We start from the raw sequence: 144,179 nt of genomic DNA, 5'->3' as shown, positions 1-144,179 counted from the left end.
ATACTTGTACAGCAGGCAGTGCTGCACTATTGATGTCCAAATGTTGAATAAATCTGGGACGAGCTTTTAGAAAGACCTGTGACACAAGAGAAGAGAAACAGCATATATGGAAATGAAAAGTAAAACAGCAATTATGTTTGGGCAGTGAAGAAAGGACGCAGCTTTGGAATCGTGCTTTAATCCTCCTCGCTGGTGTTTGCGGTGGTGCATCAGCACATTTCTCCTTCCACCTTTTGCCTCTAAACATAGACATGCTGTATGGTGTTTCGCAGATTTATCAATCTTTCTGGTCCTCAGGAGAGCACAGGCACAGGAAAAAGAAAAACTCCTGCACCTTATCATAAATCTGTGCAGGTATTTGTCTCAAATCAAGTCTTGCTCACACTTCAGCCCCCACTGCCCCCACATATCCCGCTATTCCCTTCCCAGGCTTTCATTCTAGTGGGCGTTAGATGGTGGTACAAGAGAGATGTGGGAAGCTGCTGCAAACCACAAGAGAGGAGCAAATTAAAAAAGGAAAAAGTGAGAACTGTTCTTCATCTCAACTACTTCATATTACACAAAACAAACCAGCCGTGAATCTTTAGACGCATCTGTAGGTGTCACATATAAAGAAACACTCACTCATTCTGCTTCAAACAAAAACATCTCACACTTTGTGCTCACACTCACACTGAGTTATCTGCACCAACTGAGCACGCGCCCCGTTGTTAGTTTTAATCAAACTAAGCCTTTCAAGTGTGAAAACTAAATGTCCTCTTCTTTATCACAGTTAGCCTCTTGATTCATGTCCAAGGAACCATGAGATTCCACACTGAGGAGCTCGCAGAGGCTGACACACTGAAGTAGAAAAAAAAAAGTTGTGAGCTCAGACAGGGCTGTAGCTGTCAGTGGGTGTATATTAGATCTGCCCACAGTAATCAGCATATCGATTTGTCTAAAATACAGAATTTATGAGAATTGCCAAACAATTAAGGGGGTTACAGTCTGTTTTGGAGATCAGATACGTGACTCCAATGTAGATCAGCACCTAAAGAAGCATCTAGGTTTTCAAAATTTTTGTGGGACAAGGGAAAGAAGTGCACTTAATTAGCTTTGGCCCGTTCCAAACTCTTAGCTGAACATTATCTAAGTCCTGTCCAGTTCTCCTGTTGAGTTTAGCTTTGGTTTACTTGCACTCTTTTATTGTTGGGATACCCGTTTTGTGTTTAGCTTTTAGTTCCTGTTTCATTCTGAAATTACTGTCCCCCTTATCTTGTTTTTTATTCCTCCCGTCCTGTTGCTAATTTGCACATGTAATTTTCAGTTAGTTATCTTGCCTTTGCTATGCTTTTGTTTATTATTAAAGAAGTTTATTATTGTTGTCTTTATTTTTTAGGTCTTTCCCCGCACGCTGACACATCTGTCAGTGACTTTCACCAGAAAATAAACCCTATGCTAATCATCATGGGAATACAACCAGCTTGATAGAGTGACGTGAATTGCAGTTCTTCCACTGACCACTAGGGGCTGACTCCAAAAGCAAGTCAATCTCTCTACCCGTGTTAAAATGTTCAACGTTACAACATAAATAAAAGTAATTATAACCTTGTTAAAAGCCAGTTTCTGTTTTCATAGCTAGATTTTCAGCCATGACTTGTTCTTATTTTTGCCATCTGAGAAAATAAAATATATTATATTTGGTGCCTCACTGTTTCCCAAGTATATTAGTGCGTGTGTGAATGAATAAATGAGACGTAAAAGGTAAATTTCTTACCTAATTTCTTACTCACATAAAAACAATCCTAACCCTAATAATTTATCAGACTCATGTGTGTGACAACAGAATTTGGGGTACAACTTTTTTATTTACATACAAATGTTTATCATTACGAACTGCTGCATGTAAACGTACTGACTGAGAGCTACGCGCCGACTAGTGGGGTGAAGGCTGTATTGCTACTGTAGCCTGGCGTGAGCCTGTGAGTCCGAGCTCAGGGCAAAGGAAAGGTTACGGATTGCATTTTCAAATTGAATATTGTCCCTAAAAGTGCGTTGTAATATGTAAATGTAAAATGGAATAGACTGGGGGGTGCTTTTTCTCCTATTGCATTTGAAAATAGTCCTTTGTTCAGCAGTTTCAGTCTTTGTAAATGAAATGTGAAATGCCGTTTTCATTTTAATTTGCAAGTTGTTAGAAAATTGCATTTTAATTTAAATTTTGTCCAGAAAAGAGCTTGGTGACATTTAAATGTAAATGCCTTAGCCTGGGGGCGCTGTTTCTCTTATTGCATTTGAATATTGTCCTCTGTAAATCAGGTTAAATCTTTCAAAATGAAATGTGAAACAGCTTTTCCATTTTCATTTTAATATTGTCATAGAATGCCCATACAAGTATGTGAAAATGAAAATTCAAATTGAATTATTGCATTTTAATTTCATTTTTGTCCCAAATAACTCATGCATATGTGGAAAATTATAATGCTATTGTGGAATTACATTTGCATTTGAATAAAGTCCCCTATGGGCTTCCATAGATTCAGGTGTCTAATATTGTGTTATAATTTTTGAAGCCAGATCAGAAAAAAGTCCAGGTTTCAGTTTGTCAAAGGAGATGTTATCACCAAACCGCAAAGACACTGGGAGAGTTTTCATCTCTCTACCCCAGCAGAGGCTTTAAACATTTCCAGACGTTGCCTCTGCTGCACCATGACCCAAAGCGTTACAGGACTATGCTGCTGTGATGATAGCTGCTGGTTTCCCCGAGCTTATTTTGAAGCCATAAGACTGTGTTTATGGGTACCCAGCAAGGCTTGAAATTAGTACCTGCCCACCCTGCATGGTTAAAAAATAATTACAGTGAGAAATGTCATCAAGTGGCCAGCCAACTTGGCACGTGAGGAATTACATATATTGAATGTATCTATAGTATCCTAGGTGTTACAGCCAGAGTAGCTTCTGCAATTATTTATTCACTGAAAAGAAAGAACAATGTTTTTCCAGATTGTGCCATTAGCTGCAGCGTAATGCTTCAGCACGCTATGACTTGACAGCGTGGTTATGTGATAGTAGCGCATGAAAATGAAACAGGGATAAGATCATTATGTCAAGCCAAGTTGTTATCTGAAATTAATCAACACTTCTTAAGTCATCCAGAATGGAGAATTCATTTCAGCCACGGTAGGAAAGTTTTATGAGATCTAAAATGGGTGTGACTGTGTAAAAAAAATACCAGTTAGTTTTTTTTTTTTGCTCTTCACAACGGATAAAAATTGCTTTTTTTTCTCCCGTTTTATTCATTTATTCACCGTAGTCTTTGATGTAAGATGTTGTTGCTTAATATTTCCCATTTCCTCCCGGTGCATCTGGAACATTCAGAAAATTCAGCTTTGATTGTTATTTTTCTTGTTTCAACCTGCAGCTAGGATCATACGATCAGCATATCTATTTGAGTTGCATTTCACGTTTGCACAGAAATATTTTTCTTCAGTCGACATTGATGGAGGTTTCACTGACATCTGCTGCTTGGCTGCTGCTCAGAAAGGCCCCCTCATTTCTATTACGGTTGCAGTTCTGGATGTTTGCTTTTTTTTTTTAGCTTAGATTAGAGCCTTGATGACATTTGTTGGAGTAAACACAGGCCAATGCTCCCCTCACTAATTATTCTCAGTAATTACAGTGAAGTAGTTTTGAAAGGCTCTAAATGTAATTTTCAACTATGTAGAAAGTCCAACAAAGTGGAGTGGTGAATGTAGCTTTCCTCCTCAAGCCAGAATGGCAGGTCTAATTTAAGCTCTTGCCAACAATTTGAATATTTGCTAGATACTGAGCTCTAGTTTCAATGCTGCCCTCTTCTTGTACGTGGACGTTATTATTGCTCTCATTACCTTTTATGATTTCCCTTTTTGCTCTCCCCGAGCAAGTATCAATGGCCTTGCGTCTTTGTGTTTCTCTCTCTGTCTCGTCTTCTTTTCCTCTGACCCGCTACCCTGTGCTTCCTCAGGATGGCAGATTGAATCAAATTAAAGATTTGATGCTATCTGCCGGTGTCCTTTGCTAAGCTATTATAAACTGCCATTCTATGATTGTAATTTTCATGAATAGGATTGAATTAGGTTAATGGATAATAGATCAAATTAGATAATATTTCATTGGGCTTGTTTATTTTCACGCCTAAGTGCCTTGAGGTGATTCGTCGTTTATGAAATGGAGCACTACATACACAGCTGAATGGGAGTGAATTAACATCATTCCTAATGGTTTTGACTCCAGGAAACAGTTGCAGCCGATTCACCCGAACTTTGATAGCTAAATGAAAAATAGTAGAATATACTGTATGTTTAATTTGTACCCCTTATTTCCCTGTGGCATTCTGTCAAATAAGCTTCAAGATATGCAGGAGACTCGTGCTAATCCAAGACCCGTAACCTGCTGCTGATAAGTCTGTGATCATTGTGCCGTTACAAACATTTGTCAAGATAGTCAATAAAATTGTTTATCTCCCGGGCAGTTTAACGTCTATAAACTACGCCGGGGGAAAAAAAGTGTTCCATTAACAAGTATCCCTTGTTTTACATGAAATCTGTGATCACTAAAATTACTGATACTATGGACAATACTGCACAAGCCGCTGCTGCAGCTTCAATGTTTTCCAGATATAGCAAAGAAGGTAAAAATATGACGTGGCGTACAGAAAATGATTTCATGGTGTTTGAAGGTTGGTGATTGAACCTGTCAGAGTTTTCCATATTTTTCCATTAATGTAACGTCAACACACAGCAGTTCATAAAATAATTCAATAACCTGCAATTATCGATGTTGATACTAGTGATTTCCTCACATGACCTGCTTGCCAGAGATATTTTAATAAAACAATAAAACAAAGACTTTGACCCTTTTTTTTTTTTTTTTTTTAGTTTACGTCGGACAAAGATGTTTTGGTTGTGATTGATCCATAGTAAAATAACAGTTTCAGTTTCATTTAAAGGAATGTTTCGATACTTTTGAGATCTAACTTTTGCGAACAACAACCGAAGTAACGTTGGACACTCATCCTGGTCATCTTTTGTAACAGGTGGGTATCACATTATGGCTGCATGTGACGCATGAATGATCATGAAACTGTCTCACAGAACTACAGTGGACTTCATGGCACATGTGAAAGACAAAATAAGAGTAAATCATCCATCCATCCATCCATCCATCCATCCATCCATCCATCCATCCATCCATCCATCCATCCATCCATCCATCCATCCATCCATCCATCCATCCATCCATCCATCCATCTGTAGCCAGGTAGTCAGGTAGGCAGGTGATTTGCTGAACAGCCACTATAAGAATAGTCTTATATTCTATATAAGACTATTATATTCTATTCTGGTATTAGCAGATATTTCTTCAGTTTGTTGGTTTTTGGCGCCGCCTAGTGGTGTAACTGAGTAAGACAAGTGAGTTTGGCTTTTGACGTTTTTTTCAGTTCAGAGGCAGACACGAGCTGAGTGAGTACTGCGCATAGCAGCGCCAGCAGAAAGTCGTAGGAGAAAGAAAAACAGAAGTTTTGAACTTTAAGTAAATAAAAAGTACGACCTACAACCCAAGAGGTTTTGGATCATTGGAAGAGCCGTTATATGACTGCCACGGTCACGGAGCTGCCGACCGTCTAAAACGGCACGTTTTGAATATCCCGGCTGGTTTTTTGCTGAACCGATCTACAGACTGGATTGAGCTGCTCTAGTTGCCTTCATCTTGTGTATATATCACGACAGCGGATCCCATTGACTTCGCATAGTACAATATCCGTGGTGCTCAAACGGAATTATACCATTTCCGCGTTGGTGCCACGGAAAACAGTGGTGAGAGGTCGTGGGCATTTCACGGATTTTTGAGAGATCAGGTTGGGTAGGAAACTTGAATGCACTCAAACAAACAGGGACAATTTGCAATTTGGGTGAGTAATCCCGGACTATTCCACACTTACCGTATTGTCTCTATACAATATGTATATTTTTGGTTTATGAGATCTCATATTTTATTTGGTTTGTGTTTTTGGTAAGGGTCCCAACAACTTTAAACTTTATAGTTAAGTTAATTGGGTTTGAACATAATTACTCCAGCTAAACTTTAGTGGAAATTTTGAATAATTGAGTTCATATTAAGTTTACTTTAAAGTGACAAAAAAGAGTCAGAAATAACTTTTCCAGTTGAAATAAAAATTGTCCAGTTGTGGATGTAATTCTGTTCATGCCCAATTAGTGTAGGAGGTTACCTGTTCTAGTAACAAAAAAACAGGAAAAATGTGAATTGTATAACTGTAACTGAAAGTTCTATGTTTCTAAGTTTATGGTTTAACAAAAAGTGAGGAAAAAACATAACAGTGAAACAAAAATATAATACTGTAATACTAGAGTTATCCGGTTGTTGGTGTGAGTTATTAAAGGGGACACATTATGGCATTTAATGTACCGTATTTTCTGGACTATAAGCCGCTACTTTTTTAATAGGTTTTGAACCATGCGGCTTATACAAAGGTGCGGCTATTCTGACGATTTTTCTTCCACCGCAGATAAATAGATCAATAAATACTGGTTATTTTCTCTTGGTTCTATTCCGTTTTAATCAGCTGTTAAATCAGTTGCTGCCGTGTTAAAAGACACCGTTAGGAAAGGATCTATTTAGGTACATACATGTACATAATTTACAGTTCAAAATCCTTCTGTACATGTAGTAAATATCTAATCTAACAACATAAATATCTGCGGCTTGCATATCTTTTTCTTTTAAATAGAGCAGATGCGGCTTATATACAGGTGCGGCTTATATCTTTTTTAAATTATTTTTTTAAGAATAGAGCGGATGCGGTTTATATACAGGTGCGGCTTATAGTCCAGAAAATATGGTATATTTTAAACAGGCCTTGAATGTCTTAAAAACAATCTAAAGCTTGTTTTTTCTACATAAATCAGAAATCCAGCCTGTGGACCCTGTGTCTAGTTTTACCGCTTCTAAAGCCTTTTTCTGTGCTTCATTTTCAGGGCGGGGGGGGCTATGATAATGAGGCTCTGCGCTGATTGGCTGCTTGAATGACGTGTAGCAGGGGAGGAGACAAAGCGTCGTCCGGGGAGAAGAGCAGCGGCTGCGTAGCAAAGCGTGTCCACGGTTCTGCGTTAAATCGACACGTACCCTACGCCGTAGGCTCTGCGTTGGTGTAACGCGGAACCATAAATCAGCCTTTAGTCACCTCGTCTTCAAACAGGAAGATTGAATTTAATTCTAAACAGGTACACCACGGTTATTTACTCCAATTCCTCATCATTTCACTTCATATGTTACAAGACAAATGAATCATGTTAACTGTAAAGAAATCACAACACTGAATTTTCACAAATGGCAACTTTATTGTTAAAATATATAAATAAAATGTATGCACTATTGCTGGCTCAAGGAAGGACCGCGCGTCCTCTGAATGTGTCGTTGAACAGCTCCAGGTGCATTGCTTGGAAGATCTGAAACCACAGAAGAAAAATGTATTACGGTACTAATAAAGCCGCCGGCTCCCCCGGAGCCCCCGGAGCCCCCGGGTTCTCGACGGTCCGGTCCGTGAGCAGCCAGCTCCGGCAGCTCCGTATGCCGGAGCTAAGCTAAATACTTAGCCCATGCAAAGATCATACAAATATAAATAACATAAAAAAAAGGAACTTACCGGTGACTCGTGTGCAGTTGCCGGGTCCGTGCTGTGGGAACTGATCCTTTTATGAGGGTAAATGTCGATGCAAAATCTCATTTCTACTCTCCCTCGCTGTTCAAACAGCCACCGCTTCTAAACAATGGGGAAGCTCGAGCCGGCGGAGAGAGCTGGTTGTGGGCGTGGTTTCAGCAGCGGAGGCCGAACCTCTGCGCCTCGGGTGACGTCACCCTAAGCGCAGATGCTAATCGGCTCAAAAAAAATCACGTGACACTGGGGGATTCTGTCGGCGGGGGTCACAGACCTTGCAGAAATTCATGGGATTCAGAGGGGAGACCACTTTATATATGTTAAAACAAGAAAAAATGTGTTTTTCATAATATGTCCCCTTTAAAGGAAGAATTATAGTGATTTAATTTACTTTACTGTTCCATTGTATGCCTATCTCCTCTTAAGGGGCTTTCACATAGAACGCGGTTTGCGCCGCACACACCGCCAGGGTGGGCGCAGACTCGGCGCAGACTCGGCGCAGAGCAGGGTGCAGAGCAGCGTGCGAATGCGCACATTGCTTACATATTTGTTGCAAGTTGCTTGGCGACCGAAATAAAGTTTTTCCGGTCTGGCGCCGTTTTCCCACTCGTTTGGACGTACAGTAGCGTACAGCTCGGTTTGCAAAATGCATCTGTCCCTGCTTCAAAGAAAAGCCCTGGCTTTAGTTCTTCTGAGGAGGAGGAGGAGACGAGCAGCAGCACCAAGGAGGGTATGGGTCCATGAAATCCTCATGAGAAGATTTGGGGGAATACAGGAATACAGTTCGGGAGCTACAGTTCCATGATGAGCTTCCAGGTCTACTTCAGGCTGAACAGGGAGCAGTTTGACAGCCTGTTGGGGAAAGTTGGTCCAAGCCTCAGCAGGATCAACCAACTTCAGGCTTCATCACTGCAACTGAACGCCTGGCCTCCCTTCCTCTCCTTTATATATCTGTCCCTCAAGTTTTTCCATTTTTTCTTCAAGTAATCCACTGTAAATAGTTAAAAACATATTTTATTAAAAAACCTTTCTGAACTATGTTGTTGTTTTTTAGCTCATGTCAGTCATCTAGATTTTTAGATATACTGAGTGGACATGTAGTAAAGTATGTGCTTCAGTTTACAAAAGTATTGACACATGGTCTTTTCATAACCATATATTGATAAATGATTCAATTGATCCTGATATGACGCATGGAAATGCTATATTTTATTTCAAACTAACATTTTATTGTTAAAAGAGCTAAAGAATATCACATTTCTACCACTTTTAAACACACATGGTATGTCCAAATTCTGGGAGATTTCTCTATACTTTTGTCCCTTTTTATTGAGGTCACGATAGGCTCTGCGTCGATTTAACGCGGAACCATAAATCAGGCTTAACACGGAGCTGTTTAGAGCCTCTTCTGTTCTCATCACCGGAGGACAACTGCTAAGAAGACCCGCGGCCACTGACTGGACTTAAGATAAGGGGACACTGCTGCTTGCATGCCTTTATTTTTATGATTGTTTGCGGTGGACTACTTCGCCGTGCTGATTTTCCGTGCATGCTTCGCCTGTCGCTCCCGGCTTAACTCTCCGACGCCGCTGTTAGAAGTCCGTGACCAGAGGACTCGACTTCCAGTCGAGTCCTCTGGTCATGGACTTCATCCCCGGGCTGTAGTCGCCCTGTCTGGGCTGTGTGTGTGGGTGTTTGTGGTTCTGTGTGCGCGCGTGTGTGTGGGGACGCCGGCAGAAGTGTGTAGCAGTTGGGTTGGAGGAGGTTGGGAGGAGGAGCGGGGCAATGATTGACAGGAAAGGGGGAAAAGGACGCGTTTTTCACGGCGCAAAAAGACACCGTCATTAAAAGCCAGGAATGGAGTACTGGAGTGAAGTTTTTCTTGTTACACCCTTTTAGACACATTTGAGGGATGTTGGCCAATACTTTTAATAGTGTTAAAAGCATGTTAAAAATGATGTCACAATACCTTTAATGATCCACTGTGGCGTTTCCACTGTGGCGGAAAACCGAGAGAAGTTGCTCTGCCTTGTTTTTACTGGACTCCTATCCACAATGTAGGTACCATAACTATAATTTGATAATAAAAGCTGTACTTCTTACAGAAATATGAAAGTTTGACAAACTTTCAAGCACCACTGCGGATGTTAATTTCAAAAGAGATACGATTGTTATTGCTGCAAATAATTGTTTTTTTTTTTCAGTGTATGATTTTTCTGTTCATTTTATCACCTTCTCTGTAATAATTTAATATATATATAATTATAAAAAGAAAATGACATATCTAGAAAGATTATCTGATAATGTGTTCCATTAGATCGGTTTAACCGACTGTAATAAACCCAAATGGAAATAAAATAATCAAAAGGCAACAAACTTGGCTTGGAACTATTATTTTTTTTCTAAATAAGATTATATACATATTTATTTATTAAAAGTGGACAGAAGCTTCTATTAAGTATTCATTTACTAACTTGATGCGTTTCATAGCAACATTAATGTGCCCATAAAAGTGAAGGAAAGAAGTGTATTGTTCAGGAGAAATATGACTGGACTGGGAAAAAAAAAATCAATGCTTTTAATGACGAGTAAAGATTTTTCATGGTGGGAATACCGCAAAAATCATTGAACAGCCAGAACAGATGAGTAAATACGTAATTGGAAAAATTCAGAGCATTCTGAATATCATCACAAGCTCCAAAAATATTTAGTAAAATCGATTTTCACTGGTTTTCGACAATGAAATGGTGAATAAAATATTCCATCTCATGTTTATACTTTCTGCAGACGTCCCCTGACTTGCAGGATGTGTTGCCAGCTGTTTCTGGACAGCAGGCAAATCAAGATTTATCTGTAATGTCGGACACTATAGGCTTTCTGCTCAGGTTCATATGTAATACTGACACCCTTTTAGTGAATATATCCCTCGGCAGATGGATACCTGACCCTCTGAGCTGCTCAGACCCGAACAAATCCACACAGAGGACACGGACGAGATGAACTTTCCAAAAGAAAAGCAACACTTTTACCAAAGTGGTGCTCTGTTAATTAGAGGTTGTTGTGACATTATCCTCTGATTACACAGCTCGGCTCAGTTGGAGAACAATCGGGTCGCGGGGGACAAGAAAGACCAGGTGGATCTAATTGTGTTAATCACATCCCGTATGATGCTGGAAGCGATGACAATGAACATTTTTAGTGTTCAGATTATTCTTGCTTTATGTGACACAACTGCATAAAGGAGTGACATTTGCCCATTTGTAAAATGCACATTTTCTCATAAATGTGGCTGAAAGCCATTATTACATTTTTAATGATGCCATTTAGGTGTCCCAGCATGCAAGTGAGCCAGCTCGCTCAATACCAGGAACTGTGAGCCGCAGTTGCTATGAAACTAAACCTTGATAAATTCATTATGTCTCAGAATGAAACACAGTTTGGGGATTCCTTGGTTTTAAAATGCTATGAAATATTAGTTTAAACTTTATAGCGTGGATCCTGTTCACTCCCCAATGATGAAGCTGCAATATTGTGGCTATAACAAAAACGTATTCCCTTTTTAGTACGATTGTCTGGTTCCAGTCGGGTCCCCGCACCTCACTACTCTCATTACTCAAGTTAATCAGGGAAGAGGCGCTAAAGAAAGCAAAGAGGACCAGATCATGGGAAACATGGAGAGGGAAACCTTGGACTGGCTTCAACTCGTTGACATCATCTACCAAAGAAGATTCTTTTTGCTGGACTAGAAAGTGATGTTTTACTATCAGCTGCTGGCTTGCTTTGTGTTGTCACCTTGGTTTCTTATTTGATCTCAGTCTGCTCTTTTTGCCGGTTTGTCAGCCATCTCACAAAACGTGCTACACCCTCTTTGGACTGATTTTCGATTATGATGTTTCCAGAAACTAGTTTCATTTGTCAGTTCATGTAAAGCCTCGTAGGTCTTTACAAGCCAAGCTAATTCCACATTCTGATAGGGGACTCTAGTTTTTTAAAGGAAATGTAGTTGACTAGCTGTTCTTTGTTAGCATTGCAGGTGCAGAAGTGTCTGTGTACCAGCACTAGTTATCATAATAATAATAATAATAATATTAATAATAATTTTTCCCTTATTAATCCCACAATGGAGAAATTATTTCTCTGCATTTAAACCATTTTCTAGTCAAACTAGGAGCAGTGGTCTGCCATTTGCACAGCGCCCAGGGAGCAGTAAGGGTTAAGGGCCTTGCTCAGGGGCCCAAAGTGGATGACCTCGGTTGCAATCCAGGAGCTTGAACCTGGGTCCTCCAGACTCGAGCCCTCCTCTGCAACCTAGGCTACCATTATGATGCATGTTTATTCATAGAGATATAACGTCCAGGCTACCAATAGCATGGTTAATACTGCATTGAACTGACAATGCACATCTGCCACAGTAGGGAGTTATATGTTGTAACTTCCACTGCAACCTGAGTTGCACCTTCCAAGAAACACACATCAGGTCTGACACAATGTGTATCTACTTGGAAGCATTGTAGTTCATTCTACTACCTCTTTGTTGTTATGTTGTTGTTTTTAAAGCTGGGCAGAATGATAGATTCATGCAGAACTGATAAACATTACTGTGGCTCAACTTTCATTTAAGATCTGCTCTTTCGTCCCATCATCATGTCTGAGCCACATGAAGGAAGTAAACAACAGGAAGATCAGGGCTTCAAGCTCGGGCACTGCCGAGAAAGAACCTACACTACCACCTAATGTTTGGTGGCGTAATGACAGAATAACACAAACAAAAACAAAGACGTAAAAACGCCAATCAATACATTGGCAATGCGTGAAGTTGTTAGTTAGAACAATAAATCACACTTTACAGATATTTGTGGCGCTGTATTGAAAGCTGGGTCTTTCAACACCCCTCTCTGTTGTTGACTTGCTTTTTTTTTTTTTTCTTCAGCAGTCTCAATTGGTTCTCTAAGGGTCTCTTTCTTTGCTGGTTCTGGGATTCGGCTGCAAAACAAATCCATATGTAGCCTACCTCTATTTGTGACTGTAGCTCAATTTATGAATTCATTATGAGTAAGTGCTGGAGCACAGCTCAACTGTAGCAGGCCCCATAATTATTTGGGGTCCTGCTTTAAACCACAGGCTAAAAACGGGAACAATGGTTAGGGCCCAGTAAAGTGGATCCCATAGCGCCCGTAGGTTACATACTAGGACTTTCTGGATTGGGAATGCTGCAATATTCCAGTAAAAGAGACAAATATAATATGGAAGTAATGAACGATTGATAACATACTGTTACATACATAAAATAACAGTGTCGGTTTCTAATTGACGCCCCCACGATCTAGACTGGACCTCAACATCGGGTCACCCCCCATACAGTGCAGTGGATGTCTAATGATGCTCAACACCTGCCTACACCCACATTTTCTCTATAATTTACTTTTCCAATTGCAAGGATGCAACATGCAAGGTAAAGCACAAACATCATCACTTTTTTTAATTTTTTTCATGAATCTCACAATAACATTATTGATTTGTGGCTTTTGGCTGCAATAGTCAGATTATGTTGTGACAGCTTTATTTGGACTGAACTTTTCATATTCCGGGTACCAGACGGAAGCCTGTGGCTTTCCTGTTTGTGTTTGTGGTTTCTGAGCCTCGTCACCATTGATATCTTGCCAGTTTTTGCAGTGCTATGAAGCATTGTTGCTTTGGTGGGGGAAGTTGCCTGCTTTGCAGCACTGTTAACCAAATCATCAAAAAAGACTTCTGCAACATCCACATCAAACAAAAAAACCTCTATTTTATTTGCCCATATAATGCAATTAATGAATAAATGAGCGATATATCAGAATGGTTTTCCTTTTTTTGATTTAAAAGCCAATAATATTAAATAACAATACAACTGATGAATTAATGAATATAATCTCTTCCCCTACCCCTCCTTGAACCGCCACCTTACTGTGGTGGAGGGGTTTGTGTGCCCGAGTGATCCTAGGAGCTATGTTGTCGGGGGCATTACGCCCCTGGTAGGGTCTTCCATGGCAAACAGGTCCTAGGTGACGGGCCAGACTAAGAGCGGTCCACAAGCCTATCATGAAGAGGAAGACAGCGAAGACCGTAACGTCGCCCGGATCGGCGTCACTGGAGCCAGGCCTGGGGTTGGGGCTCGAAGGCGAGCGCCTTCCCGTAGGCCCACCACCCGCAGGAAGGTCCATGATAGGCTGGTGCCATGTGGACTGGGTAGCAGTTGTGGCGGGGTGCCTCGACGACGGTCCCTGGACTAAAACCCTCACAGTGGGGACATGGAATGTCACCTCGCTGGGGGGGAAGGAGCCGGAGCTTGTGCGTGACGTTGAGAGATACCGACTAGAGATAGTCGGGCTCACCTCCACACATAGTTTGGGCTCTGGAACCCAGCTCCTTGAAAGGGGCTGGACCCTCCACTACTCTGGAGTTGCCCAGGGTGAGAGGCGGCGAGCTGGTGTGGGCTTGTTTATAGCCCCTCAGCTCAGTCGTCATGTGTTGGAGTTCACCCCGGTGAACGAGAGGGTCGATTCCCTGCGCCTTCGGGTCGGGAAAAGGTTTCTCACTGTTGTTTGTGCCTATGGGCCGAACAGCAGTGCGGAGTACCCGGCCTTCTTGAAGTCCCTGGGAGGAGTACTGGATAGTGCTCCAACTGGGGATTCCATTGTTCTACTGGGGGACTTCAACGCTCACGTGGGCAATGACAGTGATACCTGGAGAGGCGTGATTGGGAGGAACGGCCTCCCCGATCTGAACCCGAGCAGTGTTTTGTTGTTGGACTTCTGTGCTAGTCACGGTTTGTCCATAACGAACACCATTTTCAAGCATAAGGGTGTCCATCAGTGCACGTGGCACCAGGACACCCTAGGCTGGAGGTCAATGATTGACTTTGTTGTCGTTTCATCTGACCTTCCCGATTACAGTCTGAGCTAAACTACCGCGACTAACTAACCCCAAAAACTACAGAGCAAGCAAGTGTGCATGTATGTATATGTCCGTGTGGCGTATGTGTGTGTATGTGTGTATGTGTGTGTGTGTGTGCGTGTGTGTGTGTGTGTGTGTGTATGTGTGTGTGTGTGTGTGTGTGTGTGTGTGTGCATGTGCATTCGTGCGCGCGTATGTATATGTCTGTGTGTGTGTATATGTGTATGTGTGGCTATGTGTTTGTATGTTCCGTGTGTAAATGTATGTGTGTGTGTGTGTGTGTATATCTGTGTGGCTATGTGTATGTATATGTGTGGCTATGTGTGTGTATGTATGCATGTATGAACGTATGTATGTGTGTGTAGGTGGGTGTGTGTGTGTGTATATCTATGTGGCTATTGGTATGTGTGTGTGTGTGTGTGTGTGTGCGTGCGTGCGTGCATGTAATAATCCTATCAAAGCTCCACCTGAAGTGTATCTATAGTGGGGGAGGGGGGGAGGCAACCCCGCCACCCGCAAGACCAGAGGCCGACAAGGAAGAACCCGAAACCCAGGCCACCAGCAACCCCACAGAGGGCGAGAAGAGGGCTGGAGGAAATCCACTGCCAGCGAGGACAGTGGCAGCCGAGGAGACGCCAGGGGCCCCCCACGACTGCGGGAAGAGGCAGCCAAGGATTTCGTCTCTGCTTTTTGCGGATGACGTTGTCCTGTTGGCTTCATCGGACCGGGACCTTCAGCATGTGCTGGGGCGGTTTGAAGCCGAGTGCGACGCGGCAGGGAAGAGAATCAACACCTCCAAAACCGAGGCCATGGTTCTCCAGCGGAAAAGGGTGGCGTGCCTTCTCTGTCCTGCCTCAGGTGGAGAAGTTCAAGTATCTCGGGGTCTTGTTCACGAGTGAGGGAACGATGGAGCGGGAGATTGACAGATGGATCGTGCAGCGTCCGCAGTTACAATGTACCGGACCGTCGTGGTGAAGAAGGAGCTGAGTCGAAAGGCGAAGCTCTCGATTTACCGGTCAATCTACGCACCTATCCTCACCTATGGTCATGAACTTTGGGTATTGACCGAAAGGACGAGATTGCGGATACAAGCGGCCGAGATGAGTTTCCTCCGCAGGGTGGCTGGACGCTCCCTTAGAGATAGGGTGAGGAGCTCGGAGTCGAGCCGCTGCTCCTTCACATTGAAAGGAGTCAGCTGAGGTGGCTTGGGCATCTGTACCGGATGCCTCCTGGACGCCTCCCTAGGGAGGTGTTCCAGGCATGTCCCTCCAGAAAGGAGACCCCGGGGAAGACCCAGGACACGCTGGAGAGACTATGTCTCTCAGCTGGCCTGGGAACGCCTCGCACTCCCCTCGGAAGAGCTGGAGGAAGTGTCTGGGGTGAAGGAAGTCTGAGCATCTCTGTTGAGGCTGCTGCCCCCGCGACCCGGGAATGGATAAGCGGCGGACGATGGATGGATGGATGGATCTCTTCCCCTAACTCAACAGGACTTTCCTGAAATGTGCTGTAGGTGTAAAGTCACAATTAAAGTGATGGTTTCAGCAATGAAACTGTTTTTAAACACCTTAAAAATACTCCAGAGGCTTTAAGTGCTGCCATAAGAATGATCCTGTATTCATGGTTTACTTCCACAAGTGGGCCTTTTCTTGTCAGTTTGTAAACTGTGGGCTGCACCAGCTCTATAATCCGTACACAAATTCAGTGGCAGAAAACAAAGGCTAATCTTTAAAAAGCCAAATCTTTAAACTATGAATGCTCATTTTCATCCTCACAGACTGTTTTCGGTCTGAGAGTATAAATAATCAAGTCAAAAATAGGCCTTGTGAATGTCGGTATGTCATTTCTTTTGTGCATCTGAAGCTTTTACACAATTTCGATGCATTCCATCCTCTGTCCAGTTTCCACTCAGATCAGGGGATGTGTGTGTGTGTGTGTGTGGGGGGGGGGGGGGGGGGGGTAATCCTACAGCGGCATCCATTCAGTAAGAGGTGAGGTCTGCTGCTGCAGAGGTCACCAGACCATTACAGAATAATACATTCAGACAACCCAAGACCTTCACACTCACGTCTACGCCTACAGGCAATTTGAAGATTCTTTCCCTTGAGATAAATCTCTTTGGACTCTAAGATAGAACCGGAGCACGCACAGAACATGAAACGGCCCACCGTTAGATACATGAAACCATATTAATTGCTGTTGCTGTAACATATTGGATCTCACGCATTACATACCTAATTAAGATAAAAGTTCATTTAAACTGATCACATCTTCCTGCATCGATTTCATTAAGTTTGCATTCCTTGACTTTGTCCATTTTCCTGATAACTGAATTTATGCACAGCCACCGACACGAGCTTTAGCCGTGCAACTCATTTGTCTGTTTGTGGCAAGGGAAATAAAATGAAGAACAAAATGTAATTTCTGTCACAATGCATACTAATACACCCTCCCCTGGTCTGATGCATCTAATTTTCTGTTCATCATGACGGCTGTTGTTAAGGAGAACGAGAACGCAGAGCTGGCTCAGTCCAAATTATCACCGCTCTTTTTTACCCCACACTTTATTTTTAAAAACGACTTTGTATTGCTGTGACTAAGCATTAGTCTGGCCTAAAAAAAACAAAAAAGGAAAAGCATCAAGAACAATGTCTTAAATCTCAGATGATTATCTGAGTCAGTCTTTTTTAATGATGACAATGTTCCCTTATGATAGTCTTGGTGGTGTTTTTGGACATTTTGTCTTGTTTGTTTGCATGTTTAAAGTGCTCAGATGTATGAATGCAAGCAGAGGCACGGCCAGAGGGGTGGCCACAAGTGGCACGACTCCATCACGATGAATAGATTGAGATTCAAGATGACTACAGACCGGTACGAGATACACATCAGTCATGAGGAGAAATGATACAGAGACATGTGAGTTGAATAAATATGCAAAACTGGCCCAAAGGCTGCCATGAGGAGCCCTGCATTTTCCACTACAAACCTGAAAAATTTGTAGTCATTTTGTGTCTACCTCAGTTTGTATGCATGGCTTTTGCAAAGACAGCAGGCGCCATTTTACACGTCAGTATCCACGACCTTGTTATGTTAAAATCTGACCATGCCCGAAGGCTATTTGCACTTACAAACAACAGCAACTACACATTATTAAAATGCATTGGGCATTCATTTTTTATGCTGGAAAATACTGCAACTACCAACAAACATTTCATTCCTGCAGGGAAAACACTGTGACCCATCATCAAGGAACATCTATGAAAAACTGTACATTTTGACACTCCATTTAACTTCTGAATGGTGTGAAGATGTCATCTGGTTGTTGGCTCTCGCTACTGACAGAAGTCCTCTGTGATAGTCACTTTAGCTTAAAGCCTCTGTTGGGTGGCCTTCTCCCTGAACCCAGAGCCGGTTGAAGTGGTCTATTTATACCAGTAACAGAATAACAGGTCACATCATCTTTGAGATAAGTGTTTATGCTGACTTAAGCCTGACTTATGCTTCTGAGTAGCACCGACACATGAAGTGTACGCGCAGCCCCTTCACCGCCACTTGCGTTTGAACTTCTTCGTTAATGTTTGTGTCGCTCTGTATTCACACCACAGACCGCGAGGCGGGAGTGTATGCTTTTTTCCTGCAGCACTGTAGCTCGCAGTGCCGAGTTTCCTTTTGTTTATGCCCTGGATGTCGCTCAGGCATAGCAACGGAGCAAATGAGGTACATTTAACATGTCTTGGGACTGATGAATATTCACCATCAGTCATTTTCACAGACATTGCACCAAGCGTGGGAATAGTGGAATTTGGAAAAGCACATTTCTCGTGGTCTGCGTTAATGCAGTAGGAATATTTTGGAGGTGCCCTGCCAGGCGGATGGGGGGGAGGCTGTGTCGACGGAGAGGCTCTGAGTAGAAACACCATCGATTCAACAAAGCATAAATTAGGCTTTAGCTCTTAATCCTCAGTTCAAATGTCAAGTTCGCTCTAACAGGCAAGAAAATCTGGTGAATTTTCAAACAAGAACCCCACAGGAAGGCTCCGACTCTTTCACAGGTATTACATCAACCTGTGGAGGCTGGTTGTAACCTCTTCAGTGGTTTAGAAAAGGTTTTAACTGAGTATCACTATCAGGAGAGTTTGAAAAAAGCATTTTATTTGTCACCACTCATCCCTCTTACGTGTGTAATTCCTGATAGAACCAGACATGGCAAGATACACGTCTTTAAAAAAGAAGATTAGCACTAACGTGATCTCGAAACCTTCAGATAAACTTGCAATTTCACAAATCCAGCTGAAAATGAAGCATTAGAGGGGGGGGCGCTGTTGCGGTGAAAGGATGTAGACGTGTTTTGAGCGAGCTCCGTGAGGTGATTTCTTAATTTCGATTTAAACAGACCACTTCAGACTCAAACACACACTGGGTGCTACCTATGTGTTCTTAAACGACCGAACTTTTATCTGGCGGATTTTGAGAACAAAACATGAAGCCTCCGTCCAGCAAATCCACTATCTCAAAGTCGTCTCGCAGTGCTGCTGCTAATGCTACCGCTGCGGCCGCTGCTACCACTTCAGGTGATGAGACGGAGCCAGGAGAAGACATGCTGACAGCCAGCGCGTTCACCAGTGCCCTGGCTTCTCTGAAAAGCGATATTTGCTCCAAAATAGAAGTGGCTGTTAATGGTATACAGACAGATATTGCTGCTGTCAGAAAGGACTTACGTTCTTCGGTGGCGGCCCTGCAGAGGTCCGTGGACGCACAAGATGACCGCTTAAAGGAGGTGGAAAGATCCGCGACGACAACGAGCGACTCGGTGACAACTCTGGAAACAGTTGTGACTAAGCTCCAGTCGGATGTCAGAGACCTCCAATCTAAATGTGAGGATCTTGAGAGCAGATCTCGGAGGAACAACATCAGGCTGGTGGGCATCCCGGAGGAGCTTGAGGGCGCATCGCCCACTGAATTTATCTCCAGCCTCCTGCAAAAAGTGCTCCATTTGGAGGAGAAGCCTTTACTTGACAGAGCCCACAGGACACTGCAAGCTAAACCGAGGTCCGATCAGCCGCCCAGGCCGTTTGTGATCAGAGTTCACTACTTCCACATCCGTGAGCTCATCCTCCGCCAAGCCCGACAGGTGAAATCTCTCTCCCACAACGGGCGGCCGGTCCACATCTTCCCCGATCTCACTGCCAGTGAGGCCAAACGACGGGCGGCTTTCGCAGACGTGAGGAGGCGGCTCCGTGACATCCAGGGCGCCCGCTTTGGCTTCCGTCACCCCGCGCGGTTCCGCATCACTTTACCGGGCATGTCCGAGCGGTCGTTCACTGATCCTCAGCTGGCCCTGAACTTCGTGATTTCCAGCGCGCCTGGCGCTGCGGGCGGAGCTGCAGCTGGAGCTGCGGCTGGCGGAGCTGCGGCTGGCGGAGCTGCGGCTGGCGGAGCTGCGGCTGGCGGGGCTGCGGCGGGCGGAGCGGCGGCTGGTGATGGAGGGATTTAGCTGATACAGCTGACTGGCGCATAATGACTTTGAAGGTAAAGCCGATGTAGCTCATTTGGGACTATTGAACTGATTTTGCGAGGGTTTTCCCACGTCTTTCTGAGCACAGTGTTCATCTAATTTTTCAATGAGCAATTTCTTCATTTATTTAATATTACACTGCTTTGATACAATATTGTTTAAGCTGTCAGCTTTATGCAGGTGTGTGTGTTGCACTGTTCCACACGCTTTTTGTCGAGGTCTCTGAAGCGGGAGGGTGGGGGGTGAGGAGGACGGAGGAAACTTTTTTTTTTTTTTTTTTTTTTTTTCTTCTTTTTTCTTCTTCTCCTTCATTTATTCACTCTGTTAATGTACCATTATGGCTTTCATTTCTAGTTTTGCTACACGCTGTTATACAGTGGTTTGTCTTTCATCCATGTGTGTACACTGGTCATTTAGTTGTCATTCGGCAGATTTTTTTTTTTTTTTCTCTTTCTCCTTTTCCCTCCCTCGATTCATTTTGATTCTTGTATATTGGCAAGGCTATCAGTCTTGATTGGTTTATTTTATACTGTAAGAGTTTGCCCCACTTCTCTGCAAACAAATAATATAGAGCCTTGACATGCAAGCTGTTTCTTTTTGGTTTCACTTAATCTCGACAAATGTCTGTTTAATTAATGGATGTTCTGGCATCCACCTCAGCTTGCTTTTATGTTTTATATATTTTCACCTTTTGGACAGTAGTAGGTTAGTCTACATAGTCTAGGTTATCTAGGGGGTATAGCTGCACATGTTCTGGGAGTTGTGCAGGTGGTGGGTGGGGGTGTGTGTTTTTTGTATTTTTTTCGTCTTTTTGTGTAGGCCTTTGGAGAGAGATTGCATGGAGTGCCAGACGCAACTGATGTCACTGTCTAATTCATTTCCACAATTGCATGGCCTCGAGTAGTGGCGGATTGACTTTTGGGACTGCAGGCAAATCTATTACGTTCGCTAGCTGGAATGTTAGAGGTTTGGGTAAACCCACGAAGCTCAACAGAGTTCTCTCTCATCTCGACAGCCTGAATGTACATATTGCATTCATCCAAGAAACTCATTTGAACTTGTCGGGTCACAATAGAATACGCAGACGCTGGGTCTCTCAATCCTTCCATTCAGTGTTTAATAGTAAGGCGCGTGGTGTTGCCATTCTCATCCACCGTTCCATTCCTTTCATTTCATCAAATATAATAGCAGATCGTAATGGGCGCTATGTTATTGTGTCGGGTACCCTATTTAATACTCCGCTGATTCTGGCAAACGTATATGGCCCCAACTATAATGACGAGGAATTTTTTGTCAAGTTTTTCTCCTCTTTTCCTAATATCGATACACATCATCTCATAATAGGCGGAGATTTTAATTGCTGTCTTCATAGCCTGGACTCCTCCTCCAATAGGATGACCACTAACTCTAAAGTTGTGAATGTAATTGGGTCAAAGACGAATAAGGATTTTAAAAATGGAAAAAAATGAAATTGGCTAAAAATACCCATTAAGTCACTTTCTATCTTTATCAGAGTGTTTTGTATATCACTCAACAACAGGAATTTGTTTTAAGAATGCAATAAACATTTTTCAGTGAATTATATGATTTCTCCCGTGGGAAATGTCCCCCCTGGGTAACGTAAATGGTTTTCAAAATTAATTAAAATTTCTATCATTGTTGGCATTTAAATGTTTTTAGATAATTATAGTTAGAGCTCAACAAATAATTACTTCTCAGAAAACAACATTTTTATCAGAATTAATGTAATATATTTGGACATTTATAGTGAAATGGCTTCATTCGTTCCTGTTTGTCACACAATATTTAGTGCCAAAAAGAGAAAAAAGATGGAAAATGTCTTAAAGATTTTTCACAGTGTAAGTAAAAGGGTTGTTATTGTATCCTCACCTAAAAAAACACAATACTGTAATATAATATGAAATTTGGGTTGAATTATTTGACTGTGTCATTGTTACCCAGAATGACATGCTGTTAGCCAGGAATGACCACTGCACGATTTCAGTGTCAAGTATTTCATCAAAGGCTGTTTCAGGAACATAATTTGTAACCAACATAATACAAAGAAACTGAGAACTGTTAAAAGATCTGAAAAAGTGATTTCTTCTTTTTTTTTAAAAAAATCTTTAATTTCATGCAACAATGTAACAGCGACGTAACTATAAGAAAACACGTTCAGTTGTTTGTAACAGCATAGCATCAAAACATTCAAACAAGCTTTTTGTTCAACAATGTCAGCGTTAAAGTCACCAAGTGACCAAGTCATTTGCAATATTAAAATATTAAAATGTTAAAAAACTAGAGTTGATTTTTCTGAATGTAACAATAGATAATCACTTAAAATGCCATGGATTTGATTTCACAATAAACTCACCTAAAAACAACAAATCTTTCAAAGTTTCAGTTAAGTAACTGAGTTATTTATAACAACTACATTTTTAGTCTAATACAGTAAACCAAACTTTTCTTTTCATAAACCTGTTAATGAATTAAACTTTAAAGCAAACAATTGAAACTGCATTTTTTTTCTTGGATATCTTTTCTTTTATCACAGCCTGAGGGAGCGGAGCAGGTGAGGTGAGCTACCAAAAACTTTGGAAGGTTTTCCAGTCTTGGGGACATAATTTCGATGAGCGATTCGTATCCGGCTCAGGTTCTGACAGGATGGCTTGCATGTCAGATGCATAATAGTACCTAGAAATAAAACAAATGACATGGTATACAGGTTTGATAAATTACCAAGATGCCGATGCTCCAGAAGAAATGTGCCCTACCATAAACATCACATCACATTGCTTAACTAACATATTTTGCGAACAAGTGTAAACCTATTTTCTAATTCCTTTTTTAACTGATCTGCATAATCACTTTACTAAATCACAATACCTTTCTCTCTTTTTCTCAAGATACTCAGCCCTAGCTTGTGGCTCAGCATTCTTCCTGGCCCTGAAAAGTCTCTGCCTTTCTTTATTAGACAGTGGCATCTGCAAGGACAAAACTGACCCTTAAACATCATAAGCTATACTAAAACTTTATTAAAAAACATAAAGATTAGTTCAGTATATATATATATATATATATATATATATATATATATATATATGTGTGTAAAAGATATTTATTAGATAGCACAGTTGAGAGAGACAGGAAACGGGTAATGTCCTGTGGTGCTATCATTGAAAAAGATAACAAAAAATGTCATAAAAGTTCCAAAATTCATAATATTGCCTCATTAATCGTTTAATTAATCATTAATAATAATAAAAATATAACATTACAACATCAGTCAATGCCTAAAAAGCTATAGATACTGATAAAAATCTGAATTGATTTACATGTCCATCCTGGATAACAGAGGACATGTCCTGGGTAACAGAATATCTTTGTTATCCAGGGAGGACATATCGTTATCCAGGGGGGACAAAAAAACAAAATTTCCTTTATAATCAGGCACTAACTGGGTCTACTATATAAAATATTAGCTTAATCTTCAACACATCAATGTCATATTTCACATGAAATAGGTCATTTAAAAAATAAAAAAAATAAAAAATATTTTATTAGCGTTATCCAGAAAGACAAATGATTTGAGGACGTCAGGTACGACCGACCGAAAAGGTAAAATATCAACATTTTAAGAGAGACTTACTGACCTTGTGCTCTGTCTCGGGGGTCCTTCGGGGTCTGTTGGCGGATGCAACACCCTGCAATATGACTATCCACATCCAAATATGGTCATATATTGCCGCTTTAAGTGTGTTACCCAGGAGGGACATTTGGGAATCCAAAAGTAGGGACAAAAGTATTTCTTGAATAAAAATGTAAATAAGCTTAGTGTTGTTACTATATTTGTAGGTGTCATTACAAACATCAACACAATTATGCCCCAGTGAATAATTAATGTTTTTATTAAGATTTTTGACATTTTTATCATATTTTTGTACATAGATTTTAAGCCCGGACGTTATCCAGGAGGGACAGTTTTGTACTTTTGAGCTAAATAGCTCCTTGAATTTTCATTTCTTATAGTAAATACTCCTGTGAATAAGTAAAGTGGGTAGAGTTGAGTAACAAAATGTAGTGTTTTAAAATTTTTATATATTTTTAACATTATAAATATGCTTCGGACACCAGAATTGACATGCCGCGTCTTTGACCCATTTAACAGTTTTCTAAGCGAGTATGGCATGTCTGATGTGTGGCGACGCCTCAACCCAAACACTCGCGGATATTCATTCTTCTCCCCAGTTCATCATTCGTTTTCCCGCATAGACTATTTTCTGGTCGACAATAAACTTCTACCAATCATTCAGGACTGCAGTTTTCAAGCAAGGGTAATCTCGGATCACTCACCCCTTTTACTGACTATCAAGTTCATGAACAATTCTGCCTCTCGCCCACCTTGGAGACTAAACTCCCGCCTTCTTTCTGATGCTGACCATGTTAAATTTATTTTTGAGCAGATAGATTTTTTCATTAAAACGAATGCAACCTCGGACACTAATCATAGCAATTTATGGGAAACATTCAAGGCTTACATGAGAGGGCAATTAATCTCACGTGTAGCATTTGAAAAGCGTAAGCGCTCTTCCACTCTTTCTAATCTCACCGACCGCATTCTGGAACTGGAGAGTGACCATGTTCGCTCTCCATCACCTGATCTCTATAAGGAGATACTTCTTCTTAAGTCAGAGTTTGATAACCTTTCTACTACAGAGGCAGAAGACATGCTTATTAGGTCTAGGCACAACTTTTACGAATATGGTGAAAAGCCGAGCAGACTGCTAGCTCACCAGCTCAGACAATCGTCTGCCTCACGTCTTATCCCAGAAATTAGCACAAGCACTGGCCTAACCCGTGACCCTCTTGAAATAAACAACGCCTTCCGGAACTTTTATGTATCACTATACACTTCGGAGCAAAACCCCAGTCTCGAAGATTTGCACAAGTTTTTTGAAAATTTTCCTATACCAGTAGTGGCAGCTGATACTGTTGCAGCTCTTGACAGTCCAATCACTTTGAGAGAGGTGATTGATGCGATCACAGCTATGCAAAGTGGCAAAAGTCCCGGGCCTGATGGTTTTCCCGTCGAATTTTTTAAAACATTTTCTATAAAGCTGTCGCCTCTCCTTCTTAACATGTATAATGAATCCCTTGATGCTGACATTTTACCTAGGACGCTACGTGATGCCCAAATCTCCCTACTCCTTAAGAAGAACAAGGACCCTCACTGCTGCGGTTCTTATCGTCCAATTTCTTTATTAAATGTTGATGTGAAGATCCTTGCGAAGATTCTTGCCCACCGCTTAGAGAGAGTTCTACCGAACATCATATCCGCAGATCAGTCCGGCTTCATTAAAGATAGATTTTCTTTTTACAATGTGAGACGGCTGTTCAACATTATTTATAACACTTCAACCTCCTCTACCCCTGAATTGTTAGTTTCCTTAGATGCCGAAAAGGCTTTTGATAGGGTAGAATGGAGGTTCTTATTTTATACCCTTGAAAGATTTGGCTTTGGCGAAAAGTTTGTGTCTTGGATTCGGCTATTATACACATCTCCAGCCGCATCAGTTCGCACCAACAACACTTCTTCTAGTTACTTTTGCGTAGGTCGCGGCACGAGACAGGGATGCCCCCTTTCACCATTGCTTTTTGCTCTTGCCATCGAACCCCTGTCTCTGGCACTTCGTCATAACACACTAATTGCGGGTATCCGTAGGGAGGGTGTGGAGCAGAAAGTTTCACTTTATGCTGATGATATGCTCCTGTACATCTCAGACCCTGCCAACTCTCTACCTCATGTTTTTAGCATCCTAGAACAATTTCATGCTCTTTCGGGCCATAAACTGAATTTGCAGAAGAGCGAATTATTTCCAATTAACGAGGCTGCGCGTCAGTTCCCATTCACTTCTCTACCCTTTAGGGTCACGGATAAGTTTGTGTATCTAGGTGTTTGTGTTACAGATAAGTTTTCTAAGCTCCTCTCTGCTAATTTTCTTCCCCTAATAGCTCAGACGGAACTTACTCTTAAACGCTGGAGGTCTTTACCTCTCTCTGCTGCAGGTCGTATCAACTCAGTACGGATGAATATTCTCCCTAAATTCACGTATCTCTTTCAATGTGTTCCTATATTCATCCCCAAATCATTTTTCCGCAGGCTCGATGCTATTATTTCCTCTTTCATTTGGAATGGCGGAGCCCCCCGAATTAGGAAAACTGTTTTGCAGCATCCAAAATGTAAAGGAGGCATGGCTGCGCCAAACTTTCTAGCGTATTACTGGGCATCTAATATCCGTCCGATTGTGCATTGGCTGTATGAAGACCCTGGTGCTGATGCTCCTTCATGGCACACTCTCGAATCTCTGTCATGTCAGCCTTCATCTTTGCCGGCCTTGGTTTACTCCTCTGTCACTACATCCCTCACAGGAGTCACTAAGAATAAAATAGTGAAATCAACTATGAGGATCTGGACACAGATACGACGACACTTTGGCTGGATATCATTTTCGCTCAAATCCCCTATTCGCTCCAACCATGCTTTTAAACCCTCCTTATCCGATAATACTTTCACAGAGTGGCAGAATTTGGGTATCAAGACCTTTCACGATCTTTACTCAGATGACGTTTTTTCATCTTTTGAACAACTCTGCTCTAAATTCAGCCTGCCCAAAACAAATTTCTTTCGTTTTCTGCAAGTACGAGACTTTCTACGCAAAACGCTTCCGCAGTTTCCTTCTTTGCCTCCATGCAACCCGTGTGATGCCCTATTAGAGCGCCCACCGACTCTTAGAGGTCTCATATCCACTCTATACAGCAGGCTTTCTCAGGTGCAGTACTCCTCCTATCTCTCCTTAAAAGGAGACTGGGAATCTGACATTGGTGAGGTTTTTACAGAGGAGCTCTGGCAGTCCGTCTTACAGAGAGTCCATACGTCATCTATCTGCGCCAGGCATGGCTTAATGCAATGCAAAATCGTACATCGGACCCATTGGACTAGACTAAAGATGTCAAAAATCTTTCCAGATGTGAGTTCAACTTGCAATCGCTGCAAGTTAATGCCTGCCACTCATGCGCACATGTTCTGGTCATGTGTTGAACTTGAAGAATTTTGGTCTCTCATTTTTAGAACAATTTCTGATTGCCTTAAGAAATTAATTTCTCCGTGCCCATCCATAGCCATCTTCGGCGTTCCCCCCGACACGATCGTTCTTTCAAAGGCAGAGGCTGACTGCGTTGCTTTCGCTACTCTGCTCGCCAGACGATTAATTTTATTTAAATGGAAGGAGGCACACCCACCCACCTTTAATCATTGGATAAGGGATTTACTCTATTTTTTGAAGCTAGAGAAAATAAAGCATTCCTTGAGAGGCTCTGCTCAAACCTTTTCCAGATTGTGGAACCCTTTCCAGAAGCACATTAAAGAAAATATTCAGTTGTCTGCAGTCCCATAATCGTTTAATCCTGTCTACCAACTTCAAAACCGCCATGCTTCATTTCTTCTGATCTCCATGCGTCATGTGTGACAGTGCCTACCTGTTTTGTTTTTATTTTCCTTTTCTTGTCTCCTTCTTTGTTGTTTGTTTTGCTGTTATTATTTTTGACTTTACATTTTGCTGAGGGTATCATTTTATTTATCGTACATACCATGTTTTATATTACAGTTCATGCATGTTCTGCCTCCACCTAGTGGTTGACCACAATCTTGTTTTTTTTGTCTTTGTTTTTTGTACTTGTCTTTATAAAAACCTGAAAATCTTAATAAACAAAGTTTAAAAAAAAAAAGAAAATGAAGCATTAGCAAGTGCTCTGCCTTTGAAACTCCCTTCATAGGAACTGAAAAAGCGGACCACCATACTGCTACTCCCAGTGGGACCTACCTATAAGGAGCTAGAGGGATGATAGCTACTGTAGCTGTTGCCGTAGATGCAAAGGACCTCAATAAAAACATGCTGCTAGTTATGCATCAATTAAGCAAACAGCCGTTTCAACGAACCCAGCCTCGGCCAAACGTGACAATATTTTTTTTAATTTCACCACCAAGAAAAGATTAAATGGTATATTCTGTCTGCCAGCAGCGTTGGAGAATTTACGGCGGAGATCTGCTGAAAGAGCTGGTGGGCAACGTTAACGTTGATTGAGATGTGTGTGGGTTTGTCCCCGTCGGCTTCCAGAGGAACATGGCTGCATCCCACACGAAGATACATTTTTTTTTTTTCAGAAACCAATGAGTCGCGTGACCGAATGCTTTGTCCATTGTTTTTTTACAGTCTGGAATAAACGATAAACGGACATTGAGTCACTTTTAGAGCCAGCCCCTAGTGGTTAGTTGAGGAAGTGCAATTTTTCCCTATTTCTGTATTAGCGACAGCTCTGAAAATCAAATGTTCTTCATTGGTTTAAATTTTTATGTTTAAAAAAAAGAGGGAAAATGGAAGATTGTTAATTGAAGTATTTAAAAAGACAGCCATGCAGAACACAAGATACAAGGATTTTAAGTTTGACGGCGACAGAATAAGTCATTTTACCATTATATGACTATGAGGACAATCAGTGACACATTCCATCAACTTTAATCTTGAAAAACACATTCAAGTGCTGCAGTGTGCGTCAGTGCCTCTCCATGAAAATCAAAAGTGCCTTTGCAATCAGAAAATCAGGAAGTTTATCCCTAGTTCAAGGAAAGAAAGAATAGAAAATGATTGGAGGATTTTAAAATTATAAGGAACCACAATGAGGACAGTGTTGTGGTGAATTACCAGCACGGACAAAAGTACAAATGAAATGTGACAGAGTGAAAACTCACCAGGCGAAACATCGTTCTCAAGATCTAGTTTCAATTCCTGCTCAGAATGTAAAACCATCTAAAGTCATGCCTTTCAAGGTTATCTGGTTCCTCAATTAAATGCAGCTTAAAATGAAATGCAGATTTCTCGTGGATACAGGGAGCTACTTTTCACAGTCTGTTATATGAGTCCCTGCCTCATAAACATGTTAAATGCATCTCCATCTACTCGGCAGTAGTAGGGACACTGTCTTTTGCTGACGTGCTTTTTTTGTTGTTGTTGTTTTGGCATGCCTCCAGCACTAGGGGATCAGCAGATTTATGTGCATGTGTACAAAAGCAAACAAGTCAACTGATCATGATCAAATATCGCTCTACGGTGTAAGTAGTGGCTAGGGTACCATCACAGTGCCAATATATTCTCATTGCATTATCTCAAGTGAAGCCCTATGAAATTACCACATGAATAATACATGATTACTGCTTCGTTCAAGCACAGCCACCCACATTTTAGCGGATAATAATGTACGGAACCTTGTTCGGGCTCATTCTAAATACTTTTATTTTCCTTTATCTGAAAGATACGTCAAATATATCTTAGACATGCGGAAGAAAAGCATTGCATTTTCACAGAATTGGCTAATGCTTTGGTTTAAAAACAACCAAGTGGTTATCTAAGAGTCTAAGGTCCTTGGCCCATTGTTTTTGTTTTAACAACACATTGAAATTCTTTTAATTTCAGTGATATGGCATTTAAAATATGGATGTGCTGTCTTTTATACAGGAAAGTTTCAGTTATATTAATCTGAAAAGAGAAAAACTCCTAAAAAGGCTTTTCTCAATGAACATTCAGCATTATAGAACTGAATAGGATTGTTAAATACCACTAAGACCTCTCCACCACCTTTGTTGGGCCAGATAATTACTTGGCCTCTCAGAATTGCTGCTCTGCAGCGGCTATCATGTGTGGACTCCGTAAAAGCAGAGTGGCCTTGAGTAGCTCACGCTGGGTCTCATAACGTAGTATCACTCCCTTTTAAGTATGTCTAGTTTCATCCTCTGTTCTGCTCTGGGCTTTGCTCGAGATATCTCTTCCTTTTTATGGAGAAAAAAAAGCACTGGTGGACTGTTTTCTTCTTCTCCACAACAGCCTCCGTGGTTATGTTTCTGTACGAAATTAAACCACAGGGGCGAGTTGTGTCGCTACCATGCTGCTCCTCTCAGCAAGGCAGATGGACTTTCACAAGGTTTGCAGGAATACAATCCCAAGAAACTGACTCTTGTGGTTAAAGTGGACACCAGATGACCATTGCTACTCATTTGTCATATCTAGGGCTCTTCTTTGTTGGCTTCGGACACATTATACCTTCAAAGCTTAGTAATTACTTAAGTACGATAAAGGAAAATCTCCTAAGTGTACAACCCTGTAGCCTCCACTTTGCAGCGAACATTTGCAGATCAATCCCTTGTGAGAGCAGGATAAACTGATCGGTTTAAAGATGCAAATCAACTTAAAATCCTTGCTGCATATTGCACTATATTGAAAATGTGTTAAATTAGATCCAGCCACATTAGATTGATGTCCAATACATCACGGGAAACAGGGTTGTATATGCACGCATTTTCTTCTTCTTGGTGTTGCCGATAACCTGCTCCGACCACCACTGTCTCTGAGTCCTCTGCTAATACTCACTGAGCAGTTGCCCACACTTCTTTGTCTTCCTGGTCATGTGCATTAAGCATTTTTTTTATCCCTTTGTATAGGTTAGTTACCTTAAGCTCAGTCTCAGCTGGGTTTACACTTTTCTCCACCGGGTCTTCCCCGACCACGTCAGTTTCCGTGCATGCCAGAGTGCAGACTGCTACAGATTGCTCTGACATATATTTAAAGGTGGCATTCAAACTTGGCCTTTTCTTTCTAACAATTACAGTTACAACTGTGGTGTTCAAAAGTCCAAGTGCAGACAGCCCCGAAGTAAAGCATTAAATCAGGGAAGACAGTCATTTGCTTGCTTTGCCTCATTCTTGCTCTCAACCTTGCTCAAGAAAAATAGAGAAAGGACAGTTTCAGTTACATGTAAGTGAGGTCTGCTAATGTGTCTTAAGGAACATTTTCATTCAATTGCTTTTAACATTCAGACTGTCTTACTTGACTAATAGTAGGCAGCCTCTGAGTTTCATGACTGACCTCAGCTTGGATTTTCCTATTGCCACTCAAGACCCCCTTTTTTAAATCTAAAGAAATCCCCATTCAGCTTCAATGTTCCGGCTTCTGAAGGAAAACCGCTCAAAGCCATGGATATGTTACCATAGAGATGGCTGAATGAATCCTTAATACCCAGTTAGATTTTAAGAGGTCGATTGCATTTCTCATAAAATGAATAAAATGAAATGTCTATTGAAAAGGAGAAGAGAAAAGAAGACCGAAATAGGGAGTTGCATTGGAGTCAGGCATCCTCTAAATAGTTTGTTAGTACAGAGACACAAAGCAAACGCTGGCCACTGGCCCTCCTTCCCTCAAGCAGAGTACAGGCCGATTCTTTAGTGTTTCATAACAACAGTTTCTCCACATGGAAGGGGTCAAATAACTTTCCACAGATGTTTATTGAGCCAGAGATAAACTTTTGAAGCAGAGTCAAAAGTCACGCAGGTGCTTTCTGACTCTGCCTCAGGAGATGAGGCCGGTCAAACTGAAGCCAAACACAAACATTTGCTTAAGACCACGTATCTTTTTTTACCAGATTAAACAAGACTCTCTCTTTTTTTCTTGTCAGAAAGGACGTTTTGCTGCTGCTGCTTTGAGGTGATGTTCACTGTGACGAGTGGAAAAGTCTCTGAAGTGCAGAGTCAGTGATGTTTCTGTTTTTTGTTTCCGTTGCTGGGCTTCTCTCCAGTTTCAGCAAAGACCTCTGCAGGGTTCCTGCAATCTTTTCCCCGTGCAGTTTTCTTTGAGAGCTTTGAGTGACGCGTGTTGAGTCTTAACAGGAGACATTATGATCTGATCAAATAGCTGTCTGTCTTATTCATCCCTTTGCTGCCGTATCTTTCTGCTGAGATGGATAAAAGTCCCATGGGCACGGGTGTATATCCAGCTTTTTAGTCTGCAGAGATTCTGAAAGTAGGGAGTATTTTGTTCCTCAACTGACCACTGTGGTTTGGCTCTAAAAAGTTTCCAGTTACCCCCATGTTAACATGCTCTTTACAGCAGAAATAAGCATCTTGACAATGTATGGGCACATATTTTTATTAGGGGTGTCGAATTAGCATGTCAATTGCGATTAATTAATTACAGGCATATATAGCTTGTTATATTTTTTAATCGCTTAATCTATTTTTTAATCTCTAACTTTACTCTTTCTGTTTGCGAATGGAGGAGCATGTGAAAGTTGTCGGTCCATTGAATGGGGAATTTACATTACTAAAACGCCCCGACGGCACCATTGATAAAGGTAGAGTGATATGTGTTCTTTGTGGAAAGGACTTTGCTGACCACCGAAGCCGCTCAAGTTTAGCCACATAAACGCAATACACACGGTCGCGAGCGCAGCCACAGCTAACGTTAGCAGCAACGATGTTATCACAGCAACGCTCTTCCCCAAACTAAACTCAAGGAGAACGCCAACACACATGAGCACGTCTGCGACCGAGAGGATGTTTTTGCCAAGTGGATGTAAATGGCTACTGCATCTGTTCAAGTCTGTTAAGAAAATAAATACATTACTTTATAAAGCCACTTTTTTGTGTTATACATCAATCTTTTGATCTGCCACAATAATGTAATAAATTCAAAGGAAAGTGCCTCAAGTTAAATGCTTTTCTCAGCAACTTTTAGGTGAGATTAAAAAAGAGATTAATTAGATTAATTAATTACAAATATTAGTTAATTAATCGTTCAATTTTTTCAATCGCTTGACAGCATTACTTTTTATGTACCTCATCAGTTAAACCTCTTTAACGCCACAAACCAGTGCATCATCAGGGGATTCTGAGTGATGGCTACAATGCTAATGATCATCTACTTAGCCCTCAGCACTTTTATCTAACCAGACTTCTGAGCTGCAAATTGACAACAGAACATGATCATTCTTGTACTAAGATAACATGTGTAACTGTGCTGATAATTGTTCAAATGGACCACTACAGCTGGCTCTGGGTTGGCCTGGAAGGTTCTGATGACGAAGCTAAGCAGCTGACACTAGTAGTCACATGCCTGAAAGCCGCTCTCTGGGCTAACCTGAGGACGGCGTCCAGCTCGTCTGCCACACGTCCTGGCAGCATCCACAATGGCCAGTTGAGCCACCCTCCACGTTGGGCTGCTCCCTTTCAAACCTATTAACTTTGCCAGGATATCCACAGTTACCGAACGCTCTGACAGACGAGGGAGCCCCGAGCACGGCGGGTTAGCAGAGCCAACGAGCAGCAACTAGTCGTAGGGGCCCGGTCGAGTGCGATCCCACCTCTGGTAGTGCTCCTTTTTCTTGCTTTGGTAGGGACAACAGAAAGGAGGATGGATGGCCAGTCCACTGCAGGGCCAAATATAGACAAACAAGCGCACCCTCTCTGCTGTGGGACCAGCATGTTTTGGGACTGTGGGAGGAAGCTGAAGAACACCCAGCTCTCTAACTTGATATCATATCACATTCCTTGAGCCTGAGCACCATCAGGGACTCACTGGAGATTTATCTATGTCTTGTTACACAGGCCTTGTGCTGCTTTTGTTAAATGACAGACATGAATAGTCTGGTTTTTCCAGCTGCCCACAAATATTTACTTTTTATAACAAATTCAGGGTTTAATTGTCACTCACTGTTATTTATTGTTTACTTATTATAATTTGACTCTTCTTCCAAAGGAGGGGTGGAAAAACCTCCCAGAAACACCACTGTATCTCAGCAGTTTAATTTTTTTAATTGGAAAAAAAGGCAAATATTTAGCATTTTCATTACGTTGAAAGGAAATGCACTGATCCAGTGCAAGAGAGTCCTTCCCTCAGATTTTAAGTGGTAAGCAAATTCATAAAGCGACAAGGAGGAATTAATTAAAGCCTAAGAGCTTTTCATCTTCTACAAAGAAAAAAGAGATGATTTCTTTTATTTTTCTTCAGCCTCCTTTCATTTGTAGTCCTCTAAGAACAGACGAGTCTGCGTTTGGAAGGGAAAAAAAATAAGAGCACCAAAGAAGATGGAAAGAGACAGTCTCATTAAAGCCAAAGGCAAAACTTCTATGAACAAAAGTCATGTGGTCTGTGTGGGCACGGCTTCTTCTTTGTAGTGCGTGCAGACACTTTGATTTGCACTCACTTTCATTTCATAATGAGCTGTTCAGACTCCCCCGTTCTGCGTGTAGCACACCCAGTCGCTCCACGTCTCTTCACCGGCAGCAGCGTTGACTCGCGGTCTCTCTGACATGCATCCGCACAGGTAGCATCGTTCTCCGGCGCTGCTCGGCACTCACCGGGCCTTTTGTCTCGAGCTGCCGCGCTGGGTATTAATGAGTGGGATCCGGGCCTCTTCGGCTCCACCATCATCCATCAACAAAAGACTCTTCTAACAAGACGGAGGAGTTTCAGACCATCAACATAGAGGTGCTCGTTGATCACAGGCTTCAACACCTTTGGTAGAGACAAGATAGATACACTCACAGTGCTCCCTCTTGGGCTATAAGCCATAGCGGTTAGCACAATCCGTCATGTACCATAGCTACATGGGAAACAGCTGCTGATAAATGACTGAGAAGGAATTACTCAGACCCTTTTTTGAAGTGCCAATACATTTGAATAAAATTCTGTATTTGTGCTGAAGGGTCATCTAATGCATTACTTTGGGGAGCTGCAACATTGGTCATGTTAATCTAATTCCCTGCACATCGATTACAGCTTTTGTTTTCGCTCCAATTAACATCGTTTTAATTTGCTATTTGGTTAAATCTTTTTTTAAAAGAGAGAAATTAAAAAAGTTAACACACTATTTTAGGTTCTTCTATAGGAAACATCAATATTTAAATACCAGTAAAAAGAGCTATTTACAAAGATACAATCTCATTGCCTATATTAGAAAAAACTAAACCTTTCCCCAGGCACCTCCTCATGCAACCAGGCATCATCCTAACCAGATGCCCGACCCAGCGCAGTTGGCTCCTCTCAATGTTGAGGACCAGTGACTCTACTCTACCTCTTTAGACGACTGAACCTCTCACCGTGCAGTATCCAGTGGTGGACAGTAACAGAGTAAATTTACTTGAGTACTGTACTTAAGTACATATCCAGAGGATTTGTACTTTACTTGAGTATTAGATTTCTTTGGTACTTATTACTCTTACTTGAATACATTTCCAAGACAAATATTTTTACTTTTACTCGAGTAAATTTCTAGGAAGGCTGAAAAGTACTCGTTACTTTCAGGTCTGGTTTTCAAGCTGTTTTTGTCAAAGGAGGAGACCTATCACAGTGCACGCTCTCCACTGGGATGTACGTAAAGCGGAAATACGTCAAGCCTCCTCAAAACGATACCGCCAAAGTAGCCTGCGTTTGTCAAGACAGACCGGCAACAAGTCAAGACATAGCCGCAACAATGGCTACGCCTGCGTCAGGAGAAGAAAGACAATCCGCTGAGTCGTCTGAGTCTGATAATGAGCCGGACTCGATTTTGCTTTCTTTTTGGTGTTTCTGCAGGTTTTATATAACATTGTGGTTCTAAAAGCAGCACATCAGTGCAGTTGGTTTCAAAGAGTTAATTCTCAGAAACAAGAGTTAAAAGATCCTTAAATTAATTTAGAAAAAATATAGTAATTTACTGATGTGGAGCTACTTTTACTTGTCACGGAGTAAATTTTGACCAGTAGTATTTCTACTCTTACTCAATGACTGGGGTCGAGTACTCTGTCCACCTCTGACAGTATCTGGAAGGGAGGGTCAAGCAACCCTGCAGAGGAACATCATTTCAGCTGCTTGTATTTGTAAACTTGTTCTTTTGGTGGCTACCCATAGTTTGTGGGTAGCCCACAATTCGTCCACACAAAAGGACCGTATCATCTGGAAAAGGCGGTGATGGCAGCATGGCCCCCTCCATCCCTTGAGTGCACCTAGAATATCTATGTTTAAAGGTTGTGAGCAGAAGCTACAACACAAGGCAGCATTGGTGGCTCCAACTCCCACCTGGAATTAATAATCATGACAATAAAATCACTGTGATACTGTCAAGTTCATCATTAAGTAGTAGTTAGGTAGTTAAGTTATTTGGTTTCTGTCTGACGATGTTGCCTTTTTCTAATTTTTTATTCCATTATATCAGATTTAAATGTCTCTAAAAACATCTGCACACATGGTCTGCCAAATATATGAGCTGCACACAGTCTCACTGCACATTATCTCTTTATAAATACCAATTATGTTCAGGAAAACACGTTTTCATGCGCGTGCATTGTTTACACATCTTATCCATAGTCTTTGTCTACTTTTTGTTTTCTAGCCAGTTTCTGTCTATCTGTGATGCTCTTTTTGGAAAACAACGGTTACCTTCTTGTACACCTCCCATGAAACAGATGCAGCCTCCTCCTGGCGGTCGATGGGTGTATTCTGGCTCAGGCAGGGGTCAGACATGTCTGAGAGAACCTGTGAAAGCAGAGCTGTTATCTAATGTATTAGCAGCCCTGATAACAAATGAGAAAGAGTTATCATTGTTCACAAAGGCAGTCAGTTTTATCTTTATCATTCAACTAAACTGAAAGCTGATCCTTAATGAGCCATGTTTGTCATCGATCACTGTGACAACAAGCGGTATTTAAGGCTTATAGAACAAGTGGATTAGTCATGTTGTTTCAGCTGTGAGACAAATATAGCAAAAGGAGACTTGGATGGGACTTTTTTTGGACAGAGGATAGGTTAAATGTATTTCTGGCAGGTATATTACAAGCAAACAGCAGTGCACAGTTGTCCATTGCGCCTGTATCTCATCATGTCTTTTTCATGTCTCTCCTCACTACTGGTCTGTAGTGTTTCTTCCTGTGTTCCTACCAGACTGTTTCCACTTCTGCTTCTCGACATCCGTCTTTCTGCCTTTCTGTATGGTTCCATGCCCGGTTCATTTTTATTTTTTTTTTACTTTTCTTTGTTTTTCAAGTAAATTACTTCTTTTATTTTGGCTTCAGATACCTGCCTATGCAGCACTTTTGTTTAATAAACCACTTTTGTTTGGAGCTGCTGCCGCCTCAGACTCCTGCCTTTAGGTCCTACATTCCCTGACATGGTGACAGAATGCACTGGCCAGGATGGGCCAAGAAATCTGTGTACATTTTTCTCAAGGGTTGCAGCTTCAGTGAAATTTTTGTTTTGACAGGTTATGGACAACCTTCCCTATTAAAATGGCATTCAACGTTACTGGAGTGTATTTATCCACCATCAAACCCTCTGAAATCTATATATTGATCTCCAATATTAACACCAAAAAATAAATTTTCATTTTTATTTTGACACAACCCAGATTGCTGTAATGTTTCATGTATTTACTAGGATCTCTATGGAGCCAAACCATAAAAAGTATAACTTTCAACTTATAACTTTTGTGAAATGTATTTTCTTCCAAGAAGCCGCTGGTCAATGCCTTCACCTGTAGTTCATTAGCTCCATCTTAGTTCTTTAGTTTCATCTCCCTCTAAAGCAGCTTTATACGAGCTCAGTCGCTTAATTATACCAGCTATTTGAGCTTTAATCTTTGAAGCAAATCTCATTTTACAGCCAACTGTAGATGCTCTCTTCTTCAGAGTCAATCAACCGTATCCTATTAGACACAGAATTTGACAAGAGCCAAGGAACGCTGGCGTCTCTCTTCTTCAGATACTTTAAACTCAGAGCCTCGGAGCTCTGCACCCAGCTGATTAATGCACTCCGCCATGTCCTGAGAAAGAGGGTCTCCTTGACTAAATTTCATGAAACAGATGACAGGAAGGGGACTTGTGTGTAAAAAAGCAATTGATCATACTGTAAGCTGAATTTTCTTTCCTTTGGTGGTTCATTTTTCACTTAACTAACGTGTATGTGGGTGCTATCCTACATCTTTTAACAATGTCAAAGGTATATGCACTTCTGAAACGGCATGTCTTTGAAATATAAATACAAAACTAACAACAAATATATAAGGGGGGGTTAATTGGTGATATTTGAAATAAAAGAAAACATCCCACCACTCACTTGCACACGTCTGCACACCCCTTCCTCTTACTATTCTTGTGGAGGCACCTTTTGCCTTTATCAGAGCATTAGGTCTTTGTGAATAAATCTCTATTAATGTCATGCGTTTAGAGTTGCCAATTTGTATCCATGTTGTCTTTGAAAAAAAGCTCAAGATAATTCGAACTGCGGGAAGACCAATTTTACTAAAGTCTGGCATCTGAATGCCATACTTGTCCAGTTCAATTCTCATGTTATCCATCTCTTCCTCTGTAAAGGCCACTTTTCCCAGGAGGGGTTGAATCTGTGGGGCAATTCCCAGTTTATGCAAGTATAGGCTCAATGCATTTATGCAGTAGACCACCTTGTTTCTGTGATCATACACATCTGTTGTTTCAGGATAGAAAATGTTGGGGAGGCCCGCTGACTCCGTGGCTCTGAGCCACTGCACTGTGTTGTCAGTGCGTCTGAAGTGAAGCCCTTTGCTCTAATATCTGCACTCGTCTCTGTCGTAGATCTTTTTTCTCAGCCACCATTTTTGGGGAAAAAAAATTTGCCTGAAAATTGTGGTGAAAAATGTTGAAAACAGACCAAAATGATTTACAAAAGTTTCATGAAAGTGCCAGCTGTGACTTGTAGCAAACATCCCCCATGGTGAGCATTACTTTTGCTTTGCCTCCTGAACTGAGTGTGTCTGCTGTGTGCGAGATTTTTCTGGTGCATTTATAGGTTTTTGAAGGGATTGAGGTCCTGGCTCTCGCCGGCCGTTACTTGGATTTGACTTTCTGAAGACATGTCTTGGTTGATTTTTTATGTGTGCTTTGGGTCATTGTCATGTTGTTTTGTGAAATTCCTTTTCACGTTTAGCTGTGCCAAAATATTTTGGTATTTAGACCTCTTAATTTCCCCATCTATCAGGACAAGAACCGCTGGCCCTGATGAAGAGAAGAGGCCCCAAAGCATAATACTACCCTAATACTACATACTGTTTGGTGTCAGTAGGTGTTCCCTGGCCTTTTGAAATTAAACCACATTTTCCCACATGGTTTAAGGTGACTGAATAGATTTTCTGGTATAATTCAGACAGGTTTGCCCAGTCTTTCTTTGTTATAAATGGCCTCCATCTGGCCACCCCTCCCCCACAGCCCAGAGTTGTGCAGATTATAAGAGATGGTAGTTACATGTGAGGAGTACCAGGAGTTCCTGTGGTTCCTCCAGTTTTGCTGTTGACCCCTTGGTAGCATTCCCGGTAACTTTTCTCCTCATCAGCTTTTGCGTGTGATCCTTACATTTGTCTCCAAGATGCCACATTTTTTCCGCTTACTGACGTTGATCTATGGTATGAGTGCCTTCGATGTCCTTTTACAGCTCTCTCCTAGTTGTTCCCCAAATAAAATGTAACTGGAGATGAAAGCTGGTTGTTGAACCAGGTTGTAAATGGGTTTATTTCTGCTGCGAAGTTGGACATTTTAACTCGGGGGGTCAGTGGAGATGGACTCGCTTTTGGAGTCCGTCCCAAGCTGTCAGCCGAGGAACTGCACTTTTATGTGCTTAAGGGATCAAGTTTGTTTAACTTGGCAGATGTAGCCCCATGGAGACTCGAATTTTACTTCTTTTTTTTTACTCAAATATAGTCAGTACAAGGCAGTAGATCAACATTTGCCAGAATCTATTAAACATCTGCATTTTATTGTCACAGACAGGACAAGATTTGAGTTGGAAACAATAATTTTGATGTCTATAAAATATGCATGACTTCATTTGTTTCTCTTAGAAAAATTGACATGCAGAGGTAGGAAACCATATTTTGGAGAGGTCAATCAAATAAACAAGTAGATGTTTCATTGAATCATATTGACAAAGGTACTTTATCATTATTGATATGATTTGAATTGTAATCAACAATTCTTACCAAACAACACCGGTGCAACTCTGTCGGTGCTTCCACGGTGTCACGGATATGTGAGAAATGATGGGTGGAGTCTGGATCTTTTCTGCCTTAATGCCTTCTTCTTTTGTTTAGTGATGTGAGTCACAAATCGAAGCCGGCGCCTTCAGCAGTCTCTCCCCATGCTTGTCCCTCCGGGCAAGGCAAATAAGTAAATTGGGATGGAAAGACAGAAAAAGCAGCACTGTAAACAAACTATTGATGACTGTGGTGAGTGAAGCAAATCTTTGGTCGTTGCTGCGTTGTTGAATTTCAGTGCATTTTAGAGGAAAGCAGTCATGAGCAGTTCCCTGATTGTGCATGGAGGAAGCAGCAGTTGATGGAGTCTCTTTAACTCTCTGTCATGTAAAATCCTTTCCAGTAACTTGCCAAATAACGAAAATATAAATGAACTAAGAGACATGGTTCTGAAACATCGGATTTCAGTTTTTGTTACCTATTACATCTGCAACTATGCTGTAACAACACTTACCAAACTCGTGAAACTTTCAAACATGTTCTCGGCTATCGAAGCTAGTGAACTCCAAATCCACCTTAGACCCCAGCGATAACTTGCAACAGCGTTTTCTCCCAAACTGAGCAGTGTTCAACGGAGCGTATAAAGCCCACTGACCATCTTTGAAAAGTGTGGACCTGCTGTACAAAAAGACACTGAAATGAAGTCTCCCATGTCAATGATTTGGATGACTGAACCGCAGAAAAGCACAGTTGCAGCACATTGTGCAGTTTGAGGCTCACCAAAGTCAAACTCTTTCGAGGCAAATGACCCGATCTTTCAATGATTGTGGGTTTTGACGCAATAACAAACAGCCTGGAAGATACACGCCCTACAAACTATTTCATGTTTCTTAGATTTTTGTTTACTCTGAAATGCACTGTAAATGAAAACACCTAATTCTGCTGAGAATACTTAAAAGGGAGATTCCCTCTTTACTTTGCTTTCTCTCCTCAGCTGTGCATTTTCAATGATTCCAAGAAGATACAAATATTCCTTAAAGGAGCATGAGGCAGGATTTATGAAAAAAATTTGTATACGTTTTAAGTTTTCTAGTAATAATGTCAGATGAAGCGTTCCAAACCAAAACGAATTAGCCCTCTAGCGCAGTGTCTCCCAACCTGGGGTCCGGGCCCCCCCTGGGGGGGCGCCAGAGATCTCTGGGGGAGCGCGAAACTTTGTCTGCTTTGAAATTATGCAGTGTTTTTTATACACTGGTGACAAAACACAGGAAATGATTTCATTCCTTATTATTATATCATTACTCAACATTTAATCTACTCCGACAGGTTGTTAAAGGAAAAATTTTAAAAAATGTTGGTCTCATATTAAAAGAGACCTTTTTCAGAAATATTTTTATGTCCTTTTTTGTCCTTTTGTGCGTATTTTATACATTAGTGACATTGAAGAAAAACAAAGTCATATGTATACAGAGTAAACCGAAGAGAAATGTATCAAAAAAACATAATTAATGTTATTTTTTCAATTAAAGACTATTTTGGTGCTAGTACGTACGGGTCGGGGGGCCCGGCTGGTCTTAGACACAAGTAGGGGGGGCTCCAAGGAAAAAAGGTTGGGAACCACTGCTCTAGCGTATCTCTCCGTTGCCTTGAACAGGCTGTGTACTGCAAAATGTGCTGCAATTGTGGGCCCGAATTTCCCGCGCTGTCCTGCGGATGTGACGTCACATGACGCTGCATGCGTGTTCTCCCCGTTCTCCCGTGCCGGCTTCGCTGTTGGCTGCAGTACCCCCAACGGCCGTTGTGGCGAAGGGTGGCGCTAGAGAGTCTCATTTCTTAAAAGGAGCCTCATGCTCCTTTAACTTTGCTTCACAGTCAACAAAAAGTCCCCAAGTCTCAGGTCAAAAGCTGCTTTACTGAATAAAACAATGGACTGAAAACCCACCGGTACAATAAAGTTTCTACCCGGTTGATCTCATAGGGCGCACAGTTATCCGGGCTTCAGTCTCCCCATCACTGCTGGACTGACGATGGTAGAGCACCTTTGGAGGTAGAAGCTGGCCTGGAGGAGCCCCCATCAGGATTCGCTGAGTAGGTTGGGGCCAGATTTGAGATGCAAAGTTGAAAATGCAGCTTGTTCACATGTCTACCTCACTGAGCACTGTGTTTGAAACCTGGTGGTTTTGTCTGGGCCATCTCTCACCTCCCCCTGAGTTCACATCCACCTGTGTGCTCCAGTTCCACTTTTACACATTGTTAATTCACACAGCACTCATTCGGCCTGGTCACAGCCTCTACTTCTACCTCCCAATTCAGACCAGGGCAGTAACAGGGTCAGAACCATTACTCCACCCGTTTCTGCCTCTGTTATTCACAAAGCACAGCTGGGGGGAATAATGGTGCTACAGGAGTGGAACAAACTGGCATTGTGAATGGGGTTGAATACTCAGTCCTTACCGTCATTGTTACCTTAATCACATTACATTTATGACTAGGTGCACATGGAAACACATCTACAGGATGGAACATTTATTTCAAAATGAATCTGACAAGCGTGACGAACATGAAAAGAGATGAGGTGATTTTTCCGGGCAGCTTTACATTAGTGGACAACCTGCTTGCCCTCCTTCTGGCAGTTAGAATAATTACGCAATCTGTGATTTGGCGGGAGCTCAACACCTTAAGATGTTCAGATATGGTAACTAAAATACTGAGAAATGTCAGAAATCATTAAAAAGAAGTAAATGCTCCATTATTATAGTATTTTGATATTATTTCACTGTTTTAGCATCACAATCTTCTTTTTTAAGTAGTTTTACAATTCCAAGGTCTGACATCATCCTAGCTTCTACAACAGTGTTCTTCATCATAGTGAACGCTCTCTCCGTGACTTCTGGATTTGCTGGGTGACGACAAATACATCAGAGCTAAAAAGTCTGAACAATGTGTAAACAAATTAAATTTTTCATGCACAAGCAAAGCTGCGGTTTTAAAGTGGACCGCTATCTGCCTGGTGTTGCATCACGTAGATCTGTATTCAACTGTTCCCATGGAATAGTGAGACGATATAAAGTATTTTAGCAATATAGCATTAGGTTTTTATTAGCACATTTCACCCCCTCTCAACAAGGTATTGATTGTTTTATAAAAAATATTCATACAATTATAGCCTCAATGCAGTTTTCTCCTGCAGTTGACTTGATTGACATACATTGGTTCTTTGACTGAGTAATAGGTAATAATGACTCTGTAATTGAATTATTCAATGAATATATCATCGAGCAGTTCTAAAATCCAGTTTTTCTGGAAGTAAATCCTTATTTCATAATTGGTTTCCAATATAATACCCAATTTTATGATTATAAAGCATGTTCACAATGCACCTAAAGTGCGTTCGGTTGATAAGGTAAATTAACATTTATTCTAATATCAAAATGAATGTGAGTTTTTGATGAGTTAGTGTGCGAACTCGGGGGCCCACTAACACTAGCCAGTGCTGAGAAATGGACAAATACCAATCACTTCCTAGAAGAGATTAGAAGAGAATAGCAAACTCTTCTAAGAAGGGAAATGCTAAGATCAAGGCTTCAAAACTGAAAGTTATAAATCCATAAATCCTCACGGCTTGTATTTTATTCTGATTCTGATTGTTACACTGTGTTTCATTTAACACAGAGGTTGGAATTGGGAATAATGTCACACCCGAGACGGTTGCAAAGTCAGAAAACACAAGGACGCTCAAAGGAAAGTCACTTTGCAAACAATGGACTGGGTGTTGCTGCCGCTAGGAATTTTTTTCCAATGATAAATCACAGCAAGACTGCATGTGAGATTTAGTAATAAAAAAAAAGCGAACAATGCTATTTTTGTCTGTTTTAAATGTGTATTAAAATAAAACAGGGACGTAAATAACAGTAAAATTAGTATTTAGTGTAGCCAAGGGGCTACGTCCAGCTTGCTAGTCTGCCAAAAAAAATGCAACTACTTTACTGACCATTAGGGGAGGCCTTCAAAAATCTCCATTTACAATACCTCCATGTTAAAATGTCCAACTTTGCAGCAGAAGTAAACATCGTTACATACAGTACTTGTTCAAACAATGGTCTTGGTTTCTGTAGCTATATTTGACATCCAACCTCAGGGGAGGACAAATCTGATGTACTTCTTCAGGTTAAAGTATGTGAATCCAAACATTTACACAAGGTGGATGAGATAGTGTGATGTCAGCCATTTGTTTTAGGGTAAGTGTGTTGACGCCTTGAGTTTTGTACATATCCATCGCTGTCTTGTCCTTTTTGGAGCCAGAAGGGATCACATTTGAAAGGAAAAGAGGGCAGAGGACACTCTCAGCGCTGGTGGTGGATGACCACAAGTAAGAGCAGCTTTATAGCACCACTAACATAAAAACCCAACATAAATAGACCGCGTGTAGACTGTATGTGCACCCTTGACTTTATTTCACAGTACTTTGTCTGAAAGCAGATAACATAGCATTAAGAAATAAATTTAAAAAACACATTTTTGTGCTCTTGTTTGTTTTTGATGCACTTGAACGACGACTTGATCTTTCTAAAGGTTTTTCTCAACACTTTAAACTCTTAATAGACACATAAGTGCTACAATATGCAGTATAAAAACAGGTTGCTAAATAGCTAAATGAACTAGAACCCTGACAGCTCTGAGAAGATACTGAAATGCTTTTATAAAAATAACAAATGGAGGCCCAACAACAGTATCAACAGAGGAGATAAAATTAAAAGGAAATTTACACTTGTACACAAATCCCAAAATCTTAAGGCCGTTGAAATATTAAGTCAGACAACCCAGTTAACACTTAACAAGGTGCTTACGTAAGAGATTCACATCAGGCTCATGAATGTTTCATTTCACATTAATGAAAAATAACAGCATCATGACACATTTAAATGAGATGGACACAATATTTTGACAAAGAAAAAAATTGAAATGGGTGAATAAATATCTGAAGTTATACTTTCAATAGACACTAAACATAAAGAGGGGGACCAGACACTCAAAATGCGCTGGTCATACGTGACAGTTTAACCACTAAAGTAAAATGTGCAGGTGTGGTGACAGGTGAAGCTTCCTTCGTAAAGATGTAGCAAGAACAAGACGAAGCAATAACGTTTTCCCCTGTCTTACAGGAAAAAACGCCCAGCTGATATTTTTGCTGAAGCATCATCTAGAGACGATGTAAAACAGATTCTGAAAGTTTCATAATGAAAAGATTAACTGGTGCACTTTAAATCGTGTTGTAGTGTCACCTTTGCAGAGTTGTTGCAACCAACGTTTAGCGATGAAAAGCACCTGTTCAGATATTAGAAGAAATAAGGTAGGAAGACCTGTAAAATAGCCTATTTGTTGCCAGTTATTTCCTCAAGCAATTCTGTAATTATATTTTACAATCATGACCATTAAAATTGACAAGCGTCACGTTGAACTCAGGCAGGGTAAGCAATTTTTTGGATTATATCAGATCTATTTATATTTGAACAAAAAAAATTCAATGAACAGAGTTCATTAGTATTAGTTTAATGTTTTTTTATTGTTTACTTGAGAGATGTGCAGCTGGAAAATGATAACGAGATATTAACTGATTGTTTAAAAAGGTTCTCTCTTGTAGGGAGTTTGTAGAATCGCTTATCCATCCTTTAATTATAAAAAATGCTTTAAAAATTAATAAATACATAAATTAAACCAAATCCAATGGGAATGGTGCATTCGAACATCATAACAATTGTTTCAATTAGTAAGAGAGTACTTGTTTATTACTCAGTCATAAATATGTGATGAATCATTATGAGCCTGTTTGGAATAAAATACATGAACATTTTACCAAGCAAAAAGGATTTCATTTTATACTGTTTATAACCTTTAAAAAAAAAAGAAAAAAGAAAACAGGACCCCCCCCCCCCAAAAAAAAAACAAACAAAAAACAGGATATACAAAATCACAGCCAGTAAGTCAGAGGATTCAGTTTCACATTCTCAAATTTAAACTAGCATGTTGATATTTGCCTGGTACTTAGCTTTCATAATATACAAAAAGATTTAACAGCCTAAGCAGATAAAAATAACATTAAACTTTTCAGCAAGCAACAAGGCCCGTCTGAATAATAAACTACTTTCCTCCTTTTATTTGATCACGCATTATGCAATATAATACACTGGAAGAAATATTGAAGAAACACAAAAAAACCCACACGCACACACAAACACACACATTCATAGCATGAAATAAATGTTTCCTTGAAAATATACATAGAAGCTGCCATAGACAGATCAGAATATGTATCGATTACATTCATCCATCGGGCTCCCCTGCAGGGCAGAACAGCTGTCTGTGTACTGAAGCAACAAGGGACAAAGCACACTCGTCTTCCCTTTGAAGTATACGTGATTGATAGCAGGTTTTCATACTGCAACATATCCTTTAGCATGGATACGTTTGTTTCCCAATTGTGTCCTCTAGGGAAGTGGCAAATAAAATAAAACTGCATGGATTTAACTTGTGTATGTTCATATGATCCACAGATCACGCATGAATATTGTAAACATTTCAGCTCTTTCTACTTTGGTACTAAAAATACAAATGGTTTGTGAAACTTATCACGTAGACGTTCACCAAATAGTGATCTGGACTCCAGTTTTGCCTGCGGAAAGTCTGTTGGGATTCAACCAAGTGAATACTGCACAGTGTGAATCATGTAAGAGCCTAAGTAACGAAAAAAAGAATAATTAACACGTGGTGATGGTTTAAATGACAAATGCTTCAAATATTTTAAAACAGGACTTGCCTTTCTTCCGCAATCCAGACAATCTAATTGAACAGCAATTCGTTTGATAAACCTGATTCATCCACTGACACTTCACCATTTACACAGCAAACATTGCAAATATAGAAATCCATATCTGTACACACAGTTTTGAATTAAATATATGGTAGGAAGGGAAGAAAAAACAGTTTGAATGGGTCCAGAGAGTTCTCAAAAAATGTTGAGGTTTCAGTACCTTTATATAATAGTTTCATATTACACAACAGCAAATCCACTGTCACAGGACTTGGCCATGCGATACCCAAAAACCTATTATCCACTGTAACATATATTATATTAATTTGCAATATATATATATATTTTTTCTGATGAATGCTTTACATAATGTGACAAATTTAAAGAATCTTCGCCACACTTTCTTCATAGTCAAAAGAGAATGTGATACATATGAGTGAGTAGTGGATTATATTATGGAATAATCCCATGATCTAGATCAGATAAGGTTCTTCTGTCATTTCTGAAATGTGAGGTCCATTTTAAAAACACCTAAATGGGTTATGATTTATGTTGGGCAGAAACACCTTTCCAGTAGTCTAAAATGTCATGCAGGTCCTCATCCTTTGCAAACTGGACTTTCTTACGCAGTGCATGCCCCGCAGCCATGTACTCCTCATCTTTATGCCGTTTCCGGTGGAGTTTGAATCGCTCCCAGATGCTGTGTGAAGGTTTGCAGTAGTATTCAGGACTGGAGGAGTAACTTAGATTGTGATACTGAGATGGCATCTGGGAATATGCCAAGTCTCTGGAGCGGGAGTGACTGAGAGGCTCCAACAACTTGTGGCTATCGGGTCCTTCGAGCTCCTCTATCTGAGCATCGGGATACGAGTGCCGATGGTCACTGTACTGGCGGATCTTCTCTGCCTCAGCCCTCAGGATGGCGGAAGCAGGTGTTACAGTGAGGATGGTGTCTCCAGTCGGGGAGGTTTTCTCTATGTACTTGGATTCAGAGCGATAAGGCCTGGGGCTTCGCATGGGCCCTCCCGTGGCAGTACTGGGTCTCTTTGGAGAAACATCAGCGGCCCGATGCCTCTGCAGAGAGTGATGGTAACTATCTCTATCTCTATACACTGGAGATAGAAGGCCGGGATTACTCTGTGGATGCTCCGATATTAATACAAGCTGGGGCTCTGCAGTGGACACTGCCCCAGATTTAACCCCTTGAAAAGAGGTGGACTCTGACTTAAGAGCATCTATACAGTTGTTAATTATCTGATTGACTTTATCCACCTCTTTTGCAATGGTAGAAATCTCTGCCACTGACCCCTGACTATTCCCAGCCATTCCCATATCGCACTCCCTGCGCTCATGATGTTCCATACTTCGCACATCCATGTAATTTCCTTTAACCATTTTAGGCGTATCGCTTATCTCCTGAAATTTGTACTGTTCCATTTCACCTGCAGATGGCAAGTATGGCATTCGCGACATGCTATCCCCTGCCAACAACTGCTTCTGTGACATTCGAGAAATAGTCCCACCCTCAAGCTCTTGTCCATACTTGAGTTCCATTATATTTTTCTTCAGACTGGTTGCTTTTTTGTGCTTTTCATCTTGCTGTCGCTTTCTTCGCAGGCAATAGTAAACTATCCCAAGAAAAATTACCATGCTGAAGAGGCAGCCTAAAATTGTCATTATGTAGTGAGTAGCTGTTGCGTTGTTTACCACTCGGTCTTTTCCAGTCCTAGTGCCGGTGGAGACCGTCAAACAAGTGTGGTTGTGTCTAAGGGAATTGCGTATCGAAGCAACACAGTATGTGTAGTTTGTCTGGGGTTTCAGGTTCTTTAGCTCAATGTCCTCTCTTATTTCTTTCAGGTTTTGAATATCTGTGAAAAAGCTGTTGTTGTAAAGAACCAGGATGTACATCTTCTTGTAAGGATGAGGGATCTGAACGGTGATTGTGGCCCCTGTGTTTGTTACTTGCTTCAATTTCATCAGAGGGGTAACTTGCAAATCGCTTTCAGGTGTACTCACAGTAATATCTTCTGGTTCCGTACCTGAAGGGCAGTCTTCCATCCCACATACCGTTGAGTCAGGTGGTAGCGTCGTAGACTCAATGGACACAGGGATAAATGGCGTCACATAGTCATCGGTGCACACTGTGGTGAGCATGTGAAGTGCGTTTCGATATGTTGGATTGTTAGGATTCTGGCTCAGTAAACTATAACCTGAAACACCAGGTGGCGAGTCGCAGACCATCCGCTCATTCGTCCGGTTTGGGAATACCGACAGCCATTTTACAAATCCCAACAACTCACATGAGCAGTTGAAAGGATTGGTGTACAACTCACAGGTGGTGAGCTTGTTTAAACTTGTAAATGTGGAGCCATCTAGCTGCTGGATTCGGTTCATGGAGAGATCGATGTTCTCTATGTTGGGGCATTCCCAAAAGGCATTAGGTGTCACAGTCTCAATCAGGTTTGCCTGGAGGTAGAGGTACTGCAGCTTTCCTAGACCCCGGAGAATCCCCTCTGTCAGGTTTCGCAGTTTGTTGAAGCCCATCTGAAGGACTTGTAAGTTAAACTGAGCAGAAAAGGCCCCATCCTCTATATAGGAAATTTCATTCTTGGTCAGGTTCAGGTAAGTCAAGTTGGCAAAGCGACTAAGGGCAGAATAATGGATACTTTTTATTTTGTTCTCATTCAGACGAAGGTCCACAATGGTGCTGTTGATGTGCTGTGGAATGGCCTCATATGGTGGTTGGTTTTGGCTACAAATTGCAAGCCATACAAAGCCCTTTTCACCTTCAATTAACCAGCAGTCTCCATTGACTCCACCAACATGAGTCAAATATACAATGGCTACGGACCAAAACAAGGCACTCATCACCATGCCTAAGCTGCAGGCCATTGGTGCTTCTCTGAGAGTCATGTAAAAGGACCAAGAGAAAAGGCGATGCCACTGCTGTTTCAGTACCGCTGATACAATCCTGTCAGAGACTCAGCTGGATGCTCAGCTGTCCTCACGGCCAGACGCAATGCTTTTAGTAGTCTTCTCAACATTGACGAATGTATGACGCAGGATATTGTCCCCATGTACCAGTCAGAAAAACGATGGGTCTCTTTCTTCAGTTTGTTTCATTGAGATTTTCCTGCAGCGAACTTATGGTGATGGCCCAAAGAAGATTTCAGCCCTTCAGCTCGGCTTGTGCTTTTGTTTTTAGAGGCCAGCATCATTATATGGTCTCATCTTGGTCACTCTGCCAGGCCCCTCTTGTGTGCACAGACGAATAACCTGCAATATAGAGAGAAGAACAAAAACATTTATGATAAGCTCACCTCTCTAAGATTCAAAACATATTTGTTTGGGTTAACTCAAGCACTTGTTTGTGCTCTACCAATTATTTTGTACACAGTTTAGAAGGCCTCTGCAGTCTCTGTGGCAGACAGCTATTAAAAGAAACTGTTGGCCAATTACCCCTTAACAGGTTGAGAGAAGCAGGTCCCTGTTTTCACACCATTAACCTGAGGACTGTCAGGCGGGAGGCCAATGTTAAGAAGGCGCATTAAATCACATATACAGCACCATGTGAAGTGAAAGCTGGATCAATGTATTTAGCATTTCCCTTTGGAAAACTTGGTGCATTAATTAAACCTTTTTGAGTACTGGAAAAAAAGGCAAAAAGAGCAAATCTTCTACAAAAAGGCGATTAACGTATCATGACGAATTTGAACGAAATCCAAACAACATAAGGGACAGACTTTTAGATACAAAAATAGACTGAAGCTCATGGCCTAAAACATCATAATCTTAAAAAGGTGATCATCAGTAGTCATCAAGAACGGCTTAGTGATGCCCATTTCAAAACTTTATAAATATACTGAATTTGGTATCAACAATAAGCCACAATGAATAGCTGCATATCACAGTCAAAATAAAATAAATGTTTCCTAAAAATCATGAGAAACAAAACAAAAACGAGATGATGCCAGGTAGCAGTTTTTCATGTAATTCATACATCACGTTTAAGAGGAACGGTGCAGGGCCGACAGGCAAACTAGCTATACCCACTCACTTGAAGTTTCTCTCTTAGGCTAGAGATTTGGTAAAATATTACATGTTTTGGATAGAAAGACAAACTCCAAATCAGAAAAAGTTGTAAAAAGTAAGAAAAGAAAAGAAAACACTTTTTAATTTATTTATTTGGTTGCTGACGGACACTTTCATGTGTCATCTGGTTTCCTCCATTTCGTTAACATACTGTAACTCTCTTGTTGCAATTTAATCCTGCAGCATATTTTAAAACAGGTTTAAATGAGGGCACTTTGGGGCTATTAAAGAGGTTAAAATGATAACATATGTTACAACATGAGAAGAAGGATTTCATCCGCTTTGCAATGCTGTTAACTGAGTTAATCAGTCCAAACTCAGTTGAATTAATACAGTTAAGATGAGCTCTAAAATCAAATTCATTTTGTCATAATGTTATGTATGTATGTAGCTAATAGGTTATTTTGTCTGGTTTTTAGTATTGTTTATGTTTTAATCGAGCCTATTCAAATTCATTATTCAAATTTTATGATGGAAAGTAAAGAAAGCTTTATTGGTTTCAATATTTACAGACAGGCTGTTGCAAGACGACATCAGCTGGGCAGAAGATGTTTATTTATTTATTGTGAGTGTTTTTTAGGACACGGCTCACAACAGGGATAATCACGCTGCCAGAGGAGAGTAAATGTGACAGTTCATGGCAGAGAGAATATACTTCAAATTGAAACCAGACTTGCCACTGAGGATCTAAAGTACATTCCTGCTGTCGTTTGACCTTTGTCTGAGTTTATCACATTACAGTCACGCTTTTATTGTGGTTTTGCTTGTCACTATGAGAGATGCTGAAGGGTTCATTTCTGCAACTAGTTCTTAACCCCTAATTTGTCATCTTGTCCGTTAATAGGATCAACTGGTGGTCACGGGAGGCTCTGAGGTCAGTAAATCGGAAAGGATAATGACAGGAATGGTTCTGATTCCTCAAATGCACGTGCTCTGGTTAGCTTTGCAACCCAATAAAGGCTCAACGATGTCTCCCTGGAAATCCTATTTATACATATCATTTTCTGCTCATTTGATTTACCAATAATTTTGAGAGGATGGTTTAACATCTTAAGAATTGTTCATCTTAGGCAACAAGGGACATTGTTCAAACTTATGAAAAAGACTTCTATTTACCTTTAATATCTTTACCAAGTCTACGATTTTGAAATAAGATAAAATACAAAAAAAATCCTATATTAATCCTTATAGAAATACAAAATCTTAAAAGTATTTTGAATGTTCTACATCCCCATCAAGTCTGGACCAGTTAGTGTTTTAGTTATCTTGCTGACAGTCAGGCAAAGAAATTTGGCAGAATAATAACATAAAGACAACAGAATAATAATCTACCATGACACCAAGTGATCAGACATCCCAGTTTGAATCACATTCAGCAGTGAACAGGAGCAATGTGCTGATAAACTTACAATGCACTAATGGGCTTAGAATTTTAGACTTTTTTATGGTTCACATAGAGTTGAGTTTGCCCTGAGGGTGAGATGATTTGATCCAAAACCTTTTTAGTGCTTCCTATTGTATAAGCAGATACAACTTTAAATAGAGAAGGGGGTATTTACATTGACAACTCACTAGTTTTGTTCCTATTAATTCTGTTTCCACATCTGAACTCTAGGTTCCAACCTGTGCATAGAAGGCTTTCTGCAAAGCATCCCCACAAATGTAGGGTCAGTTGACAAAAACAAAACACCATATTAGCATGGAAATGAAAATCAGTTGTTGCAAACAGTTTTCTGGTGCAGTTTGCCTCGGTTCAAACAGCACGGAGAAATGATCTGCAATGAGGCTACAATAATCAGGGGAAAAGCACTGGTCAGCTTTTCAAGAACAGATAAAGTGCAGGAATAAAAGCTATGGCGAACACTGCAACTGAACGCCAAAGGCTGCCATTACAAAACCACCTTCTTGATGACAAAAGAGCAGTGGCACCGAAGCACTGAGGAAAAAAACACTCTCCAGCCCCCGGGAGGAAAGAGCCTCCAAATCAAATGTTCCATGAAATGAATATGAAAAACACAGCTCTGCAGAATACCTGGATAAGCAAGAGACGTTTAAGAGAAAAAACTGTCTTATTATTCCTCAGTTTGACCTTTATTGAAAATACCACATGGCAGAGACCGAGCTCTTCTGACCTGGCCTCTGCACGCGCACAGCATGACACAGGTGTAAGATGCTTTGAGCTATTAAATGGAAGTTTAAGTAAAACCTGAGATGTGATCACCCTGCCAGAGTGCTTTTTAAAGCTCTAAAGGAAACACTGCATCTCCCTCCACTGAAACTGTGGCACCAATGACTGACTTTCGGATGAGAAAGCACAGGCTTTGCTTTTAAACATGAAGTCCCTCCTTTACGTGGTTCACAATGAATCCACAGCAAATGCCAACAAAACAGCGCCTGCAGTGTTAAGCTGTTGAGGGATAAGCAAAGCAACCAGATACATTAAAATTAATTTTCAGAGTTTCAGTTTCATGCAAATGATACCACACAGTGCAGTCGGATCGCAAAATGAGCCCAAGGCAGCCAGTGTGCATGTTGGTTTGTGAAAGCTTGGGTCTATTTGCCACCACAGACCCGCTTTCCATAATGGCAGCAATCTGCATGGTCCAGTGCTAGGCCTTAGTGCAGCAGGCCAGAAAACCCAAGGCATCAGTTATATGCTCCTATCAAACACCAGCAGCCATTCCACAGACTCTTTCCCATTTAAGCTTTATGCACTGGGTAATGACGGCTTTATTTTTTCTGTTCCCCTTCTGTGGATAACCTATTGAAACCTTGCTCTTGAAGAATGATTCAAACACATCTTTGTAAATTTCCTTTGCTGCTTCTCATTGCCTCTTGATACTTTGCTTTGATTCAATAATTTTCTGCTTTTTTTTTCTAATGAAAAAACATTCAGTATGCAGCAGAACTATAATCTTTGAAAAACAGAGGTCTGCCTCGATTTATCACATCTAACGTCTAAGAAAGAGTCTAACTTACACTGATGTGTGAAGCAAAATATGACATGACAGGTAAAATGTCTTGGGGGGTTGTGTAATGCTTTAAGGGAAATCTTTAAGTGGTAGTGGATCTCTGTGGGTGTCTGGACTCTTTAAACATGAAGGACGGGATCTCTCTGTCACTCAGATCCTCAAAGGGATTGCATCGTCCTAAGAGTCAATACTTCAAGCTAAACTTTGACAGATGCCCCAGAGCTCCACATAGAGAAAACAGATCCAAAACACCACCAATCCTTCCAAAGAAACAGGTTCAGTGTATGCAAACCGACAGCATTGCCCCTACACACCTTTTCTGGCTATCTACGCCTGTCAGTGCCCACCTGTTTTCTTGTTGGTGAATCTGTCCAAACAACTTTGCAGTACATACTAAACCACTATTATTCTATTCAGTCTCAAAGTATCTGAAACAAGCAGAATATCCATGCCTCTGTATCCATAGTTTAAGGCCCTTGTTTTTCTAGTTTCTCTAGGATTTCTATCTCGTGCTTTCTGATGGTAAGGGCGCCTCAATCTCAGAGGGATCGTCCTCATCCATACCAATGACTGCCCTTTATTTGATGTCATTGAAAATGCATGCATTTCTTGCTTGGAATGGGAGAGAAAAAAAAAAAGTTAGGGAGGGGGAAACCAGAATAGGAGAATCAATTGCGTTGAAATGGAACCACTTCTCATGGGGAAGGAAAACATTGTGCTCGTAGAGGCGCTGAATTGCTTTTGCAAGAAGGAGAATAGGGTCACTTAGTTTTGCCTTATATCAGAAGATATTTAACTCATGCATAATTATTCTGGGAATATTGTTTAGGATATAATTGATGGTTCTGTCTTCATTAAATTGCATTTGCTTCTCGTGGCTGCTGCCTTTATCAAGATACAAGACTATATGCAGTATATACATGGGACCTTTTATGCGTGTATGCATGCAAATTTGTTTTTTATTTAGTATAAACTAACTTATCTCACAAGTGAGGTTTATTCCTCCTCATGGCCCGGAATCCTTTGTTTTCCAGACACAAGCCTTTATTTTCACTCATTTACTTCATAGTAGTGCAAGTGTTTGAAGTAGCAGGAGCTTTCAGTGCAGGATTTCTATCGATATGATGTCCGTTCAATGTAATCAATTGACTCCCGTGAGTTGCAGGTGGAGCCGTGTTCAATGACCTCCTGTGAATGTCCAATTAGAGTGTGATCAGGTCGACAAACCCACCAGTGTGGTGGGTTTGTCTTGGTAAACAAATTCTCTCTCCTAACTCGTTACCAACTGAAAAAAAGCCCTGCTTTTTTTGTTTTGTTCTGTTTATTTTTTGCACATAAAACTTTTTTTATTTTCAGGTTCAGTTGTCAGTTTAGATTTTGCAGGGTAGTGATTTATAACTGGTTGGCAAAGTCCACATTTGGAGAGGTCTTTGGGGTGGTGATGGAATAACCCTCAAACTTTCATATCGTTTTAAAGAAATGGTGGTTTACTTTGAATTGATACAAGGTAATCAATATAAAAGATATACCTGGACACAGTATGAGGTGTTGAAAACAGTCTCGGCTTCAGTCCAGACCGTTTGCAGGTTAGTTGACTGAAAAAGCTGCTTAAAACTACCAGAGCAGGGTCACACCTTTCTGCTCTCTGCCTTCACAAATCTTTTAAGACTCGTCTCTTTTTCTAGAGACAAGTCTGAACTGGTGACCCATCTCGGGTCTAAAGCATCTTTCAGTTTGGTGGCAGCTGAGAAATTTGTCAGTGTTGCAAATGAACACATCACATGCTGAGGTGCCTTGTGAGACGTTAATGGAAAAATAATGTGCACATGGATTAAAAAAAAGAGAGAAAAAAAATGAATAAAACAGTTAAAACCTCCTGTCTCTTGTTCTTATTATTTGTGCTTCAGGCACTTTGTGAAGTAAAAAAAAAAAAAAAACAACACACACAGACACACACCAAAAAAAACCAGTAATCCAATCTTATTTTAATAATAATGTTTTTCAGAGATTAATACAAATGCAAAAAAATCTGCCAATTAGTATTAGTTCCTCCTAATTAACTCCAAATTAGCATTATGATAGCAAATATTTCTGAAGTGGTGGCTGTTGATGATTAAAGTTGATGATACTTTTGTGCTAAAAGTCAAATAAGATACCCTTTTTGGATAATTAGACCTTGAGAGAGAGGCTTCGAATCATATGGATTTAGTCTCATGCATTCTCAATTTGAAACAGATTCTTGGTCTGTTTCCGCTCAGTTACTGCTTAGTATTCCACACAGGTGTTGTACTTTTGTAAAACTTTAAATGACTTACTGCCCTGCCATCTCTTGTAAATTCCCCCAATCTCTCTCTATTGTTCTATAGTGTATCAGGAGTCCTTCAGCGGGCTCATGACCTACTACGATTCAAGTTCAGACGAGAGCAAAGAAATCACATTACAAACTAAAAGCTCTACTATGGGTGACACCTCTCATAAAGATGATAAGCCATGGAGAATGGCGTGGAATTACACCGCACGAAGGAAACGGATGCATCAGCGAAGCCCTGCAGGATATTTAAAACAGTCGAGAACAACCGTTAGCAGAAAAGTCCATCCTAAACCGCTCTATATACGACTTATGCACTGATCGTCATGCTATTAACTCATAGGATGACATAAAGCCATACCGACTCAGCTCTGCTGGATGAATACTGAACAGAGGAAAGCAACAGAAAGATTAGCGTTTATCATCAGCAAAGTACAGTTTAATTTAATCTAGGATGTTTTAGAGTAAGAAACAAGTCGGAATAACACCTGAAGGCCTAAATGCAATTTTCCAGGCCATCAAGTGACCATAAACATTATTTTGCCCTCCGAGCCAGAGAGTCTGCCAGTAATGTTTCTACCTGCTGACTCATGACATCCTGCACAGCCCTGAGCCTGACAGAAACTTCTGGAAAACTTGCCCTTCTGGGAGGTTTTAAATGAACCAGAAACCATATAAGAGCGTTAACTCCATTATAGGTTGAATATCTGATCGACGGCAAAATGATAAAGTTCACATGTGCTGACAAAATCTACGATAAGGCAGCCATCCTTATCTTTGTCAATTACCCCGCTATGCTCAGCCACGGCTTCACCACCAATTAACCTTCAGAAAGAGACTGGAACTAATTCAATTACACTGGACGGCAGGAACGAGTGTCTGACTGACAGCTCAACCTGCCTCGCCGTTCTGAATGACAGGCTGTGAGCAGGAGCATTTCCTGCGTTGAATGTTTATATCTGTCGTACCTACAGTGAAAGGACCGACACATTTAAGAAAAGGATGTTACCGCTATTAGATTTGATTCCAAGAGGCAATGTGAGACATGTGTGGCTTGAATAGATACAATTGAGAAGAGTTTACAGTTGTACCTTTTGTACACATTCAGAACATTCAGCTGAATTTCCTTAGAAATGTTTGATCACTTGATTGTCAAGATGTTACATGTACACAGTTGGCCTGATCACGTGGGGCATTTAAAGAGATGGGGGTTGGTGATGGCAAACGCTTGTGTATAAAGTCTTCAGAAGGATCAAATGATGATTATCTGGTTTGCTGTCTTAAAAGTCCACCCTATGCTCTTAGAAAAGATGATCAAAGTTGGACATGGTGACAAGGCAGGAAGTAAAATCCTCTGGTGCGAGGGAGGATTTTGGAAAAGCCTGGCTTGTGCTGCAGTTTGATCCATTGACAAGAGCGGGTGTGAAAGGTGACACCGGTGTGTGGCTAACGGAAACAACACAGCTTTCCCGCTAAGCTGAAGCTATCCTTTCCTTGAAAAGAACAGTAATAGTTTTCGACTGGACAAATTGTCTTTGGTTCAACATGCGGCAGAGGTTGCCACAGAAGTGCCGAGTGAAACGGTGTACTGGTCCACGAAAGACAAGTTCAGACTCGAAAGGTAAATGAACAGGACAGATGTTTGGGGAGGGTTCATGTAGGGGATGCACACACTTAATCCCTTGCATGTTGATAGATATAGGTGAAGATAAAAAAGAGGAATGATCAGTTAGAATCAGCATTTTGAAATTACTTATTGAATTTGAATTAAAGCAGGCATACTGTATGATGCTGAGGTTGATTCTTGAGATCACTTGGTAGGCTTAAAGGAATGCAAGTCTTCCTTCTGGGTTTGCATAAATATAGATACAGCACCAGTAGGACAGTTAATTAATGTATCCCTTTACTGAAGTTTATAAGTCTGAAAAGAGAATCTGTGCTGGGTTTCAGTGACCCAAGAGCAGGAGATCTGACATCAGTCTTTATGAACAAAAACCAGGATGTCCAAACAATCAAAAACCCAACATGTCAGAGGTGAGCTGGCAGGACTATGGGAAGCACAAATGGCTGGCAGCATGGCAAAGAAACACAATAAATGAAGAGACAAAGGACTTTATAAACACATAGGGGCTGAGGACAACAGGTCGTGCAAACAAGGGTGGCAATAATCAAAGGAAACAAGAGGCAAACGCAGTAGGGAGGGAAAGACAGAACAAACACAGAAAAAAACGAAAGCAAAAACAACAGGAGAAGAGAGGCTTCACAGAAAAGGACACAAGAAACCATAAACCACAACAGTCCATCTTTTATGGCAATGCAAAAAAGAAGAGCCAGAGTTTTGGGTTTCCACTTCTGTGGTGCAGTGAATCTCATTTGTCTTGAGGTTGAAGTTGAGCGGAGACGGATAGGAAGGCGGGATAATTCAGCTCTTAGCTGCTTCTGTGAAATAACAATATCCTTCAAATCAGAACCCCAAACAAAGTGGCAGGGTTTTGTTTTTTCCACTTCACACTACCAAACACAGTCGGAAGTTATTTTCACTCATTTTTCTGATGGGTAAGCCCGTTTGTCTTGCAGGCTTATACATTTTTTTTCTCGTGATTTAAAATTAGTTTTATACATTTTGACATATTTACAGAAAAAGAAACTAATTTACCACATGCTTTCGTGTCATTAATAACGTAGATAAATCTAATTCTACCTTTAACACACATCTTGTATTAAAAATGTGCAGTCAATTAATGTTATCATTGCCATAACCCACAGAGGAGTTGAGGCAGAGGCAATTAGCAATTGCCCTTATACAACAAAGTCGAGAGGTCAGATGACACATATATTACATAGTGGACTGATGCTTCATGGGATGTGATTAATTATTTCACCAGTGGCGGTATTATACCATTACTGTGGCCTGTTGAAATGACTGACCTCAGTCAGGCCACATATCGTTTTCACTTTGAAACTTGGTACACTGTTGAATAAATGCATGCTTCTGTACAAAGTGCAAGTTTAAAAGAGACTTGTATAAAGTAAAAATCAAAGTTGAACGCCGCCTCAAACTGATTTGATTTATAGCCTTTGATAATGCAAAATGTTCATCACTAGTATGTCCTTATCAGAACTAAAGAAGACAGAGGATGAAAGCGAACACAAAGTAGGCATTAATGCACTTTTTTTTAATAACGCAGCAGAAATCTTAATGGGTATGAGATGGAAGACATTCATTTGTTGCATTAAAACGCACAAGGAAAGGAAGAGTGCAGTGATCTCCATGAGATCAAGCATAAAATATAGTATATAGAGTATATCGAAAAATGAGAGGAAACACGACAGACTCAGCTCATTAAGACCAGTGGATTCAGTTGTGTTTACAATATGGATCTAATGTGCCTCTCTGCTAAGACTATCAACCTCTTTTCCCTCAGGGTTGTTGCCTCCGATATGAAATGCACCCAGTTCAGGTGCAAATTGCTAGAAAAACCCTTTTTTCTTTGAAATCAGATCATTTTTATTGTTAGAATTGAATCAAAAATTAAAACAATATTAAAATTATTATTATTATGAAAAAGGTTTTTTTAATAGGAGAATACATCTTGTTGAACCCAAATGATCATATTTAAAAGCATATTCCTGCATAAAAATAGACGTTAAAAATATTTCCTTAGCTAACCACTAAGGCAGCACGGTGGCTTAGTGGTTAGCACTGTTGCCTCACAGCAAGAAGGTCCCCGGTTCGACTCCCAGTGTTTGTTCTTTCTGTGTGGAGTTTGCATGTTCTCCCCGTGCTTGCGTGGGTTTTCTCCGGGTACTCCGGCTTCCTCCCACAGTCCAAAAACATGCAGGTTAGGTTAATTGGTGATTCTAAATTGTCCGTAGGTGTGAGTGTGAGTGTGATTGTGAGCATGGTTTGTGTGTCTATATGTGGCCCTGTGATGGACTGGTGACCTGTCCAGGGTGTAACCCCTGCCTCTCACCTAAAATAAGCTGGGATAGGCTCCAGCAGACCCCCGTGACCCCGCAAGGGATAAAGCGGGTAAGATAATGAATGAATGAATGAATGAATGAATATTTCCTCCAATGAAAATATCAGCTCTTATGTTTCTGTTCTTTTAAATGTCATGACTTGTCTATGAAGATGTATACATTTATCTGAAAAGTATAGGTGTAGTCACTCTCCTTTTCTAAAGGGGAAAATTTAGGATTAAAAAGGGGACGATAGAGGTACATCACAAAGTTGAAAACAAATTGCTCTCCAGGGTCATCGAAAATATGCCTTAAACGTCCAAAACAGCAAGCACAAGTGCAGGAGTTTTGTCTTCATAGTCAAAGTGGTGAAAAACAAACCAACAAGATAAATAACATACAGAGGATGCTAGCTAATCTTACTTGTTATTTATGGTTCTTGCAGCTTACATGGCACCCATATTGTAGTCCATTGTTGTCTGTGTCTCACTGTAATTAAACCAACAAATGCTATTAGGTGGTGTGGGTCCATTTTTTCAGCGCTGTAGCCTACAGTGCTGAGTTTCCTTTTTCTTTATTTAGCTCAGACACAGCAATGGACCAAAACTATGCATATCTTATTGAGCTGGAGCTAATACATTTAGAGTAACAGTCATTTTTGCTGCCATTGCAGTAATCTGTCATTCTACACGGCTTGAAAATGAGGAAGCACCATTAGTAGCAGAAAATGACCGGGAAACACAATGCTAACAAGTAGATTAATTGTTAGCATTGTCCAAGTCCATGTCAAGCTATTGCGAAGGCTTCAATGTGGGGTTCCCCGCTACGACAGGAATACTGTAGGATGCAGGTTTCACATAGAAGGATAGATCACATTTGTGGCAGGGTGGAGGAGCAGCCACTCAGCCGATTGGGCACAGGTGTGCCCAATCGGCCTCTCCACCCTGCCTGCCTTCATAAGGAGCAGCTGCACTCCAGCAAGAGGGCTGCTGGAGGAAGCTGCTGAAGGTGACGGCACGTGTGTCTTGGGTGAAAGAAGAGAATAAAGAGTTCCTGCACTAAACCCTGTGTCCTCTGTCCTGTTGGTCAAGCCCCGTAGCACTAGCCTTGCCTACATCATTGTACAATGTATTACCTCTGACAGTCACTGTTGATGCACAACAGACTTCTCACATGTGTTTGGGTTAACTTAACCTTTGTTACGCAATGCTGAATCTCAATGCGGTTTATGAAAAAGCCATGTATTGTTCATAAGAAGTAGGATGTGCCCACTTGGTGTACTTGAAGCCTCAAGTCTTTCACCTCTTTGGTCCCCTTGCAGCCAAAAATGAACAAACTCGGGACAGAGGGTGGATATAAAGAGTGAGACCTGAAACCTGACTGGACAAAATGTAATACCTTTCAGGCTTAACATCTTTTTAATTATGAAGCCATTTTCAAAATGACCACCAGCACTCCAGTCAGCACTGAATCTAGCTAATCATGGCTTGTGGGAAAATGTATCTACCTCAAGTTTAATTACAAATTGATGGATTTTGAGTCCAAAAGTGCCAGAATGTAAGAAGTATTGCACAGAAAGACAGCTCTTCTTTGGCTTCATGCTTAGAAACGGGTATCTACATCCAACTATTATATGGGCAACAAACCAAGCTTCACCCCTTCAGTGTTGTTTTTGGCATACTTTTATGTAGAAAACAATTCTACCAGTTCCTGTCACACCGCCATGTGTAGAGGAAATACATGGAACTGATCACAGTTACATTTGGGATTTGGTTGGACACATGTTAAGATGTAGGTACGATTAATATAAAATACCGTATTTTCACGACCATACGGCGCGCCGTATGAAAATGCGTAGCCTCAGTTATGTGTGTCATTACTGTATTTAACACCCACACATGGCGCACCGTATGAAAATGCGCCGTCTACACACACATATGGCGCGCCGCCTTACAACAACACACACACAAGCATACAAGTGTGCGTATTTAAAAATAGAGCGGGAGCAAAACTGAGTTTGATTGTGCTTTATGTAAGTCTTTATTACAAAGTACTAACATTTTTTAAATCACCAATGAATAATCAAAAATTAAAACAAGCGTCATTAATCGAAACCATCGAAGTCCTCATCCTCCGTTTCTGAATTAAACAGCTGCGCTAAATCAAATATGCCACAGTTGTCAGGACTCAGCCCGTCGGCTTCATCCGCAGCCCGATCGCGCTGAGACCAGGGGAACTGCTGCACGCTCGGCGACGGGCACGAGCCGGGTGGCAGCTCTCTGGCCACGCGCTGAGCAGTTCTCCTGGTCTCAGCGCGATCGGGCTGCGGATAAAGCCCGATGGGCTGAGTCCTGACAACTGTTCCACTTTCTTTGCTGTCAGAGTCACTTACCGTGCCGTGCGACCCCTCGGAAATGATGCCGGCTTTTGCGAAAGCTCGAACAACAGTCGACACGTTAGCCCACGCATCTACAATCCATCCGCAAACTGTGGCGTAACTTGCCCGGCGCTGCCTTCCACTCTTTGTGAAACTGTGGTCTCCATCCATCATCCATCGTTCTCATGCCGCTCGCAGCCTTACTTTGAACGGCCGGTTCACACCGATGTCCAGCGGTTGGAGTTCCTTTGTCAGATCTCCCGGAATAACAGCAACTGCAGCGTTCATTTGTTTCACTTCTTTTTTCACATCGGCTGTGAGATGGGCACGCATAGAGTCACAGATCAACAGCGTGGAAAAAAAACACTGTTTAACGTTCTCATGGTGGCCTCAACTACGTCTGCAAATCACGCGCCCATACTTCTCCCTTTAACGTTCTCATGGTGGCATCAACTACGTCCGCCTTACAATAACAACACACATTGGGTGCGGCGCACATTTTGAAAAAAATATAAGACGTTTATGTGCGCCTTATGGTCGTGAAAATACGGTAACACAAATCTATTTTTTTGATAGATTTCAGATGCTATGTATGATTCATTTTTGTGCCTCTAAATTTGGAAAGAATGTACTTGTGTGTGTTTCTGTTTTATAGTACAGTTCTCAGTCATTGAGAAATATATATATACATAGAAAGAGGTCCAATCATCAATTTAAGTGCTGTTTTCAGAAGAAATATAATAATGATAATAATAATAAAAATACATCAGCTCTGAAATGGAAAAGCCACTTCCTGTTAAACAGATATAAACACTGCAGGCTCTGATGTGATTCCACATAATATCGATGTATTTTTCCACTTTTTCTGAAAGTGGTATTTGAAAAGGGTTTATTAAAATGTGCTGTGACAGTTTTCTCATTCCAGGAGACTGTTGTCTCATCTCCAGCAGTCTCATTTTCTCTTAAACCAAACAAAATTTCTTAAGAAAGTGTAAAACACAAGCATACGTACACTATGGAAAGCTTGTACACCTGACAGTTTTCATTCTTTGTAGTTTCCATATATCATGGTTTACCTTTTATCTTTAAATGTTTTAAGTTTAAGCATTATGCCTGGTTTTATTTTAAAAGATCTTCTTCATGTATCCAAACCTTCCTTGACAGTGCTTGTCCTGCAGCGACTTATTTTTTGCACATAGCAGTTAGGGCAGATCATAGCATGTGTTAATGTCTCCAAAAATTCATTCATTCCCATTTTTTGGTCTGTTTATAATATAGGTTTTTACAAAAAGTATTACTAATCCAATGCTAAGCTCCAAGCAAACGGGCTAATGTCTTCCAAAATGAAATGGAAATGAAAGAAAAGACATGATAAAGATGAAGTGAAGCCTTTAAAAACAGTAAAGGATGGCTCTCGTTTTTAATCCTACTCCGTAGGCGCCCGACCAAAGCTTCACTTATCTCGTCGCTCGAGGTTTGCACTGGTGAAAGCAGTGGATGGAGGCACAATGTTTTCAAATGGTTTGAAAGTCTCATTCATATCAACAAAACTGCTCAAAGAAATTTCTTCAAATCAAGAGAAAAAGAAATCACTTAGACACAACACAAGTGTGATCCGAATTTACAAATGACGATGGTCAAAGTTAAGAGCATGTAAATGACCTCCTCCTTGTGCTAGAGTTGTTGTTTTTCCCATAAGTCAGTGATTTATAGTTTATGTTTCAGTTAAGTTTTTGTGCCTAAATCCCAGATGAGACAATATGCTGAGTCTCGGTCTGCATTACTGAATGAATGGCATATAATAAGAGGGAAAACCGAACTGTCATGATATGAGAGAAATACCCTGTCGCATAGAGAAAGGTGCCGCAGCGTTTTATCGGCACAGTGGAAAAAAGTCATTATGGATTCTGTAATGAATGGTTTAGAGTTGTCCGTCAAAGCCGCGCTGCCATCTTTTAGCCTCAGTTCTCCATGATTTATTTTCTTACAGTGAGGTTGTAACCTGGTTTCTCAAGTATATCTTCATTTGCAGAAGGCAGTATTTTATTAAAGTAATCAAGATTCAATGTTGAGCATGTTGACTCTTTTTAGCTTTCGTTAATCAGTGGGATTAGCAAGCAAAGGTTCTATATATTAACACATAAAACATGATATGTTGCACATGTGCATACAAGTATTTATGAAGAAGTTTACACTAATTTGCATCACCTAAATACTGTGCCTTAACAAGACTGATTCTCCTGAATTTCGAAATAATACTTATAAATGAATGTTTATTAATATGAAGTTAGACCCAAAACATGTGACTGCATGTGAACAGTCTCAGATCGCCAATAAAATTACCTTGACTTTCTTCCACAGGCCACAACTGCATTAAGGTTAATGTCAAAGGGCCAGTTGTACAAAGACCACAAGACTATTTTAATGTATCTACTTAAGAAAAAAAAAATCATATCACATAATTGCCTCAGCACTGCACTATTAATAATAGATATGCAATTATTACTATTGTAGAAAAATACTGGCTTTTCTCCATTTGGCAGAAACACACTGTTGCTTCCTTTCCGTCTTTAAATTGCCTTCTGTCTTTGTTAAGTCTTTCTTTTCCTGAACATTTTTGTTTTGAATCCATGACTTGTCTACAAAACTGTTATGGGAAATAGCTTAATTTGAGAGACATCCCGTGGTTATGTGTCATTATGGTACAGTTAAGCAAAATAAAGATGTATTGTGGGACAAACTAAACAGCATTGCAAAGTAAGTACATAATTATCTTTGTATATTGCTGTAGTCCAGATGAAATGAGCTCAGATTTAGCCTCGAGTTTGACTTGAGACTTGAGACTTGACAAGCTCAAATTCATATATCCTTATTCCCTGAATGAGGGGAAATTTCTTTGCATAAATAAGAAAAACTAACACTGTTTTAAGATAATTTTTTGCTCCTTTTTGGAAAAGAAATAATTTTGGAAACAAAAAAAGGTCAGGTTTTTAGTAGATTATTAACTCCAAGAGTCTGAGTCATGCTGACTTTTGCTTTTCATATAACTTCCTGTTTACCTTGCCTAGAAGTTACTTCCTCCTCTCAACTAATTGAATATCATTAAGTTCCTGCTTTTAGTGACACATCTTAGTGTTTAACACTGCAATTTGTTATTTATTCTACGACTTGTTTTATTAAACTCTTCCAATCTTTTTATGACTCTTATTAAATTTACTTTAAACTAAAACTAGGCTTTCAGAGAGCTTTTTCCCTCAATTAGATTTTATAGACAGGATTTCATCAATCTATCCTTACTGACAGGCTATGTGCTTCATTGAGGATGATGTGATTAAACTTCATTTTGGTCCAGGAGCGTTAGCCAGAACAAGATCTATGCCCAATACCCCCTTCATTCCTAAAATTGTCTAAAAGAAGCAATGGCAAAAACACTGCACAATGCCTTCAGTGTGTTATCTGGACCCGCATGAAGCCAGTCTTGAACCAGTATTCCTTGGTGTTCCACAGGACTCTGTACTACGACAGATACCTTTCACTTTATAATAATCATCTGCTTTTTTATGATGACTCCTTGCAGTGCAAGATTCTTTGTGAATCGCTGCTATACGAATAAAAACAAAATACATTGAAAAATCTGATGCCAACAGAAAGTCAATAAGTGGGTTTTTATTCCTTGTTCGGTAGCAGGATAGTAATAATGAGTCTCACACTCTTCGAAGAAGGTCTGGCGTCATCAGAATCTTGAGAGATCAACCATCGTCGGTTCTCTCTAGTATTCGAGTAGTTGTTTTCAGCTACTATCAAAAAGAAGAGAGCTGTCCATTCATTTCGAGTGTTTCTGTATTGGTGTCGCCGTCAGAATCACAAAACTTTACTGATTCCTGAAGCACAATCGCTTCTGTAGCAAAGTTCACTTTTTCTTCCCTATGAATGCTTCATAGTTATGCAAAACAGAGGCTGTAGCAAGTCTTTGAAGAGTATGCTGCCGGCTCTTCCCAGTCAGGGTCCAGTAGGTTTGGATCAAATTTAACTGTTGATAGTTATTTTCATTTTTTTTCTCCTGTCTGGCACGTTTCTGTTATTCTCAAGGGTCTCCGATTCATGAGTAAATACAGCTTTTTTCCATCGTCCGCTGCGTGATGCTCATGTATCAATTGTATCACAAGTGTTTGTGCTAAAATACAATTATAGGCATTATCAAAATTATAGGTGGAAGCATTTCGGTCCTGGATAGCTCAGTGGGTTGAGCGGGTGCCCTTTACAGAGGCTGTTGCGCTCGAGCAGGTGGCGTAGGTTTGAGTCCCTGCCTTCCCCCATCTCTCTCTTCCTGTTGTTCGTCTGCCTATTTTCAATAAAGTGCCACAAAATCTTTAAAAAGAAATCTCTGCTGCCCCTTGCAGTGACACTATGTAAGCAAAGGGATCACAAATGATGGTGTATTTGGGCTGGTAACACCCTGAGCATATCTAGTGGATGAGTTTAGTCCTGGAAAATGCAGCAATGCATAAAACCAGCAGCCCCGCTAATGACTTACATCACAACATAAATCATTAATCAACATGTGTAAACTACCCTCTTAATCTTTTAATTATGCATGACACTTTCGTGGAGGATGTGGTATGTTACATCAATTTTGCATTAAGAAAACAACAAGAAAAGACAAGATTTTTATAGACTTTATGCGCATTATGACCTAAGCCACAAATGACAATGACATCAACTGAAAGCTATTGTGTTTCCATCCGTCAGGAGCTGCACATCCACCGCAACCAGAGCGAGGTTTCACAGGTCAAACTTTCATTGATGGATTGAGCGAATAACGGCAAAGGGTTACATTGCTTTGATGAGGAAGGAGCCAAATAATTGCCAACCATAAGGATGTTTTATAATCACGTTACGTGACCAATTTAAGACTCCCTGGGGATCCATGTCTCTCACAGGCTGATCCATGATGCTCTTTACAGTAATCCATTCAAATAACTCTTCCTCAGTCTCATCGATTAGGAATCGCGGTTGATGGAGGAGCTTGGACTTTACAGCTTGATGGGGTTAAAGCTATTGTGACTTAGACGGAGGGACGCTCATTCCAGTATTCAATGACTATTTTGAAACATGAAACACAACTTTTGTCTTGATTTTAAAATTAAAAAACACTGTACTTGTAGAAAATGATGATAAGAAATAAGTGAAGCATATCATAAAATAATGAAGCAAAAAATATAGAATACAATGAAATAAAATTAGACAGAAACTTTGAAGAGTACATAAAACAAATAAATATATGCATGTAGTTGTCAAGAACTCAAAAGCCCATCAAGCCGACATGTTAAACTGTCTATCTGTCTGGAAATGTCGCACTACACATGTGCAGCTGTTTTGGTGAGGTTCTGCTGAAGGAGCAGGGAGTAAAGCTAACTTTGATTGACATACGGTGGGCGTGTTCCAGTCGGCTTGCTGAGCAACGTGGTTGCGACCCGTACGAAGAAAAAACGGACTTCAAAACTTCAAACCCGGTCCTGTCAGTAGCTCTTTTGCCAACACAACAAATCAAAATACCCCCATGTGTTCGAAGGTGGTATTGCTACATACACACAAGTGGCAATTACTAGTTTCTAGGGCTGGGCGATATATCGAGATTTTAATATATATCGATATATTTTCAAACAGGATATGGTACGAGACAATATCGTTTATATCGATTTAAAAAAAAAATAATAATTATTATTTTTTTTTTTACTTTTTTTTTTTAAATGATTTTGATATAGCTTATTTTGTGACAAATTGACTTGAATGTTTTATTTGAGATTTGCACAAATGTTTTGTTATTTGCACAACTGTCAGTCTCAGTGGAAAAGTCTGCCTGTTACTGTCTACATTGTATTAATTGCACAGTGTATTTTAATTTAATTGTTATGCAGGAAAGGGATATTTGTTTTATTTTATTCAAGAAGCATTTTTATTCTATATATGCAGGCAGTTTATTTTTATTTCATTTGTTTTATACATGTTGATATTGTGCAGACCTCTGTTAATAAAGGAACCTGTGTGACATTTGGCACAAGGCTTTGTATTAAAACTGACTGTTTTTTTAAGGGTTTGCCTCAGAAAAAAATGAAGCTAACAGAGATGCTAACAGAGATGCTAACAGAGATGCTATGCTATAATGCTTTGGGGGAAACCCCAATTAAGGCACAGAAAAAATATCGAGATATATATCGAGTATCGCCATTTAGCTAGAAAATATCGAGATATGACTTTTGGTCCATATCGCCCAGCCCTACTAGTTTCCTTGGTAACAGTTTTGGTGTATGTGGAGATTGTACTACACCATAAGTGAGAGCACAAGTGGTTTCATTAACCTTCCCATGATTTCTTGTCTGCGTCATCCTAAAAAGAAAATAAGAACAAAGTGAAAAAAAAAAAAAAAAAGGAAAGGACTTTTAAAGCTGCTTGTGACCCACCTTCAGTGGTCTTCAACCCCGGTCCTCAGGACCCCCTGTCCTGTATGTTTTAGATGTGTCCCTGCTTCAACACACCCTGATACAAATGACTGTCATTAGGAGACTTGTGAAGACCTTGATGACAAGCTGATGACAAGCATTAATTAGAATCAGGTGTGTTGATGCAATCTAAAACATGCAGGGCAGGGGGTCGTGAGGACCAGTTCACCGCCTTACAGCATTCAGATCCAGCTAGAGTTATTACAACTAAAAGCACGGAAAGGAAGTATCACCTCGGTTCAACAGCAACCAATTATTTTGATTGCAGTCGAATGTCATGACCAAAGCCTTCGGGAAGCCACAGCGCACCCCTCTTCTGCTTTGTGTTCAATGACAGACAAGCGGAGTAAGTATAGAGTCGGCTGAGCTGAAAGGTTGCGCAGGTTACAAAAATATATTACAAGAAAAGGAATCAGTGATGATTCACAGGGTCACATCGTTCATGCGAGGGTCACTTAATTAGCACTAATTGTTCAGTTTGCACATGCTCCTTTTGCCATTGTTGTCACATCAACCTGGAGAAATACCCATTAAAGCGAAACAAAAGTCAGACCTAAGAAAGTATATTTCTAACTGCAAAGAAGACATGCAAATTTCACTTTTAAAAGCTTTGTTTGGTTCACTCTTGTGCTGCACTTAACCATTATTTTATTTTCCTGAAAATGACAGCAAAGGCACATCCTGAGTTCCTGTTTCTTATCATAATAGCGAAAAAAAAAAAAAAATGTCTCTTTCAAAATGAATTGCTCTGAAAAGTTGTTTTTTTGGGGGGGAGGGGGGGTGATATACTGTAATCACAGTGGAAAAGCCTATGAAAGAAACTATTATAAAAACTAAGTATATTTCAGTAAAATGGTCATTTGTTACGTAAGCACATTAAGCACCAGACAAAATACAAAGATGGAGACATGAGAACTTGAACACATCATAGATCCACTGAGGGACGTTGGTGCTGTCCACCCTCAGGTTGGCATGTCCTCTGAGTGACTTGCCTTTGGCTCTGTACTGTTCTTGTCATGTGTATTGACCAGTGGATTAGCGACGTGATCCTCTTAGGGAGCGTTTGCTCATGAAAAGCTTCAGCTAAGTCAACACACACATGCACAGCTGTAGTAAAACACCTGCACTTACCGGAGTAATCTAGTTTGAAATCCTCAGAGTGGGAACGCATCCCTGGTGGCCTCCAGCAGCGCAGATGTTCTCAGACTTCTCTCGTTGAACTCTAAGAAAGAATAAATGACAGATGACATGAACATTTTCTGCTTGTTTAGAAAAAGTCTGGGTTCAGTTTGTGATTGATTTAAGGTGTCTATGCCAGGTAAAGCTTAAAGACAGCAGATTAAATTCATCTACACATGTAGACCAATGTGAATGATGGTTATAATGAAATAAGTTCTTCCTCAGCGGATAACCTGTTGGCACTGCAGTGGCCAAAATGAATTCAGTAAAATGTTTTGTTTTCCCCTGGGTTTTTATTTATTTTCAGGAATGGGAAGCCTCTCATTAACCTTATCTAACAAACACAAGCTAATGAAACCCACAGTTTCAGTCTCTGGTCTTGCCAAAGTTGGTTTTACTAATTAATCAAACATGAGCCCACTTTTCCATCGTCTTAATGGCTCCCTATAAAGTGAGTGAGAATGCACACACTGCCCAGGAGGGACTCTACTTTGGCACATCTTTCACACATTTTCATTTGGGCTTGAAGTCACAGCACAGAAAAAGCATCACACAAAGAGAAGGAAGACGTTTTGTATTCACAATGTTGAGCTTAATAGAGATGTAACGTGATTTCTTCATTTTGTTTTTTGTTGCCTATTTTTCATCCTCAGCATTATGCTTCTGTTCGCAGTCACTACACAATGCAGCAATGCAAGGCGGCAGTCTTCCCCGCCCACATGCATATTAATGTCTGCTCTACACAAGCTCCAAATCACAGCACAGCAAGTATTCATAGCGCTTCTTTTCCAAATGAAACAATTTGGATCACAAGGGATAAGAGCACCAGGGTGTCTGACATGTGGTACCAGATGAAAAGCACAGACAAAATCCAGTCTGTAACAATCTGTAATGGAAATCTGCAAAACTTCTAGATTTTCAGTAAATGAGAAGACAATAGATAATGTGATTCAATTATCTGCTAAGTCTGCTTTACATTCCAGTGAAAGGGGTGATGGTTAATTTGCCCCCCAAGACAGCTGCATTTCAGCAAAGACCCATGAGAGCGAAAAGCAGCGGAACCAAGAGAAAAGAGGAATTTTGGGAGTCTTCAGCTATGTCCTTTTAATTACTCATCATAAAGACTCCATTTAGCTGTTCAATGACTCATTTCACGGCATCAAACAGGCATGGGAAGCTCTCCGTCCTTGGCAGGGTCAGACCTGCAGCTGCCCCTGCTGCCATGTTACAATTAAGAGCGATCTTTTTTTTTCCTACTGCACACTGGGTTTTATCAGGCTGGTTTCTCTGGAATTTTCCCCCAAAAAGACATCCACACACGAATGTCATATCACTACATCTAGACCAAAATGTCACTCCAAAAGGGGGATTCTGTGCTCATTATAAGGGAGAAATATAATTAATCCTCATGAATGTTGCAGTGTATCGGATAAAAGCAGGTTTTTTGATGTACTGGCACCAATGGTCTCGTACTGTATGCAAATCACAGCTTCACACAGTTGAATTGCCAGCAAGGACCCTCCTAAAGCTCCCATCTACAACAGCAACTACATTTTTTAATTTGCCCGAGCAACATACTGAAACGGGAGCTGACACAAAGGTTTTCAATCCCTCAAGGCCTCGACGGTTGCTCTGGTAATCAATCGTCAAATTAATTTCTTTGAATTGTATGAATTGAATGAAATATAAAGAATTTTTTTTTTTTAAGTATAAACACACAAAATCTACAATCCTGCACGGTGTGGGGTCCAGGGCTACAGACGTGGACAGATTTGTCGGTACCTACAATGTTCAATGAAATAACGTGACAAACTATTAGGTTCCCTCATATTTCATTGAACGACCTTTGGAGACAGTTTCTGCAATCGAGTGATTGCTGTAGCTCTCAGTGAGACTTCTGCACTTGGACAGGTATTTTTTTTCCTCTGAGGAGCAAACCACTCCAGCTGTCTCAGGTTCTAAGTTTCAGGATCAGGTTTACGATTTAGATCAGGGCTTATAGAAGGCCCCTTCAGAATAGTCAAAGTTTTGTTCTATGGTATTCTTGGCTGTTTTTAGTCATGTCTTTTTAGGTCATTATCGTGTTGTAGGGCCATTGGCCTGCAACTGAGACTAAGCTTGCATATGACATGCCATGTAACTTGCCAAAAAGCTCCAGGTTTTCTCTCATCTACCCCAAAGACATTCTCCAAGAAGCTTCGTGGCTCCCCCACACTCGTCCGCTTCGGTGGCCCGACATTGATGTACCTTGACCTCACCCTGAATCTCTTTGGAGGTCCTTTCAGTCATACATGCTTTTGGCTCAGAAAAGGCTAAATAAATGTTGCAGTACTGCTTTACACTAAACACTTGGGTTTCTATGGCGCTGTGAATGCTTTCTTTATTTTTTTGTTTTGAAATCGTCTCTCCGTGATGTCATAGACAGCTGACTTCCATATATGGCCAAGGCAGTGCCCATCCACACGATCAACACCTTCAGTTGTCACTTTAACAACAGAGCTTGCAACTGTTCTCCATCCCGGCGGATCTGCTAGCAGCTCTTACCAGGCATTTTGCTTTCGTCTCCAAGGTATCTTGTAAGAAATGTGTTTTTGTTTGCGAGTCAGCCGACCGTGGCCACTAATGGAAAGGATCTGACTGTCGGCAGCAGCGGTACACATTCTTATTAGAGGTATAAGGTGCCCATCAGGAAGCGTCCAGGAAATCAACCAATCAGAAAACACTTCAGCCTCTCCTTATACAGCTCATTCTTTGGTTTTGAGGAAGGTTTTTGGAGTTATTTTGGCCTTAAAGCTACTCAAGAATAACTACATTATTATTGAGAGCTGCATATGAGCATAATATGGAGATTTAATATCCCAATCCAGAAACAAGCTTCTACAGATTGCTAAACTGCAAACTTAACAGTGACACTGAGGGGTTACCTGTCATTTGTCACCTATGGTGTTTTCATGAAGAACCAATATGGAGAGACACACTAAGACTGTGTTGGCAACTGCGAAAAGGAATTTTGCGAAACAGCATCAGTGTGAAGGGATTTTCCTGCTCAGAGAAGCTGTTTTGCATCGTCTGCCCTTGTAATACAAAGGCTGTTATTATCCCCGTGAGGACAAAACAACAAACCTACATTTGTTTGGGGTCAAGTTTCAGCCTCCACTGCTAACTTGTTATCCTGCAACATTATTGATTCTGGATGCACTAGTTCGCTTTTATATTTAGAGTGCTTCACAGTGTTCTCAGCGCTGTAGGTGAAAATGGGGTAAGGCTCTATTGCTCCTGGGCACCCATCTGCCAGATGGTTCGGAGTCCAAGTCGCTCACAAGCTGAAAATCACTGAATCCACTGTGCAAACTTGCACGTCTCAGGCCACAGTCAGGAAATGTAAATGAAGGTAGAGTATGGCTTTGGGGATTTTCCACTCCATATGAAAGTGTGTATGGAATTCTAAAATTAGAATAAATGCTATTACGCTGCACATTTCAGAATCAAATCACTAATTTACATCTTCAGATACATTTCCTATTTCAAAGTACTTTTTTTTTATAATGACATCTGACAAAATATTGGGTGTTTTCTTCTGGAACTAATAATATGCAAAAATATGAAATATTTAACACTCCCTTCCTATGAAATAGAAACTAATGAATACAGAGAAGAAGTGCTTCCCTCTTCTCAAAAGACATCATGTCACTACATAAATAGTTTCATCTTTTATGTTTCTTTTCATGATTCAAAATGAATGCGAGGATGTGTCAGGTTGCAACAATGGAGGGAGGGGTGCAGGGCGGATGGGGGCGAAGGCGGCGAGGTGTTTTACGCTCAACATGGTCTTGAGGAGCTGGGACTTCTGGCACCTGTCCATGATGCTGACCCAGAGCATTGAAAGGTTGGGCATTTGCACCAATCTGACCGATCCTGCTCAGCTGCTGAGGTGTGGTGGAGTGCACATGGACGCAAGGACAAAAATAGCTTGCTGTGTTCCGCGGCTTGATGCAGCTGTTCAGAATCTAAATCACTGCCAAGTGGTTCTGACCCACATCAACTAACTGTGAAGTGATTCATTACAACCTTTAATTTCACATCAAAATGAGGGTAAGGACATACATCCAAGAGCCATGGTGGCTTCATAATTACTAATAACACCTTGGAGCCACAGGTTTTTACTGCCAAACCGATGACAGCTACCCACCGGATGCTCATGCTCCACTGCACGCCATTTTCAATGTCTTTTCTTGATACTTTCCTGGCTGTCACTCTGCCTACGTCATATAGTCTGTTCCTTTGATATACTACGTCTATCCATTGGCATTCAGAGGCAGTTTCTTCTGCGTCCGTTGGTCTGCCTCCTGGAAATCAAAATCGGATCCAGCGGAACCAGACTAATTCTTTGCATCAAAGAGGAAGAAAGCTGGCTATGCCTCAGGAGGACGTTGTAATAACACTCGACTTTGCAACGTGTTTCTAGGTGTTTTTCCTCATTTTTACTTTGACAACAACTGTGTTGAATCTGATATATTCAGCAAAGTGGTGACCCGAAAATCAAACCATCTTCTCCTACCTTCTTTCCTCTTCTACAAGGAGAAAATTGATTTTGCTGCATCTATTCATTAAAGAAGAAGCCTGTAGTTAAAACGACCGTAGGTCTTATATTAGATGGATAGAAGTGTAAACTTTACACCAAAATAAGATGAAGTTCAGCAGTTTTGAGTTAAAACAAAATATGTGGTTGCAGAAAACTATAAGGCCTTGGGGAAAACGGAGCGATGTCCAATAAATTATTATACGAAAATATATATAAAAAAAAAATAATGCTTTTTTTAAGCTTTTGACAAGACTTAAAGATGTCAGTCCACTTATTTGATAGTGTGACTCAGGGCCCACCAGAAAAAACAAGAGATTTTTAATTTAACTACACAAAAAACTAAAAAAAGTGTTAAAAGTACTGTTTTGTACAGGCATCTCCCTGAGCCACTGCCACCTTGTCACAAGTCCCTACAAGTAGACGAAAAAGTAGTCGACTTTTACAGATCGTGGCAAACAGTTAGAGAGTAGTATTTTTTATACACCTATTGTGCACACAAAGTGAAAATGACCTCAGCTTCTGCAGTGACTCCTAGCGGTTGGGGGTGTAATTACAGAGCGACGCAAACAGTAACACATGAGTAGAACCACCAGAGACAACGTAAGCACTGTGCATAGCCTACATGTCTTGCTGCTACGCTGAGGTATAAATGAAGTTTTAAAGGAGCATGAGGCTCCTTTTAAGAAATGAGACTCTCTAGCGCCACCCTTCACCACGACGGCCGTTGGGGGTACTGCAGCCAACAGTGAAGCCGACAAGGGAGAACGGGGAGAACGCGCATGCATGTGACGTCACATCCGCAGCCCAGCGCGGGAAATTTGGGCCCGAATTGCAGCACATTTTGCAGCACACAGTCTGTTCAAGGCAAAGGAGAGATACGGTAGAGGGCTCATTCTTTTGGGTTTGGAACGCTTCATCTGACATTATTACTAGAAAACTTAAAACGTATACGAATTTTTTCATAAATCCTGCCTCAATCCTGCCTCATGCTCCTTTTAAAGGGAAAGTTCCGTTTTTTACAACCTGGACCTTATTTCTGGCATTTTTTATGGTCGTATACTCACCCAGAAAAGTTTGTCATTTGGAGTCCTTCGGAAGATATTAGGAGTTTTGTGCGAGCCGCTTCTCCATATAATGGTAGCGAATGGGGGCACAGCGGGACACAGACGATGCAGCGTCTAAATAACACATTATTGCCGCGAAACTCGTTCATTTCTTTTATCTGCGCGTCTTCCAGGACCCTTTGTCTACATCCGGGGCTGTGTGTGTAACAAGGAAATCAGTTTGTAAACAAGACCTCTGACCTGCATGATGTCATCTCTGTGCGTGCATCAGTATTTGAAGTATTTGAAATGAACATGATTTTTAAATGTCTGTTGACATATCGGGGTCCTTTAATTGTCATCTAGCTACAAACATATTTTCCATCCTGTCTCACAAATGCTTTGATTCACATCATTTTGTTCCCGAACGAGTTTACTCTGCCAAACATTTAACCTTCTGAATCTTTCTTTAGTGCAATATTATTGTGTTTAAGTGTATTGCAGATAAATGGCCTTGTGTTGGACACACATTTACAGTTTCTAAATCAATATAACTTTATTTTACTTTAGTTTTTTATTACATTAGCATTTTTTTTTATGCATCGGCAGCTCTCAGCAATTAAGAACTCCAGAGGTCCAGACAGTTCTCTCGTGTGTCCTATTCCTACGTTTAGGAAAAACTTTAATGAATTTACTGACTGCAGTTCTGCATCTGATCTAGTGTATCCTGAAGGAGAGGATTTCAGCTCCCCCTCTCATCTTGTGGTACTCAGCTGGGCATCAGGTGCTGCCTGCAAACGTTCACAATTTGAAGAAAGTGTCCCTAAAATGTTTCAACCTTGCTATTTTGAGCACTGCAGTGCAGCTGGCTGCCTGCTTGGGTATACAACTTGAAAATTAATGGTTATTTTGAAAATAGAAAAAGTTTGTGGCAACTAGCATAGAATTGGAGCATGCAATCATTCAGTTTGATTTGATTCTTGTTTGATAAGTGGTCGACGGCACTGGCTGTGTGTTCAAATATAACTACAGTATTAAGCAGCTGCTAAACAGCCGAAATCAATCTTAAAGGTGTTCAACTATGACAAAAATGTTGCTTTTTTTAAACACTTCACTTCTACTTTTATTTTTTTTTTAGGACACGTGACCAAGGTTTTGCTGGTTAGTAGGTTGTTGTGGACTTGGCTGATGTGGAGCAGTCAATCAAGAAAGGGCGAGCTGCACTTAAAAGCAAGGCAGCTGGGGTGGGGGAAGATGTAGAAAAATCTCAACAAATCTTTGTGGCCTGATGCAGTAACGAGCATGAGGCTGCACAGAATGAGCAGCAGACTGACTAAAAGCCTCGCTGCTCTTTGAAAAGTCCACTCGGTTGCAGAGGGTGTGATTGAATGCGTCTCGTGAGAACTACTTCGTTGGCCCGTTTTGTTAAACTTGCTGACTCAAGCTGTGTTGGTGCACGATGAGTGCTGAATTGGAAAGCGGAAAAAAAGAAGAAAAGAAAAAAATCCACCTCAGGTGGTACTGGAACCCAACATGGAGTGATTTTCTAAATGAGCATACGGTGATTGAACTCTTCTTGATTTACACCAGAGTGCAATTCTTATATGGAGAACATGAAAATAAGTTCTGCTCATATGAGTCTTAAGAGTACACAAGGCTTGCCGAAGTCTTTCCATTTGCCTACAAGCACATGTACCCAGACAATAAACATTAAAACTGCCTTTCTAAAAATAGACACTTATAGGCCTACTTACTGTACTGTACCGTCAACAACGGCAAATGCAGACAGACAGACAGACAGACAAAATGGGATTCCTGATAGCTTCATGAAAGGAAAATACTGTGCTATCTTTTCATTCATTCAATATTAAAGTGGCGTGGCTTGCCTTTCGGAGCACACGTAATGATTTTGTAATGACTTTACAGGGAATAAAACATGGCTTTGTTGCTAGAATACAGAAGGAACCCGCTGCTCAGAGCATGTGGAAACGAATCCCTGTTTACACACATAAAAAGATTATTGGTATTATTAGATTTGTGGAAAAACCAACAACTTCACAGTTTGTGCATCCAACCTTCCTCAAAGCTGGAAGCAATGAATGATAATATTTCTGCTTTATGGCTGTTAGTATGTCAATGTCTTTCTTAGTTTACTGCCATCAAAGCTAACGACTGATAGCGTTCATATTAATAATCCAAAGCTTCCCCCTCCCACCCTGTGCTTGACAGATTCTTTCATAGACAAGTTTTGTGCATATTCTGCAAAAAAAATTGGAATTTAAAAGAAAAAGCAATATAAAAGGTCCAGGAAGTAACATAACTCATTGTCTGCCCCCTTAATAAATGTTACAGTCCTTAAATTTAGGCTATAATGGACAAGGTAACAGTAGCTTTAAGTTGAGTTTAAATCGCTACACATTTAAGATGTAAATAAGCGTTGGAGGAAGAGCTGTTTGACTTTATCTTTTATAAAACTTGAACAATATTATCATGTTAAATGTGATCTGCTGATACTGATCAGCTGAACCTGAGAGAAAACTCAATAAGGGGGTTAGAGTGAGATATCTGTACGCTGTAAACTTTAACAGCTGTTTCAGACATGCAGGCAGAGAGGCACATTTCATGTTTGAAGAAGGAAATTATGCCTTTCTCCTCTATAGTCCTCCGATGTGCGTTTAAAACGGCCCGCTTTTGATCCGCCTCCGCGTGCGAGTTCATTGGGGAGGCGCAAGCTGCAACTTGATTGCCTACCGCATGCGTTGAAGTGGGAAAAGTTAAAAACCCCTCAACTTCTCGTGGAGGCAACACAATCAACACATCCACAGTTCATTTCTGCATCATAGGCGTGACCCGCAGCAGAAGCACACAACGCCGCCGTGTGAATCCAGCGTCAGACTAGATTTGTTGTCAGTAATGCTGTTTGGTAAAATTATAAAGTGGTTGAATTTTCTATAAAGAAATGTGATACTTGTGCATCATCTCCTGTTGTTTAGAGGTAAGGATAAGGGATGTTAAACATCTGATGATATTTGAAACAGCATGTCTTTCTTACACTAGATTAGAAATCCTAATGTTAAGCATTATTACCAAAGAATTTGTGTTTATTTACTAAGTTAAGGAAATAATATGATCTTATTTTTCTTATATAAAACATCAAATTTTTTCAATATAAAAACCTGTATTGTTTTTTTTTTAAGCAATAAGATTATATTCTATAAAGAAAACTGTGTTCAAGCAGAGCTGAAGGCCTTTGTGGCTTTTTATTTAAATCCGAGGTGCAGTAATGATAATATTGATGATAACTTGCATTTATATAGCGCCTTTCGTGGAATCCAAGGTGGCTTTAAAATTGTTGTATATTATTCATTCACACTTGGTGATGGCCCTTGGCAATCAGCGCCAACGGCCTCTCTGACCATCATCAGAACATTCATACACATTCACACACCAGCGAGGCCCTCGCTGGAGGCAAAGAGGGTGAAGTGTCTTGCCCAAGGACAGAGCGACAGATGACTGGGGGGAGCGGGGTTTGAACCGCCCATTGGATCATTGGACACCCCGCTCTACCACCTGAACCACTGTCGCCATAGTAAACTGCTTCATCAAGTGTAAAGTGTTTAATGTGAAAGCAACAGAGAGACATAAACATCCAGGAGTAACAGGAAGTTGTGTCACATGAAGGATCAGGTCCCCCTCATTAGGCGTCTCTACCTTCTCCCATTTTCCTGCATTCCATGAGCACCGCCCCCCCCATGAGTGGTTAGCTAGAGTAATGCATTAGGTTGAATGATAATAATCTTTATTTGTCCCAACGCTGTTTAATGTGGGGCACTATATAAATTGCAGTCATTAGATGTAAAGGGAGATATTCAATGGATTCTGGGTCAGAACTCTCTGGGCGGAAACAACCATCACTGTTGACACTTTATTTCAGAGGTGCATTCATGATTTCTTGCCGAAGTCATTGTGTGCTCTGTGAACAGACTGGACCCTGGGGTACCAAAGCTGGAAAGCTATTAAGTGACACAAACTCTGAGGTGGTTTTGTTTTGTATTCGTTTAATGTTTAAAGCAAAGCCTCATACTTTCTTCTTCTTTGCTTCTAGGGCAGATCCAAACATAATGAATTGCAACAGTGCGGCGGCGTGTGTCATGCAGAGTGGCCCAGCACAGACGGATGTGCTCCCATACCTATTTGTGCTCTCCAGGATTATTTATCAAGAACATCTTGTGATGTCAAATACAGGCTCCGTGAGTGACATGGGCAGTAATTTGCCATTATCTGGAATAAGTGGGGTAGAATGATAAGGATGACAAGTATATTAGTGGTTTTGTCTGGTCTTACGCTAGGCCTTCGTTGCTTTTAGCAGCCTTCCTTGAGGGCAAAACTAGTAGAAGAGGGTATTTTGTGCTGGTACTTTAAAGAATCTGGTACAGGCTAAGAACAGAGAGGGACATGTGCATGTGAAGAACAGACTAATGCACAGAGGCTGCTTTCATGAAAAGAAAAGAGATGCTCCTCATATTGAAATGGGAGACTTAAAGCATGCATCCCTTTTAGCTCTAAAATATTCAGTATTTGTGCAAAGTTGATATTGCAGCAACTTAAAGAAGTAGTGCTGACATGATTATATATGGATAGGAAGATTTCATTTCGTGTGAAATGTTATCTCTGAAGTTCCTATGAGCGAATGCTGATGGCATCGGGAGAAACATATGGCGCAATGGAGCAAGAATTTTGCCGTAACACTCCTGTTTAGCACCTCTTCTAGATAAAGCTATTCCCAGATAAATCTCCTGCACCACTGCATGAAGTCAGTTAAGACCTGCAGCAGAGCAAATCAACAGCCGTGGCAATAAATTAAGATGAGTCCTGTCATCAGTGGCTTCATTAGACCCGAATTCAAGCTGTGATTCAGAGGCTTGTGATGGAAGTCCGTGATGCATACACTCTGAGCATTTACCAGCCTCTCTAAGTGCCTTCACTGATAGAAAATTAACTTTTGGGTCTGAAAAAAAGTGACAAAAGATTGTGATTTGCTTTTCTTCAAGTTGTGTAGTTTTACTTAACTTGGGATGGGTGAGGTGGCCATTAAAAGGAAAGCTGAGAGCAGTTCAGAATTAAGAACAATTACTTTCCCTCCTCTTTTCAAGGTAAATCCATCTGCATTTGATTAATTTCACATGGGTTTATTTGTAAAATGTAAGTTAGAGTGAAAACATTAAGGATTTTTGCATGTCAGTAAAATCAGAAAGATTTGCAAAAGGCAGAAGAAATAACAACAAAATTTAAAAAGCCAGAAGAGTGTTGGCAGGTTTTATAAATATCGGTAATGTTGGGTGCAGATGCTCAGCCAGCTCCGAGAGACCATCTTCAAGCAACAGATGGTCTGTTCAAAGTTCAAACTGTGAACTGAAGCACCTTCATATCACAGTGATAATATACCTTCCTTTAATCGTATCTGTTCATCATTAGTAGTTTATTAAAAGGAAACAAACAAACAAATGAAGAAAATAATCCAAAAAAATGATGCCGTTTCCCCAAACCCACCCTTTTCGACGCTGCGTACCCATTACTCTTGGAGCGCACTCACATTAGTGAAGCTGGATTGTGTTGACAGATCCTTTTCACACTTGTGAATTTCTGGATTAGGGTGTTATTTTGTTAAATGATTGAAGTTGTGAAATTATTGCGTCTCTCTCAAAATGTTCAAAGGAAGACGAAGGCTGCAGATGATCATTCCAATGATCACGCAATGGCAAAGCCTTGATGTAGGACAGTAATGCATTAATATTAAGTAGCATTAAAGCACAACTACATCATATAAAGAGGTCAAAAACAGCTGCTAATTCGATTTGAATGGCTCTGAATTGACCGATTACGTCAGATCCCGTTTAGCCAGAGACATGTAAATGGATAAAAAAGTGTTTCCATTACACTTTTGCACTAAACTGGACCATTGACACATCTCAAACAATCTCATAGAGGCATAAAAAGGTTTTCACAACATTTGATCGTTTTATTCTCTTTTATTCTTTTTTTCCATTTTTCTTTGCAATATTTAGGTTTTGAGCAATTCTAGTTGTAATGGATATGACTCACACTAAACAAACAAACCAGACTTTACACCTTATTTCAACGTGCTTTTGTGCACTTGTGTGTCAAGGCTGTTTGTCTATTCATTTCTATATACACCTCCATGATCCCCTCTCAAAACTCTTGCTTCTGGTATTTTTGGAAGTATTATTTGCTGCACGTGTTGACAATCCAGTGCCGACTAGCACAGCACAAATATCAAACATCTGTCACTTGTTTGATGTAGACAGAAGAATGTAATAAGAATATAAGTTTATTTCTAACGAGTTGATATTAGCAATGTTAGCAGTAGCACTTAGCCAACCCCTCCATACCAACTGTGTTTCCTTGTGCTGATGTCATGCAATTTGTCCCAGAGCACGTAGACGATAGCAGTTGGGGATGGGTCTTGGTTGGGAATGTTTGAATTGGGTGGAGTGAGTGCATCCTAAATTAAATTGATTCTTGTTCACTCTCTTTAATAGAGTAAATGTTGCAGTCGGTATTGTAAAATTTAAAACAGTATAGTTATGGCAATTTGCTGAGATTGTTTTAGCTTCTATCAGGTTGTGTGGGCAGTTTTAAAAGGCAGTAAAGGACAAAAGGTGTAAGCCTATCATAAAAGGAAGCATACAATTTAATTGATGGGATCAGAGGAGACTTAGAGGACTGTGAGATGTAAAACCCTCGAATTGCTGCATCCCTGGTGAGAACCCCCCTGAAGGCTCTCGAGTTGTTTGCAGAGGTTGTCAAGATGACAGAGTGCCGTAAAATCCTCTTATTTAAGTTTATTATTGCGCCCGAGCCAGTCCCGATTTAAACATTCACTTTGTTAAGGTTTAGTGCCTGAAATAAGTTAAAAATCCAAGTGTGGGATGGAGGACGCTCCATAGATTCATTTACTGTCAGGTGATGCATATCTGGGACATGATCTGATGTGAAAAACAGCAAGAGTTATCTCGCCCCATTCAGCTAGCAGCAAGCAGAGGGGAGCGGGATTGTTGTGCCAATGAGGCTTCACTATACACATGTTAACATGGAAAACCTGCACGACTCCGAAGCAGGAGAGACACAGCACGCAGTGAACCTTTGCACTGAGTGTTTGCAAGCAGTTTGGGACATGTTTAATGCTCTCAGCTAGACATCCCAGAGCCACAAGCACACGATCCTACTATGCTGATTATTTACGACATGTGGCGAGGGCCCCAGCCTCCTGCTTTACTTTCTCTCGTCCATTATCTATTCAGCAATCACAAATGTTATGAATTGAATAGTTACAACAGACACAATTCCTGTAACTGCTCATTAATCCCCTCATGAATATGGAATCATTTAGACCTCATTGCCTCTTTTCACAGTAATGCCAGCAGTGAAGCTGCTGCAGACCACAGTAAGCCTTACTTTCCTGCTGAAAGCACTTTATACTCCCGGCTTCCCTCTGCAGTAGGCCACTCAATAAATCACAGTGCAAAGCGCTGGCTTTACTTTGCAGTTAAGACACCGATGTCACCTGCTCAGAGGATAAATCGTCATGACTCAGCAAACTCTTTGCTGAACGCGGCTTGCCTTCTATTTCGAGAATTTTGGCATAATATGTAAAAATATTCCTGTCAAACTCTTTGTTGTAAGCCAAAACAAATGAATATTTTGTCCACTTTACTGCACAATGAGGGATGATTCACACCATATTTCTCCCAGGAAGAACTGAATTATTGAAAAAGGGAAAATGAACAAACATCATCTATAATACAAACAGTAGAAAGTAACTCGAGATACAAGCATGTCCATGTATTGTTGTGGGAAAGAGACCGGCCCAGAATGCCGGTGTGGCGTTTCGTGGTTCAGTTTACAACGTGGCATTGAGGAGAAAGTCATTTTATGAAGCCTTTTATGTAACATTGTTCCAGCTCTATGCGAGTGCATTCACGTCATTTTGAGGGTGTCAATATCGCATGGCGGAAGTAATCAAATTCATGTTATTAACATGAATGCATTTATGCGGTTGACACTGTAAATGAGAGCACTGCAGCTATATGCTCCCGTTTCCTTAATCAGCACTTATAGAATGAGCGCGGTAGCACGCAGCCTGCACTAAAGGCAGTTATTCAGTGCCTTCAAATTGATGGGTATTGCCAGCGTTGATTCATTAAACAGTTTCAGTGCGGCTGCTAATGCACTTTGAAGTCTGATGAAGCCACAGGCAGTGAGTGCACATCTTTGCTTTGGAATTTTTCTTTCATTCAGCAATCACAACGGATTACTAAAAACACTACTTAAATCATCCACACAATCTGATTCATCCTGCGATTAAGTTATCAAATTCTGAGCAGCGGCCAAAACATAATGCAGAATTTTTCACTTACTGTATGTTGTTCACGCAAATGTATTTGATCACTAAAATGCTTTTTAGGAATCTTTTTTTGGACATTTGGTGAACATTTGCCAAGCTGGGCTTCCTCGTAATAACACTAATAATCATGAGAACATAGCGTACTCAAGTCTATCCTACTGGACCTAGCTTTCTTATTATGCTGATGACACTCATAGTTTAATAAATACAAGTCAGTTGAAACATGCTTTAAACCCTGGTTCATGATTGTGAACCTCATATTTTTAAATGAGGACTGTAGGATTGACAAGTCAGGCATAAATTTAGAAATCGTTAGGTCGATTGGCTCTAACTCACATCTTTTGCAGCAAAGTCTACAAACCAATCAATTTGTCTCCTATACTTCCTTTTTGCTTCCATGTCCTTAAAAGTGACAACATTTTTGTTTTTTTTTTAAACACGTCACAATTTTTTATGTTGATGTTATTCTTATGAATAGCAATTAGGGGTGGGCAAAAATATCGATATGGCAATATATCGCGATACTTTTCCAGCTGATTCAATATCGATATTCATTTTTTTTTTTTTTTTATATTTTTTATCCCCGATTTTTTTCCCATTATATCACCCAGTGCTCCTATCTAAGTGACAGTCCTGGGCATTGCCACTCTCTACCAACCCTGGGAGGGCCCTGCACTGAGCTCAGGTTTTATTTCACGTTTTATTTCATTTTATAATTTATTTTTTATATAACACAATTGCCTGTCCTTAAAAAATGAAAAATAATGGACAGAGGTTTATTTATTTATGGATTTATATCTATACTGACTGATCACTGTGCCTGTCCTTGGTTTTAGTACCCATCTTTCTTGTGTTTATTATCATTTGCCACATAATTAAAGCAACCTCATACTAAATTTAATGTTAATTTCATATGATGTAAATAATATGAAAAACATATACAATATGTTGTAACTTTAGCTTGTATAGTTATAATAAAACATTGTTTTGACTCAGTTTGTCCCATGAATTGTCACTATAATCTGATGAACGTGCAACTCGGATTTTAAGATCATTCACTATCATCTGATGTACATATATACAACTTGGATTTTAAGATGTGTAATGCATTTTTATATTTTTCGGTGAACTATGTAGAATATAATAATCGGGATATCGCTTAATCGGGATATCGCAATGTGTATCGTATCGTGGCTCAAGTATCATGATGCGTATCGTATCGTGAGGTCCTTCCCAATACCCACCCCTAATATCAATAATTGTATTTTTATTATTTTGTTGGGTAGCTGCTTACTCATCCATACGGTCTCCTTCACACTTTATCATCTTTCATTGAACAGCTGGCTGTTTTTAAATTAAATGTTTAAAAGGGACACTTACATTGATGTTAAAGAAAATGCTTGAAAAAGTTTTCAAATTCTACTTTATTAAAATATGTCAAGTATGTTAAAGTGTAGCAGCAACATGTTTAGGCATAAATCAAGATGGCATGCTGTCCTCTGTGATGGATTACCTTTCTCAAGTAATTGGAAAACAAAGTGAAATTAGGTTGTGACAATATCCTTGAAGTTCCAGTCCAGTTGCCAGAGTTTAGCATCCCTTGTTTATGCTACTAGAAGTCATAGCTACATTTTGTTGCAGCCCAGTCTCTCTGAACCACTCATACATGTGCATGTGCACTGGTGCATCATTGTCATCATGCAGCTTTCCTTTTATGAATGAGCAAGAAAAGGATTACTGTAAGATATGGTAAGAAAAGGATTGAGATGTAGTGGAAGGCTGGGCTGCAGGTCCTTCGCCCCCCGAGGCCAAAAAATTAGTCTTTTTTGTAGCCATTTTGTTTCTCTTCCTCTATTTTATCACCACAATTAAGCTTTCTTGTGTGTCCAAATTGATACCATTATTCCTTGGTTTCTCTCTGAAACCAGTGAGGTATTAAAGTACGTTATTGATAACTGGGGCATATTTGATCCTGATGCACATTAAAAAGACTTAGTGCAGTTACACATTCTTGGATCTTTTAAATCTTTTTGTACCTGCATTGATTTCCGTACGAGACCACAGTTGTCAGAGCTATCGTTCTCTATCACGTTGGCTTTCTGACAGCTCAATGTACACTGAAGCTAATGTCTTATTAGTAGTGCTGAGACACAGCAGCAGACCATTTCCCCATCATTGCCTCCTTCTTTTATCCCTTCTTGATCTTATTTTCCCTTAAGAGGGTTTACTATCTAATAGGACTTGAGTGGTGGTGGAAAAAGTGGACTAGGAGTGAGATATTTAGTATCTTGGCTGTTATATGATATGATATATGATATGATAGAACAGTACAGACCTACTCTATGATAAATACATTTTCATCCATCAGTCTATTGGAAAACACCCCTGTTTTGGTTATCAGCATAGAGGTGGAGGTAATCTTGTTATTTACCTAGGGCTTTGATTTAATATGCTTGGTGGCTACCTCTTGCAGGGATGAATGCCACATCACGCAGTGTCACTGAGCACCCCACTCTTGGCTTTAATGCAGTGGGATTTTTCCAAATTCTAGTCACTGCATCAAGGGAAGAGATGCCCGCTGCAGATAGCTGGATTTAATGCATGTCTCTGTGCTTCCTCTCCTGTTTGTCACGATATTATAAAGCATTTAGCCGTAGACACTAAATTCCATTTTATGTGCGGCTTGAGAAAAAGTGTCCCCTCGGAGGTAAGGGTTTCATTTCATTACATTAGTCAGACTGTTGTCTGTGTGCAATAGAATTTATATTTTGAATTAAACATGAATATTCTTGTGTTTCTGGCTAGAATTTAGTTTCCTTGAGCTGTGCTGGTTGAAGTCATATTTCTCTGATTTTATTTATCTGAAACTGGCATTTCTACTGGATTTTGGTATGTTTTCCAGCATCTGTCTGTACTGGCTGCGTTCCTGGGCTTTGCTTTTTTTTCGGCCTCCAGAACTCCTCTGGGTTGGTCATCGAAAGAAAACATTTTGTTTTCTGCACCTGCGTTTTTTCCTCCGGTTGATCTGCTGCTGGTATTCTTCACAGCTGTTTCATTTGTACATCTATTGCTTTTACAAACATGTTCTTTGCTCAGTTCCTGAAGCTTCCACCTGCTGCAGATGTTGTCAGATTTTACTCATCTTTCATTGACGTTGTCACGGAGGCCGGCCCAAAGCATATTTGAGACCTCAACTATCAGGCGAGAACGAAGGGACCCTGTACACAATATTAGATAAAGTGATACGGATGACAAGCCTGGCCAACCCTGCAAATACTGCAAAGCAAAATGTCTCTTTGTTTAACGGGTCTGGTGCTTCTCCTATTCACAGCCATCTCCACTGGTACAGGACGTACTGGACCAATCACAACGTGGGCAGCGCTACAGTCATACAGAGCAAATGTTATCATCACGATAACCTAGCTGGCTACTGCAAAACCAACCACCCTCAACCAGACTAGTATCAACGACAGACATCCAAAATTACGTGGGGATACACCAGCAGTCTTTCTCGCTCAGTTTCAGTTGCTCTGATCGGCTGGGCGCCTATCCAGTGGTGTCCAGATGCATCCGTTGGTACTGTCCTCTGGAAAACGCAGTTGAATTCACAGGTGCCGGACTAATTCTCCATATGGAAGGGGAAATAATTAGGATTGCCAGCCAGTCAGACAGATTTCCTTCATTACTTTTCCAAAATAAATATATGTTGTGGGTATTACAAATGCTTCTGAATATAAAACCCCAGATCCTAAAAGTAAAAGAGTTTAAGATCATCATAAGGTGGGACAAATGGTGCTTTACCTAGTATATTAATCTAAAAATACAAATATTTTGAGAAACTGCTGTTTGGAGCTTTTATTTCAAATGCTCCAGTCTAAAATGAGGAAGCTTTATAGATGAACAGATACCGTGCATCAAGCACACAGAAATACTTTACTGCTCATTTTCTTCTCAAGTATTTACATTTCTGTCCCATCTCCAAGGTCATTACATTTAACCATGAATAGGTGCTACTGATCCCTGTTAAAGACACAAGAAGGAAAAAAAACAACACTTTTTACATTGATTTAACTTCCCTCTCTATTACTTTTGACTCCATGACTCTTGAAGGCTTACTATTCAAATGGGGAGCATGAGGAGGTAAAAACACACGGTTAGTGTCAGAATTATGTATGGTGAGGGTTAAAAGACATACATGGTGCATTAGCATTAGCGTTCAACGGAGCATGGTGTACCATATATAATAAGGTGAACATTTTTCAACATAAAACAGCACCCTGCAGACTCTTTACATATATTTTATGGGCCTTCACAGATGGTGACAAAAAACTGTGAACATATACAGAGCAAATTAAACATTGCATGTTTCCTTGTGAGACAATAGCATCGTGCAAAGTCTGTTCATCGCTTATTGAATAATCCTGCTTGTAAACAGATGAACTGCATAAATGCATCACATAACCTTTCCGTACGCACCCGCAGGAACACACATGCTGTCATAAGAAATAATTAAGCCCCTCTTTCAGGTCTGTCATGGCTGCAGCTGGTTAATGCGAGCAGCACCAGCAGCCCCCCAGTTCAAAGCTCTCAGAGTTCGCATGAATACTGCAGCTGCCAGATATTACTTCGCAGTCGGATTACTAAAGTATAATAATAAATGTACCTTCTCCTCAGCACCCCATTAGTAAACCTTATCTTTTCACAGCCGGCAATCACACAAAAGCGGGAAAAGCTTTCAGACTGAGAAAAGCTATAATTCATTCTCTCGTTCCTCATTTGTCTCATTTGTCTTCCTCTCATTCAGTCATTTATTTGTTTCTTGTGCAACAGTGAGAGTCTACGCAACAACTTACTCCCCACATGCAATAGAGCCAATCCAGATTCATCTACGTTAAACCAGAACTGATGCAACGTGCACTATATTTCATATGTTATATTTCAATACAAGAGTGAGGTAGATATTGTATCATCAATGTCAAGTCACACAAAGGATTATGAGTTTTTAAAATACTGAAAAAACATGAACTCAGCTGGACTGGTAACATGCCTCGGAGCTGGAATATATTACATGACTGACTGACTGACTGACTGACTGACTGACTGACTGACTGACTGACTGACTGACTGACTGACTGACTGACTGACTGAATGAATGAATGAATGAATGAATGAATGAATGAATGAATGAATGAATGAATGAATGGCAGCTTTTATTCTTAAAAAAAAAAAGTTTTATCAGGAATGTTTGAGCAGAGCCTTGAGATGTAATATGTTTACACACAGAAAACCTGTCTGTCCTAAAAAATGGAACTTGGAATGACAGTAGAAATGTCCCAATAGTCAGTGTTTGTTTTTCTAAATAATACGCACCATTGTGTTTCTCAGCTTTTTGTTTTTCCATCATGTGATTCTTTTCTCCCTTTGTGACACTGCTGTGTTGCAGATTTTTGTGAATTGTCGCCTGTATTTTTTTGGCACTATTCTCTCCGCTGTTTACACTTCGCAAATGTCTTACCAGGCTGCTTCTGTGTCGCTGCCCTTTGAAGTCTGCTATTTACCGTGAAAAGTCAGGGACATGGTCATCCTATTTTTACTGAAGTATCTGCTTTAACAAGCACATTTCTTCTGTAATATCTAAACAATCATCAATTCTAGAGACTGTCAGACCCTACGATAGCCTAGTAGAAAATATTCTGATCACATCTTTACCAGAGTTGTATCCATCCCAGTTTAAACATTAAACTACCAGCTGCTGTGCATTAAACAATTAATACAATCAATTAAAAAATAAATCTTATATTTTAATTCACACTGCCCTACGAAGGCAGAGTTCAGAACCCAGTGAAACTGAGAAAAATGCCTTTAGTTTTTACATCAGCCAGGTAAAGTTAATTTACATTACAATTACAACTTATCATAATTGTCCTGGATCCAGATAACTTTAACTTTCTTACTGCACTGGAGTTATCCAACTTTTTTAGACTTTAAATTGCTTAAAAATACAATTTCACTAAAGCAAGCTAACTTAACTAATAACAATTTGGAGCCAGCTAATTTTAACTCATCATAACTTTACTGGAACCAGATACATTTACCTTCAATTGCCTTGTTGCTGAAATGTACTTTACAAATAAACCTGCCTTGCCTTGCCTTGCCTTGCCTTGCCTTGCCTTGCCTTGCCTTGCCTTGCCTTGCCTTGCCTTGCCTTGCCTTGCCTTGCCTTGCCTTGCCTTGCCTTGCCTTGCCTCTGAAGTAGGGTAGGAATGAAGCAGAGGACTTGTCACAAGTCTGAACTGATGTAAGGCCGATTTTGAGTCTCAACTCAGATTTGAAATGCTGAGTTAGTGCACTTTTGCCATGTAGCGCTGCACAACAGAGATCGCTTCCCACGTCCATTTGTGTCACCCAAATATTTTACATGAGACGCAACTGCTCAAGGGCCATTTGTCCCCTTTTGTCTTTCTCTTTACATAAAATGAATATGGAGTTACATAGCAGAAGGTAAAAGATGTTTAGAGTAAGCGCTTCAGAGGAAGGAACAGTTAATAGAGGAGAATAACTGATGACGGTTAATCCTGCAACTGGTTGGAGTATGAGACAAGCCAGATTATGTGGAAACTGGGATAAAAACACCAAAATCAAAAGTGTCTCATCCATGTTACGAAAACATTCCAGAGGAAGTCGGCGCCCGAGGCAACGTTAAAAAAAAAAAGTGTCTGGTGGTTAATAAACCTGCTTTTAATAGTAAATCAATCTTGCAAAATTAGGTGAAATTCCAGTCAGTAAAGCTGCTGTGAATAGGTTTGTCTTCATCGACAGTCTGTTTGAACTTTAACCTCTTGGGTGGACTTACCCCGACTTACCCTGACACGGCTCTTGGAAAGCCCTGGACTTGCCCGAGGCAGATTTATGTCTCGTTTTAAAATAGATTTGTGTTTTTCAGGTTAAACTTAAACAAGCCACTTGATATTTTTAGCCTATTCTACTGAATGTTTGGACAAATCCCTCAACTATGTGTAGTGACAGTTAACAGGAATATCCCCTTATTTTTAAGTGCACTTAGAAGTAGACTTTAAAAGGTATTTGTCTTTACTCTTGGGGAATCCAAATGTTTTCTTTTGTTTGCACTGCATCATTTATGAAACCTGAAAGTCGAGGCAGAGATTGTGTTCACCAAAGTGTGATTTGCTGCACATCGCTCACGCCTCCTTGCCATATGTCATTCTACCTGGCTGCACACCAGGCGGCTAAAAGCCTGTGCACTTACATCATCGTTCTGCTGGGGGGATATGTTTGCCAAAATGTCCTTTACCATCTGATCCACAAAGACCTTTGTAGGACAGAAAAACCCTTGGCAGGGATACTACAGAATACAGATTTAACTGAAGACTCATCAGTCAAGCTACGTACAGCATATGGAGGACTCTATCCATATGCATTACGCTCTAGTGTGACATTTTGCTGCTCAGTATTATGCAAAGTAAAATATTCAGTGGGTGGAACCTATTTTTACTTGTTGATTATAAGTGGATCCTGGAAGACGATCAGTTTTAAAAGAAAATGGGGGGAATATTATATTAAAACAATGTCTTCGGTATTTTAGATAGTTTAAGGCATTTTTGCAATCATTGGGAAAACGTCTGTGTAAGATTATATTCTATCTACTAGTCTGACTGAAGCCCTGTCATCGGAAAAAAAAAAAAAAAAGCCTGACATTTTCAAACGTATTGCATGAGCTATATGAAAAAGTGAACGATTTGTCCAGGAGCAACAACTTTGAACCTGATTCATCCACCATTTGAGCTCAATAAAAACAACACAAACACGTCCACAAGTGATTGTTATCCTTCATATCCATCCATCTCTCATTTATGATGTGTGTATTGCAGGACGGGTAGGAGGAAAAGCTGAAGTCTACCTGAAGTTGAGCAAAATACTTGTTTTAGCAACACAGTTTTAGATGATATTTAGGTTATTTTAATGTTAAAAATTAGAGATTTTCTGCCTGGGAATTAAATCTAGGGTGGACAATGTTGGAAAAAAAAGTCCTTTATTACATGAATTTACATTTAAAGTTGGGATTAAGGCATATTGTCAAGCAGAAAAAGAGTTTGTGCTGTGAGACTTCCGATTAGGGCTGTTCGATTTTGCCCAAAAATAAAATCTCGATTTTTTTTCTCTCAAAATCTGATTTTCGATTACGATTATTTTGTGAATTGACAAAAGGCAAATAAATGATTTCAAATATGCTGTTTTTTTATTGAACATTTGCCCCATTGGGCTTTAAGTGCAAACTTTGCTCTTATTAAACCAAAAATGAATGAATAAAGTGCAAAACTCTGTAAAATAAGTTGAAAAAAAGTTTTAAAAAATATAATAAAATATAAAGTTTTATCTCTGAAAAACAAAATCAGCAAATCAGCACTTGCAAACATACAGTAAGTTATATTTCCAATTAAATAAAACAAGACATTTTCTAATTAAACTAAACTGGGTCTTTGCATGCTAAATAATAATGCAACCCATGAAGGAGGTAGAGGTGTGTAATGGGGCACTTGTCGCAGGTATTGAGAGGTATTTCCATCAATCATTAATATGGTATCAATCATTAATATGTGTGCAGACAAGGTAAAAAAAAAAAAAAAAGTGAAAAATCGATTTTACGATTTTCATGTTTTAACATCGTTCTAATTACATAATCGCGATTGCGATTTAAAATCAATTAATCGAACAGCCCTACTTCCGATGTGGTGATTGAGGGAGCGATCGCTCCGTTCTGATTTGTTAGACACTTGGCTGGTGCCAGTCATGCTTAATGCACCACATGTTTATGATTCCTCTTATCAGGATACACTGGGGGCCGCAGATAACCCCGCCGACCTGTGCCACGGGGGTTGAACAATGCGAGTTGCGCTGGACTAACTTCAGTGTCAGTTTCAGGGCAGAGGGCTTGGTAATTGCTGCTCAGCACACAAACCTGAGCAAAGCGGTAATTTCAGGCAGCTCCCCGCGGACCGGGCTCCAGTCCTGCCTGGCTGAGCATATGCAGATTTCACTAAGCAGAGATGCAGAAATGGGTGGCAGAGTCCCTATTAAAGGGCTCAGGCTGATCATAGAGTAAGCGTTAAAGTATGCAAATTTCATCACCATGGCAACATTTAATCAGCCTGCTCAATCTGTGGACTTGCACTTAATGGCTGCTTTAGAACAATGGATCCACAAGTGTCTCACTTCCCTAATGACCACCCTTTTGGTGGCTTTCATTACTCGATGTCCTATTCGTACGGTCCGTAAATAAGCCTGAAATTTACCCACTAAGCTTATGATGAGCGCTCAATATCCTTTTCAACATTGAGTCTCTGCGGTATTAGCTTTGAATAATGGCTGTGACTGTTACCGATGGGTGACTGAAAACACAATATTAACGCTGGAAAAGGACATCCAATAATCTTTTTTTTTTCTTCCCCCCATCATCATTTAGCCTCCAGAGTCGCTGACACGAATTGAAACTCCTGCGTATTGTGTCTCATTGTAGTGCACTGGGTTTCCAGAAAATCAATTGGAAACCTGAAAGTCACAAAAACAGTTTTTTTGTCTGCTTTAAGCTAATCCACAGACTTATAAGTCTCTCAGAACATTAGAGGAAATACAGAGTATTTTAACTATTGCTTATCTGTAGGTTTTGTTCTTCTCGTATAATCCTCAAATTAAAAAGATGAAAAAGTTGTATGACGTCTTTTTTTTCCTTTAAGTTTCAGTCTTTACTGATCTGTACAGTTTTGGACTCATAAATCCTCAACAGAGGCCACAAAGCACCGCTCACAGTGTATCATCATATTATCCGAGTTTGTCGGGCACGGCTGTCATGAGCCGCGCTCGACGGCACCTCGCAGGCAAACGCAGCCCTAGCTGAAACATCTGTTACGGAGCTGCGTGGGATTGTCCTGAGCGACTGCACAAATTGTCAGAACACTCACGCCTTCGCCGCAAATCAGAGGAACACGAAACAAACAGGAAACACACCCAGAGGAATTTCACATACAGGAAACTCTTGGAATGAAACATTTTCACACCAGACAGACACAGACTACAGCTTCTTTGAGGAAAGAAAAAGAAACGATTTTCACTTCAGTGATTCGAACAGCTGATCCGTGGGAAGAGGTCCGTCCTTTTCCAAGAAAACTGAGCAACACTTTACCTTGGTATATCTTTTTTTTCTCCCTTTTTTTTCTTTTAGCATCAAACCATTGAACTGCCAAGATGTCAAGCAGCAAATGATTGGTGTAAGTCACTCAAGTACTTCTCATCACCTGACAAGTCCATCACGGTAATGAATTGAAAGAGCTCAAGGGAAATAGGACATGCAAAGATGTCCTGTGCTTAGGCTTATGATTGACTCATGCCACAGCACCCGGGCAGGTGAGTCACATCTGTCCAGAGGGCTCCCTCTCCCTGCTCTGTCCCGTGTGTGTATGTGTATATGTGTGTGTATATATATATATATATATATATATATATATTAGGGCTGTTCGATTAATCGATTTTAAATCGTAATCGCGATTATGTAATTAGAACGATGTTAAAACGTGAAAATCGTAAAATCGATTTTTCACTTTTTTTTTTTTTTTTTTTTTTTTTTTTAACCTTTTCTGCACACATATTAATGATTGATGGAAATACCTCTCAATACCTGCGACAAGTGCCCCATCGGAGAGGCTCTTTAGTGTAGGAGGGGGCGTTGTAACATGCCACCGGGCATCCCTCAAGCCAGATGCCGTAGACCGGCTCGTGTTCCTTGAAAAAAAACTTGCAAATGAGAATAGCAAATGTAATGACTGACATTACACACCTCTACCTCCTTCATGGGTTGCATTATTATTTAGCATGCAAAGACCCAGTTTAGTTTAATTAGAAAATGTCTTGTTTTATTTAATTGGAAATATAACTTACTTTAGTTAGTTAGTTTAGTTACCAACTACTAACTAACTTACTGTATGTTTGCAAGTGCTGATTTGCTGATTTTTTTTTTTTCAGAGATAAAACTTTATATTTTATTATATATTTTTAAACTTTTTTTAAACTTATTTACAGAGTTTTGCACTTTATTCATTCATTTTTGGTTTAATAAGAGCAAAGTTTGCACTTAAAGCCCAATGGGGCAAATGTTCAATAAAAAAACAGCCTATTTGAAATAATTTCTTTGCCTTTTGTCAATTCACAAAATAATCGTAATCGTAATTGAAAATCGGATTTTGAGAGAAAAAAATCGAGATTTTATTTTTGGGCAAAATCGAACAGCCCTAATATATATATATATATATATATATATATATATATATATATATATATATATATATATATATATATATATATATATATATATATATATATATATATATATATATACACAATCCTTCCTCATGCTGTTGTGAACCCAAACGTTATCCGGCCCGTTATCACAACATGCAGCTCATAAGCTTAACATATAGCAGTTTGAAATCCTTCAGAAGTGTACTACTGCAACATGTGAACGGGCATATGTTTTCTCTGAGCCTCGGGGCAGGAGTGCTGCTCCACGATAACCACAAGAGAAGTCGACGTCAACATGCCCAACTCATTTTGTCGACTCCACCCGGAGCGTTAGAGATGAAAATACTCATTTTCCCCGTCCTGCACAACGGGGTGGAAATACTTTAGTCAGTAATGTGTGTCGTGGGTGCAACAGTACAGTCAAAGTGTGTTGGAGAACACATGGGTGGGACATTAAACCGGAGTATAACCGGAGTAAAACCACTCCAACATGACAATGACAAACCTCCCTCTCTCCTCGAGGAAAACTGACTTGGCGATGATGTGGCGCGACATGGGCGGCAGAAAAAAGGAATACATAAACACAATTTTGACAGTAAATTGCTTATATTTTGTTGTGTGATACAATGCAAATCCATGCAACTCTCATCTTGAAATGTAGCCTGAAAAGTACCTCAGCAATCGCATCACAAGCACGTTCTTACACGAGAGGACTTCCATAAGCACTTGGTCGTGACCTTATTAGGTCCCTTGTTGAACTACTCTGATTTCAGGAGTCATCGCGCCATTTTTTCATATCCCTGCCTGAATGACCACTTAAGTGGAAGTTGTTATTAACTGAGACCAAAAAACTGTCAGCTGTTGAATATATATACTATATATAACTATTGTCTCACTGATAAGTGGATGAGCACCGGCTGGAAAAACTGCCTCTGCGAACCTTTGCTGCAGGTGACCGTGTGTGGAACTGCTTCCTGTTGTCTTGCCAACGTCAAAGATATCAAATATACAGCATCGCTCAAAGCCACAGATGACACTCCAGTCATTCCTCAACAATAACTGTTCCCAAAACTGACTGAAGCTGAGCTACATCTCTGTAAGATCAGCAGGTGTTTTTTTCTGGATATCTTTTGATGGTTTGAGATATAGTGCTGCTTCGCTTCAAGTGTTTTCACATCTGTTCCAGTATAAGGATGCAGCCCTGGAAAGGTTTCCAGGCAACTACCTGAAGGGATCCTAGAGACCAACATGTACATCAACAAATCAAAATGTATATTATTAGAAAGGAACGACCTGTTGCTGGAAATGAAAGCATAGAAACACTGTACAGACACAGTGAGGGGGGATGGGAATGGACACATTCTGCAAGACTGAGTGAAAATTGTCTCTCTCTTATTCTTCTTATGAGTCTCAGCCTCAATATATGTAACAGGTTATAGCCAACGGTTTCTCTGTCAGCAGCGGTCGTGGCTCCTCTGTCTGTGGCGGAGGCAGGGATAAACAATAAGAGAGCCTGGGACCGCCTGGAGGCAGCAGCAAAGAGGAGACAAGGTCTTTAAATGCATCTTAAACAACACCTGCTGAGCTCATGCACCTACAGAGCATGTCCAGCCTCTGGCTCGTCACGTAAGAGGCACCAGCCCTCACGACTGGCTCGTCAGCCAGCAGTCTTCGCGGCGGTACTTTGTTGCATTACTTGGCTTTCTCTCCACGTTTGGACAGCGTTTGTGAACATGCTGCATGCAACAAACTCTCAAGCTGTTCAAGATCACGAAGACACAACACAGGATGAGCCTCTCTATCGCCTCTCTAATCCTCAACATGAATACAGGATGCAGGGATATTTCCTGCAAAATGTTATTGTAACTCATATTGTAGAAATCTACGTGTCACTCTGACCCCGAATAAAGGGTTTTGTTACTATTATGGGCCTCATTTACACGCAAAGTCAACAGCATGCGGCTGATTTTTTCAGTTAGGAAAGATAATCCTTATTACAGAGTCTAAAACTAATTAGTAAATACGACCCATAACGAGAAGACATTTGCATTTTATGTGCTTAAATACAGTTCAAACCGTTTTCGGCCTGGCACATTAACAGCCAGATTTCAAACTGGCATCTTTATTCTTTGGTTTTAGTACAGATTAGTCAAACATGATAATCTAACGAGTAAATAATGATTTTTCGTGGATTTTAGTAACAAGGTACAAGAAGACAACGTAGTTGTTTTCCAGTATTTTTTCACTCTTAAACTAAATATAATTGAATTAGTATGCTCTAAGCTAAACCGACCGTACGTGTCTAACTTGTTATTCCAATCACTCTGAAATAGAGACCACACATGTTCAATGTGTGGTCTGATGAACGAGATAAAATCAGTGCCATCTCATCAGGGCCGATGCTTTGGGTGTCGTAAGCTTTAAATAATTTTGTTTTGTTGAAAATCAAACCGATTGGATTTATCCACTCAACCACTTAGCTGTTAATAAGATTTAAGCATCCTGGTGTTTTTGTCATTTGCAACAACGTGCAGTCAGTACAGTAACATCCCGTCCGTACAGTTGGCTCAGCCGCGTCCCCTCGGAGGCGTGTTGACGATCAGCTGTTTACAATAGCCACTCAAGTTCAGAGACACGGAGCATATTCTGAGCATGACGGATATAATTAGGCGGATTAGAGGCTGGCAAACATGAAAAGAATTGTACGTTTTGAATTTGAATTGACCTAGATGTATGTTCGCAGGAAGGAAGAGATAAAAGCCTGGCGCGCTCGTATGTCTGCAGCGCGACACAAAGTGAGAGGAAGGTCTGCCGGACGGAGGGGTTTTGACGTCCTTGTGTTTGATCTGCAACTTGGTGGGTGGCTGAAATCAATTTACAGATGATAATTCTAAATTGCCAAAGGGAGAGGAGGAGGAGGAGGTGGAAGGCAATGAAAGACTGAGTCTACACTAGTATATACAAATGGTACTAATGGGGACAATGATCATCTCCATATGAATCCAATTACAGGGCAGTTATTCTCACACCTTGCACATTTCCCAATCCCCATAAAGGACGCAGTCAACCACAACTAATAAAAATATGTACATCTTGACCGTGTGACACCTTGCAGATAAACTGGTATTTGTCTGAACGGTGTGACGGTGAAATGGGAGCAGATGACAGCTGTCCAGGAAAGCTCAAGCACGGAGGTTGTGGCAGCGGTGAAGTCGATGGGATTACCTGAGGGGATTAGGAACTGTAAGTACAATAACAATATGGCTCGGCGAGGACACAATTACTCTGCCATGTTTGAGACGAGCTGATAAAGGCAGGGGAGTGGGGATGTGGAGGCCTGCGTCACCGTCACATTTAGAAATGGGTTACTGCTGGGAAATGAAGACGACGGTTGGAGAGCGACTTAAAATAACTTTTTTTGTGACCAGTAATTGCTTGCTAAAATAATCATGAACGATGCAGTGCGCGTTTATCTCTTAACATCAGTGATTTGTTTTGACACGCTGATCTTCTGACAGCGAAAACTGTGAGGGTTGCAAAGATTAATAAGGAGTGAAAAATAGTGGCATAAATCACACAGATATTTTAGTTAATTGTGGTTCAGTAAAATTGGCAGGGACACAAATTCTAATTTAGCTATTTCTCTTTTTTGTTATTCTGTGAAAGGACTTTCACAGAATATTCAGGTAATCAAACCTGATACCTCATATTCTGGAGACCTTAGAAAGTCAAATATTATTTCCATAGGACTTAAAAATTGTGTGTTTGTTCTCTCAGATGTAAGTCGCTTTGGAAAAAAGCGTGTGCTAAATGACAGTAGTAGTAGGTGGGGTAAGTGATTTCTGGATGGCTTCACGTATGTTGATATTTGGATAAATAAAAAAAAAACACAGATAGCTAGCTATAGTAAGGATATCCTCTGCAGTATAAACAATCAGTCTGGTTGTCTTGGATTTAACTTTGAATTTGGTTTTGCTTTAAATTGATTTAAATTAAATGGATTAAAATACAATCCAAGGCATTATTAGTATTTGTGTATTCACTTTCCGTCCTTTAAATAGTGGCTCTTGGATGCTCCTGTATGAGTAATTGCATAAAGCCCACCCCTTCCCTGCTGTGATTGGTTCGGTATGTTCTGTACCAGTGAAAGTGACTGAACAGAGCGGGTCCCAGACCCATCTCTCCCGAGAGAGATGTTTCACCAGTGAATGGGTTTGGCGAGCCACGCCGCCTCCAGTGCTCTCTGAGAAAGCACACCCCATCATGAACTCTCCCAAGCATCTCCTCCATCCGCCACTCCATGTGCAGGAGCACAAGCATGAGCCCTGCCCCTTTTTCATGTTTACGAATGAGACAGTTTTTTTGGTTTGGTTTGTTTGTTTTTTATAACAGTGTGCTTTTAAGATGGGCAGCTAATGGATTGTGAGGAGATATTCACTGATTGTGACACAAAGTATTATGGGTTCTTCTACTGCCCTTATTTTTAACAGCTTGTGCTTTTTATTATTTTACTTCTTTTCTTATTCTTACCTATTTGTTATTTACTGTCTAATTATGTCTTGCCGCTTTTAATGTCAATGTAAAGCACTTTGAATTACCTTGTGTTGAATTGTGCTATATAAATAAATTTGCCTTGCCTTGCCTTGCCTAAAGTTAACATGTTATGTCCTTTTTGCTTCGGGATAAAATGACCAACATTTTCTGCTTTATTAATAAATATTTGTGACTTGTCATATCACATACATACAATACAAACGCATCCTTTTGCACCGTGTCTTTACACCTCTGTTCAGGGCAACTGGTTGCACTGATGCCCAAGATAAAGCAAATACAACATAATGTGAAAGTGGGGTGAGATAAAGATGGCTGATTGATAATGTACTGATCTGGGTCTGTGATGTCACATTACCATATAAATCTGAAATGCTCACTGAATTATCTATTTTTATATTTTGAGTAACGGGGCTGTTTTATGTCAGAGTTTTGACCTGGTAATCACTTGAGACAACCAAATATCGGCTCCCAAGCACAGCAGGCGAGTCTTAAATACAAGTCTTTTATGTCTCTAGTTAAACACACCACTGAAGGTTTAATCATCCCTCTGCTGAAATGATATTAGATCTCTGCCACCAAGTTCACATTAGGTTTGAAGCTGCACCGAGTTTGGAAAGTGTTCATTTAAGGACCTTGTCACACCCCCGATGAACCCCAAAAAAGTCATTTTCTGAGGGTATTAGAAAGAATAATCGGAAAGCATGAAAATGAATAACTCTCACTTCAAGGTAAAGAACCAGCTCTTAACTGTAGTATCACGTTGAAATGTGGCTTTGAGCTCCTTCATTGATGATGAATAGGAAACGGTCTCGGATGAGTCAGGAACTATTAACCTGAATTACAGCTGAAAGAGTTTTACATTGTTCCAATGGTAAAGAAATGTATAGTTTGCCAAGAACAGCATATTTCTCAATTTTTCAGCAGATTAGTTACTCTACCAGGCAGTAAGATTCTGAACTTTAGAAAGTAAGAGAAGTGATAGGCAGCTATAAGGGTTTAGAGTTGTGATGTAAAAGCCACATCAATGACTGCATTTCCACTTGGTTGACAGCTATAGTCCAGCCACATGAAGGTGCTTGCAAATCACGTTCCAAAAAGCTAAGTCAGTCTCTCTTTTGGTGCATGAAAGTCTCGTCTCTGGGGAGCAAAAGAGGAACTAACACAATGTGCCAAAGCCATCCAAATGTAACAGCAACTTGAGAACGGCATACGTAAATGGGGATAATTGTGTGTTTCCATCCACTGATGTTGACTCTTTAAGGGGGCTTATGATAGACAGCAGCGGTTAACGCAGCAGCCCAGAGGTAAATAAATCTGCATTTCACCTGCCGCCGCCACCTGGAGTGGTTTAGAGACTTAACTTTACATGGTTGCACGTCTGTTTAAAGTGCCTTGATACACCTGGCTCTTGTTCTTTGCACATTTTGGAAGAATGAGCATTGAAACAGATGGATGGAAACACACTAGCTGCACTGGGGATCTTGGTGGAGTCAACAAAATGTCAGAATGAGGATATTGTTTTCTAATCCTTACATGCAGGCTGTTCAAAAATATGTGTCAGAGCTCAGAATCAGCCCTTTATAATGCATTTGGAAACACTTCCCATGCAGTGTTTATGATGAGACAAAACTGGAAACTTTGAGCAATAGTGCAGCGCAGGATAAGTACCAAACAGAAAAGAGACATACAAGTTTACATCTGCTGCATTCGTTAATTTAAGAAGTGGCAGGCAGTTTGTATCATGTGCAACCCTAAACATCAATTTAAATTCATATATCTCCAATTTCACAAAGCAGAGTGTTTCATTCCTGCATGGATAACAGCAGGATGAGGAAGCTCTCGCTGGAATTTGCTGTCAACAAGGTGTGGCGAGGGAGAGATGAGGCTGAATAAGAGCAGACAGATAGCTTAGTAAGAAGGGTTGGAGTAAAGAGAAGAAAAACAAGAGCTGAAAACAAAGGTGAGGGGAGAGACAAGGAACTGGAGCGATGGGGAGAAATGAAACAGATGAGGACAGTGGAGGCTGCCAGCTTGGCGCCGACACGTTTGTGTGTACGGCTGCAGGATAATGCAGCCGCGGTGGCGGAACACACATCTCACATCACACTCAACAGGTGGGTCAACAAGGGGCATCTCAAACAGGCAGACAGGAGCTTATCTTAATTCTGCGGGAGAGAAAATCCAAGATCCCATCCACATACACTCTCTGTAATCAATGCTGACAGGCAATTCAGAGGAGTCCATGGGAAAGCTCACCGCTTCAAGGAGTGACGGAGTATTTGTGTGGCCTTGGTTGCGATACTCCACGCAATCAAAGTGTTTGACAGGTCCTACATGTGTCCAGATAAACACCAGATGCAGGTAAAGGTAGCAGGCTTACAGGCTTTCAGCTTAAAACTGGAACTCTTAAGAAGGATGGACACCATAAATCGGTCTGCTTTCTAGGGAAATGCAACCAGTTTGCCTTTTTAGTCCTCGAAAAACTATGTAATTCAAGAAGAATTTTTCAATTCATTCACCTTGTTCCCGTTTTTCCAGTCAAATTGTGCCACTAAAAGTGGATTAAAGTCCACGAAAGTCCATGAAACATATATACATAATAATAATAATAATAATAATAATAATAATAATAATAATAATAATAATAATAATAATAATAATAATAATAATAATAATAATAATAATAATAATAATAATAATAATAATAGACCTTGGGGAGAAAAACTCAACATTACGTGACAAGACCGAACAGAAAAAAATCCAACAAACACAAAGCATTCTTTCATAAATAAAAGATTTAAAAAAGATAGATACTTGAGGAAGGAACAAAGCCACAACACATTTTTTCATTACAATAGTAAAATATTTTTTCTATGTTGATGTTGCTGCTCTTGGTTTGTTCAGCGCTTTGTCAGTTAATGAGATTTTGACCTCAGTGCCACCGTACATAACTTTTAAGCACAACTCAAGCTTTTTCTTGCCCTAACGTGTTTATTTGAACTAGTAAAATATGAATTTTGGGATACTTCTCTATGCCTCACTGCCCAGCTGTAGTAAACAGCAAAATATTGAATGAATTATTGTGGTACTGATGAGGTCCAAAGTATAATCTTTGATGTGATCAATGACGACATCCTGTAACAGGCTTGAATAAACTGGGCAGGTCATATTTATAGAACAGCTTGAGCTTTGAGTTAAATGGCACCAGTTACTTATGGTGTGCCACAGGGTTCAGTGATTGGAACAGTTTTTTTTTTTTAACTTTTTTAACATTTATCCTTCTATTATTAAATATTCTTCTGCAGCATTGCATGCATTTTCTTTACAATGCAGACCATGCCAATGTATACTATGGACCCAAATGTAACCATTTATTCAGTTGCACTTCTAAAAGATTTAAAAAGGCATAAACGGTTTTCAATATTCTGCTTTTTCAAAAAAGAGTGAGGCTGTTGTTTTTGGATTAAAACCTCAAATACACTCTTACTGCAATGAACCTTTGAGTTACTTAATAAGATATGTCACACATTCTGGGAGTACATTCTATTGTTCATGTAAAATTGTTAAAATTAAGACCATCCTGTTGCAGACAAACTAGTCCATGCAGGTGTTACTTCAAAATTGGACTATAACGATTTCTTAACTGTCCCAACATTTCTCTGAATGGCCATCGGCTGAAAATGGTCTTTAAAAGGATTACCAGGAGAGATTTTACTTCTTGAATTTTAGTTTTAATCTATTGGCTCAATGTTAAATTCAGGATGTAGGTTAGAATCCTTGTTCTTACATGAAACATTCTCATGGGCCAAACTTCAAATCATCAAGACGTGGTCGTTCTATATTTTCCCAACAAAGCACCAAAGTCCACCGACTGCAGCTCCCATTTTGGGCTCAGATGGCTGAAAACTTTCAATATTAGTCTTAAAAGGTTCCTTTCTGATGAAGCTTACAGTTAGGGAGCGTTCTCTTTAGTTGTGATGCTACTAGTCAATACAGCTGGGGGATGTCACATGAAATCCTGTGCATCTCCTTGTTTTGCTGTTTTTTTTATCTCTCTCTCTCTCTTTGTTTATGTGTGTGTGCATTATTGTTGTCAGTAACTCTGACCTTTTGTCTCACCTCCTAAACCAGTGGCAGATGGCTGCCTTCTCTGAATTTGGTCCTGGTGGAAGTGTTTTTGTCCTATTTATAGGAAGTTAAGTTCCCTCGCTACTCAGGAAGTGTGATTGGATCAGACGGAAGAGACATTTGAATCCGTTATCTTCCTTAGCAAGGCTACTTTGATTTATAGATATGATATGAAAACTATTGTACTGAACTGGTTGGAACAGCACTGGATAATAATTAGATTATATTTGACTTTATTTAACTGGATTTCTATTGAACTTATTTTCTTTGTAATGAGCCCTAGAATGGCTTGTGGTTAAATGTCGTGATATAAATAAACTGAATTGAATTAACTTCCCCAAGCGTGTCATCTGATGCCTGTGTTTCCTCTCAGACTGTGCGACTCATTTGTCCGAGTCAATAAAAACAATATACAAAAGAGAGAGCGCTCCTCCCGATCGGCCGCTGAAAACCAGCATTGGCGTTTGGGGAGGTCGAAGACTGCGAGATATAGAGGCCGGCTCTACGGAACAGAACATGGAGGAGTGAGTATGTAGGCTAGCGGGGGAAGTGTGTTAGCTCGTGGCTGTGTATCTAGAGCACATTAAAAAGAGAAGAGAAGCTCTGTCTAGCTGCTCCCTCAGAGCTACTATTGGCATCGCTCCAGTATCGCAAGAGGACGCGTTATGTAATTTCAAAAAGGGCCCAGTCTTTTCATTTACGGTCATTGCAAAAAAAGCGACACGATTGGCAGTCAGCAAATATCCATCCGCCGTATGAACAAAAGAATATGTGCACATGTATGATGGTGATGCTGCTTCCACATGTGAGCTTCCTGAGGGAAATATTACATCTTCAGCGTATCCTTTAATCATCATGAAAGAAGTGAAGCTGGTGCATAGTGACAATCACGTTTCCATGAATCTTTGATGTGCTCTTTTTAAGCCAGAACCCAGATTTCCAGGTGCTAAAAAAACCCCACAACAGAATACTATATGTTCTTGTTTTTAAGGAAAAACATCAACAAATGAGCAAAACAAGTGGGATATTTCATTTGAAATGAAAAGAACAGCTGGAAAATTATACGCTTCAAACTGATATGGCTGATGGGATAATTGCTGCAGAATAAAATTAGAGAAGAAAAAAAAATCTCAAACCATACTTCAGCATTCAGTGTACGAGTTGTACCTTTTATTTACCTCGGCATTTCACAGTGACGACCGACAAACAACAGGGACAAAGAGCACGACAAGTCCCACGGCTAGATTTCGTCCTCAGAGAAGACATTGCGGGTTACATGGGATGTGTCTTACAACACCGGGTCACCAGGAAGCCCCTTGTGGCTCGGGCTGTGCATGCTTTGTGATGCATATGATTGCAAATGAGTCATGGCCCGGCAGTGCAGGCTGCAGTAAACAACAGGCTTTGAGAGGAAACACACACAGAAGGAGAAGAGAGAAATTATTTAAATATGGGGCTCAAACAAAAAGATAAACCGGAATATTATATTCAGAAAGAGAGATAATACTAGAAAAAAGTACAGAGGTGAACACTTGCAATTTTTGAGATGATTAATGGTTTGGTTAAAAAAAAAAAAAAGAAATTCCCTTCTTTTGATTAAAATAAAAAGTGCTTTGTTAAATTAATCAAAAGCAACTTTGTTCAGCCTTTCCCTGTTAGGGTTCACCACAGTGGCTGTTCGGGTTCAGAATATTGATGTGATGTAGGTTTTATGTCAGATTGCCTTCCTGACACAAGCCTCCCGTTTGCCCTGGTCTGAACCAGCACCGTTAGAGCACCATGTGACTCTGGGCCGCCCCAGCAGAGTACTACCCAACTGGCTCCACCCACTACGCCACGGCCACCACGCTTTCAGATCAAGCCAAGCCAAAGGGTGTAAGGATTTTTTGATGCTTCATTTTTCATACAGTAAACTCTGAAGTCATCAAAATATGGGTTTCCCTTTCTAATACTAATGTGAAAATTATTTTCTTTCTTTGCAGACTATTATGAAACCCAAGCTTGACGGGATTGTTGCTCGCAGCCACTCAAGCAATTTCTGAAACAATTTAAATTATCGCAAGTGTAAACGTTGGCACCCTGAGAAAGAAAGAAAAAAAAGACAAAGCGCTTTGGAACAAAAGATCAGGTTACTTTGTGTCGAGAAGTTAATTTCCACAGAAAACGTAACTTTTAATCAATGAAATAAAAAGTTGAAACGTATCCGTCTTGCAGGAGGTCGCTTCAATCATTCGAGCGCCCTCATCTCAGTCCGGGTTGTGGGCACGACAGCCAAGATGGCTTATAGGATCTGTCCGTCAGCGTTTAGTGACTGATGTTTCTCGACACAAAATCTTTAAAAGCTTCCACGTACACGCTGACCACCTATGTTTCATTCCTAACAACTGCTAAATCTTCTTCTCCTTGTTTACACGCTGCCGTGTCATCACTTTGAGACTGCCCACATGACAGATTTGTTTTCTCAAATTTTAAACCTGGAGCACCCTGGGATATTATTCCGTTATAAGTGAGACCACTCTGGCGTTGCACGCATGTATTTAGTTATTCGCCATCTGAGAGGTGTTGACTATGGATTCTGGGATGTATGGTGTAAAATATCATTAGTGACAGCTTTAATCTAAATTTTCTAATTATCAAAAGACAAAATGAAGGGAGTACTTAGCCAATTTGTCCTCTAGGCTGCAGCTCTCCGAGCCAGATGCATGGTGTGTGCATGCTCTTAATCAGTCCAAATAGGAATACTGAAACTCCTTAAACAGCAAGAATAATCAAAAGTGAAAGACCTAAAATTTTAATTAAAAGTACAGTGACAGTGATATGTAGAACTAGGCACAAGCATCTAGCAGTTTTAATCAGATTAGGCAGAAAAGGATACATTTAGTTAAGCCTGAATTGTTAATAACAAGCTACAGAGCTGAACACTCGCTGCACTGTTCGGTTCTCCTTGTGGACATGTTCGCTTCGTCTGATGTAGATTTGTACGCTGCTCAAGATGGATTATACTTTTTAATCAGGCTTGTATCTTTGAGTACTATCAAGAAAAAATTAATTGAAATTTCGGCCTCTTCTATGCTCTGATTAAAATAGTTATGAGAAACCTCGCTTTCGCACCACGTGCTGCACACAGCGCTTGTCTCATTCACATTCCCGGGAATGTGTTTATTCCTATTACAAAAATAAATGATGACGTGCATCATTTATTTTGTAAAGTTGAATTTATTATTGATTAATTTAGAGGCCTTTGAGCTCCCATGTGGAGGCGGCCGCTCAGATCTAATTCCCGCAGAATAATTAAATTTAGGCTCATCATTATTGTAATGTTTCATTAACGCTGACCATTTTGATGCTTTTAATAGATCTGCTTCCAGTAATTTGGGAACTGCAAAAGAATGTCACGAGCGACGTCCCTATGACATGACAGATGTACCTCTTTGAGAACTTCCCTGGAGGAGGGGCTGTAAGGCACAGCACGGAGGAATTGACAGAGGGAGTGCGCCGGCGGCAGGCTGAAGCCTGAGCAGGCGCCCGCAGGGCTAATAGGCACTCAGGCCCTCGAGGGGGGCTCTGTCCTCGAATAAAACACACACCATCTACTGTAGTAACTGCTCAGGATTACTTTTACTGAGCATCCTGCACTCCATAAAGCACTTTATAGATGACAGGTGTTATTTTTATTTATTTATAATTTTTTTGCAATGAGTAAAACATTTTTTAATCTACAACATGCCGTGCTGGTCAAACTATAAATTGAAGCTCGGGCCGATTTTGGGCGGGGGGGGGGGATCGCTGCAGCTGTGAGAAAGAGAGACACGACAGGTCGGCTTCAGTTGTTGGAGCTCGGAGGGTTCCCCGAGTAACTTGTAACCCAACTTGGGTGATGAATTTTCTATTACGGCCAGTCCGTTTGATCTCAGCCTCCAACCACAAAAATCTAAAAAAACAGTCAAAAAAAACTTTAGCTCACTTGTCATCTGGCTGCTGATCTGGGCTGGCTGGGCTCACCATCCCATGACGGAGCGATTTCATTCTCTGCGTGGGGTTTGCAGCCAGCCTCGCGCCTCTGTTCATTCGCTAATTCACATAGCAGCCATCATCTTACGCCTCCGTTACCTCCCAAAGCGGTTACGGAGGTGTCATGGCCTCGGATCAAAATTCTTCGCAGATTGTGCAAGTTTGTTGAGATTTAGAGGTGAGAGGTGAGATTCAGTGGCTACCAAACACATTTCATCACTGGGGCTCCATATCCAGGAAAGTCACGGGGCCTTTATTTTAAAGAAGCGAACACATAACAGGTCAGTGTCCCTATCCCATTAACCATCAGGAATAAACAGATCTCCCACTGGGCATGCACCGAAAGAGCAAGAGATCAGTTTTATCATTTTTATCTCGTTTTTACTTTTCAGGTTTCTGTGGACTTTGCCAGAAGTTTTGGCAGCACGTACTTTCTGAGAAGATCAGCGGCTTGTATTTTGCCTAAAGCGTTGAGCTGAATGTTAATTCAGACAGGTTATGGAGGGTTTCCAGGTTTTTAGTTTTATTTTATAACGCCAGTCTTCACTGAAACGGTCCTCGCTCGATCCAGAACTCTGGCTGGGGAATATCTGTCGCATACTAAATAGTCCTAGACGCATTACATCTGTTTTTTTAAGTTCTGTCTTTATTAAATTAGAAATAACTGGTGTTTTTGCACTTTATGTAAACAGAGGGTGAAATTAAAAACCCAATTTCCTCCAATATTTGGGAACTCTCTGAAATATAAGACCAAACAGGGAATTATCTCTCATTTAAACACTGCATATTTAATTTGAAACTAGTACATAAAGCCATCGTATTCAGTATGTTTAAACTAAACTAATAATTTTTTGCTCTTTTTCTTGTGAGGAGCTTTGTAATTATTCAGTGGTAATGGTTCATTTTTTACTCCTTCAGCATCAGAAACACTGGACCATTATATTTAAAAGGAAATGAGATCATTCAACCTCACAATTCCTTGTGGATACAACAGTCTGTAGCCATGCTCAATTATTTTTATCCAGTTGTTTTAACTGGGATTCGTTACAATAAATTTAAGGACGGGAGGTTATATGTTAATGCAATATGTAGATTTTGCCGAAGTAATCCAAGAGGTATCAGGTAAAGTCCACATTTTGTGGACGATTTTCTGAAGATTTTCATCAGCTCTCAACCTCTGGGTCCCACCGGGTGCAGAACGGCTGCGTCATGTCAGCTGCTGTTAATCTGAGGCCGTCCTCGCCAACTAGAGCGGTCCCAGCTCACACAGGCGACCGTCCACTCTGCTCCACTAAAGGTATGTTGTGTCCATTTTGCTTCTGGACCATTGCGTAGCCGTGCCACTTCACACACAGATCAAGCTGGCAGGAAATCAGAAACAAGGACGGCACATAGACCATCCAAGTTGATTTTTCAAAAGACTGAAAGAGTGGGCTCCGACTCGTCCATCGACATAACCTGTAGAGGCTGTTGGTAAACCACATATGAAGAGAGGATAATTTTAGAATTCTAAAAGCACCATTTTCCTTTTTTTTTGACAGCACTCATCCTTTTTTTATAATGTGTGATTCCAGAAAGGACAAGACATGGCATGAATATGTCTCTGAAAAGCAGATTACTGCCAGATTCTGACATGATCTCAAAACCTTTGGGTGAACCCGTAATGTCATGAGTCCGGCCAAACGGGCAGCTCTTGGAAGCGCGCTGCCTCTGACACGCTCCCGGTGGGATCCGGGCCCTGGTCTTGGTGCACAGCGGTCATCTTTTCCTTAGCTCTTACAAAGTTCTTCTAGCATCTATTCTCAACCTCTTGTTTTCCTCCGGGATCGAAGCGCGGTACTTATGCAGACTGTAAAAGATATTTTTTTTCTCATCATTTAAACATAGCCATTGTGTAGCAATTCACAACTAACTTGTCTAATTAACAACAGGTCACTGGCACAACTGGGCATTAGAAAGCATCAAGGAGAGGCTTTCAGGAGTAAACAGAGGTAAACTTCCCCACTCAGTGGGAGAGTGCAAGGGCAGGAACATATCTGTTTAAAAATAACATTTCTCAATGTAAAACTGCAAATGAATTAGGTGATTTCATCACCTGCAGCACATAATATCATTAAAAGATTAGAGATTACACAGAAATGTCTGTACTTAAGGGACCAGGCTGAGAGCCAGTACTGAGTGGTTGTTACCTTCGGGCCCTCAGGGGGCCACACTGCATTAAAAACACATTTAACTCAGATAGAAACCCTCATAAAAGTCCCCAAATCATCGTCAGTGAATGTAGTCCATAACCGTGTTCCTTCAGCCTTTGTTAGTTGCATTTAGCTCAGTTACAGATGACCAAAGGCAAAGTGGAAATGATTCTCATGGTCTGGCAAAAAAGAGTATTGAATCTTTTTTTTAAATCATAAACATTGTGAAGACAGTCCATCTAATATGATGATATGAGGTGGATTAGCACACAGCGTGCACAGGTATTAGACCAATAAACTGCCAACAACATCCGACTTTGTCAAACAATGATGAAAAAAGTTGAGTTGTTTGCAAGTGTAAAGTTCAAATAATTGACACACCACAGAGTTGATCATCTTCTTAAAAAAAAACTGGTTTGAGTTCAAGCTTGAAACTGTTCATTTCTCCTTATTTTATCACTCCAAACCATTCCCATGTTGTGGATTTAAAATGTGAAGAAAAGGGAGAATTGACTTAATCAGACTTATATTTGATCAAGCAGACACTATTATTCACTGAGTTAACGCAACCTCTGGATAATATTTCAATTTTTACAGTCTGTGCTCCCATATCATAGTTCGTAATATGGAATAGCGATATGCAGGGTAAATCTCTTGAATATAGTGTTTAGGCATATGGCAAAACATTGCACGGGCTCAGCCAGGATGACTATCTTCTCCGGAGACATGCACCATAAACACCAAATGACTTAAACCCACTCCCAGTAATTCCCTTAAAGTCTCTCAGTTAATCTAAAACACTGTAGTCAGAGTACTGATAAGCACCACCGAGAGGGATGACATTTCTTCTTTGTTTGCTCATCGGCTCCCTGTAAAATGCAGAATGGAATTTCTAAGCCCTTAATGGCCAAGTGCCGACTTATCGGAAAGATCTCATTGTTCCCTACAACCCAAGAGGAATCGTTTGCTTTCAGAGAACAGGCCTTAGTTGTGTTCCCAGAATTTCTAGATCTGAATGAGACGAGGAAAACCAAGCCGGACTGAGTCGTCCTAAAGTCTGGTTTATTTTGTGAGTGTAAGCGGTTAGTTCTGAGTTCAGGCGCAGTGCAATCCCTGGCTTCTGGCATGGTTGCAGGAGCTGCTTCGGCATGGCACATCTGCACAAGTACATGGACGTGGGCATATGCAAGATGTGTACATGCAACGGTTCTTTGAGAGAATCATTTAATACCAACATCCAAAAATTCAAAAATGTGACCAGAAAAACGTAAAAAGACGACAATGTCAGTACCGTTGCCACCATATCGACTGTTATGGTCTAAATTTGGCCAATTCTCTGAGGCTGCAGGCGCTTGGAGAAAATAAATGCAATACCTGATGAAGTGTACAAGTAGTAGGGCTGTTCGATTTTGTCCAAAAATAAAATCTCGATTTTTTTCTCTCAAAATCCGATTTTCGATTACGATTACGATTATTTTGTGATCTGACAAAAGGCAAAGAAATTATTTCAAATATGCTGTTTTTTATTGAACATTTGCCCCATTGGGCCTTAAGTGCAAACTTTGCTCTTATTAAACCAAAAATGAATGAATAAAGCGCAAAACTCTGTAAAATAAGTTAAAAAAGAATTTAAAGTTTTATCTCTGAAAAAAAAAATCAGCAAATCAGCACTTGCAAACATACAGTAAGTTATATTTCCAATTAAATAAAACAAGACATTTTCTAATTAAACTAAACTGGGTCTTTGCATGCTAAATAATAATGCAACCCATGAAGGAGGTAGAGGTGTGTAATGTCAGTCATTACATTTGATATTCACATTTGCAAGTTTTTTGCAAGGAACACGAGCCGGTCTACCGCATCTGGCTTGAGGGATGCCCGGTGGCATGTTACAACGCCCCCTCCTACACTAAAGAGCCTCTCCGATGGGGCTCGATTACGATTTAAAATCGATTAATCGAACAGCCCTAACAAGTAGTAATCATGCTCAATGAAGCTGAAGTTCAAGTTCTTAGCAATAACATGAGATGAAATAATAATGCACTGTGTTTTACCCAGGGTGTTGGACTCCCTCAGGGCTGGCCTGTCCTTTTACAGCCCTTATGGACAGAATTTCTAGGAGCAGCCAGCGGGTCCAGTTTGGTGGATGAGAATCAGACCTCCAAGTCGGAGACCACGGTGCTTCGTCAGACAAAGTTAAAAAGCAGATAGCAGAAGAGATAAGTTGTTGCTTCAACGGCAGGAGTTTAAGGATCTGGGGGTCAGAAGTGAGGGAAGAATGAAGCAGGTGATCGACAGTCGGAGTGGCTGCAACATCGACAATTATGAAGCCTCTGTAGACTCTGACCCTTACCTATAGTCATAAACTATGGGTGGTGACCAAGGTGCGAGATCATAGACACAAGTCTGAAATGAGCTCCTGGTGGGTGAGTGGACTCCTCATTATAGACAAGATGGGAAGCTGTGCCAGTTGAGGTGTTGGGGATCTGATTAGGATGCCTCCTAGACAACTACCTAGGGAGGTATTTTGGACTCGTCTAAGTGGGCAGAGGCCACGGACCCAGGTCAGACTACGGAGATTACGTCTCTCGGCTGGCTTGGTAACGCCTCGGTAATCCCCCGAAAGAGCTAGAGGAGGGGGACAGGGAGAAGGAGGTCGGGGCCTCTCTGCTCTGGCTGCTGCCCTCTCAAACTCAAATAGTGCATCCCTGGATGTGTTTTACTGCATATGGAGAGGTGTCATGATGGTAAAGAAGGCTGGGCTTCAGCTGAAGCGTGAACATGTGCATGAAAAGGGAATTCTGTGGGAAAAAAGTCAGTCGTAGAAAAAGAACAAAAAACACCTCTGTCACAGAGAATTTGATTCTTGAAACTTCAACAGAAGGTTTTTGAAGAAAACATAATCAACTGTTTTGTATTGAGAATAATCCAAGAGATTAATCTTACAATTTTCTCTTGTTAGTTTTCATTCAGACTGCCAACATTTATCGTATCTCAAGGGACTGAGTGGAAGAACATACATCCATTGTGCATCGCTTCACGCTGATTCCAAGTGGTCTCACCAAAGAAGTGGGAAAGCATAATTGGCACACAGGCTTTACACATAATCTCCATATTTAGTTAAGGAATAACACCTCACAGGCCTGACAATCTGGCACCCCAGATCCCTCCTCTCTCCGCGCTCCGGTCTCACAGTGGGTGATCACCAGCCTGAGCTGATTCGGCCTGAAAGGCAGCACTGTTTAATGAGGAATGGAGGCCATGAGTAGCGAGACAACAGGTGGAGTGTCAGATTGATGCTCTGCAGCTGGGGATGGACCACTTTTCTTGCCAGCTGTCAGCCTGGATAATAATCATTAAAAAAGCATGTTTGCAAAATGTTCATGCTATCAAGGCAGTGGAAGAAAAAGGTAGATTTACAATATGTGCTTTGTCTGGCTCCTGCTCAGAGACATCAGCTCTCAGCATGGCAGTTATCCAGATAAATATTGATGGGTTTCTGATTTGCTGCCGTAAGCAGCAAGGAATTTGCAGAGAAAGGTCTTGAATTCTGTCCGAATCATGAGCTGTAGTACTCAGTAACAGCACTCTCAAAACTTGGCACAGCAATACACTGACTTCATTGCTCTGGGCACAGTAAATATAGTCATTTTTTGCAGTTTTATGTGGCTTGCGTCAGTTATTGCTTTAAAAGTCCAGTATTCTGTCTCTATCTGTTGCTCTATAACAGATCGTTTCTGTAATTGATACCTGCACCTGCATTGTTTCATGGGCCACCAAAATAGAAATGCAGGTTCATTTAGACTTTTGAATGTGTGAGCTGTAATTAATCAGCAGCCCATCAAAGTCAACGTGTAAAGCACTTCCAAGAGCCGTTCAAGAATTTACTGAGATAAAATCAGCCTCTTTGAATAATCTGCATCATATTAAAGCCTCCTGATCGTGGCAATGAACAGTAAGTCAAGTATGCAGAGACGCTCTCCAGTATTCGTGCTATGGTACACTGTGGCCTGTTAATGGTGTGAATATTGGCACATTTAGATGCTAGTATGTTTGCTCCAAGTTTTGGAAGCAGTTTCTATGGTAACAATGTTAAGTCTTTACTCACTTGCTGGCAATCTTCAGGTTTATCGTGTAATAGGATTTTACTTTGACATGTTCATCTAATTTTCAAAAGTAATTAACTCATGGTTTCTGTTCAGGAAATTATTGATGAGTCAATCACCCCATTTTTTATTTTTTATTCAATTTTTTTCCAGCCTGCCCCTATGAGCTGGTCCAATTGGCCATCTTCTCATTCAGTGCAGCTTGACTTTGAAACCTGTCTCACAGAGGTGTGGCCCCAAGTTAAAGCTGCATTTAGGGTCCGATGGTTCCTGATTTTGATTCAATTTCATTCCCTTAAGTATGTTGGAGCACCAAAGCAGTGTGCATGCAATACCACAAGGTATGTTGTTTGCAGATGCATCACTCCTCTTACTTGTTCATGTAGAAGTTTCCACTGGAGATGTGTGTGAACTTTAAGTTACTGACACATCTGGGGTTTATTTCAGCTTTAAAGCATAAATGCATTGTAAAGCATAAATATTAACAAAACATTTAACTGGATAACCCTTACAAGCTAAAGTATCTCTGTTCTCAACCTCTCTCGCCTTCTTCCAAAGCTCATGCCTCTCCCGACAGGCAGGCAGTGAGATATCTTAAACAACTTGGAAACCTGCCACCGCCACCATCAGCTTCTCCTCCATAGTTTATAAGAAAGTCCTGTCTGGTAATGTTCTGATTGAAATGGAGCAGAATATATGAAAATATGTCAAGCTCTCCCCTACTGCTACCCCCCGCTGAATCAAGAGCGGTGGAGATAGAATCCCCGTTCTCTAAGACAATGTTCTTCAACCCTGGACCTCAAGACCCATTGTCCTACATGTTTTAGGTGTTGCTCTGCTCTAACACACCTGGGTCAAATCAGTGGGTCAATGACAAACTTCTGCAATCTAATCAGGCGTGTTTGAGCAGGGAAACATATAAGAATTGTGGAACATCCGAGGACCAGGGTTTCAAGAACATTGCCCTAAGAGTCAGCAGCATCAACTGACCGACCCAACTCCCACCACAGGTCGGTAGTTCCTCCTGCTGTCCTCCCAAATAAAACCCATTCCTTCTTAAGCAATGATGATCACTGATATCATGATTCTTTTTCAAGGATTTCAATTTATTAATCACTCACAATTTGCTTTTGTAATCGCCTCTGCAGAGCATTTAAAGACATTTGCAGCAGATGACTGCACCGGTGCCATAAGTCTGTGGAGAATTTTCTTCTTGTGCACAAGCAGCCAACAATCAATTCATTTTGCCGTCATTCCAGCTTCCTGTAATCTCTTTTTCCAAATGTGTCATGTTCCTGAATCCTGATTATTTGTTGGGTTTATTATTATGATTTAACAGTCAACATGTTTTAAAGGATTACTGGTAACCATACTGGGTCCCTCGCTAGTTGTAAGCTGTGCCCACTTTAGTGTTTTTGGATACACTCAGATCAACCGTGTTACTGCTAAACAATGTAGAAAAGTTAAATTGCAACTTAGGAAGCCATAAAATGCAGATTCCACATCATTTGCAAAAGTCATTGTTACTGATACATTAAGAGCAAATTTCCTAAACCATCGGGTTATGAGTATTTTCTTACAAATCAGTGCTGACATTTGAAATCATCAATCAATATTTAATTCAATAGCATGAACAACAGGTTGATTACACTCAGTAATGTGATTTGTGATCAACGGTAGAGTAAAACTCTGTCACCCTGCTCCACCCGAACTTTGCAATGGGATGTTCCATCATGTCAAACAGAAGTTGAGGTCGTGGCAAGGTGCCTTCTGTCCCTTAAATTATGTTAGAAATGCATACATTATGTAAAAATACAAGTAATCAAACCACAAGATGTTGACATTGTGTACGTGCTCAAAAGCATTACTATATGTCTACTGTATGGCTTTTACAGCTCAACAGTGAGCAATCGAGTTGCTCAAGTCATTCATCAGACATCTACAATGTGCTTGGCTGCTGTGTGGTGGAAGATTAAGGGATGACCTTCACACGACATCAAAGCGTAGATGAGTCCTGAACTGATCATCTGATTGCACCAAGTCTTCTTGGCTTTCACTGCAGATGATTGTAGAAATGTTTGCTCAGTTGGTAAGGGCCAATTGGGTGCACAGAGCAAAAAATTAGTTATCCGAGTTAAAAAGTAGGCATTTTCCTGGATCACTGTGAGCCGAGTCTGAACTGAGAGTATGTGTGTGTGTGTGGTGTGTGTTTTTAACGCGCAAGGAAAATTTTGTTGTATTTTCGTTGCCTTTTTTTCTAAAATGTTGCTGAAATCCTTTCCTTCTTTTCCATTATTGCAAAGTATTCTTTGTCCACATTAGGGCACACTTTAATTTTTATTCCTCCATATTTCTTTTTCTTTGCAAAGTCAATAGTTTGCAACAATCTGCAGTTAAGGGGAACGGCTGTGTTAAAGCAAACTTTAGAGCAAGCCATTTGATCAAATTTAAGTGTTTCATCCCGAGCTCTTATTTTGCCCGGTTTAACTGAGCTTTGCAGCTGCAAGAAATGTAGTCAAGTAAAGTGGAAAGTTTTAGCTTTATTGATGTTGGCTAGAATGGATCGGAACTGGCAAGAGTCCTCTTTACCACATTTACACACATTTTCTTTTCAAGGGAAAAATAACACAAAACTGGGGCAGATACCTGGATGATGTGACTGCTTGTAAGGAGAGAACAGAGCTCACTCGTGTCTCCTCCTTTTCTGCATGAATTAATAAGAAGCGGATAGCAGCAAGTGTCATGAGCTAACTTGACTCACCAAAATAAAATGTAGTACAGTTTTCCAACTAAATGGCTCGTAGAAGATATATACATGAGAAATTGTGAGATTTCTCTTGTGAAACGAGTCTGTAGTATCCCTCTTGTTTATTTCTACCAGACCAAAATATATGAAACCAATCACATGATGACATTCAGGCAGTGACTAGTTATAACATCTGAGATGGCTGCAGAATTGCTATTAACATCTTGGATCAACATGTTTTTACTGTAAAACCAGTCGTATTGATACTAGGTTGCCACTCTGACTTTCATTGGTTCCACTGCATACAAAGAAATAGATACACACCTTGTGATATCACCCAAATATGCTTTGAGGCCTCTTTTTCAACTTATTGCGCAGCACAATGCTGTTGGAAATGACACTATCTAACCCCGTCGATCCAAAATTAAAAATCTGTTCAAACATCTGCATTTCAGATATTTCTACCAAAACAACATCTGAACAAAGGGCTACCGCAGCTGAAATGAGGACCGTTGAAGATCCGCAAGTCACTCGATCACTCAGTCACATATTACCAGCTAAGTTCATAACAAGCTGTAGCTGAGCATAGCGGAGCGCCAAAAGCTACCCGTTGGATGGCCCTGAAATTATCTGAGGCGAAGATCGCTCAAACAGAGGACCCAGCTGCCACGAGAGTTAGAAACCTGGAGATAGTCCAGATAGCTGGTGTCCTCTGGTTAGCCCTGCCTAACAGCCTTTAGCTAGGGAGGAAGATCGCTGTCTTGGGCTGCTTCTCCTCCAAACTCTTCCAGGCCACCCAGAAACTGGTTGCAGCAGTCTCTAATGGCGCTTTTACACTAGTACCTACTCAGCGCACCTCTACTCAACACGCCCCCGTTTTGCGCTTTTACACTACGGGCCGAGGCGGGTGGAGGCGTGCCGAGTAGATACTTTTTCTGTATCTGTTCGGCCGAGGTTCTAAGCGGCTGAGTCAGCCCTGTATCTGACGTCATCACAATACACGTCACCCATTGGTCGGGGAGCGGGGCCGTCAGACGTTTGAATCAGGAAGCGGGAATCAGCACAGGAGCAGCTCACGGCTTCCGCATTTTATCCGACAGGCAATGGCAGCACAAAAGTCTGTTTGGTGATCCAACTCTGAGGTGCAGATGTTCATAAACCTGGTGGCTGAGGAGAGAATTAAAAAGGGATCTAGACAGGGCGATAAGGAACGACCAGATCTAACAGGCACTCGGTCATTCACAGCTCCCAGCTGATTTGTCAGCAATGCCGACACAAACACATTTTTTTTTTAAAGCGTTGCCGCTTGAAGCTTCTTTCACTCTCATTTGATATCACTTGATATCGAACACAAGCCACAGACCCAGCAGCACATCGATCATCTCACACAATCAAATACGTCACAGCAGCTTCGCTCCAACCCGCCCACTTCTCATCTGGGTGTTTAAAAACAAACCAGAACGAGGCGAGTGGAGACGAGACGAGGCGTGACGAGTCGAGTCGCGCTAAGTAGGTACTAGTTTAAAAGCGCCATAAGTATAGTTGACAGTCTAACAAGTCAAGGCTCTACTGGCTCATTATTTACAGCTCACAAATCAGTCAGGTCTAGACAGTGCCAAGTAGCTAAAGTGCTTACAGCTAGCCATTATCTATAGCCAGCCAGATTCCAAGCCCCTAATTATGTATACATTTGCATTTTTATAGGATTTGTACTGGATCCAGAACTTTTTTTGGGGGGGGGTCGGGGGGTATTATTATTATTATTAGCTTATTGCTGCTACAATGTTGCCATTAAAACATGGAGGCCAGTGTACATGGACTCATTTTTGGAGCCAGCCCCCAGTGGTCAGTCAAGGAATTGCAACTCTCTTTATTTCCAGGTTCGATTCAGACTTGCAGGCTGGATGTAGTCGCTTGATTGTGCATCTATTCAGTGGTGACTGGAGGTAGTTGCTTCTGTATCTGTTGGTACTGCCCTCGAGGTAAAAAATAGCAGGCCAGGCTACGTGGAAGTGGCTCGTCATCTTTTCAAAATTGGTAGGAACATACAAACTGCTTAATCATGCTGCATTACCCGTCAGCAATTTAATCAACTGCACTTTTTTTTCTTTTTTTCCACCTTGGCTGCACATACTTTTGAGAGGCAGGGAGCTCAGACTCTTAAAAATACTTCTTATTTGGTGGACGTTGAGGGTCTTGGACTTAACAGACTTACTCTTTGCTTTCCGTATGTCCCAGAGGAACCAATTAATGTGACTGGTGTCCTGTTTTTGTTCTACCTTCCCTGATACAGATTATGTGTGGGCTCCGCGCATGCGCATCTTTTTGTGAGTCTCATAACAGTGAAAGGGTTTCTGTCAAGCAGTTAGCAGACATTAAAATAATAGCTAATCAATGTGTTTTTTTCTAATATGCTTAGGAAGTTTAGTTTGAATTAAAAATGCTGGAAACAGCATTTTTACTAACTCTGTTTAATTAATGACATATACATCATCTTGACATATTATTCATTCACATCTGTTCAGTTTAATTCATGAAGAGCTTTCGGGTTGTTATGTGTTTGGTTTGATTGATCAGGAGAAATTCAATGCCATTCAACCTCCAGCGTGCGTTGGAACAAAATGCGTCAAGTCTCCATAGAAGAATAAGAGACGTCTGCTACTGTAGGTGCCGCTGATGGGAGAAAAAAGGCCAAGCATTCATTAAAAAGCCGCAGTTGTGAATCACTTCTGCAGCTGCTAAATGAACTTCGTCAGACTATAATACAAAGCAGGAAAAGCCTTCAATTGCAGGATCATATTTTGTTTTCGTTCTTTTCTCGTAGGAAGAGAAAAATAAATAATAGACATATCAATGTCAGCATCTACAACCCACATTGGTAGGTTGGTGACGCTAAATATATGGTCCACATCTGCCGTTACTCTATGATTGACAAATTATATGTGACTTGGTGTGAAGTACTGATGTTTGACAGATCTATAATTTTACTTTGTCAAAACTAGAATCGAAGACAGGCATGACATAAAGAGTAAAACATCATTTTATAGTTATGTTTTACGTAGTTTGCTTCATTTGGAGGCTTACGGTCCGTAGTTTTTATGGGTGCAAACAAATACTAATGCATTCATATTCAGACATGCAGAGATACGCTGCTTTGAACAGATGTGAGAAGCTGCAAACATTACAACACCTCTGATCATTTTATGCTGTCGGGTATGGAGACAAAAAACTAAACAACCCTTCTCATATATCAGCTGAATCTTAAAGAACCTGATTTAAGCAGTTAAACATGGTCTGTGTCACGACCAGAGGGCTACATCCGGCTCGGAAGCACAGAAAAATGCAGTTCCTCGAATAACCACTAGGAGCTGATTCCAAATAACAGTCCAACCCCTTTCACTGCCATTTTATGTATTTCATTAGTATTTTTTCATTATTATTATTATCCTTGATTGAGTGACAGCTGCATTGTAGTCTGTGATTTTGATGCCTAGCTGTTGCCACATAGCTTTTTTGGTATATTTGATATAAACTCTGAATTAAGGGCTAAGAAAGCCTATTGTTCTTATTTAAAGATAATATGGCTTGCTCAAGTAGTCGATCACTTCGGCCACCGTCTCCAGCTGAGCCAACTTCACCACTTTGCCCTTTGAGGCGGACGTGGAAGGATCCAGGTCTCAGTTTTAGTCCAACCGCTGCTGTCAACTGATCTGCCTGAGCTACCTAGAGCCCAGGCTAAACCAGTATGCATGGCCACAATAGCTATAGGAGACTTTAGCTGGAGCACTAAAAGACCTCATGTAAGCTCTTGATCACAGTGCAACCGAGGTTTAATCAGCATCATCGCTTAGCACGACCTAAACTAAGCCAAAACAGGTAGCTTGAGGTAACTGAGTTAAGGTGACTGCGCCATCTGACTACTAGTGCTAGGCTTCTTCGTTCCACCCATTTGCCCATTTGGAGTCCGTTCCTGTCAACATGGTTTCTCCTTTAGGTCTAAAACGAAGAAAAAAAAAGGGACATCACAGTTTGTCCATACCACTTTACAGAGTCTTCGTCTTCTTTTCTACTTTTCGTCTCAGCTTAGAAAGTAGGACATATTGCCATCCTATACAGTGAAACACAACTGCCATATACGTTTCATCAAATGAAAGAGAGGCTGCTGCTCCAAGCTTTCAATTAAAATGTTTGTGTTGTGTGACTGCGCACAATGCACAGAGGAAATATGCAGCATGCCCCAGAGAGTCTCAGCAACCCTGCATATATGAACTGGCTCTTTACTTACATGCAGTGCATCTAAAAATCCTGCTTAGCTTGTATATTTGATGTCTAAAAGCTTCTCATCTCTTCTCTTCGTCAATGCTTTGTCTGCAATAAAAAATTATTTTAAAAAAAATTTTAAAAAGCGAGACTTGTTCAACACTTTCTGCCGTGTCCGTCATCACGTCACCGGACAGTTATAGGCCACTTGTAACGTACGACATTCATCAACCTGTGCAGGTGCCTCCACACACACACCGCCACGCAGCCCATCATCTAATTACAGTGCGGAGAAGATGGTAAATAAGAGGCAGAGTAATGTTCACTGCAGCTTACGCTGCCATTTTGTAATGCTTGTTTACTAAAAGGTTTTGTGCATCATAAGGCAGCCAGCAGGTGGCTGAGGAAACTACACAAATGTCTCTGGCATTCTGCAATGGAGTCATTTTTGTTCGTTCGAAAATGAGCGATGATTGATTCACACGCCTGAGTGAATTCTCCACATCTCCAGGTCGATCCCTACAGTATATCAGTGGTATATACCCTGCTGCTTTCGTCGACATCCTGGGCAATCAGTGTTTTTGTTTGTTTTTTAACACGTGAATGCCACCGTGAAGCACAGTCATCCCGTTTTCTCAGCAATAAAATAATGGGAGGCAGAAGAAATGAAAGTTCAGAGAGATAATGGTTGCACCTGCCTCCATCTTTTCCTTGAAGCATGCCTGGAATTCACAGAGCCATTGGTGCCACTTTTAATAAAGTCCCCTGAGTAAATTCAAATACTTTCCTGAGATGAGACCGAGTCACAGCTCTGTGCAGTACTGTGCAGTTAATGACTCATGAGGTGCTGTTTCAAGGTGAAGTATCCTGATGGCGTTGCAAGCGTTCAAGGAGATATCGTCTAACCAAAAGCGCATCTTTGTTTTGCATTGTCTAAAGAAAAAAGGGCCCAAGGGTAGCTCCATTTAGAAGGGGCAGCGCTTTTTTTGTATTTCCAGCCTTATCTGCTCATTACAGCCTTCATTCGACACCAGAAATCCTCAACCAATAGTTCACCTTCCAGAATGTTAAATTACCATCAATAACATTTCCTTCAACTGCCAATTGTCCTCAAGCAAAACTCATGTCAGCACCATCGATGGTTCTGTTTTTCATCACAAAGCACTTTTAACAAATCTGCCAGAACAAGAACTGTGTTGTTATATTTCCAACACCAAGATATTAAAGTGGGTGATAGGTCTGAATAGTCACTGCATCGGACAACAAATACAACAATCACAAAGAGATAATGACAAAAAATGATTAAATTGAATATATAATGGCAGCATTACCATTGCTCCGCTTTGATATCGCCTTATTAAAGAGGCGAGCCTTTTTGTCCACGGGGATCTCTAAGATTACGTTAATTCTAGCAAACTGGATTACAAATATGCATTGTTTATGTAAACATTAAAGTTGTAATTACATTGGTTCATGCATATCATTTAAACGGCTCGATTAAGGGCTCAGATTTCATGGTAAAAATTGCATATAAACCAGATCTTAAAAGGTTGAGCAGGAGCAGCTGGAAAAAACCACAACTAGCCAGCAAGATTTGAAAACAAACGGCTAAAAAGGTGCAACGCCCTTCATTCAGACCTGTCTCCGAAGCCACACACCAAAAGCACACAACCACACGACGCCTATTCACAGAAGAAGACTAGACCTTGACAGTTAACCCAAGGGTCCAGTGGGTTTGTTGGGGGTCTCGCATGATCGTGATTCTGATTTCTTACACCTTTTAGCTCATTTTTTCCAACCACAATTCTTGAAGGTTTTTGAGCTGTTCATATAGCAAAAATACTACTGAGGTAAAAATAATCATCTTTGACAAGCAATAGCGACAAAGTTTTTAATACATAATCATCTACAAATGTGGAACTTTTTCAGTTTGCATGCAGCTTTGTGCAGGAGTTGTAGCAGATTTGTTTTAATAATTTCCCTTTATGCTACAATGAGAATGAAACAGAAATCAATCAAGATGTGATTGAAGTGTGAACTTTAAGATGTAATTTATTAAATTAATTAATTAATTAATTTATTTATTTATTAATGTATTAAATTTAAAACATTTCACAAAAATATGACTTGTAGGTATTATGGTAATTTTAAGCAAAATGTCCAAACAAAGCTAATTAGTCAGGTGTGGTCCTTTCCGTCAGTACTTCAGGATAAATGAAGCTGAAAGTTGATATTACGTATCGAGCTGGCATCACAGCCGTTAATGAAGTGTAAAGAGAACTTAATGCGGGAGAAGGAGGCGGTCATTAGGCTGAAACACAACATAAATCCATGAAAGTGGTAGGGAAAGCCTTAGGTGTGGCCAAATCAACAGTTTGATACATTGCTGGAATGAGGAAGGCATTGGTGAGCTCAACAATATCAAAACCCCTGGAGGACCAACAAGGACAACTAAAGTGGGAAACCAAAGAATCATTTCATTGGTGAAGGAAAAAATCTTCACAGCATCGACACTAGTCAAAAATACCCTGAAGAAAGTAGGTGCGTCATTATCAGAATCCACATTCATGAAGGTAAATACAGAGAGTTACGGTGGCAACGGCTGGTAACATGGAGGAGCAGGAAAGCCAGCTGAGAGAGCATCTACTGTTAAATTTGTCGCTGACAAATTATGAGACTGATGACTTTCGTCATTCTGTAAAACACATTAGAGATGACATAAAAATATCACCAAGACAATATTTCACCAACAAATAGCTTCCAAACTCAAATATCAAAAGGAAAAAACAAAGCCAAACAAACACCGTCAGCGCACTTTTTATTGTGCTTTGAAGTACCTAAAAATATCTGTGCTTCATTTTCTTTATCAAATATACGTATATGAAAGCAGCAAGAAATGGCTTTCCATTTATAATAGAACAGAAATACCTACATTACAAAAAAACTGTCATGAAACTCCACCAAGCTGGATCAAACCGAGTCATTCAGCATCTGAAGGAGCAACCGAAGTTACCTTCAATCAAAATATTTCTCTTATGGGCTGTTCTCCATTGAATTGTCTTATACATGAGCACAACACGTGGTTATTTTATCAAACTGTTACTGAAATAAACTAATTGTGAAGGAATGCACACCATAATTAGAAGCATAAACTTTAAGGACAATGTTACTAATCTGATGAGATTCGATGGAGAGTATCGTGTTTGGGATCAGTGCGACTGCACAGATGGGCTTTTGTTTCCTCCATCCATTTGGCACTTAGAGCAGAAAGAAAAAGAAAAAAACACTTTTTTTCTCTTCCTTTGATTTGTTTTCCCTCTGTGGCTAATTTCATGATCCTTCCGTTCTCAAACATGGAGGAAAAGCGCCTCATTCTTGCTTTAATAAAACAGCGGAGGGTCACATGGGACTCTGGCAACTGAGGTGGTGCAACAGCTCTTGTAAGATGGCACGCACACTACTCAGAGCACAATAAGTTTTGACGGTTGTTGAGAGCTGTGGCACTAAATTAGGCCATGCTGTTGTACCATATGTTTCACAGTTTTGTCTACAAACCCTGCCTGGTGCTGCTGATTACACTTTGCACAAAGTTAACCATAGTGTACAACCATGACTGGATACTTCATTAGGTATATAACCACATTTGTAAGGTTTGTATAAACACCCACCGGCCACTTTATTGGGTACACTTGAGAAGCAGCGCAATAAGCAATTTTGTAAATAAAAAAATATATATATTTTTGCCCTTTTATCGTCCTGGGTTTTCGTTATAAGATCAAAAATTTAGGGAGACAAGAATGGCAATGATTTCTATTCTATGCATCTCTCCTTCTTTTAATCATTCCCATTCGATTAAAAAAATACTTTATTATACCTATCCCCGAAGAAGGATTCATTGATTAAGCGTCATGGATAAATACATGCATTTTAAATTCAGAGAAATAGGTTCATGTCAGCCCAAACTGATATTTAAGAGCTTTGGAAGCATCAGTCCAAGTTGTTTGGTGGAAAGCTCCACAAAACTGTAATGCACATTGCCATTTCCATTTAGAGAGGTTGGCCACATTTCCAAAAGCATTGTCCCCCCAGGACATCTACCTCTCTCAAACAGCAATTCATCGAACAGGGTCGGCTTGTCTTTTCTGCTCCTCATGGTCATGAGACGCCGTAATTCTCTTTCAGTATCCTCGGCACGATCTCTTTCTCTCCCCCTTCTCAAAGAGCCAAGCTAAGGCAGCTTGCATACAAAACAGCTGACTCAATCATCCAGCTGTACGATCAAGATAAGGGAGACGGGGACAGGAAAAGGGAGATGTGAAGGCAAACGCGGGAGACATCTTTAGCAACAGCAGCAAAACCAAATGGTTCTGAAACTGCCATAAGTGTAGACATCCGAAGTTTAAAGACGTGGTGTGGTGATTCACACTGATGGGGGAGGCTAAGGTGAGGCTCTGTGGGAAATGACATGGACCAAAACACTGACAAGTACTGGAAACAGATTGTTTAAGCTCAATACCTTTAAATGCTTCCGGATACCACAAGGTATCATTGTTCCTGCAGACCTATAGTGATTAGTTTGGCTGCTCTGTGGCCATTTATGCCTGAATGACAGTAAAGCTGATGATGCTTCAGCAGGTTTCAGACTCCCTTGCTGCACTCGCTGCTGCAGCTGCATCCAAGATTAAAGATCTGGTTAACAAATGTCAGGTCGTGAGACATGCAATGATTTCACAAAAATAAACACATCCACATGATGCCTTGTGCAACCCCAACAAACGAACATGTCTGCCATCCAGTATTTAGACAGATTGCACACAGGCAGCAGAATCCTCAGCTAATCTCAGTGAGGCTGCACAAGCACACTCCAACTACAACATGACAACAAGGCCGTGTCTTGATGCACTAATCATTTAAATCTTGTTGAAGTTATAGCTTTTCAGTGGCTTGTCAATTTCACACACACACACACACACACACACACACACACACACACATACACGCACACACACACACACACACATCAGTGAGACATGAGTCATGTTGTGGCCGTGGCTGGGTAAGGCCAGGTATTCTTGCCAGAAGGCTTTAGTTCTTCAGTTTTTATTGGAAAAAGTAACGGATGACATTCATAGCAGGTCCCAGTAAGGGAACTCGGTTTGTATGTGAATGTTTGGGATAAAGTTCCGCCTGTAGCGGTCCAGTAAGCAGCCCGGAGCCGAGGTGGCACTTCCAGCAGACTATTAGAGCTTCCCAGATGCAAAGTACGATTTACATGTAGCTAAGGCAGAGCAGATGCAATCCTGCATCACTGTTTAGGTTTTACAAATGACTAATAAAGGAAGAACCTGCATGCGCACGACCCAGGGCGACAAACTATCCGTCTCCAGACTCCGTTTTCCTCCCGGTGAAAAAGATTTTCCTCAAACTAAGGAAGAAAAAAAATACACAAGCATCAGCAAATGCTCGTGTCTAAGTTGAGCTGTGCATTTTAAAAGTGGATGCACGAGTTACTTGGTCCATGCACGCAGCGTATGCACAAACAGCCGACCCACGGCAGCACCATTATATACTCCTCAAATCCCAACATCTGATCCCAGAGATTTGTGCACGCGAGCTGCACGAACCCCCCCGGATGATCCGTGAAAGCTGCAGCGTTGAAAACGAGGGACACACAGACGCAGAGACGCAACAACTTACCTGCTTCACGGTCGCAGAGTCGGAAGCTTCTCGGCGCAAAGCTGACAGACAGTTTAGTGAATTTCACCACGGACAGGGGCGCATTTGCAAAAAAGAGAGAGTGCAAAATAAAAATTGATAAAAAAAAAACGATTAAAAATAAAACCAAAGAAAAAAGAAAAGGGAAGAAAAAAAAGAATCCTCAGTGTTGTTGTTTTGGGGAAGCGGCGGCTGCGCGCGTCGAGGGGGAAGGATGTGCCGGATCCGCGCTGATGGGAGTCGAGCTCAGCTCCGTGGGTTGAGACGAGACCCGGACCCGGTAGCCCTGATCGGTAGCCCTGATCGATAGCCCTGATCGGTAGCCCTGATCGGGGGTGTTCCTCTCACGCCGAGGGGGGCTGACACTGGCAGCGTTCAGCCACGGCCAGGGGAGGCGCGTCTGCGGCCACGTTCACACCGAGTGAGCGGCGAGGCGGCGAGAGGAGCTGGCGCTCATCCCTGCAGGCTCTGGCTCTGGCAAACTTTAAATCTCATAATAAGATTGTTTGTGACCGCGAGGCTATAAATGGTGGCTGCGTTAAGAAGTGTGCCGGGAGCTTCTGTTTGCAGCTGATGAAGGAGGAGGGGGGGTGGGGTGGGGGGGGACGCGCAAGTGGCCCGGCTCTGGTTCTGAAACACCGGTCCGAGTTATTCAAGTGAACGGGAATACTCCAGTGTCGCATCCAAAAAAAACGCTTTAAACAAGAATAAGCGACTGTTTGCTGTGATCAAACTTTTCCTCTTGCTCTCCCTCAAGAATGAGCCTCATCTCAACACTCGAAATAATCTTGAAAGTGACCACTTTCACGCTGTGGTTGGGGGTATGTTTGATTTGATATTGCTTGAAAGCAGATCTTTTTTTTTTTTTTTCCTCTAGGGAAGGTCCACCAATGCAACCAGCAGGGGGCCTGCTCATAATCAAAAGCCTGCTTAATGTGATCATTTATCACAATTTGGAGACTATACTTTAAAAATGAAACATGTCTGCAGGGAGTAGGGCTTTGTGATTATGATCAGAGAATATATATCCTCATATTCCTCCTATGACGATGGGAAACTGTACTTTTTTTGTACGCCACTTTAAATTAAGGGGGATTAAAGGCTTGAGCCATGAAATACGTAGCATTGGAAACCATTAAGGAATGTCCCTTTGGGACGGTGGTGTCTTGTAAATGTAAGATTTAGATTAGGAAGGAGTTACAAAGAGGATCAAGGAATCTATTCAAACAGGTTTCACTGAAGGGGCCAAGCGTGGGTCCTTAAGACAGTTAATCAATAAAGATTGTGGATTAATAGCCGGATACTTGAACATACGGAATGCTCAACCTGTATGAACGTGCACTCACACAAATTAGTAGAGAAAGCAGCTACAAAGAATTAAGAATTTTTTAATACACTTCCATTTTTACGAATAACTAAAATCCATACTGCATAAAGGGGCTATATAAATAAGTTAATGTCAAAGGTAACGTAAAGTCCCTTCCTGGCTACAAAAATGTATATAAAAAAAGAAACAACAAAGAAACAGGGGGAAAAAAAAGACAAGATATAACATTTCCTTTCCAAAATTGCTGTGGGAAAATGCAATCCGGACCTAATGGGCTCGACTCAGATCCTCTGTGTAAATGCACTCCCAGATTTAATTTATGGAGAGTGCAGCCTGATGTCCTCTGTAATGACGTAGACTGGGGGACGACCCCAGCAAGCCGGGAAACAGCAGCCAGGATGCAGATGCTCTTCTCAGAGAGGATAGTAAGTGGTTGTGCGAGGACTTGGCACGGACACAGAAAATCCTTGTCTCATTGCTGCAGTCATGTCAGAGCTGTGAAATGTGAGGATGGACGACTTGGCCCAGGAAATCCCGGCAATGCAGCTGCAGCTCAGAGAATGACACACGCTGTATCATGATCTCTGATATCTTCACAGCCCCCACATATACAACCTCATCCAAACTCGGCAGGATCCAGAATCTGTACTGTTACCGTTACGGCATCCTAAAAGAAAAAGAAAACAGCTTTGATGGTACCTGCAAGTGGATGGATACTGGAAAGGAAGTGGAAATGTGTCAAGACTCATAAATCCTGCAGGTGGAAAAAAAAATCAGAAATACCACAAAGACTCAGCACATTACAGAGTTCACATCACAGGATGTGGGGAGGGGATTGATGGGTAGTTATAATTAACTTTCTCAGCTGAATGTACCTCAAGGGCACAAGTGTCCACATGACATCCATGTATAAGCTTTGCCGCCTGACGGAGAATTAAATACTTCACGAAACACATTCATAGGTGACAATAAGCACCTAAACAGCAGAACATTTCTCATTACCAACCCAAGTGGTATCATGTGGACTAATTATTAGGTTTCAATGTCTAGTTTTAGTAAGCAGAGATGTAGCAGCTATGTATAGCAGAGTTCATTCATTCATGAAAAATGTTCAAAAAGCTAAATTTACGCATTCATGGAGGTTTCATATTTGTTAAAACTAACCAAAAACTAGTCCTCCCTCTGCCACGTGTGGAGCTTGTGTAAATAAGATGCGCATGTAGATATTGTTTTTAAATCAATAAGTTGACTAAATCGACTTGATACGCTGATAGACACACAGCAACCTGAGCCTTTACAGAGCGTGTGAGGTGGTTGTGGACATACGCCATGGCCCCCTGCTCTATAAACCCAAGAAGGTGTGCAAAGTAATATTGGCTTACTGTGACATGCACCACATGGCGCGTAAAATGAGGCCTTCCGAAGGCAGAGATTCCTAATTCACCTACCGGTAAGCTTCTTCCTGCAGAACCAGTTTACAACGCCACGGTGAAGCCACTTGGCAGAAACATGAACGTTGAATGAATTCCACAGTAAGGGATTGATGTGCAACAGCACTGCAAAGCACTTCCGCAACGCACAACGATAGGATGCATACTTCCCTACGAAGCTTCCCGTTGACTCCCATGGAGGCATTCCACTGTCTTTTTGAATATGATTCCTGATAAAGAGGTATATCTGATCAGAGAGACAATGCTGTTGTCTGCAAAAGAGATTTTATCCATTTGGAGTTAGTTTTTTTATCCAATGCCATAGCAAACCATTTTTCCCCTCGCTAAAGCTTCCTTGACTGGAGGTTTTAACTGTTTGCATTAGTCACCTCTTTCCAAACCCAAGAAAGCAAAATAGAATGTTTCTTCTTTTCACCACATCAGTTAAAATGACCTCTGAATTTACCCCTTCCACTCTCTCTCTCTTTTTTAACATATGGCATGTCCACAGGTAGACCTGCAGGTTGAGGATGCACCTTTACGCCTCCTACTGTGGTGGTCCCTGGGTAGGGATTTATGCTAATTAATGAGCTGCGGGAGTGTGCTCCCAACCTTCAATCAACCTGGAGTCATAAACAACAGCTGCATTCTGATTCGTGAAAAATTTGAATTCATTGTTTAGATCAGGGGTGTCCAAATTTGGTCCTTGAGGGCCGGTGTCCTGCAGGCTTTAGATGTTCCCATGCTTTAACGCACCCTGACAGACATGGCTGTGTCATTAACAGTTACGCAGACCTTGAAGACAAGCTGATGATGAGCATTGATTAGAATCAGGTGTGTGGAAACAGGGAAACATCTTAAATATGCAGGACAGCAGTTTATATAATGAACATACTGGCTTTCATTTACATGGACTTCCCAAAAGCTTGGGCTAGAGCTTTTCAGTGGGTTGAGGTCTGGACTCTGACTGGGCCGTTGCAAAACCTCGATTCCTTTTATTTTAGATCATTTTGCTGTAGATCTGCCAGTTTTGAAGGGTGTCATCACCCTGTTGCATGGTCAAGTTTTAGCTGTCAGACATGTGGCCTCCCAACTGACTCTTGAATGTTTTGCTTTGCAGAAGAGTTCTTGGTCAAAAAAGAAAAACTATAGGTGTGGCTGCAAAACAAGTCCACATCATCATCCCGCCGTCACCGTGCTTGAGAGTTGACACAAGGTGTTTTTTGAAATGGCTTTATAACCCCTTCCCACTTTGATGGGAAGCAATTGCTCTAAGATCATTTGATTGCTTTTTTTCCCTGGCATTATGTTAACATGCACCTAGATTATCCAGACTAGTGAACTGGCAAAGCCTCTTGCTGATGGTCAGGTAATGAAGTACATGCGATTAACAGCACCTGACTGCTACTTACCCCTTAATTCCTATAGACACAGACAGGGTACACGTCATTCTTTCTTTTGTGACTAAACTGTTCAGAGAGGGTTGTCACCCTCTGTCAGCCCTGACTCTCGAGGAGCATAGGCCGTTATATGCTCGTCTTCCAGACAGAACCACGTCTCGACTCAACTCTCTGATTGTGGCACGTACAGCTGCTGAATTGTAAGGCGAGCACGCTGCTTCAAGCGAAGCAGCTAATTCAAAGCTTATTGAGAGACAGAGAGACAGAGAGAGAGAAAGAGAGAGAGAGAGAGAACATGGGCTAAGGCCAAAGCTAACTGCAAGAACAAAAGAACACACAAAAAGCATTATATTGGAAGTACTTCACATTTATTGGACACTGCAGTGATTCCAGTTTTTTTCTTCAATGCATGACAACTTCAGAGTGGCAAAAGACATGTCTTTCATCACTGCTGACAAAGACTGGATGTGAGTATCTACAGAATGCTACACATCACACGGCTAATTGTAACACTGCTAAACTGTAATTAATGCTCTGATTTGCTTCTTTTTTTTTTTCTTTTTTAAATTAGCTATACTTAAAGAATGGGATGTGCATGTCAATAACACTCCAGTGTTAACTTGGTACCTTAAAGGAGATATATGATGGCTTTTTGTTGGACATTTTCAATTTCCGGGCAGCACGGTGGCTTAGTGGTTAGCACTGTTGCCTCTCAGCAAGAAGGTTCGACTCCCAGGCCCGGCAGGGTCTTTCTGTGTGGAGTTTGCATGTTCTCCCCGTGCTTGCGTGGCCTTCCTCCGGGTACTCCGGTTTCCTCTCACAGTCCAGAAACATGCATGCTAGGTTAATTGGTGATTCTAAATTGCCCGTAGGTGTGAGTGTGAGTGTGTCTGGTTGTTTGTCTGTATATGTGGCCCTGCGATGGACTGGCGACCTGTCCAGGGTGTAACCCCTGCCTCTCGCCTGGAAATAGCTGGGATAGGCTCCAGTAGACCCCCGTGACCCTGCAAAGGATAAGGCGGGTATAGATAATGGATGGATTTTCAATTTCCTGAGGGATTCGTGGAATGTCTCTGACTTGCTTTCATCAAAATCCCACAAAGACAAGTAGCAGCTCCCTTTTCAGCCAAGTCTTTACAGCTCTGTTTGAAGCAGCTGGGGTTAGGGGGTGGAGTCAACCACTCTATTATGCTCCACCTCCTTTTCTGAGGAGCATCCCATTTTATAAATCTCTCACAAAATATCGTGCTATATCTTATACAAATAAATCTGAAAATATCCTGCTACCCACTCCCAGTTACAGCAAATAATGCCATATTGAAACATGAAAAGCAGCAGACACTCAAACTTACACAGTGTGCATAGTTATTATACTTCCTGAGTCGTCACATGGTGCGCTGTGGTAAATAATTAGCATCAATGTTGTCAAATGTTCGTTAATGTCATTAGACATTTATTAATACATGCAAATAATCAAGGAAGCACCCATCTATCGTCAGAAAAATATGCAGATTTTAGACACAGGAGACTAAATTAGAATATTGTACATTTTAAGCAACTCCAAAGGATTACTTTTTGATGTATTTATTATCAGAAATCAGTTTCATTTATGCAAATACATCAAAATAGATTTTATTTTTAAGTTTCTGTTCCTCCAACAGGTTCAGAACCGTTGATGTAGCCTCTGATGGATCACTGCGTCAGTCCAGACCGACGTTTTGAGTTTACTTAAAACCCAACGCAGTTGATTCATATTTTTAAAACAACGATCTTATTCATTTATTGATTAGAGCTATGCCACAATTTGCCCATCAATTTACACAATTTAAAAATCAATCTATTATAAATAGCCTCCTCTTCCCATTCAGAGTCATGGGGATGTGCTGGAGCCTGTTACAGATCTCTAAGAAAGTGTGCAGAGAGTGTGAAACCTGGATATGTTGGTCGCACAAAAAAAAACATGCATGCTCACATACACATATCCAATACGCCCATATCCAATTTAGAATCAACAATTAGACGAACATAAATTCTGCCTTGTTTTTTTTATTGTAGTGAAAGTACCTGCATTTCTGTTACAAATAGACCTGCACACACATTTTGAGAATCTGAGAACAACATCTTTCAGCAAAGCTTTAACTGTGTCTTGAGCTTTTTTGTTTCAGACAAGGTAAGAAGCTGCACCAGGTCCTCAGTTTTTAAGTTAGTCTGTGAGAACGTTAACTCATTTCAATGCATCTCTTATTCAGTGGCATGGATGCTGCTTTCACCATCGGGCTGTTTGAATCGTTGTGAGGGGAGAGGGCAGGTAATGCTCCGAAATGAAAGAAATTATGATGCCAGTGAATGAAGTCGAGGCACTCTGGGTGGAGCTGAAAGGTGGACTGCATTATTCAAATCTTTCATTTACTAGCTAAGCCAATTTGGTGCTGAGGCAAGAGACAGGGCCTGCAATATTTCTGATTTCAGGGGAGGATACAATGACTGCTGGTTTACATAATGGAATTTCAGTAAGGAGCAGGGGATCAATCTTACCGGCTGAACAATTCGACACTCATCCACAGCTACTTCCCTTTGATAATGCTATATAGGCTGTTCTTTGTCTATCCCCATAGGAACCGGTTTAGTTTCCAGCAGAAAAAAAAATAAAAAAATCACACCATTGACGAGGAACTCTCACACAAGTTTGCTAAGAGGATCCAACAAAGATGGGAATATAAGAACAAAAACTTCTAAATTACAAAAACAACTTGATGAGCTGTGCTACTTTAGAGTTACTTGCAAGTCTTACATTCAAGATATTACTCAAGGAAGTAGAGTTTTCAAGTACTCATTATTTTATTCATCGTCCATACCAAACTCAGTCCTGCTCAGGGTCATAGCAGTGTATTGGAGCCGGCACCTCTCACTGTGCAAAGTGTGAAGTGCTCCCTGGACAGGTCCCCAGTCCATCAAAAAGACGAGACTTTCAAGAATTAAAATGATCAAAAATAAATTTACTTAAAAGTTCGGTAGGTGTCGCCTGGTGAGTGAGTGAGATTGATTTTGAAAGATAACAGCCAAAAAACTTCCTTCTTAGCTCCCTAAAAAACAGTTCTCTCCAGAATTATGCCTCCAGAGGACATAGAAGCCCCTTTCACACAGCCAGTTCGAGGCGGGAACGTTGCGCCTTTAAGCCGCCTCGCTGTTCTGTGTGAAAGTCACGGAGGCGGAATGGGGGGGGCAAGTGGCCCCACCAATAAGCCGGCAGCGGAGGTAGTCACAGAGCCGTCACAGAGACGGAACGGGGTCTGTGTGAATAGCCCCTTTCACACAGCCAGTTCGAGGCGGGAACGTTGCGCCTTTAAGCCGCCTCGCTGTTCTGTGTGAAAGTCACGGAGGCGGAATGGGGGTGCCAAGTGGCCCCACCAATAAGCCGGCAGCGGAGGTAGTCACAGAGCCGAAACGGGGTCTGTGTGAATGACACAGCCGGCATGCCGGCATGCCACTAGACGCTGACGCTGTCGTCACGCCTCTGATTGCGGAACGCCGGCATGCTGTGTGAATTTACAGACGGGAGCGGCGTTATGCCGGCGTTGTATGGTTCTGTGTGAACCAACAAAGGCGGCGTATTGGCAGGACTTCTTTACACCAATATTGCGGAATCTCTGTGTGAAAGGGGCTAATGACACAGCCGGCATGCCGCTGACATGACGGTCGGACTGACGCTGTCGTCACGCCTCTGATTGCGGAACGCCCGGCATGCTGTGTGAATTTACAGACGGGAGCGGCGTTATGCCGGCGTTGTATGGTTCTGTGTGAACCAACAAAGGCGGCGTATTGGCAGGACTTCTTTACACCAATATTGCGGAACCTCGGCTTTAGGGGAGAATGTAAATGGTTTTTTTTAAATACATTTATGGAATTACTCTGTATCTATTTGTATTGATGTATTCTATTACTTCATACATATAAAATAACTACAAATGCATATCAGAACAACATGATGGATTTCAGTAGGTATTATCTATCCCAACACTTGTACCCCCCCCTCATATCTTGAAATGTCCCAGCGTCCCTGACGACAGTGGTCGCTATCAATCTCGTTTTTAGTGCGCTCTGCAGATATAATATATGTCCTGCCATTTTCTTTCTTTTTATTTAAATTGATTTATTTTATTATATTTATGTTACTTATGTAATGACTTATGCACTTCATCCACTTTATGTCTCATACTGTATTTGTTTATTTAATTCCTTGATGCCTGACTGTCCACGGTCAATGTTCTGACTGTAATTGGAACTTTTAAATAAAGTTTTAAATAAAGTTAAAAAAAAGTGCGCTCTGCAGTGTTACTAACTTACAAAAATTAAAATGAAGCAGACAACCACGCAATAAAAAAAAAGAAAGAAGGCAAGTGATGGGTCCAGAATATATTAACGAGGCTGTTAGCCACTGATGGATTAATTATGCAAGTTCATCTCAAAGTAAGATATAAATCCTCTTATACATCTGTTTAAGGGAAATATTTGACTTCTTTTTACTCTCCCTCTCCTTTTTGCATTTGGACTTTAACTGTTTGAAGTTAAACTGGGATGTCCCTGTGTTGCACTGACATAGTGAATAAAATACGTTGCGTTTGTCAGATACGCCTTTTCTGCTCTCTAACTCTGCCGCTTGCTGTCCGTGGTGTCCGTGGTTCGCTGAAATAAACCTGGTCCCGACCAGGTTAGATTCAGAGCGTCTGTTACTACGGTAACTGACCGAGAGCTTAAGTTACCTCTCTTTGTGAAACAGGCTAGAGTTACCTCTCTTTCTCTGGTTTGAGTTACCTCCCTTTGTGAAACGGAAAACTCAGAGTTTCCCTCATTTCAGGGTTAACAGACTCAGAGTTTTCACTAAACCTGCTTTGTGAAACGGCCCCTGCTCTGCATTATAAAAATCTAGACTGTTATTGGTTGACAGCCAAGATTCCATAGAAAAAAAAAAAAAAAAAAACAACTTTACTTTCTGCAATCTTATTTTGAAATTGGCTTTTCCTTTGGCTTTTCACCATCAGAAATCATACTCCAGTGGAAATTTCTACTCTATTTTATGCAATCCCAAATTATAGCCTCTTTCTCAGAGCTGAAACGCGTTTGCCAGTTCATGAACATATCCACAACAAAACTACAACTTTCTGCTTTCTTTCTGCTCATTATCTATATGGGTGGCTATTTATTTGATGTCCCTTGGAGAAAAACATACAAATACACAAACTGGCTACAAGCTAACTCCTGTAGGCTACAAGTGTGATACAATCTAGCTAGCCTATATACATACAATGTAGTGGAATAAATTGTCTGGAAGAAGGATGAACAGATATTTCCTCATGTTTCTGTCACAATCTAGGGTTTTTATTAGGGTTTTGTTTTCTATTCTCGTGTTTTCTCAGTTCTTTTGGTTTGATCTTGCATTTGACTTGTTTTCTGTTTTATTTTGAAAGTCTGGTTCCTTTTGTGTTACTTCCTGTCTGGATTACAGTCCCTCAGGTTTGAATCCTGTAAATTCTATTTTGTTTTATGTTATGGTTTTTTGGTTTAACTACTAAATCATGCTTTTTATTTATGCCTTAATGTCTTTTCAAAGCACTTTGGATCACCATTTTGTTGAATTGTGCCATAGAAGTAAACTTGCCTTGCCTTAATTGCCTCGCCTTGCCATGACTTCCCTTGCCCAGTCTTCCCTAATTGTTTGCAACTGTATTTCATCAGGCCTGTCTTTACATATTGCCATGTCTTTCTCCTCTTTCTGGCTGGTGCATCTGTTTTTATCATGTCTCTTTTCCTGTCTAACCAATTGTTTTCTGTTGATCCCATCACTACACTTGAGTCCTCACCTCAACAAACAGTTTTTTTGTAAGTGACAAGGCATCAAATCACTTGAACAAAGCGTAATATATAAAGTCAATTAGTTGTCGGAAAAACTACAGACACCATGGTGTCATTTTTCAGTGGCTTTTCCGATCAAGGAAACAACCAAATATTAACTCTTGCTTGACTTTTCGCAGCATCAAATCCTTTGTTTGGGTTGTAGATGTCTGCAAAATAGTTTTTGTTTTGTTTTTTTGTCCCTCACCCCACAGCAGCTTTTTTGCATTCTTGGCTGCCAGCTCTGGTCACGCATGCTGGGTATGCATGAGAAAAGTGAGCTGTTGATCTGCAGAAATATTGGCAAATCAATTCCCTCAAGTAAAAAAAAAAAATCATTGGTGTGTGGATTTTATTTATTTATTTATTTATTTATTTATTTATTTATTTATTTATTTATGCTACTGTGCCCCCCAGCCTCCATAGATGACAGATGTCTTTCATAATAATCTCAAACATTTAAATCACAATTTTTAGGTCAGAATGTGAAAAACTATTTCAGTAAATAAAACTAAATATTTTTTGAAATGACACACATATATATATATATATATATATATATATATATATATATATATATATATATATATATATATATATATACCTTCTTTAATGAAAAGTTAAAGCTTATTTATCTGCAAAGTTTAAATATCTTACTTTATTTTACCAGTACTTTTACCTGGTACTTTATTCTAATATTATGATATAATAAATAGATGTAATATATCTCCTAGGGATTTTCTCATAGGGAGACAAGAATATGAATGCATTCTCTGGTTTAACTGATGCTGCACTAAACAAAGAATTGCATTAAACAAAATAACTAAAGAATCCTTTACATAACCATGAGGTAGGGCATTGAGTGGGACTTGGTTACAACTCTGATCCAGAGCTGTGAGTCATTGTGGGAGTGCCATTTTCATTTTATTTATTTATTTTTTTATTTTTTATATTTGCTCAGTGCAGATATACTTTTTTTCTTTTGTAAGTTCTATTGATCTGAAGATTAACTTTCAGTCATCATTGCAGACCGATCTGAGGTTTCATCAATGGCTTTACAGGGGACTTGAAATGTTGCCTAAACCAAGGTCTTGCCACCGATGATGTTAGTCTCTCTGCTTCACCTTTTGACTGCACTCATCGTCTACCGGACAATGTGTCAAAATCACCCCATAATTTCCTCAAGAGCTAAAATAAAATTCACGTGAAGGTCACTTGCTCTGTAATAAAGTATCGCCCCTCTTGGTGCCCCTCCTCCTGTGCGTTCCCTGTGAAGATGGCTGACAGCTTAAGCACTGGGAGAGACGGACAGCTCGCAGTGGAGAGCAGAGCGTGGGCAAACTCAGCCAACACTCGGCGAGGAGTGTTGAAGCCCAATGGTGGCTGCCTCAGCGTGACCGTTGGGATAAACACACCACCTACACTAAAAGCTTTACAAAGCAGATGAGGCTATTCCAACAGCTGTGACATGCAGCCTGCACTCTGTGACTCTGGAATGAACAAGGTTTATTTATGGTTTCGATGGAAGCACGGCTGAAAATACCTGACGGTGGTACTTTCAACTCTCCCAGCTGAGCTACCGTGGTGCGGGTTTTGGGTCGGGGTGCCCTCCCTCCCAACCCACAAAGGAAATTGAGCTATAAAGACTGTCCAGCTCAAATATACTTTTTGTGGATTGCACGGTGACAGTACTTTGATAGCAGCTGCAAAAGATAATTTAAGTGGCTAAGTGGCTGTATATATGCACTAACGTCATTTTATGCCTTCTCAATCTATTAGCTAAATGGTAACTGTGAATACCAATACACATTGGCTATACCTGCATGTTTCATAGGAGTGCTTAATGTAAATTCATTCATCATCTAAAAAGTACTGCAACTTGGATTTGGGTTTCAGGGCAGATTGATTTAACCTGAAAGTCATGTCAATTTGTTAAAGTGGAGTTCTTTTTCTGCCTATACTTCTCTGTGACTCCAGTGTTGATGGCTTCATTAAAAGCCAAGTAAACTTCTATTATATTCATATTTTAATACTCGTTTTTAGATTAGAATATATGTTTATATTATACTTACTGTACAATCACTTGCAATAATAAAATTTAACAATATGCAAGAACAGCAATTCAGGATGTAGCATGAACTTGACATTACAACACCCCTGTATTCAAATTTCAGACTCTGAATGCAGCACAACCCCTTCCTCGAGCTTTTTTTATTAGCAAACTTGGCTCTATGCCTTTTAAAACCATGATTAACTCTGACTCAGTGCCATCGTTCATACAGTCAGCAATCCTCTCACCTGTCTGCACACATACTGGCAGCCGCTTCATGCCCCAGAGGGGTAAAAATATCCAGTTAATTATTCATCTTGTGGAACTGATGCCTTCTTTCATCATACAAATCGTCTCTGGAAACATCTCAACCAGACAGTGGTGGCACATACACTAATAGAGATGTTACATAGAGGAAAACCTCTCAGTCGTGAAGGATGTGCTTCTCATTCAGGTTCTTCAGAACTAATTATGTGAGCTAATATAAGAACAAGCCAGGTAATATTAGACGATACTTTACGTCAGACCCATTGCTTCCAGAAAAAAAGCTGCCTTTGTGCAGAATATAAAAAAAAAAGAAATGCTGACACCTTCACATTAGCTTTCTGAGTTTAAAATACATTCAGAACACATGAATAATATTCCCTTAACAACTTTGCGCTGCATTCATTAGTACGGCAGCCATTATTCAGCGTTCATGCTGACAAGGATTTTTGCTTGGTGATATTTGCATTAAGAAATTTATATACCTCCACTCAGCGACATCCATTCAGCCGTTCATCCATTCATGGATTCATATAGGCTCGGATGACATTGAACAATAGGGGAGGGCACATTGTGGTCATGTTATGATGGACTGGCGTTGCAAGGCTGACGCAGACACACTCCTCTGGAGAGACAGGCATCCCAGCGTACCGGACACTTAAGTCTTTGGACTGAAAATGCAGAATCCAGAGAAAAACTATGCAAGCAGCGAGAGAACACAAACTCCATCCCACTAAATCCAATGCCAGAACCCTTCTGGCTGTGAGGTTAATACACCAATGTCCCGGCCGCATTTGAACATCATTGCACTAGATGATGCATTTTCTTTTGAATTATTTGTTGGTTGAACCATATTTCATTGGTTTCCATAATATATCAGGTTTCAAGGATGAAAAATACAGCAGGAGAGCTCATTTGGTCGCGTCTCATAGTTGGGAAAAATAAAATAACTGAAAACTGTTTGGTATGTTGAAAATATATCCACTTTCTTGACGCAGCGACTGATATCACTCACTGCATGAAATGACACCAAACCAATTCAGAGAAAGTTTTTATTACACACGGAATGAACAGGGTCATTCTATTTTTAACAGGAATGGCAAACAGAATTTCCATTTTTTTTTCCAAGAAAGGAAAAAATAAAAATCTGATCAAATACCTTTTACATTAACAACGCTACTTTCAGTAGGTTTTCAAATCTGTCTCTTCACTAAAGTGAACAATATTACTTTTGACAAGCGTTTATGGTTTACGGTTAAAAGGATCAAAGGAAACCAGAAATCATGTTAATTTGTCATTTAAATTATGCATTTCTCCCACACTGTGCACAGAATGTGTGTAGAGGTCCAAGATTAAGGGGTTTTGACTTCCGAGATCCCGTTCCTGAAGCTCTGCCAGCTACTGCAGAGGAAAACCGACAAGGAAAACCAGCATCTTTTTAAATGAGTCTGCTGCTGTCAGTAGATGCATATTTGCCTGACCGAACACTCAAAAAAAATCAAAACATTTTTTAAATGACAAATTATTCATTAATCCAGTGGCATTGACTCTGTTTGAATCGGATTGGTCCTTGAAGTTTCCCGGCCTCGTCTGTGAATGATCAGATTTTAGCCAGATGCTATTCCATGCCCAAACATTTGGTGGTGCTAATTTGCAAAATAAGATTATTCACTGTCACTAAAGCTTTTAGAAGAAGGTTTTGAATGCTACTGCTGTGAAAGGAAGAACAGATACTAGCCAACAGTGACATAACATTAGAGAAACTCATCAACGGCAGCCAACATATAATGGGTTTTGCTGGCAAGTTGTAATTGATGTGTGTAATTTAAGATTTACTTCCTAATATCACTCAGCTCAAATCTGACACACGTAAAAATATGAAGCAGCCGCTAGCCAGTACGTTAACAGTAGCTTACTTATGTATATATGGTAATAAGAGTTGTCATTTGTCTATTTACTGTACAGTGAGCGAAAATAACCGAGTCAAATTCCCTGTCTTGTTTGACCTGACTTGGCCAATAAACCTGATTCTGATTCTGATTTCAGCATGAATGTTGGAATTTTCGACTCTGATAAATCGGCCGATGATCCTGGTGCTTCCTGTTCTGTCTTGTGTGTCACGTGCTACAATGTTCCCACAACGTTTTACAGTGCAAAACTTTTACTGTAATGAGGTTCTATGATGTTGGACAAATTCTTGGAAGCTTTGAAAGCAATGTTACTTCGCCGTCATCCTAGAAGTCTCCTGGATTGGGATTGTCCACAGTCAGTGGTACTTTTTTGTAATGAATTGATTGTTTTTGTTGCTTTTTTAATCATTTTTGGCGACATTGTTCACTCGTTATCATCATGGTGTCCCCATGGTTGATTAAAAAAGCAGCAACCAAACTACAGAAAGAGATATAATTCCTTATTGGAATCTTGTTGTCATATTTTGAAAATCAGCATATACGACTCTCTCCTCAAAGTTCTCACAAACCAAGCAGCATATGATGGTACTGTACATGGATAGTGACAGATTTTAAAAGTGTTGCTGTGGATTCATCATAATCATCAACAGGCTTGAATCAAGGCAACTTGACGTCCTTTTCTCTTGAAGATGGTTCATCCTTCCCACTTTCCATCCTGAAGGCTTCCTCGCCTCCTGAGTCCTGAGTCCAAGTACCTTGATTCAAGTATTTGAGAAGGGCCATCTTAAAGATGTCAAAGAAATCGTAACAGGGCACTTCTCTCACCGACTGCAGCCCTGGGAAGTGAAGCCTTCAGCATTCAGGCCTTTCTCCTGGTTTGAGGAGACTTTAAGCTTTCCTTTTTGATGAAACTGAAAAGTTAGTATTGATTCCTCCCTTCAGCTATCTTGCTCGACATCTGATCACTTAAAGAGTTTGTGTGATGGTTGAGGTTTTATTTTCAGGGTGCGTCCGTGATTGTTGCATTCGTGAGTGAATTCATGTGGAAGCATGAGTTTCTGTGGAAGCAGCTTGGTCTGCAGGAGTCTGTAGGAAGATGTATAAATAGGGAGGAAGTTGAAGGAGAATTATCTTGTACGTAAACTATGATCCAAACAAATAAACATGATAGCTATAGCAATAATTTATGCATATATTAACTGATGAGACATTCCTCATCCTACACAGTATTGTTTTTTTCATTCACAACATCTGACTCATGATGTAAACGGATTGATGGCGGGTCGGAGGCCGGGAAAATAGTCTTGAGCATACGTGTGTGGTAAACCCACATCACTCTTGCTGTGATTTCACGCAGAGTCGGTACACTGCAGCTGCTGTTTGTGCCTCTGTCTGCAGGCAGTTAGCAATGAGGCGCCCACCAGTCTGCATCTGTCAGACTGCAGCCAGGGAGCCTGTGCCTTCCAGTGCCCCATCCATAAGAGAGCCGGGGCCAGCGGGCAGCCCACACAGATGCTGTGCATACTGACAAAAGGACATCCGCCTACATCGTGTTGTCTAAATGATTCCCCAGCTCATATAACGATGAAAAAAAGCCCAGCAGATTGTGAAGTGTATGATCAGTGGAGGCTGGAAAGTGTTTGGAGGAACACTTGCTTCTCTTCCTCCAAAACTTTTCATCACTGCTCTGCAGAGCTGCTTGAATAATAAAGATGAGGGTTAAAGGTTGTTCGGCTTCTCTCTGATTTCTGACAGATGGCACAGAGAAAAGGATGGCTTTGATAAACTCGGGCTAAAAGCACTGCGATCTTTGAACAACATTATTGATGGGGAGGATGACAGGAGGGAAAATGAAGGCACACACATGTTCATGCTGTTGAAGTCAGCAGTATACACAGATGAACGTGTATTTCTGTTATGCACCAAAATAAATCCCACGCAAGCCTATTAGGACGACATGGTCATTACTGTTCATTAGCATAAGAATTTATTCAGATACTCAAATTTGCAACAACTTTGTTTAATCTAGTTTTCCAGTTTGTGACATTAATAAAATAGTTATGAAACGTCATGATTTCAAATGTGTAAACAGCACCAAGAAAAGTTCATTTCCATTCTCCCCGTGGCTATTTGAAACTGATCCCTGCCAAGTTATTCAAATATTTACAATTTTCTGCTTGCATTTGGTATACAAAGTCTCAATAATAAAGAAAAAAATCTATATTCTGTTTGTACCCCTTTATTAAAAAAAAAGAAGAAAAAAAACGGTATTTGCTTTCGTTTGAAGAATTCAGTTGGCCTTGGGACTGCAGTGCCGCTTAATTCAAGTGTGACACATGTGAAGAAGCTGAATAATGACTCAGTTATGTGTCATGAAGGAAAATCACTGGAGGGATCTCTTGCAGCGGCCGGGCCAGAACTCCTGAGCAAACACGATACAGCTACCAACAATAAAACACAGTTATGAACAAAAAGAAGTCAAGCGTGAGCCTTTTGCAGCACACACCGTTAATTGTCATCTGGTCACCAAAAGGATGTACAAATATTGAGGTGGCACAGAAAGCACTGCAGGGTTTTTAGATAGTTCCACTTGCCGGACTGTGACTTGCTGCATGAAGGACGTTTTAGTCATAAAGAAAAGGGATA

At 40.6% G+C, this 144,179-nt stretch overlaps 1 protein-coding gene across 1 annotated transcript; it reads right to left on the bottom strand.

Annotated features, from left to right (window-relative positions):
* Positions 1–44,418: 44,418 nt before the first annotated feature.
* elfn1a (extracellular leucine-rich repeat and fibronectin type III domain containing 1a) lies at positions 44,419–127,737 on the bottom strand. The gene is made up of 3 exons (XM_061712336.1): positions 127,246–127,737; positions 70,144–70,234; positions 44,419–50,076 (listed from the first exon to the last, which is right to left on the bottom strand). Exon 3 carries the CDS (start codon positions 49,711–49,713, stop codon positions 47,341–47,343), a length of 2,373 nt encoding a protein of 790 aa, XP_061568320.1. The 5' UTR covers positions 49,714–50,076; positions 70,144–70,234; positions 127,246–127,737; the 3' UTR covers positions 44,419–47,340.
* Between the last annotated feature and the right edge of the window lie 16,442 nt (positions 127,738–144,179).

The sequence above is a fragment of the Cololabis saira genome, chromosome 21, assembly GCF_033807715.1.
Source record: "Cololabis saira isolate AMF1-May2022 chromosome 21, fColSai1.1, whole genome shotgun sequence".
Lineage (NCBI taxonomy): Eukaryota > Metazoa > Chordata > Actinopteri > Beloniformes > Belonidae > Cololabis > Cololabis saira.
The sequence above is the reverse complement of the archived record's forward strand: the minus strand, read 5'-3'. Positions and strand labels throughout refer to the sequence as shown.

Excerpts from the sequence above, each read along its gene's own strand:
- elfn1a (XM_061712336.1), bottom strand. The coding sequence starts at position 49,713 with ATGACTCTCAGAGAAGCACCAATGGCCTGCAGCTTAGGCATGGTGATG.